The sequence below is a fragment of the Lissotriton helveticus genome, chromosome 1_2, assembly GCF_964261635.1.
Source record: "Lissotriton helveticus chromosome 1_2, aLisHel1.1, whole genome shotgun sequence".
NCBI classification, from domain to species: Eukaryota; Metazoa; Chordata; class Amphibia; order Caudata; family Salamandridae; genus Lissotriton; species Lissotriton helveticus.
In genome coordinates, this window is record NC_136058.1 from 221,399,741 (window position 1) to 221,543,919 (window position 144,179).

The 144,179-nt window shown below is 45.6% G+C and overlaps 1 protein-coding gene across 1 annotated transcript; it reads left to right on the plus strand.

Annotated features, from left to right (window-relative positions):
- Positions 1-19,823: 19,823 nt before the first annotated feature.
- LOC144802773 (uncharacterized) lies at positions 19,824-102,019 on the plus strand. Its single transcript, XM_078671829.1, has 6 exons — positions 19,824-19,835; positions 20,539-20,692; positions 22,192-22,287; positions 22,981-23,115; positions 24,233-24,361; positions 101,925-102,019. Exons 1-6 carry the CDS (start codon positions 19,824-19,826, stop codon positions 102,017-102,019), a joined length of 621 nt encoding a protein of 206 aa, XP_078527955.1.
- The last annotated feature ends 42,160 nt before the right edge of the window (positions 102,020-144,179 follow it).

The following is a 144,179-nucleotide window of genomic DNA, read 5'->3' on the forward strand; positions in this document are numbered from 1 at the left end:
TTAGTCAGGGGGACATAATTCTAATTTGCACATGGAACCACGGAAAGTTAAGAAGCAGGGCCAACAAATTAGCTGGGCGAAGACACTCCTGAAGGAGGTCACGAAGAAAAAATGTTGATGTTTGTTTATAGTCAGATCCTCAAGACCAAGTCTTTCTAAACTCCCTGTCCAATATTTGTAAAGTAGTACAGACCGCACTTACCAGAAAAACAAATACGAAGGGATACTTGGACCATAAATGGTTTGACAAAAGCTGAACAAAGGCCCACAAAGATCTGATGGTGGCTTTGTACTGTAAACCTAGGCACAGGTTTCAGATAAAGAGACAAGGCACTATAAGGAGGCCTGTAGAAATCACAAGATTGAGGCGTGGGATATGTTAGTTATCTACTTGTGGGAACAGAGACAACAATGCTTTTTCGAAAATAGGGAACCAGCCCCTTTTTAACGAGTATCTGGGCCCAAACATTGTTCATACTATCTCAGGACTGGGTGAACCATTTTAAATCTATCTGCAAGAAGGCGATACCTTTTCATACAGACATTACCATTCCCTCTGCTACTGATGTGCTGCTTCACTATGATGTGGACGAAATTGATGTACCTATTTTGGACCTTACCTCAAACAAAGCTCCCCTCCCGGATGGAGTGCCTGGGGATCTCTTTAAGTCCTGTTTAGATCCATGGGGCCCTTTGCCTACTCAACAGTTTAATGTCATAGCTCGTGGTGGTATCCTTCCTCTTGGAAACAGTCAGTGATTATGCCAGCATATAAAAAAGGGAACCACACAGACCAGGAATGTTAAAGCCCATATCTTCAATAGCTGCTTAAGTATCGGTCATAGGCAGGGTCCTGTTGAAATATTTGTTGGATTGGGCTGAAAATGCGAAGGTTATATCTGGTATTCAGTATGTTTTGGGGCAAGGTAGAGGGACAATTGAGCAGAATCTTAATCTTTACCTTTTAGTTGCCAAATAGTCATTAGTAAGGAAAGAGTCAATCCATCTTGCCTTCATGGACCTCAGCAAAGCCTTTGACTCTGTTGACATATTAAGGTTATCGTCTATGCTGATGGCCACGGGGTAAATCGAGCCCTTGTAACTTTTTTGTCTTATGTGCACGCTGGTCTTTCATCCTTGGTTAAGTGGCAAGGGGGAATGCACCACGTGTTTTCAGCTGGGTAGAGGAGTCAGTCAGACTTGAATTTTAGCTCCCTTGCTTTTTATTTTATATCTTAACCAGCTAGACTCATGTTTAATTGTTCAGTGCAAGGATGTGCCAAGGACAGGGAAAAGGTTGGTTCCAGCCCTATTACATGCAGACAATTCTGTGCTCACAGCATGCACGGCTAATGGTCTGCAGTGCCTTTTGGACTGCTTTGCCAATGTTATGGACTATCTGTGCTTGAAAAACAATTTGACTAAAACCTACATAATGGTTGTGGGGCCACAAAATATGAAATCTAAAACCCTTTCAATCTTGGGTACACCCATTGGCAAAATGAACACGTTCTCCTACCTAGGAATTATGATAGAACATAAACTGAATTGGGATCCCCTGATGAGAACTCATGTGCAGTACTTAAACAGGATAGCACACAGTATTGATGCCTTTGTGAGGCAGCTTGGGTGCCTTTGTGTCAAATCTATAGTGAACCTTTACAAACCCAAATGCATCTCGATTGTTGCATTTGGCTTGGAGATTTGGGGCTACAACTCCAGTCACACCATCCGAGTGGTTGAAAAGAACTTTTTCCATAGAATTGTAAAGCTACGGTTGACTGTGCCTCCTGAGATTGTGCACAAAGAATTCAATATAGGGTTCATTTCTGATTTTATAACTATTTGTCCAATAATTGTATGGTTTTCTGTATGGTGAAAGAATAAATTTGACTTTAACAGAAAGATCCTGAAGGATTGTTTTGGGCTAGACTATTCTCATCGAATCCCATGGTTGCAGTACATTTACGGTTTTTGAATGACTTGGATACACCAGAACTAATTTGCAAAGAGGATGTCACATGGACCAAGGAAACACAAGGAAATGATGGATGGAGTGCTGAAACATTTCAAACACTCACCCCCAGTCACAGATCTGGGTTGAATCCACCATCATTCTTTAGCTCAATTCGGCACCTCAGTTCAAACCCAGCAAATGCAAATCAGTCTTGACCCTGTGCCTCATGGGAACTGTCCAGCCCGAACTGCCAAGCCAGGTCTTCTCTGGACCGGAAATAGGCATCTTGGTACCGGTACCAGGGTAACACTCTTCATCAGCCAGTCTAGCTTGAATCCAGTGGCAAAGTGAGCAAGGGACCCCTGTCTGGGAATACCCTGCCAAATTAAGGCAAACAAATCAAACACATGGAGATGATAGACGGAGTGCTAAAACTTTTCAAACACTCACCCCCAGTTACAGATCTGGGTTGAATCCATCATTATACTTTAGCTCACATCGTCACCTCAGTTCAAACCCAGCCATAAGCAAAACAGTCTTTAGCCTGTGCCTCATGGAAACAGTCCAGCCCAAACTGCCAAGCCAGGTCTTCCCTGGACTGGAAACAAGCACCCTGGGACTGGTTTTGCTGTAACACCCCTCATCAGCCAGGCTAGCTTGAATACAGTGGCAAAGTGAGCAAGGGGCCCGCGTCTGGGCATACCCTGCCAACTTAGGACAAACAAAGCAAACACAAGGAGATGATGCACGGAGTGCTGAAACTTTTCAAACACTCACCACCAGTCATCAAGGAATCTTTTAGTGAATCTGTGCAAAAAGACCAGGAGGTCCGCTCTGGACTGAAAAGTCTAAACAGGCACTATGTTATGGTTAATACCCCAGGTCAAATGGAATAGTATCTAAAATTGGATATCACTTCTTTGCACCGACGTTTGTTATATAAAGTTGTTCCCACAGCTTTTAGTCAGTTGGCATAAGTCGTCATAATCTGCCATTTGTAAATGTGATATGGTTGCTGCACTTGACACTTTACATGTTGTTTTTATATGTCCTAAACTTGAGACACAAGTATATTTGTTCACTACTCTTGTCTTTGAATTTTAAACAAGTAAGGCCTACTTTGCTTTATCTCTAATTTTAAGACAACTGTACTGTATGTTTTAATGTATCTAACTTTGTAGTGGGGGTGTTTCATTCCACTCGCTGAAAAACTGTTGTCTTATCCTTGTGACTTTTATTAAATTTGCACTTTTATCTGCTTTTATGATTTACTGTAATTAATTGAATAAAGTGAGTTTGATTGATTGAATCATATATTCAATCAAACTCTTTATAAATTGTGACCAGCTGTTGTTTGGTTAATAATACATGTATTAGTTTGTTATGCCTAATACAAGAGTACTGTATCATTTATTGGATTATATGTAGGTTGTAAAACTAATATACATTTAAAGAAAACTGTTAAGTTAGCATGATTGTGGGCCTTCGAGACATTAAATACTAACAGGGAAATTGTTTTTCTGCATGTTTTTCTCCTCTACGGGTACATACTCAAGGCAATGATTAATTAGTAAAAAGCACATTGCATTTCAGAGATAGCGAAGCAAGGAAGAACTGGCAAGGTCAAATAATTTTAATGAAGAACAAAGGAAGTGTTACAATTAGATGAAGAGAGAATCCAAAGACTCCTTGGAAGGAGAGACTGGAATATGGGAGTAGTGTTCAAGGTACCAAGCTCTTTCTTGGGATCTGGGAAAGTACTATGATGCGTAGGAGGCCATATTTCTTGAATGTGCATTTTAATTAGTGAATCAGTCTTGGGTTTGGTCAGATTTCCTTTAGACTTGAAGATGTACGGACCTCTACTGTCATCTCTGATTGTGTGGCTTCATGCTATGCATGACTCCTTACTTATAGAACTTCTACAGAGGTTCTGATGCTAATGTTGCTTCCTTGATTTAATAGGTTTTCCCCTATCCTTAGCTTAGGGTAGGGTTTAGTGGATATTGTGATCTATCGATGTAAGGGAAAAAGGATCCGAACCATTCGTCTAATCATCAAATCATATTTCTATCTTTTCTATCTTTTCTCATTGCTACCACAGAAATTCACATATGGTCCTTGCTGTTGAGGACCAATATTGTATGACGCTTATGTCTTTCTTTGATAATCCTGTACTTTTATAGTATATTTTTGAGAATGATTTATATTAGTCTTGCTTTTACTCTGTTAATATACCTTTTAACTTCAAGTGACTGACTCAGAATTGTAATGTGTGGTCCTGAAGGTCACACCGTACCTTAAGATTTAAATTGTTGCTAACCCCTTTTTTAGGTCTCGCCTAACGTTGCAGCGTGCATGCGCTGCTCGCGTAGCGATATTTATTGGGGTAGAGGGATTTTAGGAGAAGGACTTTTGCTCCTGCCCATGCTTTCTATTGAGCAATGTCAAAAACTCTGCCTTGTCATTGGTGTGCAGCGGTTTTTGTTACCGCCCAGTGGCTTTTTTCAACATGCCCTTGGGACAGGGAGTCTACGGCGTGTCTTGCTCACCCTGCCTGCACGCACCAGAAAGCTCTCTGAATGGTTGGCGACTAGCAAATCAGCATTGTGATTGTTGGACCTTGTCTACCAATCAGAGAGCCTACTGGCACGTGCAGGCAGTGTGAGCAAGACACGCTGTAGACTTGCTGTCCCAAGGGATCTTTGATTGGGCATCGATTAGGGATCACGCTGCCTTCATGCGGATGTCACTGTCACTGTGCAGCAGTGAGGCAGCAGCATGCGAGGGAGACTCCCGGGGACAACGGGCCGTGCGTGTGCCCGCCTGTGCAGCGTGTTTCTTGTTTTTAAAGAAGTTTTTTTTTTTACCAGTTTCATACTACAGTGGGAACTTGACCCGATGGCATCGATGCGGTTACTTAAATCCTGTATTCCCGTAATTTGTGCTGACTCTGTTGCTGACGTCAGACCTTGCCTAACTTTGTAAACCGGGAGAAACAAAATGTATATTTATATAAGGACTTTGTATTGTGTGCAGACAGCTTGATTAATTATTGCATATTCAGTCTGTCAAGAAAGCCGAATTGTAATCAGTATCCAAAATGATAGGCCATGTCTATATGTTGGCGCGCAGCTGCTCACAGCGCGAGGCTTTCCAGCGCCTGCTTGCACTTCAGTGCAGGCCTTTCATTGTGGTTGTTTGTGTGTGTTGGGGGCGAGAAGGGTTTTAGCAACCCCTTACGTTTGATACTCACACTGTATCCGAATACGTTTGTGAATTGCTCAACCAGATACACATTCCTGCATTGCTGTCATTCCTGGGTGGGGGTGCTGCTAGGGTTAATCCCAAACTGCTGCATGCTTCACCCAGAATGAGGGTAAACATCAATCATTTGGCCTTCAGAAAGGCGTTGAAAACATTCCTCTTTCAGGAAGCATTTCAGTCCCTCTAACGCACCTTGAAGATTACGATCTTTCCCTGGCTAGCAAAGCGCGGAGATACCCCATGGGATTGATTCCAGCGCGATACAAGAAATTAAAATAAAATAAAATAAATAAATAAATAAATGTGCCACACATTTAAATACCTTTTAGCTCCTGATTAAAAAGAAAATGCACACTCCGTGAAGAAAAGAATGAGGTGCCATTTGAAAGTATTTATCGCAGGATTTAAAACAAGCATTTGCAATGCATTAGGACTCGCATTTACGCGAGTTTGAGCTTTTCGCATTGTAAATGACAATGTCTTTTATTTGTTTCGGTTTTAAAAAAAACTAAAAGGCATTGTCATTTGCAATGCTAATAGCTTAAACTCTCGCAAATGCGAGACCTATTGCATTGCAAATGCTTGTTATCTCAAGCTACTAAAAAGGTCTATAGACTGGAAAAATTCTGAAGAAACAACTCGGAGTGTTTTACGTCGACATTACCTGGCCCCTTGGAAGCAATATTCTAGCAGTGCTTGGAGAAAACACAGTGAGGAAATATTTAAATACACAAAAAGAACATGAATTTCCAGTGTTTTATTTTTTTATTTCTGGGCCCGCAATTCACTTTCCTGCCCCTAAATAGAGAGAAATGGATGATAAAAGTTCCTTTTTTTGTTTTTCCAACTTGCCAAAGGTCAAGGTATTGGACACAATATAGTGTGCCCTCTGTGAACACTGGCAGAAATAAAGCAATAGGCTGGTGATAAATGCAAGATACAAAAAATAATTCAATGTGCAAGAGACTGAAAAATATTGTATTTGTCAGAGCTAAGAACTGATAGAGAATACTCGTGACATACCAACAAGTACAGCAAAACAAAGATTCAGATACTGACCTGGAGTATATCTTAGGAAGAATACAGCGTAACAAATATATATATTGTGTATTTCTGTGTCTTCCAATCTGACTTGGTACCTCAATAATAAAAGCTGGGAGTTGTGGTAGAACACGCATCAACACATCTCTGTTTTATAGTAAATCAGGACATTTTATGTTTGGTTTTATCAAATGAGACAGTAGGATAAACACAATCACTGAATCGTGATTTAATTAAAAAAATCGCATGTACACCATTACCACTTAAAGAAATAAATGTCTGCAATATATAAGAAGATGTTTCACCTGACAGTGATACAACAATAGCTACCATTCCTGTGACACGGCCAGAGGAGAGCAAAGCAGCACTGAAAGGAAGTTCAGCTAAATGACGTGTGCATATTCTATGCCAAACATATGGTATCTATATATGTTATCTCCCTGTTGCTCTTTTAACACAAAGGAAAGAAATATTGGATTGAACAACGGCTGCTTGATAGAGGAGAAATCCAACTGCTAAAGGGAATTATTTTTGGAAACACTACAAATCTAATCTGAAACCTACTGGCATGCAACACAATCTTTGCTTTCTGTTACAAGGCCCAAAACTAACATTTTCATAATAATTTTCCAGTATCAAAGTGATAGTTTTAGCCAAGGCAGCTGAATCATGCAAAACTGTTCGGCCACAATTCCAAGCCAAACATATGCTATGCGTGTATTTTAACACCTTGGATAATAATATAAAATGCGTGTTCGTCGCGTGTTTTTCCTCAGCTCGCCTTCAATAACAACATCTCAAGGTAGTTGGTTGTGTTTTCCTTTCTCATTATGGCCAGTGTGTGTTCCTCTGTGCCACGTTGGCTTTTTGACCTCTTCTTCGGCATTCCTCTGTTACTGTCTGATTAAGAAATTAGCCTTTCAAGTGCCACAAAAAGATCCAAGAAATACAGTAACACAATCCTATGGAAAACTGATATAATCTTTCTCGAACTATAAAAATTGGTCACCCGGAGGAACATCTGCACGGTAAAACGTAAAACAAACTGGAAAGGCATCAGATAACCCATAAAGAACCTTACAGCAAGAAGACCCACTAGCCTGCTGACTGTTTCTGTGCTGTCATCCCGCCTGAAATGGCCTGTCCTCTTGAATCATGTCTCCAGTCTTAGTTACCAGCATCTGGAATGAATTGGCAGATAGGACACTGGAGTTTTTAGAAGGAAACGTAGCCTTGCAATAATTAATCCTTAAATCATTAATAAGTGAAAGCACCAGATGGAAGAATGAAAAATGAAATATGCTTAAACTCTGGTTGTGCATCTGTCTGTTTTCTCAGCTCGTTAATGTGAGTAGGATTTCAAGACTTTTTTTTATATTTATGGAAAATTCTGGTCTGGCTTCCTCCCGCATCGCATTTTCTATTGCGGCGGGTTTATCTGCTTCCTATCAGACAATAGCTTCTTTCGTGGCACCTGATGGTCTACAAGGCTCCTGCCGCTTGACCTTTATGGATGCAGCTCTGATTCCAGATCACAGGTGATGTAAAGCAGTTTGCCTGGCCATGTATTTGGATTAAAAGTCTATGAAGTGGAGGTGACTAATTATGTGCTACTTAATTGTGGAAAGGTGACCAAAATTAAACTACCAAACCACACAAAATAAGTCAATTAAACACATTTTGATGCTGCATATTGTATTGCAATTGAATTTATGAAGCGCTTTTTACCCCAGAAGAAGTGTTGAAGACAAGTAGCAGTTGGGTAGTGTGCTACACCATGAGGAGTTATTTGGTTGGAAAAGTGTCAAATTGCATTGTGGTCTATATGGAAAGAGTTTTTGTTAAGCATGGGCGGATTTTGCGGATTCGCAATCCGCAAATTTGCGGATTTGCGGATTGCGAAGATTTTTTTTTTGGGTGTGTGTTCGCACGGGTTTCTGCAAGTTCGCGAGGGTTTTGTACAATTTCGCAAATTGCGAACTTACTTGTCGGGTCGCTAGTTTTGCGAACTTGTTGTTTCTACGTGCCCAGCCTGTTTGCAAGGCTTTCTTCATCACTGCCACCCTCTGTCATCACTGGCACTCTCTTTGTTGACCCATGCCACCCTCTGGCTCACCCATGTCACCCTCTGTGTCATCACAGCACCCTCTGGTTCACCAGTGTACATTATTGGGGCAAAGCAAAGCACTGCCATCCTCTGTCAACACTGGCACTCTGGTTCACCCATGCCACCCTCTGGCTGGCACACCCATGCCACCCTCGGTGTCATCACAGCACCCTCTGGTTGACCAGTGAGTGTACATTATTGTGGCAAAGCAAAACACACCTGCTAAGTGCTTTAAGTTTTGCAAACAACAACACCTGCCCTGCCCCAACTGACATTAATGAAGGCTGGCACCTGCTTGTCTGCTCCCTTTCCTTTTTGTTGCAATGTAAAAAAATTTTAACAGGATGCAATGGCATACTTCTAACTATTCTGTGACTGTCAGAGCAGGGTCACACAATAGTTGCAAGTAGGCAACCGGATTCTGGAGGGCCCCTTCAGGAAGCACTACAGGGAAATGGTTACAAATGATGAGCTCGAACTTTTGCACCTGCTCGTTGGTTTTGCTTTTGCAAAACTCGTTTTTCGGTAATTTCGCGCTATTCGCGAGGCGCGGCGTCGTGCGAAATCGACCGTGGAAGCCGCGAACTAGTGCGAGTTACCCCAAGATTGAGTATGGGCGCCTCCATTTTGTTTGCGTGACGTATTTCCGTTTCCGCCCGCTATGTGTAATCTCGCGGAATAAGCGCATTGCGAATGCAAGTTCGCACGAGTTCGCGAGAGAAATCGCGTGTGAACTTACTTACGCGCACGTGATCTGGCCGCCATCTTGTTTTTCATTCATTCCTATGTGTCTGGGCATGGTGTTTCTAATCCTTTCTATATCTCTGCCATCCTTTGCTTGTTATAATATTTTTTGAATCTATTTAAATTATTATCTATCCCTCTAGTTTACTAGCTTTATATTTTTGTGTATTAGGCTACTTTTGCTTACTTTTCAACTACTTTTTTAAACTTTTATTTTCTTCTTCCCTAGTCTTATTCTTTTTCATTTTTTCTCCTTGTTCCTACCACCTGCCCAGACCATGGTGAAGCCAGCTGTGAAGCTGCCCAAGACGGGCCCCAAAGCCCGTGCCCGGCTCCCGTGTGGCCGTTTGAGGGCGGAAATGGTGGTGCCCAGGGACATCTTCAGCCCTGAGGAGGTGGGCGAACTCGTTTTCTATGTACAGCGCCGCCTCCCCAGGACCATCGCGGCAGGCGGCAGGATCGCTGGTGGCTACACCAACCGCCAGGAGCGACGGAAGCGGTGGGAGCAGGTGTGCCGGGCCCTGTTTGACATCTCGGGGGTCCAGCGCACCTACAACCAGGTGACCCACCGCTGGACCGATATCCTGGACCGGGAGCGCGACCTGCTCGACCTGCTGGGAGTGGAGGTCCCCGGGCTTGGTGAGTAGTAGTAGCATTTTTTTCATCACTCACTACTCTGTTTTTTCTCCTGCTCTGTGTGTTATATTGCAAATGCTTGTTTTAACTTTTTTACAAAGAGCAATAATGCTGCCGATTACATTGATAGGAGAGGTAAATTAATATTTTAAAATCTTCTGTGCATTTCAGGTGCACTGCTCTCCTTCTCTGTGGCGGTGCCACTGCTTATTTGTTTTCTATTTTGTGTTCATTTAATTGGGCTGAGTAATGTATGAGTGTACTTTACAGAACTGCGTAATGCTAGACACAAAGGGGCAGATTTACAAGCCCCTTGCGCCACATTTACGCTGCCTTACCTGACGCACAGCGACGTAAACGTGGCGCATCCCTGCGAGTCATGTACAACGTGATGCATCTAGGGAGATGCGCCACGTTAAGGCCTGGGCCTGCGCCACAATGGGTGCGTTCCCACGCAGGGGGGGGGGTGGGGGGTGGCGGTCAGGCAGCTGTGCGCCCCGCAAAAGTGCCTGAGTGAAATCTACAAGATTTAACGCAGGCACTTCCGCAACGCTGCTACGTCAATTCTTTATGCCTGCTTGCTTGAAGCAGGCGTAAGGACTGATGCGGTATGTTGAGTATTGGGCAGCCCTGAGCATTGCTAGAGTTGCATCGCGCCTGCGACGCGACTCTAGAGATGCGCCCCTCTTTCGTCACGAGATGCGTCACGCATCTGCCTACCCTTGCGCCAGAGTTTGCCGCATTGTAATTGCGGCGCATCTGCAGTGACGCAAGGTTAGTTTTGCGTTACGCATTTGTTCTGGTGCACCTCTGGAGGTGTGCAGCCCAGAACTCGTAAGTATGCCCCTAAGTGTCAGATTAGCAATTACCTGCGCATCCCTGCAAAGTGTGCGGCACGCCAGCACCACCCATGGTGCGCCGTATTTACAATGCGGCACACCATGGTCCCAAAATGTCACCGAAGCGTTACGCATCGGTGCCATAAAGGCGGCTCATTGATGGAGTTGCGTTGCAACGATGGCGCAGCTCCAGCAATGCTGCGTCATGCCGTACGTCTGCTTCATGCAGGCGCAGGGTTTCAGTGACGCATCATTGTACTAAATGACTGATTGAAATTTTATATATTCCCCATAGCCACTTTTAGCATGCGTTCCTGCGCAGGAACGCCCTCCCTTGCGCTGGAACGCTCCCTTATGGCGCAGGGCTTTAGAATGGGATGCATCTCCCATATGCGTCACGTTGTTAATATACGCCACACCATGGCGCCTCTCTTGTTGTGGCGCTGCGTCACAAAAGTGACGCAAGAACGGAGCAAAAGAGCTGCAAGGGGCTTGTAAATCTGCCCCTAGAGTAGAGGCTCAGGTGCAGTCCTTCCTTTGTAGCCCTCTTTTTGGCTGAAATAGTTGGTTCTTGTTCTTTCTAAATGTTTGATTTGGTTGACAAGGACATCGACAAGCAGCAATCATCAATGTTTTCTGTTCTTTCTTTCATGTTGTACGTCAGGTCCGCCCAGGGGCAAGCGGACGGAAAAGGAGGATGCTGTGGCTCCAAAGGAGGAGGATGCAGGCCAGGGCGGCGAGTGCTCCTTTGCTGGCCCCAGTAAGTTTTCATTTAAATATAGATGACCTATTGTTGTCCAAGCGTTCCTAATTTAATTTTTTCGAAATAGTGTTTCGATAGGAGCAAAATCCATAATACTACTGTTGCAGGGACAATTCTCCACAAACCGAACTATGGACACCAAAGACCAGAGTAATAATATTTCAGAGTGGCGTGTTTGGCACACTGTATAAACCTGGTAGTGTCAGCGGCACGGACTCCTCCTTGCAAAAATTGCAAAACCTTTCGCTCAGTCACTCTAGTCTGGAGGACCAAAAACCACAGAGTCTATTCAAGTTTAAAAGCTTTATTAAAAGTAAAAGTAAACACATATATTAAAATAAAGTTAGCTTGAAATGGAAAAGTGCTTGGTGCTGAGTTGATGAGTAATGGAACACATTTCTTGTGGTCGAGCTGAGCTTTCACCTGGTTTGAAGTTGATATTGCTCTTGTCCTTAGAAGTCCAGCTTCTGTCTGTTCAGAGAAAAATGGTGTGTGTTAAAATTAAGCAAGCATTCATCAATTGTGACAAAAAAAGTGCAGCAAGACAACAGCCTTCCCTGGAAGGAGGGACATTTTTACTTTAGACTGGAGTAGACAGTCAATTACTTTTTCTGTTGTTTTCACATTTCTTCATTCCTAGACCAAATACTAGTGAGTGGTGTAATCTAAATACTTAAATCTACTTTGTAGGTGGAACATCTGGTGGCGGGGCCAGCTTGGATGTGGTGGTGGTGATCGACTCCGAGGACACCTCTGGGGAGGAGGCGACGCAAGTGGCCCCAAGAACAGACTGTGAGGAAGCAGACAGTGGTGGTGGCGGGTAGAGGTAAGCTGGATCATGGTACTATCTGACTCTTAGATAGCATATGATGTGTATCTACAGAGAGTAGACGGTCACTGGATGAACTACGAAAATACTATGAAATGTTTCCAGGGGGGGGGTGCAACATCATCACCATCTCCTGAGTCCTACTCCTGACATGATTGAGCACAAGTATTAAATACATTTTTTTTAAATCTAACACGACATAGAGCTTAAATAAACAAAGAACCCCATAGGGGGAAGAGAAAAATATTGTGCGGCACCACAGCAGACGACCTGGCAACTACATTAAAACAGAGGGAAAAACAAAAAATGCCAGAAAAAAACAATTCAATCTAAATCAGGAGGATGTGGTTATAGAGCATGGGTCCTCACAAACTTTCTCTCGGGGCCAAATTGACAGTGTGGTTTGTGGCCAAGGGCCGCACCGAAGGGGGCAGGGTCAGTGGGGGAGGGGGGTGGATCTAGAGCAACAAAAAAAACTATGACCATGAGGTTGAACTCATGCCCCTGCAGCGGATGCCTTCGTCCACTGAGCCACCAGACCTGGCATACATATTACACACATTTTTCTTTCTCTCTCTCCCTCTCTCTGTCTCTCTCTCTGTCTCTCTCCCTTCCTCTCTCTCTGTCTCCCTCCCTCTCTCTCTGTCTCCCTCCCTCTCTCTGTTTCCCTCTCTCTCTCTCTCTCTCTCTCTCTCTGTCTCCCTCTTTCTGTCTCCCTGTGTCTCCCTCTACCTCGCTGTCTCTCTCTCTCTGTCTCCCTCCCTCACCCTCCCTCTGTCACCCTCTGGCTCCCTCCCTCTCTCTCTCCTTCTGTCTTCCTCTCTCTCTGTCCCTGTCTCTGCCTCTATCTGTCTGTCGGTCCCAGCCTGCTGTAATTACCATATTGTAATTTGTCACTGGGCCAGCACTGGATGGACCTGCGATCCAGGGGGGGGCAAGCGCCCCCCCTTGCCCCTCCCTGCGGACACCCATGATACTGGCCTGAATAGTTTTGTACTGCGCTGGCTAGTTGCTAGTTGTACTGTGACACAACTTCCTGCTGAATCATTTTGTGTTAATCATATTCTTAAAGAGCATTGGTTACAGATTATTTATGTCTTTCTTTCTTCATATAGTTGGTCATACTAAAACATCAAAACCAACAAGGAGTATGCAGGCTCTACTGGCCCGGCAACGGAGGCTGGATGCTACTGTTGCCCAATATCGGCGGCTGGTGGAACTGGAGGGGGAGGACACGCAGTCCAGTACATCGAATGGGACATCTGCATCCTCCTCCGTGATCCCACGTTCTGCCGGTCAGCGCAGTGCTCCGGCGAAACGGAGCCGTGCTGGCAGACGCCACGGTCGAGCAGCAAAGGCTGCCCCTCACAGTACTCTAAAGGCTCGCTTGCGCCGTGCAATCCACAGAGTGTCCGACCTGGAGGCGGAGGTCCGGAAATTGAAAGAATATCAAAATTTGTTGGAGGTCCTCCGCTTAGATCACGCCACCCTCCGGGAGCAGTACGATGCCCTGGCCCTAAGGCATGATGCCCTGGAGGCCAAAGTCAACACCATGCATCCCTAGAGTGTCCCTTGCCCCTTTTTTAGAGACTTTTGGGAGGTGGGAATTGGGAGTTGGGGTTTTTGGGGACTTTTGAAAGACTATTTATTTGTTGGGGTTAGGGAGGGTCTTGCGGGAGTTTATTTTGTTAGGGATATAAAAATGTACATTTTCAAACTTTATCTGAGCATATCTGTTTTTTACTACTTTGAGCCCGGTGGGTGGTGGTTTTGCAGTAAGTCCGTTTTACTGAACACTGTCATCGTGTTGGTTCACGTGTAATTGGCCAAATGTTTTCCAAAGTAAATGCCTGTCACAGAGTTTGTTAATTCAAGAGTCCTAGGACTTTACTACTAGTACCACTGTCACTCTCTCGCCTCTCCTAATACTCCATTATACTACCTCCCATCCAAACGCTTATCTTACCTGTAATTTGTGTTTGAGGGCTGGCTCCACTTGGAATTCACAGTGTCCTAAAGCGTTCTGCAGCAGGGCACCAACTGGAGTTTCCCGGCGTGGATTTTCTGCAAAACCAAAGCAATCAACATTAGAAATGTGGCAGCGGTGCTCACAGACCCCAAAAACCTAGAAGCCCCACAGACAGCACCCCTAAGACAGGCAAGCGAGCAATAATAACGCCTAAACGTTCACGTGTAATTGGCCAAATGTTTTCCAAAGTAAATGCCTAACCAATTTCATCCCTTAATAGACCTTGCCAGCAATGGCCCAGCCAAGACCCGTAAACCCAAGCGCAAACAAGTTTGACACCCCCCAAACAGCCAAAAAGCAAATCGGGGAAAAAAAGTCACACTTAGCAAAATGTATTTAAATGAGGACTCACTACTTCCAGTCCCTCTTTAGGGGACTCGTCAACGTAAGTTTCTTCATTGTGCAGAATCCAGGCATCAGCATTACGGGAAATGGATAGGGTGAGTCTGGAGGAGGAGGATAGACGACCAGGACTGAGTTCTTGTCAACTAACTGTTGTGAACCTGAGGAATGCTGCGGCATCAAAATCAAGACAGTTCTGCTGATGGGCTTGTTGTTTGATTGGGTGATTACAGTTTTGTTGTGAATGTGATGAAGCACTTGCTAAACAAAGAAAGACAGACACACAGGAATAAAAGTGAATAAGGACGAAAAATAATGTTAATGATTCATTGACTCATTTTCAGAACTCGCTGTCAGGGAAGCAGAACTCGTCCTCATACTCTGCAAATTCAGTCGGTAGTACTTTTGGTAACTGAGGAGAACTTTCCTCAGGTAGGTCGGTGTCCTCTTCTTCCTGCGTGCATTCTCGTACTTTGTAATCTGGTGGTATGAAGTGCTGGTTCATCTTTATCATGGTGAGCCGCTCCACATTTGCGGGCAAGAGGCGGGACCTTTTGCAAGTAACAATGCCACCAGCAGAACTAAAAACACGTTCTGAAGACACGCTTGCGAGTGGGCAAGACAAGTAATTGATAGCCAGGTTGGTGAGCTCTCGCCATATGTTTCTTTTCCCATGCCAATACGCCAATGGGTCCTCAGTAATATTGACCGCTGTGGAGTCATCCAGATAGGCCTGCACCATTGAAACAATGTTCTCCCGGATTCCTGTACTTTGCACTTCTGTGTCCTTTCTGGGACAAGGAAACCCTAGCTCACTTAGCCAATCCGCTTCAGACATATCGCCTGGGCCTGGCGCAGATGATACGGTTGCTGGTGTGGTTAACGGCTCAGAGGAAAAGTCACTCACTTCTGCCACAGGCACAGATGCAGAAGTGTTTTTTTGGGACGCCTGATGGCCTGCTGATTCACTAGTAGTACTGTCTTCTCCTACAGTTTCCTTCCGCTCTCTTTCAAAACGAATGGCTGACTGAGCTAGCCAACCTTTGTACTCTGTAACGTCTGATGTTTCAAAAGGAATTATTACTTTGCCAAACAATGGCTTTTTGTAACGTGGATCCAGAATAGTAGCACAAATGTAGTGCTGTTGTTTCTTGATATTTACAAGCCGTTTATTGCTAACTAGGCGTTGTAATAATCTCTGCGCCAACTCATATGCTTCATTCTTTCCAGCATCTTTTAATTCTGAAGACACCACCTTGACTTGGTGCTCGAGCTTCAGCAACAATGGGATAGCTTTGCTCAAAGAACAGTCCTCCCTGCTGACTTCACGCGTGAAGACCTCAAAAGGACGAAGCATGTCTGTCAGGCTTTTAACTAGCTTCCATTGCTCCACCGCTAGCATCATTTCTGTCGTATCACCACCCAGGTTGTAGAAATACTCATTGACTACTGGAAACAGCTCATGCAGACGCTCAAGCATGTAGAAGGTTGAGTTCCAACGTGTTGCCACCTCCTGGATAAGTGCTTTCACTGGCATTCTACGTACATTTTGCTGGCGCCTCAGCTCCTTCCGGGCCTTAAAAGAATGGTTGAAATGTGTGCATATTCTTCTGCAGATGGTCAGTATTTTGTCGACTGCAAGTTATTTTTTCAAGAACTTTTGCACGACAAGGTTCATACAGTGCGCCAAACACGGCACTCTGAAATAGTAACCGTTCTCCATGGCCTTAACTACATTGCTGCCATTACCAGTAGAAACATAACCAACCTTGCAATTTCTTGGGGGCAGCCATTGCGAGACCTTTTTGTTAAAGTCATCCAAAATGTTGGCTGCAGTATGAGTTTTCTCCATGCCAAACATGGCTAATGTTGCATGTTTACGAGCACCCTTAAAAATCTCGACCAAGTCACCACCTGCATTTATCTGTTTTGCAACCCCTGAAAAAGAGACCGAGTGTGCAGTGATGCACATGTAATCAAGGGCTTGGCAACTGGTCCACATGTCTGTTGTCAGGTGTATAGTGTGAACAGCACTCTTCTGCAAAGCTGCCCCAACCAACTCAAGCACCTCTTTATGTAGTGCTGGAACAGCAACCCTGGCAAAATAGAACCGGCTAGGAACCTTCCATTTAGGGGCCAGTGTTGCCACGAGTTCAAAAAAACCCACACCTTCGACAAACGAAAAAGGGAGAAGGTCCACCGCTAGCATTTTAGCCAGCTTAGTGTTATACAGGCGTACAATTGGGTGGTTGCGTTGAAATTGCGCATCTGATGAGAACATGTTTGTAATGGTGCGCTGGACAAATTTACTGGATGATGCTGATGCCTTCTTCGATCCACTTCTGCTCAGTGTTGACATTTTCCGCATTGGTGTGTCTCCCAGACTCTTTGTGGAAAAGTCAGCCCATATCACACCTGATGCCCAGGCTGCTGGCGCAGGACGCCTCTTAGTTCCCATCTTGAACAATTACCAAATAAAGAGACGGGCGCTGGAAGCAGGAAAACAAGAACAGAGTTTTATTTCTCATGAGGAGAGCCTGTCATTTCGGACACTCGCATAGTGTCTTCAGGAGGTGCTCTCTCCTTCCCACCACCCACACACACTCCACCACCCACACACACCCTCAGTTTCTCTGAGGCTTCGTCTTTTATACACATGTTTATGATGCACAAACATTCCTTATTACAATAAAGACGCTTTGAAGTAGGAAAAAACATGCTTGGAATCCCAGCTTCAGGCCTATTCCCATACCAGTCGATCAGATGTCATCCTCCCCTCCTGAATGTAACAAAAGATTGTGATCTCTCAGCCGGACATTCCTACAGGACACGAGGGCAGGAGGGGATGATCAGATCAAAGGTTGGGCAGGCGATAAGATCGGGCACTTCGGCTGGCGTACCACGGTTTTGTTATGCTGGGCAGGAAAGGGGGGGGTGTACATCCACGAGGCTTGGTCTTAGGACTTGGGACCGGGTCGAGAGGCCAAGTGCAGCCGGGGGGGGGGGTCGTCAGCTGAGGGGAAGGGTGTTCTTGGGAGGAAATGGGGGGTGTGGGTCAAGCAGGAGGGTTACTTCTAGAGCAGGGTCACGCAGAGGGAGAGGGTCTTGTGGCCGATGCATGAGCAGTGCGCGCGGGGAGGGGTGCCGGGAACAAACGGGCAGAGAGGCCATGGTGCCTAAAATGGCTGTCGTGTACGTGTGTGCATTGGTCTATGCTGGCGGGATAATACAGTCAGGGTTTAGCGATATCCGTTCTGCTTACAACAAGGGGTACAGTGAACACAAATGAACGCCGCTTATGTGCATATACATTGCCATTTTTAACAGTCGCCGCTTTTTTTACATAAGCTAGTTCATTTCTATACAGTCGATACTATTGGCGGAATGCGGTACATATGATTTTACATTTGTTGGGTTATTCATGCAAGTCTAGAGATCGGCATAATACTTAGTCGGGGTCAATCAAGAAAAATGTTCCGAAACATTATAGAATCAAGTTCAGACTTTCTCTCCGGTGACATCAACATACAGTAAGAGTACTCTGATACCTTCGGGTCTTGTCAGTGCTATAAGAAACTTTTGGAAAACTAAATACATGAGTGACCGATGAAACGTTTTAGAAAGCAATACAAAATGGTCGAGGGAGGAATTCAGTTCGATACAAGCAATTAGTCAAGGGGGTGAGTAGAAAGTTCAGGAAGGGGGGTCTTCGTCACAATGTCTTTTTAACAGAGTCCGTCTTCTTTCGTTGGCGCTGTTGAGCACCGGCGGTGGAGCTATAGGTCCAGCTCGGATTCATCCTTACGCGTTGCAGGGTGTGATCAGTCCTCTACTGTTAGATCACAGTCCTGTTTCCTAACTGATCTTCTTAGGGGTGCCTCATGCTGGGCACCTGCGTGTCTTTCTTCTTCCGTGGCAAAACCTTATTCTATGGTCAAAAGTTATGCGAAAAGGGTGATGTTGTTGAATAATCAAGGGAAGAGAGGGCGGAGTGGGATCAGATCTTTGAACACACCAAGGGACCAAAGGAGCAAAGGACGACGAGCAGGCAGGCCCATCAGTCGGGCTCAAAAGGGACGGGGACTTCAGGCACGAGTGGGTCAGCAAATCGAGGGCTTCAAGGCAGCCCCTCATTCCTTCATCTGCCGAGTTTGAGAGTGGTGCCTCGTCCCGCGTCTCGTTGCTCTGCGACTCCACCTTTGGTCGCGGTCACACGTGCTTCATGATCTGTGGTCAGGCTGTGCGTCACGTCCAGCTCCTCTCCTCCGGTAATTGTATCTTTGAATGGGTACAAAATAAGTTTTAGAAAAACTGGCAGGAGAAGACATTTATACATCTCAATTCCGTCCCCACTCCTAAGTAGGTGGGGGATAAGTTCATCGGTCACAGTCAGAAGTCATCACTTATGGAGTATGTAGGAGGGCATTTCCACTAAATTCGTAAGCCTATTTGGCGTTCATTCGTGACGTACGTAGAGAGAAATCGGACTCCTATCGACAATATCAAAACTCGAAATCAAGTCCTTAGGTAGAGACTCGCCCTTTTTCTTTTTAACCCAACTACTGACAATCTTACATTTCCCTTTGGGGTCGGCTAACTCTTGCAAGCAGGGGGTTATCATCATGAGAGGGGGGCAGAGGTTAAACATACTTTTCTTGGGGAGCGACGGTTAATCAAGGTCATCAATTACGCTTTGGGATAGCTGATATGGAGTTGGCGTCAATCGGGAGAAGCGAGGACGCTTTGGACAGGGGGCTGGGGTCAATCGGGGGAAGCGAGGATGCTTTGGACAGGGGGCTGGGGTCAATCGGGAGAAGCGAGGACACTTTGGACATTCGCACTTAAGTGCAGAGGGGTGAGGCAATCTGGGCATTGGGGATTGCATTTCTAACAAACTGAAAAACAGAAGACCATTGACATTATAGTCCCCCTATAAAAGGCCAGATTAGGGGACATCAGTCGTCTTACCTGTCCTTTCTTTCATTACCAACTCGGGTTCTATCGTTTTGCAGAAAGGAGAGGTAGTAATATGGTAAGTTATAATCGTTTTAGTTTCTGTCAATTTTGCCGAACACCTTTGTGTTCGAAGAGACCCAATTAGGTGTGTGCCGGTGGGGCACAACGTTACCATACAAGGGAGGAGGGAACGGGGGGGGGACTGAGAGAGAGAGAGAGAGAGAGAGAGAGAGAGAGAGAGAGAGAGAGAGAGAGAGAGAGAGAGAGAGAGAGAGAGAGAGAGAGAGAGAGAGAGAGAGAGTCCGCACTCTAAATGGACCATTCGGTACACCTATGACATGGAGAGAGAGAGAGACAGAGAGAGAGAGAGAGACAGAGAGAGAGAGAAACGTGTACAATAATGGGCCATTCAGTGCGCACACAACACAGAACAGCAGGGGTCAAGTAATACGGACACACAGGCAGAGGGACGACGTAGATCCATACATTACGTACACACAAACTCAGGCGGGGAGACAGTACATGTATTATTTACAAAAATCCAAGACAAAACATAGAACAGTTATTGGCCAAAAATGATCTCTTCCTGTATGCTGCGCATCCTTAGCATCCTAAGCTCTTTTTACCTTTTTCTTCTCTTTTTATCGTTGGCTGCCTTCACTGGTGGTTTTGGTTGTACACACCTACGCCTTTGGCAATTGGTCAAGAACTAACCTGGTCGGGCTAATGCTCACAGTGGGCTGAGGCAACAGTGGGTGTCAGTTGGGAGAACAATAGGGCAGTTTTGAGTTTTCTCCTTGTTCCTACCACCTGCCCAGACCATGGTGAAGCCAGCTGTGAAGCTGCCCAAGACGGGCCCCAAAGCCCGTGCCCGGCTCCCGTGTGGCCGTTTGAGGGCGGAAATGGTGGTGCCCAGGGACATCTTCAGCCCTGAGGAGGTGGGCGAACTCGTTTTCTATGTACAGCGCCGCCTCCCCAGGACCATCGCGGCAGGCGGCAGGATCGCTGGTGGCTACACCAACCGCCAGGAGCGACGGAAGCGGTGGGAGCAGGTGTGCCGGGCCCTGTTTGACATCTCGGGGGTCCAGCGCACCTACAACCAGGTGACCCACCGCTGGACCGATATCCTGGACCGGGAGCGCGACCTGCTCGACCTGCTGGGAGTGGAGGTCCCCGGGCTTGGTGAGTAGTAGTAGCATTTTTTTCATCACTCACTACTCTGTTTTTTCTCCTGCTCTGTGTGTTATATTGCAAATGCTTGTTTTAACTTTTTTACAAAGAGCAATAATGCTGCCGATTACATTGATAGGAGAGGTAAATTAATATTTTAAAATCTTCTGTGCATTTCAGGTGCACTGCTCTCCTTCTCTGTGGCGGTGCCACTGCTTATTTGTTTTCTATTTTGTGTTCATTTAATTGGGCTGAGTAATGTATGAGTGTACTTTACAGAACTGCGTAATGCTAGACACAAAGGGGCAGATTTACAAGCCCCTTGCGCCACATTTACGCTGCCTTACCTGACGCACAGCGACGTAAACGTGGCGCATCCCTGCGAGTCATGTACAACGTGATGCATCTAGGGAGATGCGCCACGTTAAGGCCTGGGCCTGCGCCACAATGGGTGCGTTCCCACGCAGGGGGGGGGTGGGGGGTGGCGGTCAGGCAGCTGTGCGCCCCGCAAAAGTGCCTGAGTGAAATCTACAAGATTTAACGCAGGCACTTCCGCAACGCTGCTACGTCAATTCTTTATGCCTGCTTGCTTGAAGCAGGCGTAAGGACTGATGCGGTATGTTGAGTATTGGGCAGCCCTGAGCATTGCTAGAGTTGCATCGCGCCTGCGACGCGACTCTAGAGATGCGCCCCTCTTTCGTCACGAGATGCGTCACGCATCTGCCTACCCTTGCGCCAGAGTTTGCCGCATTGTAATTGCGGCGCATCTGCAGTGACGCAAGGTTAGTTTTGCGTTACGCATTTGTTCTGGTGCACCTCTGGAGGTGTGCAGCCCAGAACTCGTAAGTATGCCCCTAAGTGTCAGATTAGCAATTACCTGCGCATCCCTGCAAAGTGTGCGGCACGCCAGCACCACCCATGGTGCGCCGTATTTACAATGCGGCACACCATGGTCCCAAAATGTCACCGAAGCGTTACGCATCGGTGCCATAAAGGCGGCTCATTGATGGAGTTGCGTTGCAACGATGGCGCAGCTCCAGCAATGCTGCGTCATGCCGTACGTCTGCTTCATGCAGGCGCAGGGTTTCAGTGACGCATCATTGTACTAAATGACTGATTGAAATTTTATATATTCCCCATAGCCACTTTTAGCATGCGTTCCTGCGCAGGAACGCCCTCCCTTGCGCTGGAACGCTCCCTTATGGCGCAGGGCTTTAGAATGGGATGCATCTCCCATATGCGTCACGTTGTTAATATACGCCACACCATGGCGCCTCTCTTGTTGTGGCGCTGCGTCACAAAAGTGACGCAAGAACGGAGCAAAAGAGCTGCAAGGGGCTTGTAAATCTGCCCCTAGAGTAGAGGCTCAGGTGCAGTCCTTCCTTTGTAGCCCTCTTTTTGGCTGAAATAGTTGGTTCTTGTTCTTTCTAAATGTTTGATTTGGTTGACAAGGACATCGACAAGCAGCAATCATCAATGTTTTCTGTTCTTTCTTTCATGTTGTACGTCAGGTCCGCCCAGGGGCAAGCGGACGGAAAAGGAGGATGCTGTGGCTCCAAAGGAGGAGGATGCAGGCCAGGGCGGCGAGTGCTCCTTTGCTGGCCCCAGTAAGTTTTCATTTAAATATAGATGACCTATTGTTGTCCAAGCGTTCCTAATTTAATTTTTTCGAAATAGTGTTTCGATAGGAGCAAAATCCATAATACTACTGTTGCAGGGACAATTCTCCACAAACCGAACTATGGACACCAAAGACCAGAGTAATAATATTTCAGAGTGGCGTGTTTGGCACACTGTATAAACCTGGTAGTGTCAGCGGCACGGACTCCTCCTTGCAAAAATTGCAAAACCTTTCGCTCAGTCACTCTAGTCTGGAGGACCAAAAACCACAGAGTCTATTCAAGTTTAAAAGCTTTATTAAAAGTAAAAGTAAACACATATATTAAAATAAAGTTAGCTTGAAATGGAAAAGTGCTTGGTGCTGAGTTGATGAGTAATGGAACACATTTCTTGTGGTCGAGCTGAGCTTTCACCTGGTTTGAAGTTGATATTGCTCTTGTCCTTAGAAGTCCAGCTTCTGTCTGTTCAGAGAAAAATGGTGTGTGTTAAAATTAAGCAAGCATTCATCAATTGTGACAAAAAAAGTGCAGCAAGACAACAGCCTTCCCTGGAAGGAGGGACATTTTTACTTTAGACTGGAGTAGACAGTCAATTACTTTTTCTGTTGTTTTCACATTTCTTCATTCCTAGACCAAATACTAGTGAGTGGTGTAATCTAAATACTTAAATCTACTTTGTAGGTGGAACATCTGGTGGCGGGGCCAGCTTGGATGTGGTGGTGGTGATCGACTCCGAGGACACCTCTGGGGAGGAGGCGACGCAAGTGGCCCAAGAACAGACTGTGAGGAAGCAGACAGTGGTGGTGGCGGGTAGAGGTAAGCTGGATCATGGTACTATCTGACTCTTAGATAGCATATGATGTGTATCTACAGAGAGTAGACGGTCACTGGATGAACTACGAAAATACTATGAAATGTTTCCAGGGGGGGGGGTGCAACATCATCACCATCTCCTGAGTCCTACTCCTGACATGATTGAGCACAAGTATTAAATACATTTTTTTTAAATCTAACACGACATAGAGCTTAAATAAACAAAGAACCCCATAGGGGGAAGAGAAAAATATTGTGCAGCACCACAGCAGACGACCTGGCAACTACATTAAAACAGAGGGAAAAACAAAAAATGCCAGAAAAAAACAATTCAATCTAAATCAGGAGGATGTGGTTATAGAGCATGGGTCCTCACAAACTTTCTCTCGGGGCCAAATTGACAGTGTGGTTTGTGGCCAAGGGCCGCACCGAAGGGGGCAGGGTCAGTGGGGGAGGGGGGTGGATCTAGAGCAACAAAAAAAACTATGACCATGAGGTTGAACTCATGCCCCTGCAGCGGATGCCTTCGTCCACTGAGCCACCAGACCTGGCATACATATTACACACATTTTTCTTTCTCTCTCTCCCTCTCTCTGTCTCTCTCTCTGTCTCTCTCCCTTCCTCTCTCTCTGTCTCCCTCCCTCTCTCTCTGTCTCCCTCCCTCTCTCTGTTTCCCTCTCTCTCTCTCTCTCTCTCTCTCTGTCTCCCTCTTTCTGTCTCCCTGTGTCTCCCTCTACCTCGCTGTCTCTCTCTCTCTGTCTCCCTCCCTCACCCTCCCTCTGTCACCCTCTGGCTCCCTCCCTCTCTCTCTCCTTCTGTCTTCCTCTCTCTCTGTCCCTGTCTCTGCCTCTATCTGTCTGTCGGTCCCAGCCTGCTGTAATTACCATATTGTAATTTGTCACTGGGCCAGCACTGGATGGACCTGCGATCCAGGGGGGGGCAAGCGCCCCCCCTTGCCCCTCCCTGCGGACACCCATGATACTGGCCTGAATAGTTTTGTACTGCGCTGGCTAGTTGCTAGTTGTACTGTGACACAACTTCCTGCTGAATCATTTTGTGTTAATCATATTCTTAAAGAGCATTGGTTACAGATTATTTATGTCTTTCTTTCTTCATATAGTTGGTCATACTAAAACATCAAAACCAACAAGGAGTATGCAGGCTCTACTGGCCCGGCAACGGAGGCTGGATGCTACTGTTGCCCAATATCGGCGGCTGGTGGAACTGGAGGGGGAGGACACGCAGTCCAGTACATCGAATGGGACATCTGCATCCTCCTCCGTGATCCCACGTTCTGCCGGTCAGCGCAGTGCTCCGGCGAAACGGAGCCGTGCTGGCAGACGCCACGGTCGAGCAGCAAAGGCTGCCCCTCACAGTACTCTAAAGGCTCGCTTGCGCCGTGCAATCCACAGAGTGTCCGACCTGGAGGCGGAGGTCCGGAAATTGAAAGAATATCAAAATTTGTTGGAGGTCCTCCGCTTAGATCACGCCACCCTCCGGGAGCAGTACGATGCCCTGGCCCTAAGGCATGATGCCCTGGAGGCCAAAGTCAACACCATGCATCCCTAGAGTGTCCCTTGCCCCTTTTTTAGAGACTTTTGGGAGGTGGGAATTGGGAGTTGGGGTTTTTGGGGACTTTTGAAAGACTATTTATTTGTTGGGGTTAGGGAGGGTCTTGCGGGAGTTTATTTTGTTAGGGATATAAAAATGTACATTTTCAAACTTTATCTGAGCATATCTGTTTTTTACTACTTTGAGCCCGGTGGGTGGTGGTTTTGCAGTAAGTCCGTTTTACTGAACACTGTCATCGTGTTGGTTCACGTGTAATTGGCCAAATGTTTTCCAAAGTAAATGCCTGTCACAGAGTTTGTTAATTCAAGAGTCCTAGGACTTTACTACTAGTACCACTGTCACTCTCTCGCCTCTCCTAATACTCCATTATACTACCTCCCATCCAAACGCTTATCTTACCTGTAATTTGTGTTTGAGGGCTGGCTCCACTTGGAATTCACAGTGTCCTAAAGCGTTCTGCAGCAGGGCACCAACTGGAGTTTCCCGGCGTGGATTTTCTGCAAAACCAAAGCAATCAACATTAGAAATGTGGCAGCGGTGCTCACAGACCCCAAAAACCTAGAAGCCCCACAGACAGCACCCCTAAGACAGGCAAGCGAGCAATAATAACGCCTAAACGTTCACGTGTAATTGGCCAAATGTTTTCCAAAGTAAATGCCTAACCAATTTCATCCCTTAATAGACCTTGCCAGCAATGGCCCAGCCAAGACCCGTAAACCCAAGCGCAAACAAGTTTGACACCCCCCAAACAGCCAAAAAGCAAATCGGGGAAAAAAAGTCACACTTAGCAAAATGTATTTAAATGAGGACTCACTACTTCCAGTCCCTCTTTAGGGGACTCGTCAACGTAAGTTTCTTCATTGTGCAGAATCCAGGCATCAGCATTACGGGAAATGGATAGGGTGAGTCTGGAGGAGGAGGATAGACGACCAGGACTGAGTTCTTGTCAACTAACTGTTGTGAACCTGAGGAATGCTGCGGCATCAAAATCAAGACAGTTCTGCTGATGGGCTTGTTGTTTGATTGGGTGATTACAGTTTTGTTGTGAATGTGATGAAGCACTTGCTAAACAAAGAAAGACAGACACACAGGAATAAAAGTGAATAAGGACGAAAAATAATGTTAATGATTCATTGACTCATTTTCAGAACTCGCTGTCAGGGAAGCAGAACTCGTCCTCATACTCTGCAAATTCAGTCGGTAGTACTTTTGGTAACTGAGGAGAACTTTCCTCAGGTAGGTCGGTGTCCTCTTCTTCCTGCGTGCATTCTCGTACTTTGTAATCTGGTGGTATGAAGTGCTGGTTCATCTTTATCATGGTGAGCCGCTCCACATTTGCGGGCAAGAGGCGGGACCTTTTGCAAGTAACAATGCCACCAGCAGAACTAAAAACACGTTCTGAAGACACGCTTGCGAGTGGGCAAGACAAGTAATTGATAGCCAGGTTGGTGAGCTCTCGCCATATGTTTCTTTTCCCATGCCAATACGCCAATGGGTCCTCAGTAATATTGACCGCTGTGGAGTCATCCAGATAGGCCTGCACCATTGAAACAATGTTCTCCCGGATTCCTGTACTTTGCACTTCTGTGTCCTTTCTGGGACAAGGAAACCCTAGCTCACTTAGCCAATCCGCTTCAGACATATCGCCTGGGCCTGGCGCAGATGATACGGTTGCTGGTGTGGTTAACGGCTCAGAGGAAAAGTCACTCACTTCTGCCACAGGCACAGATGCAGAAGTGTTTTTTTGGGACGCCTGATGGCCTGCTGATTCACTAGTAGTACTGTCTTCTCCTACAGTTTCCTTCCGCTCTCTTTCAAAACGAATGGCTGACTGAGCTAGCCAACCTTTGTACTCTGTAACGTCTGATGTTTCAAAAGGAATTATTACTTTGCCAAACAATGGCTTTTTGTAACGTGGATCCAGAATAGTAGCACAAATGTAGTGCTGTTGTTTCTTGATATTTACAAGCCGTTTATTGCTAACTAGGCGTTGTAATAATCTCTGCGCCAACTCATATGCTTCATTCTTTCCAGCATCTTTTAATTCTGAAGACACCACCTTGACTTGGTGCTCGAGCTTCAGCAACAATGGGATAGCTTTGCTCAAAGAACAGTCCTCCCTGCTGACTTCACGCGTGAAGACCTCAAAAGGACGAAGCATGTCTGTCAGGCTTTTAACTAGCTTCCATTGCTCCACCGCTAGCATCATTTCTGTCGTATCACCACCCAGGTTGTAGAAATACTCATTGACTACTGGAAACAGCTCATGCAGACGCTCAAGCATGTAGAAGGTTGAGTTCCAACGTGTTGCCACCTCCTGGATAAGTGCTTTCACTGGCATTCTACGTACATTTTGCTGGCGCCTCAGCTCCTTCCGGGCCTTAAAAGAATGGTTGAAATGTGTGCATATTCTTCTGCAGATGGTCAGTATTTTGTCGACTGCAAGTTATTTTTTCAAGAACTTTTGCACGACAAGGTTCATACAGTGCGCCAAACACGGCACTCTGAAATAGTAACCGTTCTCCATGGCCTTAACTACATTGCTGCCATTACCAGTAGAAACATAACCAACCTTGCAATTTCTTGGGGGCAGCCATTGCGAGACCTTTTTGTTAAAGTCATCCAAAATGTTGGCTGCAGTATGAGTTTTCTCCATGCCAAACATGGCTAATGTTGCATGTTTACGAGCACCCTTAAAAATCTCGACCAAGTCACCACCTGCATTTATCTGTTTTGCAACCCCTGAAAAAGAGACCGAGTGTGCAGTGATGCACATGTAATCAAGGGCTTGGCAACTGGTCCACATGTCTGTTGTCAGGTGTATAGTGTGAACAGCACTCTTCTGCAAAGCTGCCCCAACCAACTCAAGCACCTCTTTATGTAGTGCTGGAACAGCAACCCTGGCAAAATAGAACCGGCTAGGAACCTTCCATTTAGGGGCCAGTGTTGCCACGAGTTCAAAAAAACCCACACCTTCGACAAACGAAAAAGGGAGAAGGTCCACCGCTAGCATTTTAGCCAGCTTAGTGTTATACAGGCGTACAATTGGGTGGTTGCGTTGAAATTGCGCATCTGATGAGAACATGTTTGTAATGGTGCGCTGGACAAATTTACTGGATGATGCTGATGCCTTCTTCGATCCACTTCTGCTCAGTGTTGACATTTTCCGCATTGGTGTGTCTCCCAGACTCTTTGTGGAAAAGTCAGCCCATATCACACCTGATGCCCAGGCTGCTGGCGCAGGACGCCTCTTAGTTCCCATCTTGAACAATTACCAAATAAAGAGACGGGCGCTGGAAGCAGGAAAACAAGAACAGAGTTTTATTTCTCATGAGGAGAGCCTGTCATTTCGGACACTCGCATAGTGTCTTCAGGAGGTGCTCTCTCCTTCCCACCACCCACACACACTCCACCACCCACACACACCCTCAGTTTCTCTGAGGCTTCGTCTTTTATACACATGTTTATGATGCACAAACATTCCTTATTACAATAAAGACGCTTTGAAGTAGGAAAAAACATGCTTGGAATCCCAGCTTCAGGCCTATTCCCATACCAGTCGATCAGATGTCATCCTCCCCTCCTGAATGTAACAAAAGATTGTGATCTCTCAGCCGGACATTCCTACAGGACACGAGGGCAGGAGGGGATGATCAGATCAAAGGTTGGGCAGGCGATAAGATCGGGCACTTCGGCTGGCGTACCACGGTTTTGTTATGCTGGGCAGGAAAGGGGGGGGTGTACATCCACGAGGCTTGGTCTTAGGACTTGGGACCGGGTCGAGAGGCCAAGTGCAGCCGGGGGGGGGGGGTCGTCAGCTGAGGGGAAGGGTGTTCTTGGGAGGAAATGGGGGGTGTGGGTCAAGCAGGAGGGTTACTTCTAGAGCAGGGTCACGCAGAGGGAGAGGGTCTTGTGGCCGATGCATGAGCAGTGCGCGCGGGGAGGGGTGCCGGGAACAAACGGGCAGAGAGGCCATGGTGCCTAAAATGGCTGTCGTGTACGTGTGTGCATTGGTCTATGCTGGCGGGATAATACAGTCAGGGTTTAGCGATATCCGTTCTGCTTACAACAAGGGGTACAGTGAACACAAATGAACGCCGCTTATGTGCATATACATTGCCATTTTTAACAGTCGCCGCTTTTTTTACATAAGCTAGTTCATTTCTATACAGTCGATACTATTGGCGGAATGCGGTACATATGATTTTACATTTGTTGGGTTATTCATGCAAGTCTAGAGATCGGCATAATACTTAGTCGGGGTCAATCAAGAAAAATGTTCCGAAACATTATAGAATCAAGTTCAGACTTTCTCTCCGGTGACATCAACATACAGTAAGAGTACTCTGATACCTTCGGGTCTTGTCAGTGCTATAAGAAACTTTTGGAAAACTAAATACATGAGTGACCGATGAAACGTTTTAGAAAGCAATACAAAATGGTCGAGGGAGGAATTCAGTTCGATACAAGCAATTAGTCAAGGGGGTGAGTAGAAAGTTCAGGAAGGGGGGGTCTTCGTCACAATGTCTTTTTAACAGAGTCCGTCTTCTTTCGTTGGCGCTGTTGAGCACCGGCGGTGGAGCTATAGGTCCAGCTCGGATTCATCCTTACGCGTTGCAGGGTGTGATCAGTCCTCTACTGTTAGATCACAGTCCTGTTTCCTAACTGATCTTCTTAGGGGTGCCTCATGCTGGGCACCTGCGTGTCTTTCTTCTTCCGTGGCAAAACCTTATTCTATGGTCAAAAGTTATGCGAAAAGGGTGATGTTGTTGAATAATCAAGGGAAGAGAGGGCGGAGTGGGATCAGATCTTTGAACACACCAAGGGACCAAAGGAGCAAAGGACGACGAGCAGGCAGGCCCATCAGTCGGGCTCAAAAGGGACGGGGACTTCAGGCACGAGTGGGTCAGCAAATCGAGGGCTTCAAGGCAGCCCCTCATTCCTTCATCTGCCGAGTTTGAGAGTGGTGCCTCGTCCCGCGTCTCGTTGCTCTGCGACTCCACCTTTGGTCGCGGTCACACGTGCTTCATGATCTGTGGTCAGGCTGTGCGTCACGTCCAGCTCCTCTCCTCCGGTAATTGTATCTTTGAATGGGTACAAAATAAGTTTTAGAAAAACTGGCAGGAGAAGACATTTATACATCTCAATTCCGTCCCCACTCCTAAGTAGGTGGGGGATAAGTTCATCGGTCACAGTCAGAAGTCATCACTTATGGAGTATGTAGGAGGGCATTTCCACTAAATTCGTAAGCCTATTTGGCGTTCATTCGTGACGTACGTAGAGAGAAATCGGACTCCTATCGACAATATCAAAACTCGAAATCAAGTCCTTAGGTAGAGACTCGCCCTTTTTCTTTTTAACCCAACTACTGACAATCTTACATTTCCCTTTGGGGTCGGCTAACTCTTGCAAGCAGGGGGTTATCATCATGAGAGGGGGGCAGAGGTTAAACATACTTTTCTTGGGGAGCGACGGTTAATCAAGGTCATCAATTACGCTTTGGGATAGCTGATATGGAGTTGGCGTCAATCGGGAGAAGCGAGGACGCTTTGGACAGGGGGCTGGGGTCAATCGGGGGAAGCGAGGATGCTTTGGACAGGGGGCTGGGGTCAATCGGGAGAAGCGAGGACACTTTGGACATTCGCACTTAAGTGCAGAGGGGTGAGGCAATCTGGGCATTGGGGATTGCATTTCTAACAAACTGAAAAACAGAAGACCATTGACATTATAGTCCCCCTATAAAAGGCCAGATTAGGGGACATCAGTCGTCTTACCTGTCCTTTCTTTCATTACCAACTCGGGTTCTATCGTTTTGCAGAAAGGAGAGGTAGTAATATGGTAAGTTATAATCGTTTTAGTTTCTGTCAATTTTGCCGAACACCTTTGTGTTCGAAGAGACCCAATTAGGTGTGTGCCGGTGGGGCACAACGTTACCATACAAGGGAGGAGGGAACGGGGGGGGGACTGAGAGAGAGAGAGAGAGAGAGAGAGAGAGAGAGAGAGAGAGAGAGAGAGAGAGAGAGAGAGAGAGAGAGAGAGAGAGAGTCCGCACTCTAAATGGACCATTCGGTACACCTATGACATGGAGAGAGAGAGAGACAGAGAGAGAGAGAGAGACAGAGAGAGAGAGAAACGTGTACAATAATGGGCCATTCAGTGCGCACACAACACAGAACAGCAGGGGTCAAGTAATACGGACACACAGGCAGAGGGACGACGTAGATCCATACATTACGTACACACAAACTCAGGCGGGGAGACAGTACATGTATTATTTACAAAAATCCAAGACAAAACATAGAACAGTTATTGGCCAAAAATGATCTCTTCCTGTATGCTGCGCATCCTTAGCATCCTAAGCTCTTTTTACCTTTTTCTTCTCTTTTTATCGTTGGCTGCCTTCACTGGTGGTTTTGGTTGTACACACCTACGCCTTTGGCAATTGGTCAAGAACTAACCTGGTCGGGCTAATGCTCACAGTGGGCTGAGGCAACAGTGGGTGTCAGTTGGGAGAACAATAGGGCAGTTTTGAGTTTCATGTCTATGAGGGTGCGAAAAGGAGGTAGTAGATTTTAAATACTGGCAACATTCCTAGTCCTCCGAGCGGAGGGTACTTGGGTAAACCTCACCTCGGAATATTCCTTAAACTTTCCCTATTTAGTCAAACGTAGGAATTTATTCATTAGTGCACGTCATTCTTGGTTGTATTATTCGGGGTGCCAGGCGAAGTTATATTTTGTAGTTTCCGCTTCAGGCTGTCCTCCCAAGCACTAAGTTCAGGGAGAGAAATAGCCATTGTTCGCTCGTCGTGTGTAAGCACCATAATCGCACCCCTTTTTCCCATCTCTTCGTCCGCTAGATCACCATTTTCTTCCGATGTGACCTGCAGAAAGAGGGAAAAAGAAGGGGGGCGGGGGCAGCATTCTAAAAACACATTAGCGCGCATAAACCCGAAAAGGCTTTTACTTACTACATACTCGGGCTATCTCCACTGTACGCAGTCCCTGCCAACTTGGCGTTTAAGCCCAGGTGGACCATTTAGTGTGGGAGAGATGATTTATCGGAAGCCTGTGGATAGCATAGGTCGCCCAAGTGTGGTATTACGGATCGTGTGCAGGGGGGTCAGGTGACACTCCTTCGGGGTGACTTAGGGGCATTTTAAAACAACTTTCCTGACACAGGTAGCATATAAAGTATAGGCTAAATACCAGGATCTTTAGCAGTTGCTTTAGGCTTGTACAAAAATGAAAAACACATACAACAAAAACCTAGACCGTTCGTATTTGCAATATACCTGCGTACTATACTTTTTAACCCTTAACTAGTCGAGCTGAGCCATTTCACCTGTAATCTAGTTATATCGGAAATAGTGGTCATTTATTCGAACTTACCAATTTACGCGTGACAACTACATTTGCTTTTTCCAAAAATCTTTAATAAAAATGTCGGTGCATAAATACGGGCCTACAACTCAGTGGGCCGGCCAGAATTGTACATGTGGGGATACTTATTAGTGGAAAACCTAATGGAGTCGGTGGTCGTTGATTTCATAATAAAAAGTGCGACAAGTGCAATAAAATCATATCGGAATTTCAGTGTGAGCGAGTATCATAAGTGTTGAAATTCGAACTTTCAATAATCATGGTGAGCCAAAACTCAACAACAATTCATTGTCCGAATGTTCAATCAGCACCCATCTCACTTCAATTCATTGTCCGAACACATAATCAGTACCCATCCCATATCAATTCATTGTGGTTAAAAACTGCATACATATTTCATGACACCAAGGTTGAGCAATCGGGGTACAACAAGGAGTTGAAAGTTTCATTTGTACCAGCGCCATTTTGGGTGCAGCCAGGCAGATCCAGGCATAGTCAAAATCTCCACCAACTCGTGGTTGGCCCAGAGCCTCTTTCGGCAGTCCAAAAGTTCCGTTAAATGGTAACAGAAAGGATCGGCAGTATAAACCATCAGTCAAAGGGGGAGGGAGGCAACAATTTTTTTCTACCGGGTCATACTGGGTTTTCACCGGAACTGATCCGAACTGTAGTCTGCAGGATTTTAGTCATTCAAACTGAGGCTGGCGTCAGCATGGGAGCGCCGATGTCTCGCGGCCACATCTTCATCGTTCCGCGGGCAATCATGGCAGTCATTCCCCATCGGGGGTGTCCGCGGGGGTCGGGGGCCCCCGTGGCTCTTATAGAATCTTCAAAGTCGAGGAGAACACTTATGATGGTGGGACTCATTTCTTAATCAACAAACAACCGGGCCATCTCTTCACGCCGGGCCCGCTCCAGCAGGGTCGACCGCCATTTTACGAGTGGGCGAACCCTCGTCGGGTGAGTGGAGCGTTGGGGGTGCCGCTGGGGGCCTCCACCTGGGGAGGTGGGAGAGGCTCGTTCGCGCCGCCCCTCCCTCCCAGCGCACCCCACGCCGTTTTTCTCAGCGCTAATATTCATGATGGCCAGACCAGGCGATGAGAGAGGGGGGGGTCAGAGGCATAGGCAAGACATCCCCCCCCGGTGGCCTGCAAGGCGCCGCTTCAGGGCCGAGCGGGGAGCTTCTACCAAGCCGTGGCTGGACCAGGAGATGCGAGGGGGGGGGTCGGTGGCATGAGCAAGACATCCCCCCGTGTTGTTGCAGCCATTATTGAAGAAAGAAGAGGGGACGCCCGGATCCCGTCGGCCTCGGCTCCTCTTTTGGCCCACCTTACTCGACGACCTCCGGCCGACGGCTGGCAGCAGGACCCGCCCTACACGTGCCGAAGATCTCGTTTTCCGGATCGGCGTAGCCGCGAACCTGTTGCACTTCGGGAGTTTTCCAGAAAGGGGGTAGGTATCTGCTGATCTGTATCTATCTCATGTTACCGTTATTGGGGCGTGGCAGGCGGTGGGACAGACATGTTTGGAGCAGTGAGGGGTGGCGAAGCCTGGTTGCCTCGTGGCTGCCGTGATGTCAAGCTTGGCTTCTCTCACCATTTTCATGTTTCTTATTACGGACTTATTTCTTAACGTTTCTTATTTCTAGCGAAATCATGTGTTTTATCGTGAGCTATTTCTAACGTTTTTTTATTTGTAGCGAAAAAAAAACTCATCAGTGGCCTACTGATTTTGCTTTCTTATTTCTTTCTTCCCTTTTTTTCCTAGCGTGTTTCATGCTAAAGTTTCTGTTAACAGGATATGGTTATTACTTCGTTATTGTTGCGTATGTCCTTTTTATTAGGGGTGCCCTCTGGTCGAGCCAGATGACCTACCTCTAATAAATGGTCCGGGTGGAACTAGTTTACCAATCAGTGGGGAGTAGATAGGCCCGGGAGATTACAACGGGGGACAAAGGTCCGCATTACCTACCCTTCACTACTTGTAAAGATTAGACAGAATATTTCTTTTCTACGTTATTTGCAAACAGAGGATACCTTAAAAGAACTATTCCTTGAACAATACATTTCCAGACAATCAATCAATCAATGGGGAGAAAAACAGGCATGACGGATTACAACGGGGACAAAAATCTGCATTACCTATCCTTCACTATCTGCAAAGGGGGGCAGAATATTTCTATTCTTCCCTGTTTGTAGACAGAGAATATCTCAAAGAGCAATTATCGATAAAAATCGATAACAAACAATCAGTGGGGAGAAAAATAGGCATGACGGATTACAATGGGGGACAAACGTCTGCATTACCTATCCTTAACTATTTGCAAAGAGAGAGAAACGTTCCTATTCATCGCTGTTTGCAAATAGAAAATGTCTCAAAGAGAACCAATACTTCAAGTACAATCAATCAATTAATCAGATGGATAAAGCCATCCTACCAATCGGACGTAAAGACGTCCTACTTAACCTTACCCGGACCGGACCGTGTGGGCAATTCTTCGCCTTCCCTTTTCCAGCGCCCAATCGTTCTCTTTCTCCATGTTTTTACCGCAGCATTCCTGTGGGATTCCAGTCAGGACAGTAGGTCACTTGAGAGAGGTCCGTTCGGAATCGGTGAAGTTCATTCAATCGGCAGCCGGACGAGGGCCCTCTCAAGGCAGGTATACTCCAATCGTTTAGATGTTCACCCCATCGTCTGGACCTCTCTTACCGGACCTTATGTCGCTGATGGACCCCGCGTTGGGACGCCAATTGAGGAAAAGTCAGCCCATATCACACCTGATGCCCAGGCTGCTGGCGCAGGACGCCTCTTAGTTCCCATCTTGAACAATTACCAAATAAAGAGACGGGCGCTGGAAGCAAGAAAACAAGAACAGAGTTTTATTTCTCATGAGGAGAGCCTGTCATTTCGGACACTCGCATAGTGTCTTCAGGAGGTGCTCTCTCCTTCCCACCACCCACACACACTCCACCACCCACACACACCCTCAGTTTCTCTGAGGCTTCGTCTTTTATACACATGTTTATGATGCACAAACATTCCTTATTACAATAAAGACGCTTTGAAGTAGGAAAAAACATGCTTGGAATCCCAGCTTCAGGCCTATTCCCATACCAGTCGATCAGATGTCATCCTCCCCTCCTGAATGTAACAAAAGATTGTGATCTCTCAGCCGAACATTCCTACAGGACACGAGGGCAGGAGGGGATGATCAGATCAAAGGTTGGGCAGGCGATAAGATCGGGCACTTCGGCTGGTGTACCACGGTTTTGTTATGCTGGGCAGGAAAAGGGGGGGTGTACATCCACGAGGCTTGGTCTTAGGACTTGGGACCGGGTCGAGAGGCCAAGTGCAGCCGGGGGGGGTCGTCAGCTGAGGGGAAGGGTGTTCTTGGGAGGAAATGGGGGTGTGGGTCAAGCAGGAGGGTTACTTCTAGAGCAGGGTCACGCAGAGGGAGAGGGTCTTGTGGCCGATGCATGAGCAGTGCGCGCGGGGAGGGGTGCCGGGAACAAACGGGCAGAGAGGCCATGGTGCCTAAAATGGCTGTTGTGTACGTGTGTGCATGGGTCTATGCTGGCGGGATAATACAGTCAGGGTTTAGCGATATCCGTTCTGCTTACAACAAGGGGTACAGTGAACACAAATGAACGCCGCTTATGTGCATATACATTGCCATTTTCGACATCTCAGTGTGCCTCCTATGTGTTCCGGAGGGTGTGGTGCTGCCAGGGGTACTGGGTGCAACCGGACAAATGTCTGACGCTTCTTCTACCTCCCCGTCATCTTCAGATGAAACACCTAGTATGGGTATATTTTGAATCTAAGTCAAAGGGAAATCCCTGGACTGTATATTATATGTACCGTATCTTTTCTCTGCGTACATTCACCTCAGTCAAGCCTTACCATTTTCATACATTATCAAACCAACACAAAAATATGACGTTTACAATCTTTGTGACTTTATTAAAAACTTTTGTACTACAAGTTAAAAACAGACTTGTGTCTGTGAGACATTAAAACAATTGGTAATGCAGTTGTATCAACTCAAATACATGTCAATATATACATGTGCAAATTACAGCGGCGAAAAAAGTACATTCCTATAAATCAGAACGAAATATATACAAACAATAATCGTCATAATTGCACCCAATATATGCTGCTAAATTGCATGGAGTAAACCTCTTCCCCACCCTAGGTTGAACTTTTTCCCTATTCTTGTTTAAACCTGACCCAGAATCCTCTTATAGATGTCACACATAGATATACATTTGATGATAAAGATCACAGTAACCACAATCCAGGTATATCTGTTCTCTGTTAGGGATCTAACTGGGTTCTATATTAAAAATGCGTCGACGCGTTTCGGTGTTCACGACTGGTATGTCTACACCTTCATCAGGACTGCTGATATGTGGGGTTCATCATTTTTCTATATCTTTAACTTGCTATCAGGAGGATGTATCCTTGATTTTATTCTGTGTCCCCTGCCGTAGTGTGACAGGTGGATCTACCTTAGTCTAACTCTGCAAGCTTTCACTTGTTTCCTTCTCATCCCACAGGTGAGCGTCTTGTTTTACAGTATAAAATTCTCTGCTTTTGGCGCTTTATTCGTGTTTCAGCAGTATTTCCTAATTGGGTTTCTTTCCTGCGTTGTCTTTGGCTTGATAAAATTATTTCTTAATAATGTAAGAATTCATCACAACGAGGTGTAGCGTTTTTCTTGTTGCATTCCCAAGAACTGGATATGTTCTGAATGTTGGTAAACGCTTGCGTCCACCTCGTCTGCCTCGTCTTTTTCGCTGTACAGCGAAAAAGACGAGGCAGACGAGGCAAATTGTCGTTAGTACCCTGTTCCCTGGAACTCAGTTGGGTCTTCTCTTCCTTGTGAAATCACGAATGGGTATATTTTGGCCACTTGCCCTTTGGGATTGCTTTCCCTTGACGTTTGCTAGGTGCGCAAACCATTCGACAGCGTGCCTTCTTTGAAGATGACCTATCTGGCCTCCGGTTCCATAGTTGGTACCAGTCTTACCACGGCTAACTCTAGTCTTACAAATGCAACAAACGGCTATGTTATCATACTTTGCATGGACACTAAAAAAGTTCCAAACTGGGGACTGGAAACTTCTGGTTTTGCCGCACGAGATGATACTGCCAATGCCAGATGAAGCAGTGGTGGATGAGCCTTGCAGACATCTACTGGGTTGTGCAATTATTGCAGCAACCCTACTTGAGGGAGTCGAGCTGGATGGAGTCCCCCTCTGGGGAGAAAATATGGGAGCTGTAGGTTTTGTTGAACTTGTTGTACTACTTGACTGCGTTGGTTGTGCTACCAGTGCCACGTCGCCAGGGTCACGCTCAGCATGACGTCGGGATAGGGTATAAATGTCTGTCTGCTGCATGGCCGGTGTGGCTGGAATGACGTGTGTGATGACTAGGTCATTGCTGTCATCCTGTTCAACAACATCAGAATGCACCACTTCATCAAGTCCGACGTTCGGATCCATAAGTATGAGCTTTCCGGGGCCCTTCCTTTTAACATTTGATACCTTTCGCAGCTCATGGTGTGCCTCCCTCTCAGACGTCGGAGATGGTTGCCAATCTAGATCCAGATCATCTGATGGAGCGGGGCTTGAAGAGGAACTTCTACACACACTCCTTGATCTTTTCCTTGCTGGGGAGCTGGGAGAAAATGAATCATCAGGAGGAGTGCCTTCGTCTTCCTGTCATGACATGACATGACAAAGTCAATTTCCTCCTGTGCCCCTACTTCTGGAAGAACAACCATTGTGGGCACTTGCACCGCTCCATGTGCCGCTACATGGGCCTCTTCACTGACCTCTACTTGCAACTCTCCATGGACCTCTCCTTCTCGGCCTTCTCCTTCTCGGCCTTCTCCTTCTCGGCCTTCTCCTTCTCGGCCAGCTCCTTCTCGGCCAGCTCCTTCTCGGACAGCTCCTTCTCGGACAGCTCCTTCTCGGACAGCTCCTTCTCGGCCAGCTCCTTGCGCATGTACTTGTGCTTGTACTAGTAGCCCATGCAGTTGTTGTTGCGGCTTTGGTTGTTGAATAGTACTTGTGAGATGAGTTACAACCTGTGTTGATGGTGGGCTGCTACTTTCTTGCGATGAGCCAACATCACTGGTCGTTAGTGATTGAACCACTAAACAGGCTACCTGTGCAGCACTCATGGTGGGCCTTTGTTTTTTCCACAAAAATTTAGTGGTCGAGCCACCAGTCTCCTTGGTAAGTGGTGCCACTTGCTTCTTCTTCTCCTTAGTAGAGACATCTTTCTTGCAAGAGGAGCTACGGGCACCTCTTTTTGGAGCCATCTTCTTCAGATGTCGGAACAGCAGGCCGCAGCAGGACTTCTTCCTGGCACTGATGCTCAACGATGATGCGGAGTTATTGACTTTGTGCACCTAAAAGCAAACGAAGACAGAGGAACATCAGTAAATATATGTTGCATATGTAGCGCTTCAATAAATAGTTTGCAAGTAGGCATTTATGAATACACACGTGCACACCACACAATATGGAAATTTCAAAATTAAGAATTGCTAAATTTTTGGGAAACAGGAATTTAACATTGATCCAAGAGAGCACACACAGAGAGGGTTATAGTTTCATGTACCACTGACTCCCCCTGGGCACAATGGGTGAAAGCAAGGCAAAATGGGTGCAGGCCTATGGCACAAAGCTCACTGCCTGCCTTCAAAATGGCCGCTTGACCCCCATCCACATGGCCAGGACCATGCCTCAAAATGGCCCCCACCAACATAGCCAGCCCCCAACCCCTACTCCAAAAAGTCAAAAAACACAACACCAATCAAATCACCACAATCCAATGCCATCCATCAAGTTTCAGAAGGTTTATGCTGCCTGCTGGTGGTTTTCTGGTGCAGAATTGCAATTTTTGCAATTTCGCGAGTGCGAGATTGTTGCTTCACGACGCGGACGTGGCGAAAAACCAGCAAAATCCGCGAACAGACCAATTCTGGGCCCCCTGGGCATGATAAAATCACAGCACACTGGGTGCAGGCCTATGGCACAAAGCACACAAACTGGCTTAAAAATGGCCCCTAGACCCCCACCCACACGGGACCAGGCAATAAAATGGCCCCCACCCACATAGCAAGCCCCCAACACCACCCCAAAAAGTCGTAAAACACACAAAAATCACCACAATCCAATGCCATCCATGCCCTGGCCAGAATCATGTTAAAATTCAACAAAACAGTTGTATCATGCATGCACCCATAACTAAGCCTGGTAGTTTTCAATTCATGTGCAGAATTGTAATTTTTACAATTTCGCGAGTGCGAGATTGTTGCTGCGCGGGACGCGAGCAGTGCGAACACAGGCAAACATTTTTTTAAAAATCCGATTTTCGGGTAATCCGCGGGAGTTCTAGGCCCCCTGGGCATAATGAAAGAAATCAGAGCAGACTGGGTGGGCCTAGGGCACAAAGCACACTGTCTAACTTCAAAATGGCCGCTTGACCCCATCCACATGGCCAGGACCTGCAGGACCATGCCTCAAAATGGCCTCCCACCAACATAGCCAGCCCCCAACCCCACCCCAAAAAGTGAAAAAACACACACAAAAATCACCACAAACAAACAACATCAACTTATCAACTTACTTGTGAAATCAAATTTCGAATCCAAAAGTAATCCAAAAGGCCTCAAAGCCAAATCTCCAGCAGCATCCACAAAAAGTAATCCTTCCCAGTCAAGATCGAATTCAAAGTGGCCAGGAAATGGACTAAGCAATGGGAGGAGCTTGCTGGACAGGAACAGGAAGTTGGAGACTGGGGCACTTCCTTCACCCCACCCCTATGGGAGGAGCTTGCTGGACAGGAACAGGAAGTTGGAGACTGGGCCACTTCCCTCACCCCTCCCCAATTGTAATTTTTGTAATTTCGCGAGTGCGAGATTGTTGCTGCCCGCGCCGCGGACCGCGAGCAGTGCGAACACAAGCAAAAAATCCGCAGCGCGCGGATTTGCGTATTTTCGCTACATCCGCGAGAGTTCGCGGATTGCGGATTTACCGAAAATCCGAAAAATCCGCGAGCGGAACGGATTTTGCGCCCATGCTTAGTTTTTGTGTCATGCATGAGTCACCAGAGTGATGCTTGTATCTTGTGTTGGATCACTGCGCTTAGACGTGTGACAAAAAGGACTGGAAGGAAGAAGAGAGATAGAATGCATACAGCTTACAAAAATGCACATTTGTGACTAAATGAGAAGGTCTCCACCTAGCAGTGACATATTGCTGAGGAAGGTATTATGTTTCAGATTTTCTGGGCTTGATGCCCATTGAGTCATTTTCTAGTGGAAGGAGGAACCAGTGTTATGTGACTGCAGTCAGCTGCCTTGTGACACTACCACAAATGTTCTCAAGGGGAAGCCCAATTGCAATAAATTGCTGCACAAATGCTTGTTGCTGGGGAGAAGAGAGCATCTAAATGTCAAAATATCGCTTTGCTTGAAACTTTGAAAATGCTTCCACCATATGTATGAATATATGAGCTGCCGTAAAGTGATTTCTAGGTGCAGCATTTGGTTACAGTTTCGAGTTTTAGAAGCACAGTATTTCCAGCTTTACTCCCAAAGGATGAAGGTCAGTTCCTCCATGCGCGATCTGTAGAATACTTCCAAGCTAAATGTGTGTCCTTAGATTTAAAGGAATAGTGAGCACAGAACCCACGTCTGGGCATACCCTTTCCAGTAAGGTTGAAGAAACTGGAATAGCATGGTGAGCAAAAAAAGGGTGGATTTAGGCCCAGATCTCTGAACTTGGGGTGAATGTTTGCAAATGTTAAGCATTTCGTCCATCATCTTTTTGTTTTGCAATAGTAAATGTGACACCTGCAAAGTCCAACACTTTCCCATTTGTTGTTTATTTTGATTTTGGAGTCAGAATACTAAATCTGACTTCTTCAAAGTTCAACCTTTGCCTATTGTTGTTTAGGTAGTATTATAATTTTTTTAATTTGCTTTAAATTCTCAATTATTTATAAAATGTATAAAAATAAATAACTTGCATTTATATATTTAAATTGTGTTGGTGTAATTTTTTGACTCATTATATTCTTTATTTCAATTTGATATATTTGGTATGTATATGTTATTTGTTGCTTTTATTAGGAATTATTTTAATGTCTTTACTTAATTGTTTACATACATATTTAATTCTTCATAGAATATATATTTATTTAGAATTTACCATGAATAAATTAAAATATTTTTCAGCATGTTAATGTTTTAAATTTTAGCATTTAAAATAAATTGAATACATTGCAATGTTAAGTAAGATGGACAGGACAGCATTTACAAGGCTATGTAATGGCACAGCAAAGAAAATGTTGTTGTTGGAAGACTAAAATATCCTGGTCAAAAGGCGACAAGCATAGACAGTGATAAATTCCTACACCTACTTGAGGCCGCAAGGCTACATATCAGCACATTTTCATCCAGCTATGAAAAGGAGCTCCATACGGTACCGTTTAGGAGCCCACTACTCAAAAGACCTACTTCCAACATGGAAAGGCAGGAAGCAAAACAAAAACTGCTGTCTATGTGGATACAGAATAGAATCCATAAGTCATCTGAAGTGTATATGCTCTGTAGTTAAGGACCTAAGAAAGTCACTTCTTAAACCAATTTTTAATGAAGTAAACATTAGTACCTGTAGGCAAGCCATTACCTGCAAGATGGGTGGCACATCCAATAAATTGATATGTGGAGGGGTAAAATTATTTTTATGAACAAGCGACCTCCTCCAAAAAGCAGACTTACAAGAGTAACAGGCCAAACAAATGGACAGTTTTTATGAACTATATGAAAGGAATGAATTAATTGGAAATTTAGGGACAAGTGATTTCATATTAATGGCAAGCATGCAGATGTAAATGAAAAACATTTTAGGGTTAAGATAAACATCTTTTTTAACCTTTGTAACCAGTACATTTTATAAAGCGAACAAAGTAAATATTTATTGCACTGCACTTTATGGTTATGAATACTCAAATAAAGGTTTCTTTGATTGATTGATTGCAATGTAAAAGTTTTGTTTGTTTCCTTTTTGGACACAATTGTGATTCACAATATATTTCTGCAGTTCACATATAAAGAATGTAAATTCTATATTTTTTTGCATGCGTTATTAGTGTAGCACAACATTTTTGCCCCAAAATATGTTGTCACACAACCAAAACAATCACTTGCAAATTAATTGATAACCACTCAAACACTTTTTTGAGCATAATTTGCCTGATCGCCCTTTGAGACGTAACAACAAAAGCAATTAGTTTAATTTTTTACAAACACAATTATTAGAAATTCTTCTGGTGATTCTCTCAAAGTGTAATAGATTGTGAAACAACGTATGTGAAGAGGAGAGGTGCATATCTTAAGTCAGTGCTACAGAAACTCTGTCACAAATAAAAAAATGTATAGATGGTCAGTCGATAATTAGCAAATTTGGTTGTTTCACATAATATAAAGGTCAACTATATTGACCTTTAATTGCAATGCATTCAGTACATTGCCTTCAACTATATTATCATTGCAAGTGTACTAATTGTTTTACTTCCACATCATACCCAAATCTATTTTCTATTGTGATGTAGTAATTATTATGTTATGCACATTTGATTTGTGTTAAGTTGCATGTTTGTAAAACCATACTTACGTCTGTTTGGTAGGGCATGTTTTATGTTTGAGTACACTTTCACGATGAATGGGTAAAGTGACGGTCTATTTCAGTGTTTTTTTAGTGTTTCATTTTGTTTTATTGTTAGCACGTCAGGTGGTTCAGTCGGATCATGTGACTTGAGTTAAACAGCATTAGCGGTGCCCGTTCTTATTCACCTAGCACATTCACTTTGGACAGTTAACATTTGGCATCCACACAAGGTAAATTTCAATCTGCTGGAGAAAAGTGGATGAATTGGGTCTGGAAATCATATAGTCACGTCAGTAGTGTTGTGTTTAGTGTGGGGGTTTGATGTAAGGGAATGAGTAATTTAAGTTGCAGATATACATTGATGTATTTACTTACATGTTTTTGCATGTAATTAGCACAGTTTTAAAGCAATTTCTTCCATATTTTGTAAACTGTTTGTTAGATAAGCCACTTTTCAACTAAGGCAACAGTGCAGGGTTTAAGCATGGTTTGTTACATGAATAGTATGGTTCGAGTGTTACAGACTAATGAATGTGGCGATCTGTCTCATTTCAGTTACCCCTGAAGAAGGGCACATCGTTGCCCGAAATGCATTGGGTTTAATAATCATTTTAAACATCACGCTACAAGGAGTGGTGAATCTCCATTTGTTGATTGAAAGGCCTGGATAGGCATTCAGTGTACACAGAGTAAGAATCTGACACCTTGCATGAACACTATGGGATTACAAAAGTTGGCAATAATAAAATGGATTAACAAGAAGAACAATGTGTAGAATTATTTTGTTGGAGTAAGTCTCTGCTGGCAGTGCAATCAGTTTTGGAACATGAAGAGGTTCCACTTCTATTTTGCTTTCTGAACGTGTGCACCTGAATGGAACGCACATCACAGAGTTGCGCACAGTAACTAGTCAAAATATTTGGAACTACTTGCATGTTTGAAAAAACGGACTGCACATCACCATTATTCAAAACCTTTCTAAAAGTGGCATTTTCAAAATCAAAGCTAATGTTCTAGCTATTACCAAACTGAAGTTATGCAATATAAGGTGTTATAATGTAACCTATTTGCTTTAACGTGGGAGAGCCACCTTGCCATAGAGAAAGATTACTTTGTGGATTTTATGGGTGACTTCTTAAAAATAAAAAAGAAAGTTTAAGCCTAGTAAAAGGTTTATTTTGCCGGGTCGATTGGCAGTTTTAAAACTGCACACCTAGGCTGCAGAGGCAGGTATGATGATGTTTTGTATGGTCACTTTAGTGGTGGCACCATATGTGCTGGAGTTCACTAGTGGCATTTTACTTATAGCCCCTGAGTACACTTTGGTACCATATACCAGGGAGTTATAGGTAGGTTTAATATGACAAAAAGTAAAGAAGCCAATTTCAACATGTTGTAGTGGTCCAAGTACATGCACTGGGGCCTGGTTAGCAGTGCTCCTGTGCGCACAGTCAAAAACCATTAGAACAATATAGTAAGAAAATGGGGAAGATCATTTTAAGAGGGGCATTATCTAACACTTTCCAGAACATGGAATGCATGGATCCTTTACTTAACAATTGCATAATATAAATATTTTGTGTGACCACCATAATCAGTATTTGGGTGCAATTGGCTACCATTTATAGCATATATATGTGTCATTTTGATGAATCTTTCTGCCGTGAAATGGTGTCAGTGTCATAGAGCCTGGGTTCTCAAAACAGCAGGTTGATCAAAATGTGCAATACTTTGGAAACTCAGAACGAAAACGATTAGGATATATTACCAAATTATTAATATTGAGAAAGTCAATTTCAATATGAATAGCGATACATTCATGTATAAAAAATGAAATTGCATCTTTATTGACACATTTTCCCATTGGGAACTCCACGTCAACCCCAAATCATGAATACGTAGTTAGGCAGGCCCTCAGACCCAGACCTGAGGTCACTAATTAAACAGATCACTGGGGGTTGGCACATAGCCAACATACAAACATGCGAATAGGAAATCCCAGATCAATACTACTGATAGGTGCAGGAGCACCACAATGGATCCAGGGAAACTGGCGCCAATAAAGCACACATGGGCAGAGGGGTGTGCACGTTCCCAAAACACCATAAAGTCAGATGCCACATGAAGTTAGAGACACATTCCCAATCAAGACACAAAACACATAGTACATGCCAGACATCTGAACACATTATCCACTGGCCGTTTTGTGTCCATGCAAGGTCGAGGCTCACCTGGATTCCTCATCCAATACATTAATTTATGGCTCCAAACATAGAGGTTCACATTCGTTATCAAAAAAGGATCCCTGGAACTATTTTATTGCATTCAGTGTATTGTATGTAGGTCCATGGTAAATTGATTGTAAATTGACAGTCCTCAGACCCTATACGTGTGACTGTGCTCCCGCCTGCATTGTTTAACGACAGAACTTTTCCTGTTTTGACAAAACGCCTCTTGTCTTCTGTTTTCTCAAGGTAATTCATGTTCAAGCAACACATTCATAAAGAAATTGCTGGACCCAGTCTTTTCTCTTTCCCACCATCTGAAGACTACTATACAAATAAACAAAAATGTTCCCGTCCAAACACTCTCTCACACAAATATCCTTGCTTACTGAAGTTTCTAGCACTTAAACCCCTCTTTCCAGGAACAGTTTTGCAGGAACTATTAAAGGTATTCTAGCACAAGAGCTCTTGTCTTCCTGCTCAGGGATGGTAAAACCTTGTGCAGGTCAAATCTTGTTAATTCTGAGATAATTAGATGCAACATTATGACTGTCTGTCCAGTTTACAAGCTACCCCCGTATGCGTTTCAGGCTTCCTTGTGGTTCTATGTAAACATGTTCCCAGACAAACTGCGGATGTGGGCTAAGAATGGCTTTGATTATCAAACCATATGTGTTTATTGAACAGAAATGTATTGAGGTCCCCTTTGGCAGACACAGTGTATCATCAGATATACGATCAGGGTTTCACATAAAGTGGCCATGGCTTAAACTCACCATGTTTCAAAAACAATTGTCTTATGAGAAAAAAACCTCAATGAAAAATAAAAGAAATATGATGTTTGACACTTGAGGAAGTTGTATTAGCATAAATATGGGACCCCCTCTACAAATATTTTCTAGGTCAGGGAAAGAGGGGAAAACAACAACAAAATACAATATTTCCCTCACGACCTATTGCAGTTTCAACCAAACACTTTTATATCTGCTTATTTACCATACACAAGGTGACTCCAAATGTAACTATTTTTAAATTTTTTTATTTTATTTATTCATTTTTTGTCATTTCTGTAGATTATTTGTTCATTTCACAGAGACATAGATTTACAAAACAACATTTAAAATCTTTAGAACAATTCATCAATAGACATCGTACAAAACAAAAAGAAAAAGAAACCTAAGTATTCATTTATAGTACATGCATACACTCATTATCATTCATACAGCATTCATACTGCAATCTGTGTTGGAGGGATCACGTATGGTCGTGTGATCTAATACGCAAGGTCGACGCGTTTCGGTGGGTTTGTGACCACCTTCCTCAGGACCTCTTGAAAGCACAATCGTTCACTCCACAAAACATAAACCTTTCTGTATCGACATCTATAGAAATACAGGAAAGTGGTTCCACTAATCTGTTCTGATTTTGGCTTGAACACCAAATGCAAGCCATCCACTAAAGAAACACGACTCTGCAAGTCAACAACTTGCTATTTGAATTTTGTAAATTTCCATGGATGTGAGGAGCGTCCAGAGATGGGTGGATTCCCTGAAAACGATATAAATATATATCTTGTTTAGCGCAATCTGTCTTTGCATGTATTTCAAATAACTGCCAGGTATATCTAAGTCGGCTAAGTCGGCTTGTGGTTCCAGGCGTGTCTTTTTTGTCCACAATAAGCTGGGGGTCGCGTAACTTCGTGAAAATAACGAGCCGCCTACAAACGCCTCCTCACGTATGGATCCAACAGACGACTTGAGGAAGTTGTTACAATTTTAAAGAATAGTTTCAGTAGTAAATGACAAGCCAGATTCGTTAGGTGTTACAATAAACCCTTTTTTCGATTTTGCAAAAATAATGAATAAGTTAACATAATTTTTTGAGGTAGCTGCAGGGTTGATGCAATTTATCCATGAAGTGGCGTTTACTTCTAGAGCGTTCATGGCACATGAGTTCCTGCTTGTAAGCTTCATGGCAGATTCCTTAACAGGTGACAATAGAGGTGGCTGCTTTGCCATGGAAAAGAGTTGTTCAGTTTAGGATGAGGCGGACCAGATTCGTGCCAGAATGTCGTGCTAACAGCTGGCTCTCTAAATGCGTTCTTGTTGATTCATTGAGAAAGTGTTGGGCTGGATGTTACTCCACCACAAGTAAGAATGTCATTATTATTGTTAGGTTCCAGTAAAGCTTTTAGTAATTTGAAGCAGAGCTCACCTACTAGTAGCAATGACACAGAGCAGACAGGCTTAATTAAGAAAATATTTAAAGCATTTAGAAGTTGGAAAACAAGTCAAAAGTAAAAAATACAACACAATCAAGATCCCACTTTAATTTAAAAATATATAGAGAATAATTTAACCAACCAAATGACACCAAAATTAGGAAAAGGGAAACAGCTATGGATTTTTTTAAGTTTTTAATTAAAATAGCATCAAAAAGTATTAAGATTCAACAATAGTTATCTGGTGGTACCTAAACTGGACATAGACATGATTCAATGATAACCACGATGGAGCACAGATCGCATACAGAAGTCAGGTTCGACCTGATCTGAGGTTTTACCTTCAGACTTAGGGACAGATTAACTAGCCTTTTGGGCAATTCAGTGTAGCAAGGCAACTTGCTGGGCTGCGATGCGTGAAAGTGAGAGAGAAGAAATGCACCATATCAACTAAGATATAGCTCACTTTTGCTCTCTCATAGCGCTGGTGCGCTTCAGGCAGCCTAGCGCCAATGCAGGCACCTTTGCACCATGGTGCCTGTGTTACAAGGAGAATTGTTGTTGTGCAGGAAGTTATACTTTGATGCATAAAAACAATCACTCAAGGCATTGTCCTCTTTCCATGTGTGCTGCAGATAGAAAGAGGAAATAACGAGGAGAAAAATATTTTTCTCTTCATTATGCAATCCTCTGGGAAGCGTAGCGATTTCATCCAACCCAGGTTTACACACCTTTGTAAATCTGGGATTGTGTGAAATCCATTGAGGTTGGCTCATGGGAACACCTCTCAGAATGAAATGTAACACAATGCAGCTCAAGCCTCTGTACTGCATTACATTTTCTTTGTTGAAAATCCACACAAGGCATTGCAAATTGCCCCTTGCATAGCTTTGTAAATATCTACAAGCATTCAGTGTCATGGATGCGCCACAAAAAATGATGGAACCATGACGCAAAATGTTAGTAAATCTAGCCCCCAGTCTCTGAAATTGAAGTCAACAATCCACAGCGGGGCAAGGGAGTAAGCTGTGGCCAAGTAGGGCTCCGTGAGGCCGGATTGTTGGACAAGTCCTAGTGAAGTCATTTACTTTTTGCGGGAAGCCACTGAAAGGGAGAAATTCAAAATTTGTGGTCAATGAAGGCACCTTGCCTACCGGACATTATTTGTGCTTTGACAGATAAGTATTTCTGCGTGCGAACGTAGTCACTTTTTTGGAGCTCAGATTTCTTCAGCAGGACAAGGCTGCAAGGTGCAGCACAACAGGGTTCCACAAGTCCAAAAACCTTTCATCCAACACCCACTGAAACATATATGCTGCTGGGTAAAAGCTCTGAGTGGGAACAGTGTGAATCTTTGGCCCAGCAATATTTTTTGATCCTTTAAGAAACTAAATTATTAGGCAGGGCGGATGATAGTCCATGACAAGTAAGAATGTCATTATTATTTAAATAAAGGTAGCAGCAAAAATGGTTAAGCTCCAACAACAGTCATCTGGTGGTTGTGATTGACCAGGATCTAAGCATGATTCATTGTTGACCACAAGGGATGATGATAAGAGGAGTCTGATGGAGTATGTTTTGATTTAGTTTTGAAATATATTGTACACAATTGTTTAGATGAAAGTTCTGGAGAAATTTAAAACCAATTGTGTGGATATGACTTCCTCGAAGTGTATTTCCTGTTTGGAATAGGGAAGCTTTTTGACGAATCGGTGGTGTAAGGAACTTACGTTTTGTTGTGTTACTTTGTGATCTGTTTATATTTGTTGTATGTGTATATATTATATGTATATAGTTTGTTGAGAAGAAAAGAAAAAAAGTCTGAGAATTTTTGATGATATGAATAAGATTACGATAATTACATTTAGTAATCATGTGTTCCTGGTATGTGATTGTTTTCGTGTTAAAATTGAATGTAATGAATGATAAGGACTTTGAACTGATAATAGAGGAATATATAGTCCCCTATTCACTAGTGATATTTATATATTCTTTCCTCCTTGCCACTTTCGACTCTTCTGTAACAATCCAAAGCGGGGCAAGACAGTAGGCTGTGGCCAAGTAGGGCTCTGCGAGGCTGGACAGTTGGACAAGTCCTAGTGAAGTCATTGACTTTTTGCAGGAAACCACTGAAAGGGAGAAATTAAAAATTTGTGGTCAAAGAAATAAAGGTAGCACCAAAAAATGTTAAGCTCCAACAACGGTCATCTTGTGGTTGTGATTGACCAGGATCTAAGCATGATTCATTGTTGATCACAAGGAAGCGTAAAGATTTCTATGTACTGTTGTAGTCACTTTTTTGGAGCTCATATTCCTACAGCGAGGCAAAGCTTCAAGCTGTTGCCCAACAAGGCTCCGTGAGTAGGATACCCTCTACATGACATCCCGCAGATTTGCTGCTGTGGAAACTTTATGACTGGGAATGGCCTAGGTATATGGCCAAGCAGCAACACACCTTCATTGGATTGACTTGACAGCTTTGTCAGGGTCCTCCTGCAGTTTCTGGAGCCCAAATTGTTTGAATCACAAGATTTTCAGGATGTTAGGATAAGTACAATTTGACAGTGCCAAGGGAGCCATGACCTCAGAAACAGCACTTCGGGTTCAAGACTTACTCTAGTAGAAGTCGCCAGTAGGATCCTGGGCACATCCAGTCGGAAATGGTCAGCTGTCTCTTCAGGAACATGGCTACTTGCAGCTGTTTGTAGCCTTGTAGTTTGACAGGAGGTTACCTAACTGACTGTTGGAGTGAACTTCTTTGTTCTGGTTATTAGTGGGAGCAGGTCCACCACTTCAGGTCCCCTCACAGGTCTCAACCACTGAGGAAATCCTTCCGTTTTCTACCAGTATTATTCTGAAGAAGCTACCCAGGGGTGCCACATGTATACCTTGCTCTAGTTTGTGCATGGTGGAGAATCCTTGCCCCTTCCTAAGCAATAGGGAACAGGTTTCCCCTACTCGCTTTTGCAGCAGTTTATGTGTGCCCTACCACAAACAATCCCACAGTCTCCCTCTCTGACCAAATTCAAGGTGGTGAAACCTTTCCAGATTGTGCAGAGCTCGTTTGTGCCCTGAACTGTGCCCTCACGGCAGCAGTGGGCATGACAGAGACCAGAAGGTCAAATTTACTATACTAACTCTTGTCCTAGAATGTGTGGGGAAGAGCAACTTTGCCCCAAATATTTCAGGATACCTATTTAATTTTCTAACTCCAGTCCGGGAATATTTTGGGGATGGTTATAAACTCCGCAAATATTTTTAGGAAGGGTTGCAAAGTAGTAATTTTCGATTAGATAAAGTGCTGCCCTGAGGGTGCAGCTCAAGGCAAATAACTAGGAATATCTTGTGCAGAGCCTGTGCGCCCAACCCAGAGGTGTAGACAGGAATATGGGCAGCCCCTACTCTGGCCATTTCAAACCGGCTCTTCTCACATTGGGATTGATGCCCGCCGGGCTGGGGGAATATAGAGGAGCCCTGTCCAGGCATCAGCTCGAGTTTACCTGTGACAGGGTAGGCATTTTTAAGGTAATCAAGTTCCTGGTCGCAGTCCAGATGATCATTGTTAGACTTGACATCCTTGGCATGGTTTTCTTCCTAACTTTTTTCCTTCATGCCTACTATTTTGCAGAGTTCATTTTGGCTGGCTTTAATACTCTGCACACTTTACAAGTGCTAAAGTACTTGTACTTTCTCCCTAAAATATGGTGTAGTTGGCTTATACCCAATTGGCATACTAAATTTACTTCTAAGTCTCTAGTAAAGTGAGACATTCCTGTTTCCAGGACCTGTAAATTAAATGCTACTAGTGGGCCTGCAGCACTGATTGTGCCACCCACTTAGGTACCCCTTTTAACATGTCCTAGGCCTGCCATTTCAGCCTGTTTGTGCAGTTTTAAACTTCCATTTCAATCTGGCAAAGTAAACCTTTTGCCAGGTCCAAAACCTTCCTTTCTTAATACATGTAAGTCACCCCTATGGTATGCCCTGAACAGTTCAAAGGGGAGTGTGCAGTACATTTAAAACGTTGGACATGTACTTCTTGGTTTTACAGGTTCTGATAGTGAAAAGCCCTTACATTTGTTTTTCACTACTGCCATGCCTACCTCTTCCAAAGGCACTACCACACTATTTCTAATAAGTGATACTTTACAAATGGAAGCTGGTAACCAGTTTATGTTTATTGTCTTTTGAATTATAAGAAAAAATCCTCACTCATGGTGAAGTTGGGTTTTAAATTACAGTTTCGAAAGTGCAACTCTTATGAAAATGTATATTTTCTAGTATTAGCCATTTAGTGCCTGCAGTCTTTCTCTTGGTCACATGACTGAGTGTAGCTGACAGTTGAGCTTTATGTTTTCCACCTGAACAGCCACACACAATAGAGAACTTAGATGTGCCTGTGGGCAATCACTGGCAGGATGGGAGTGCGGGGCTGTGATTAGCCCTATTTACACTTGAATAGACTGTGTTAGGCCTCCACGCAAGGGTCTGAATGTACCCTGTATTTAGTATGGAGCCAGGACATTGAAGAAGGGTGCCTGAAACCTTCAAAGGGAAACCTCTAGAAGTGTCTACCACTTCAAAGGAAGGGCCAGGTACAAATATTGGTCCCCAGACACCAATTCTTTAGTACACTTCTGGGCCTGTGGTCACTCTGCCAAGAAGAGAAACTGCTATGCTGCTGAAAGGACTGCCACTGTGCTGGACTGCTGCTCCGAAGGACTGCTTCCCTGCTGTGCCTACCTGTGGCCTTCTGGCCTGACATGCTGCCTGCTGCCCTCACTCCTGGGTTAGAAGGACAGGGCCTGCATCTGTTGAACACAGGACCCCAGAGTGAGTCCAAGGTCGTGTTGCCCAGCTTCCTGACTAGGGCCTCAGGGACAGAAGGCTCCAACAACCTTGAACCCTGCACCTGGACCTGCCGTCGGTAAGTCTTACCCTGCCAAGTGGTGCCACCCCAGTCCTGGGCTCTTGGAAGTGGGCCTAAAGGTGCTCTGCCTGCACATCTGTAGATCCAGCAGAACCAACACACCTCCTCTAATGCATGGCGCAACCCCAAGCAGAACCGGCGCTTCATCTTTGCTGCGAGGTTCACTGATGCAGGCTCTTGCATTGCAAATCTCTTGTTGACGGCAGCCTCCACAACAATGCAGGTTCTCGTATCGCAGCCTTGCAGCTCTTCAGAACAGACGCATTGCCCCAACTGCAGGATACATCCTCAATGCTGGACTTCGCATATCACTAGCTCTCGTGATGGGTTCCTTGATGATGATGCAAGACCTCACATTGCAGCTCCGCAGCTCCTCAGAACTGATGCATACTTGACGCGGAACCTCGCAACACTTATCAACCAGGACTTAAGGTTCTCTTGTTCAGTGGGATTTACTGATTCCTGTAGCTAACCTGCGCTCCATTACAGTCAGAATGAACTTTGTCTCGGTCTGGGGTGATCAGATATCCACAGCTGGCGCTTTGTCCTTTTTGGCACTTTTTTCTCCTAAATCCGGTTCTAATGATTAGATTTTTGTTACTTTTGTCTTGTTTTATGTATTAGGATGTACTCTGTCTTTCACATTTAGTGTGGGATTTTGATTGTGTTGTGTTTTTACTTTATCACTGTTTGAAGTGCTGCAGAAATACTTTACAATTTACCTCTAAGTTAAGCCTAACTGCTTTGTGCTAAACTACCAGAGATTTGAGCACATGTTAATAAGGTGTTTGTTTCTCCCTCACCCTGACAAGGTTTGTTGTTGATGCTTGAGTAAATCTTCAGCCCCCCAACTAGTAAACACATTTCTCACAGTCATGCTGCCAAAAGAACAGAAAATCCTCCCCACCCCCAAGTCTTTTGTCCTGCTCTAAGAGCCATGTTTACACCTCATTAAGGGGACATTCAGCAGTCAGATGCAAATGGCCCCCTGATGCTGGTGGGAGTGAAAAGCTAAAAATACCCTTTTCCTAATAGTTATTAAAAAATCAATGTTGCATTTAATTGGTTTTGAATAACAGTCTTCTGTTTCCTAACCTAAATTAGCATTATTTAATGTGATTATTAAACCTATTGTTTTTCTATGGAAAAGCCAACCTTGATACAGTGAAAATAGCTTTTGGAGCTCTTTCATTGAGAAGACATGTTTAACATTATATGTTCACATGTCTTACTTTTAAACATCATGCAGGCTGCTTCAAATGCAGTAAGGCCTACTTAGGTGTGACATATACATTTAAAAGGAAGGTTTAGGTATGTACAAATGGGTTATTTTGACAGGTGGAATTTGCAGTTTAAAAAATATAGCAGCCAGGCTACAATATAGGCATGCTGTCAGTGTTTGCACTGTCATTGTAGAGGTTGACACAATGGGTGATGCAGTCCACTAATAACATTATATTGCCACCACAAGTGCTGAGATCCTGCCACAGCTATAGAACCTCCACCTCGAGTGTGGAGGCTCTTTGTGGATCGGACCCGGTGTGTACAAGGAGCTAAGCAGGTTGATTCATTCATCCAACTTTCTTCATCCATTGCAGGCTAGTTTCCCTCTAGGGCACAGTACAGAAGCCATCATGTTTTCTGTCATCGATGATCTACAAAGGGAGTTGGATTTGAGTCTTGTGTCTGCACTATTTTGCCCAGATCTATCGGACCCCTTAAATACTTGACCACATAATTCCGCTCAATATTTTGAAGGCAGCTGGTCTACAAGGTCAGGCTCTGAGTTGGATATTCTCTTTCCTAGGAGACTCCACTCAGGAAGAGCAGTTGTGCCCATTTTCTTCTTCTACGACCCACGTAACGTATGGGATTCCCCAGGGCTCAGCATTATTTCTTCTGCTGTTTAATGTTTACATCTGCCCATTGAGCTTAGCCCTGGCTAGTCTTGGTTGTAGATTGATAACTCTCAGCTCATCTTCTGGCTTGATGGTAGTTCTCAATCCCTTCAGCGATATCAATCTACCCTGATGTTAATTTAGAACTGAATGGGCACTAACTTCCTTAACCTAAACTCTAGACTGAGCTGGTTATTTTCAATCACAGGTCAGATCTCTGAGCCGACATCTACTATCCCTCTGAACCCACCGTTCCTCCTGTGCCAGCACCCTCTGACAACAGCCTAGGCATCCTGGTACTATATAAACAAAGAGGGGGGACACAGGGAGCTATTGGGAGGTCCAGTGATTCGTGCTCCCAAAAGTAGACACTTTAAATAAATTAAAGTCAAAGGGGCATATTACCAACAAATAGAGATCATTTTTGTCTCTAACTTATTTAGAGACAAACCTTATCGCCGCAAATCGGCGATTTTTATCGCAGATAAACCTTGCTATTAGCAAGGTTTATCGCAAATGCGATAAAAAACGGCCGCAATGCATGAATATCGCTGAAAAGTCAGCGATATTCATGCATTATCGAGCAAATGCTCTTAGCCATGTTATCCACCTCCCATTGGATAACATGGCTAAGAACTGCTCCTGGGCAAGTGTTAGCTTTTGGAGATATTCGCGCTTAGCGCGAATATCTCCAAAAGTTGGTAATAGGAGATAGCGATGTTAGCGACTGTTTTCAGTCGCTAACATCTTGGCACGCCCACTTTGCATGTCATTAGTGATAAATATCACTGACATGCAAAGCGGGGCCCAAGAGGGTCACTATCTCCTATTAGCTGTCGCTAACTGGTGTTAGCGACAGCTTGGTAATAGGGAGATAATTTTATCTCTGCTTTCTTGGCTTGTAAAGCCAAAAAAGCGGAGATAAAGCCCCTTGATAATATGCCCCAAAGTTCCTATAAGTGAAAAAAGGCTGAGAGAAGGGAAGGATAACTAAAGTCGTAAGACTACTCTAGGAATTGGGGACAGTGTGTCCTTATCATGATGCCCTCACACACCCTGAAGGATGTCATGCTTCATCATCGGGCTGCTGCTTCTCGTCGGGCCGGCACTGCAATGTCCTATGGGTCCCCCGACGGGTCACTTTATCAGAGATATTTTTGATGAAGCTGTATGGGTGCGTGGGGGTAAGTGGCAGTAAAGTTCTAAATGTGTGATTTAAAAGATGATTGGTGGCGTCCTGGTAGACCTTCAACAAATCCCCCAGATCAAGGCAATCATGGCAAAATATTTGGGCCTATGGAAAACCATTAGGAAGGTTGCACCTCCCTTGTCACCCGAGGCTTTGAAAGCGCCTATTGAAGCAGTAATTGTGTCTCTCTTGGACTATGTAAACTCTTTGTAGTTTGGTCTCCCTGCAACTTCCTTACAGAACCTGCAAATCATTCAGAATACAGCAGCGAGGAAAATCTGTAAATCCCAGGGACATTCACACATCTCCTGCCTTATTTAAGCTTCACTTGCTCATTGCACCATCAGGATTCAAGCAAGCCGGGCCGAAGACGGCTGTAATGCCAGAAACCGGTCCCCGGAAGCTTGTTTCCTTCCCAGTGTAAGAATTGGCTTTTGTAGTTTGGTTTGCCCTGTTCCCATCATGCACTGGGACAGGAACAGACTAATTTGCATACAGCCAGGTTCTGAAACTGGGATGGTGCAATGAGCTAAAAAACGGTGTTGGATCTAGCCCTGATCTCTTGACTGGGTGAGAGTATTCTGCTTAATTCAGAGACTCTGTCCCTCACCACCCCTTGTTGTAAATTATTTAAGCTTCACTGGCTCCCCTTCAAGTAGAGATCCATTTACGACCAGGCTTCAGCCTTTGTAGCAAACAGAATTATGGGTTATGTTACTACTTGAGCTACCAGATCCTCTCTTATTACCCAGTTGAGAATTCCTCTGTTGAAAAGACAGAGGGAAGAGGGCAGGGGATGTTCTGTCCTGGCCCCCATCTTATTGATCTCTCTTTCTTGATCGGTCAGGCTGACACCTAACTTCCTATGGTTCAGGAAGCTTATGAAGGCATGGCTGCTTAAGCAAGCTTCGATTAGCCTAAGCTCTCCCTCCTTTCCATCCTGGTTGTAACAGCACCAAGAAACCCTTGGGTGTACGTGCACTCTATATGTTTTCATAAAATGACATAGAATAACATAACATATAACATAACATAATGTAAAATACCTCAACCAACAAAATCAGCCAGGGACTAAGAAAGCCGCACCACCTGGAGTAGACACTTTATCAAAAGCTACCAAGTTGCTCACCACTAATGGCCAGCAGCTTATTAACCATACATTTAACTATTTATACAAAAAAGAGAGGCATCAAATACAGTTGATTATGAAAGAGCTATTAGCATAAATCAAATCTCAAAGGTCCTCGGTAATATGGTAGATTATTTTTTGTTATTCGAATTTCTTCAAACACACTGTAAGCACGCAGCCAATGCGCTTTGCCTTATAAAGGCTATATAAGGGCTGCAACCATAAAAGACAATATTAAGACACACCACAGCATAAAATATCCATATAAAATCAAAGATCTAAGACATAGAACCATTTACATACAGTCCAAACTAATAAACTACTAGAACAAAAAACACAATACATTCTAAAACATTGAGAGAACATATAATTACATTGATAGCGTAGGAAATAGTTGAAAATGGAGCATCAACATATGATTGGCTTAGAGACAAATATTTGTGAAACAACAATATATGATTGGCTTGTATTTGTGAATTAGTCACTTATCAAACCATTGAATCAGAACAAATTGTATGAAAACTGTGATACCATCATTTGTCTGCTGCAATTTATTACTAAAAAAGGACTAACTGTCAACATTTTTTGTTATTGCTGGTTATAGATCCATGGCATTTTTAGATTGGGCTGTGTGATTTTCCCTCCTGAGGCGGAAGCCGGGAGGTTCCTGTGTCGCTATTCTCTTGCTTGTTTTTAATACCTATTATTTTGGCTTAATTTAAAAAGCTTTTACCTGCTACACCCTTTCCCCATCTTCCCGCTACCTGGGCCACTCTGAGCCGAGTGTTGACGCTGAGTAGTTGGGTCCCGGGTAGACGAAGAATCATAGCGGCCATATTGGGTGGCTGCGCATAAAAGGGGACGGATATGTCTCCGCGCAGCGGACGCGACCAGCGGACGTGCCGGACCGGTGCCGGAGTCGTACCAGAGTCCTGCCCGTTTGCGCCCGTCAGCGCCAAGGAGGCGCCGGGACGGTTGTTTGATCAGTTAGCCACGACCAGGCTAGTCTCCATTATGACTTTCATATGCTAACTGCTCTCAAACCCCCCGTTAAGAGCTGCCACCATACGCTCACCCCGGAGTTGCTTCTTAATACTACTTTGTGTCACTGCTTTGAGAGAAATTCTACCTTACCCCGCCTTATGCCCCCCTATAAACGCTTTAGGGCTGATAAACCTGAGCCCTCCCTGCCGGTCATTGAGGCTGGGTTCCTCATTAACGCTAGGAACCTAGTTAAAAATAACTTCGCTTTTAGGGACTTTATCACGGAAAGAAACTCTGCATGGGCATTTGTTACTGAGACCTGGGCCTCTGAGTGCTCTGGGCCTGAACTTTTAAATGCCATTCCCGAGGGATATTCCCTGGCCCGAATGGATAGGCAGGTCCGGAGAGGGGTGGGACTAGGTATACTTCACAGAACTTCGATAAAATGTCATATCGAACATCTCCCTGTAGTGTCTTTCCAGGCCATGTACTTTGTCCTCAGCCCCATTCCTACTATCTCCTTTGCGGGCATTCTGATCTACAGGCCACCGGGCCCTAGGTCTACCTTCAGCCATGACCTATCGCAAGTTCTGGAACCCTACATGGATAGGCCTAATTTAACTATCCTACGGGATTTTAACTTCCATCTGGAGGATGACACCTCCAGAGATACGATCCACCTGTTGGACTCCATGACTTCCTGTGGACTAACACAAACTGTGATAGGGCCTACTCACTCCGCGGGACACACTATGGACGGGGTTTTTTCCAATGACCCCAGAATAAGGGTAGGGATCCCCCTTCCTCTGTCTTGGTCAGACCATTTAGCTGTCCCTTTTGCCTTCTCCTTTCCCCCCTCCCAATCCTGCGCAGGGAGACTCTAACAAATGGGAATTAAAGAGAAACTTTCGGGGGATAAATAAACTCTGGCCCCTTTTTTGTCCAGTCCTATGCCCCTTCTTACCAGGGGAACTGACACCTCGGCCCCTGCCCTCCACAATGCTATTTCCAAAGCCATTGATACTCTGGCCCCGCTGAAGCAGCATTATACTGCACCCTGGTTCTGAGACGCTCTTAGAGTGCTTAGGCAGGGTTGCAGAAAGCAGGAGAGGCTCTGGAGACTCCACCTTGACCCCCTTGAAAAAGACACCCACAAGAGAGTGCTCAAGGAGTACAAAGCCACGGTGCTGGTAGAAAAGAAATCCCACTTCACTGAGATCACCACCTCCCTTAGCTCCCTTCGGGAGCTATTTAAGATTGTGGACTCTCTGTGTGCCCTTCAATCCCCTGACCCTATTCAGATCTCACAGGACCTTTGTGATCAAATCTCTACATACTTCCAGGAGAAAATCTCGAACATTTACTCAGGCCTAGAAGCCCGTAATCATGATCTAGGGCCCCCCTCTGACCTGGAGACTCGTCCACCTGCTGCAACCTCCGCTACACCGCAGGGTGGTTATTTTTCCAACTTCCCTCTGCTTACCTCAGAACAAATGAATCTGCTTTTGGACAACCTGAAGTCTGGATCTCCTCTTGACCCCTGCCCTCTTAAAATTTTTAAGGTATGCAGGGATGTCCTTCTTCCTCCCTTTCTAGAGGTGATCAATCAGGCAATCCTTGAGGGAGTCTATCCGAAGCCTTGGAAATTGGCCATCGTTAAGCCGCTCCTTAAGAAACCCACGCTAGACCCTGGCATTCTTAAAAATTTTCGCCCCATCTCCCTGCTCCCTGCCCCAGCGAAAATACTGGAAACTCACTTAAACACCCATCTTAGTGCCTTTTTAGATCACGCCAGCCTTCTTGACCCGTCCCAACACGGTTTTCGTAAAGCCTACAGCACTGAGTCCGCCCTGACAGTTGTCGCTAATAACATACGTGCGAAGGTCGACAGTGGCCAGACTACCTTGCTGGACCGGCTCGACCTTACCGCCGCATTCGACACTCTGTCCCCTGCCATTCTGGCTGGGCGTCTGCGGGAAATAGGAGTGGATGGACCGGCGCTTAGTCTCCTAACATCTTTTCTGACTCGAACAAAGGGTCAAGCTGGGCGACCACCTCTCCCCTGTCAAGCCTGTGCAGTGTGGGGTTCCTCAGGGCTCGTCCCTGAGCCCCACGCTCTTCAATATATATGTTACACCTTTGGCCAGGCTTGTCAGATCCTTTGGTCTGGAAGTCGTATCCTACACTGACGACACCCAGATCATGGTCTCCATCTCTCATACCGCTGACATCACTGCCCTTAATTTTAAAGCCTGTATGAAGGCAGTCGCGGAGTAGATGGTAAGAAACTACCTCAAACTCAACGGGGAGAAAACTGAGGTGATCATTTTCAGATGAAAGCAGGAGATTTGGTCTGCGGACTGGTGGCCCTCTGCTCTCGGTGCCTGCCCTATTCCCACTCAGTCAGCTCAGTATCTGGGCGTTATCTTTGATTCCTCGCTTTCCTTCGATAAGCAGGTCAGCAGGACGGCCTCAACTTGCTGCGGGGTTCTGCGAATTCTGAGGAAAATCGTACATTACTTGTCAATCGAAGCCCGTAAACAGGTCACGGTAGCCCTCATAACCTCCCGCCTGGACTATTGTAATGTACTTTATTTGGGAATTACCAAACAACTTATCCAGCATCTCCAAATTGTGCAAAACGCGGCCGCAAGGTTCATTGTTGACGCTCCTAGGCATTCATCAGGCTCAGCCATTAGGAAAGACCTGCACTGGCTCCCCATGCAAGCCAGATTAACTTCAAGGCCTTGTGCCTCACTCATCATGCCCTTCATGGGCTCGGGGCAGAAGACATCAGCTCTCTTGTGTCCCTCTATGTGCTCGGTAGGGTCCTTCGCTCAGCGAACAAAAACCTTCTTACTGTTCCCAGAATTCTTAAGGCAAGATGGGGTGGGAGAGCTTTCTCCTCCCTTGCTCCTGGGATGTGGAACGCCCTTCCTGCGGAACTTAGGGATCAGTCCTCTCATTCCCAGTTCCGGAAGGCCTTGAAGACCTGGCTCTTCAGGGAAGCCTACCTCTAGTCGGCATTCCTCCCCTTTTTCACATTCAGCTTTTCTTTCCATCTTCAGCGCCTTGACGCCTTCGGGCAAAGTTGCGCTATACAAGGCTCTAATCATTCATTCATTCATTCATTCAGATCATTTGCAATATCTTGTTTGCATGTTTCTGAGTGCTATTCATTAGTTAAGGCTTAATTATTTATACTATGCTGACTGGATGTGTTTGTCAAATTAGCATATTTATCTTGCTATGGTGATTTTTGTTAATGCCATGTTAGCATAGTTTTGAGAACTCATTTTGGATTCACACCTAATAGGGTGTGAGTATTGCACCTGATGCAAATGATACGTTCTTTTACTTTTTGTGGGAGTAGTGTTTTTCGCCCATATGTTCCATATTTTCACTTGAGCTGGGGCATAGTTAGTGCATCCCAATCAATTCTAACAGTTCTTGGTAATGGGGCAGGGATTATGCCACCCAAACCATGCTTACTTACCATTGCTGGTTATGAGCATTTGCATTTTGCCCAAACCATACTTGCCTTTACTTGTTTTGGGTTACACCTAGACATTACTTATTATTATTGTGCAAATTATACTTTCTTTTTCTTCTTGTTGGGACTTACACTCTTTCCAGTATTTTCTTTTGAGATGCGTCTTATTTAGTGCACCCCAATCAAATCTTACAATTTTGGGGATGGGGCAGGGATCTTGCAACCCTAACTGTACTTACATTACGTTTCATGGTGGTGGGCATTTGCATGACCCTTAACCCCTTCTTACATTTGCCTGTTATGGGGTGTAGTGGTTATAACACCAAACTGTACTTACGTTTCATGGTGATGGGCATTTGTACTACGCTCAAACTGTGTGTTGTAGTTACTTCATTTTGGGGCATATGTGTTGCATTACGCTCAAACCTTTCTTACAAGTACTAGTTGTGAGGTATATTGTTTGTAACCCCAAACTGTGCATCCATGTCATGGTGGTGAGCATTTGCGTTTGCTCAAATCATTCTTATATTTACCAGTTGTGGGGTATATTGTTTGTAACCCCAAACTGTACCTACATTTCATGGTGGCGGGCATTTGTACTACGCTCAAACTGTGTGTTGCTGTTACATTTTGGGGCATACGTGTTGCACCCGCAGGGGCATATATTTTGCACTTTAATATTGGGTGGTTCATGGCACCTGTAGGGGCACACATATTGCAACATCGTGAATGGGGCATAGGTGTTGCACTCGCTGAGGCATATGTTTTGCAATTAATTATTGTACAGGTGTATGGCATCCGTAAGGGCACACGTATTGCACTCTTGTGAATGGGGCATAGGTGTCGTACCTGCAGGAGTATATACTTTGCACTTTATTACTGGGTAGGTGTATGGCACCTGTTTGGGCACATTTATTGCACCCTTGTATCTTGTTACAGAGTCTGTGACTCCTGTTGCAGAGTCTGTGACTCTTGTTGCAGAGTCTGTGCCTCCATATTTTATTGTCTGCAGAGGCGGGATAGTGTGGGAGTTACTATCAAGTGATGCATGTATGTGTTATTCTTATCCTTGTATTATTATTCTCTTCTCTGATCCTTTTATTCCTATGAATTGCATGATAGAATTTGTACTTTCTTCCTTTTTTCCCATCTTTGTTGATGTTGTGTATTACTGACTTACTTGGATTTATACTTTCTATTTTTTCGATAAATAAGGGAGGTGCGTGGTGTATTTATCTATGCCAAGCATTCTCATCTTAGTGTTTTGCCTCCTGATGCTCAGCCAGAGTGACTGTGATGTAAATAGAATGCTAATGAGTGCATGGTTTAAGAGAGTGTCATTTCAGTGCATAGGCAGAGCAGCAAGGATGCTGCTCCCGGTGGAGCTTCCTTCATACCTAATTTACCTGTAACCTGTGATTCCTACATTAAAAATAAACCTGATCCTGTTTCTCCTATACTACTGGCCACTCTGCATCTTTATTTACCACAGCAGCCTACCCTGTCATTTTGTGCAGACATTGCACAGAGGACTAACATTAAAACTGTACCATTGAACGCAACATCCCCTATATAAGACTTGGTGGTTAGATGCTATGAGTTGAATGAGATGTTTGAGGAGAGGAATGCCAAATTTAAAGTTAGGCATATTATGGCTATAAATTTAGTGGTGTGGTGGTGGACATAGTTGGATTTGGCACTGGTGCACGCAGTGCTCTATGACTGTGGCAGCCAAGAAACAGGAGTAATATGCAACAGCTTCCACTGGTAGTAGCTGTGCCATTGGAATGTTTGTGAAGATTCATGGATTGATATAGTTGTTTCATGGTAAACCATGTCATACAAACACTTTGTAACTCTGCAACACTGGACACTTATGAACTGGAGAAGCTTAATTGTGTTGTACTGCTTCAGTTACATAGCACTTTATACCACTTTGATGTCCTTAAGAATTCTCTGGGTGGTTAGGTAAGAGGCTACCACATTGGTTTTAAATGGCTGGTAGCATTGTTAATTCAAGTTCAAATTCTGTTGGAGAAAATTGCTTTTTCACTTTGCATGCAAAATTTCCTTTTTGCCTTGTTCTTTCTATATATAAAGGTTAGTGTTTTATTGCTTTCAGTTGCTTGTTTAAGCAAAGGAGTTTCTTTCCCTGTAGTATCTGTGAAGATTCCAAAAGGGCACTAACTAGTCAAAGGTGAGGATAAGCAATCAAGCAAGTGTACTGTAGACACCACATGAGAGAAGAACATAATTTCACTTGGGGTGGTGTGCTTAAGATACTTGCGATTGTAGTTTTGTCAATGGATTTTAGAGTAACGTCTAAAGGGGTGTGTATGTTGCCTTGTTTATCTTATTATTGATGATCTTTAAGCAGAATCCGTAATGGTCACAGAATGTCATGGAGTAGAACCATGAAACTTGAGTAAGGTAGCGTTGCTGAAATGGCATCTAGTGATTGACCCACTAATGCCTATACTTGTTGGGTGATCTTCAGGGCTCATAAGGTATCGCAAACATTGTGTTTTGGTGGTTCAGTGGGTTGAGTGAACCAAATGTTGAAATCGCAAATAATTATGAGCTGAAGATAAACAACAGTTTTTGATTAAATTGAATCTGAGAAGAATTTTCTTAAATGTTCCCTATAAATGAGGGCAACTCATCATGTACTTTTGTATGTTAATTAAATTGTATTTTGTGCATTATTAAGCATGCCTTTAAATTTAGATAATAAGTTTCTTGATGACTTCATGGAGAGCATCTTTATTGTAAAAGCAGAAACTGCAATATTCAAAATATTAGGCAAGTGTCTGAGTGACAAGTCAGAGGAAAAGGTTGCTTGATAGTGCATTCTCTGACTGCTTGCAATTTTGATGGTCAGTAGGCTTCGCCAATGATGGTTGCTTGAAAGCTAGAATGTATATGTTGAATTCTGGATTTGTAGTGCTAGTTGACTGGAGATTATTGGTCTAGTTTCAGAAGCTAACTTTAGAGGAATAAGTAGGTATTTGTTGGAGGTTTTGGAAGTGGGATAGAGAACCATTCTCTATGGGGTGTCCTAAGGGAAAGTGTGTTGAGAGGTTTTTGCTTGCTTGGGGCATATATCATTGCTTATCGTTTTCTGATGAAGCTTGCTAAAGATGTGGGTGATGATTAGCTGAAGCATGAAGTATGATTATTTATTTCAGTGTAGTAGAGATTAGAGCTAAATTCGTATGAATGGCTTTTGTGCTGAAGCACGTTTCTGATGTAGCTGAAGTTTTGAGGAGGTAGTCTATGAAGGCTATGGGGATTTATCAGATTATCTGTGAGATATGGGTTTGGAGACACAGTGTAATGAGTTTTAGTATTTCAAAATGTTGTTGAGGAGAGAATGGGCATGATTAAAGCATTGGATTTGAGAACATGTTTAAGAGGTGGAGGTGCGAAAAGTGGTAGTCAAAGTTTGACATTCTCAAATTTATGGGTGTTACGATACTATTTATGTATGAATATTATGGAATGAGCTGGATATGAAGTTGATTGGCCTGTTTTTTGTACGTTATGTGCAAATGTTTGAAATGGGTGACTGGTTGTTTTGTGAAGAGCACTGGTGAAAGTGTGAAGACAAAAATATAATTTGTGTGTGGATTGGAGGTATGTGATCAGGATGGGCATCTGCTTGTAACAAAATATTTGCATGAGGGTTTAAGGGATTCACATTCCATCATTCAGGTCGCATAGCATGATACAGAAATCAGTGCAGTCAAATGAGGCTGTAGATAAATACATGAGAGATGGTTTTCCTCTGCCACATTCTTTGCTCACAGTGTGCAGACAAGAAAAACAGTAAGCGACTTCCATACAAAATATTGGTCTCATTTTTCAGTTCTCATAATTTGAGCAATGGTTTCCCATCTGGTGGGCTATCTTGGAGTTTGGTTGTGATGGCTTGCTCTGTGATTGTCTCTTGAAGCTATAGACTGGAGACATTAAAATGACATTACCTGTCTGATTTTGCCTTAGTGTTGACTTTCATTTTTTAGGAATGCAGCCAGATATCAAGGAGTTAATTAATGGTGATGATTGGGCAAATAATGTGATCATTCTGGGGCTGCTAGCTTGATAAAGGGTACAAGTAAAGATTTATCATTTGTGTATAGAGCCAAAGGTATCTCCTTTATCTCCTTTATATTTAGCAAGGTTTTAATAACGAGTTTGACAAGTTTATTGAGATGGGGGGGGGGGGGGGTTAGCTGTTGAGATCGTTGAATGTTTAAACTTTTCCACTTTGGAGTTATGGAAGAATAGAGCCCGTGTTTTTCTCCACAGAGACCAATTAACCTGCATATTTTGTTATTCACAGTCTAACTTGGAATGTGGATTTGGACATGTAGTCCTGCATGCAAACCCCTAGAGCGCTGTTGCTATTAGCTTCCAGATTTTACAGATGACTACCATCAAAACAATGGTGTAACATCCAACTCATAGTAGCGGTGAGAAGATTTCATAATTGGATGATTCTATACTTGTTACAGCTCCTATATGTTTCAGTTTTGAAAATATTTTCTTAAGTAGTATTCTTGTAGTGATCTTTTACATTCTCTTACATGCTTTTGTAAATTGGCTCGAAAACATCTAAAGTGGGATTACAATGAGAATATTCCTATGCAGTTTATTTAGAATTTGAAAGGACTATGAATTTGCATTTCTGGACAAAAAGTCACAAAAAAGTATGTAGAAGATTACTACTGTTTAACCGTGGGCGGAGAACTCCGTCCCGCCCGCGTAGTGTGCGGAGATTTGCCTACTCCACGTTCCGTGGAGAACGCTGAGTAGGCAAATTTCTGCACACTCCGCGGTGGAGCAGAGTTGGCCAGCCCCCGTCTCTCACCTCAGTTTCTAGAGCTAAGCATGCGCTGGCGCGCGCGCATGCACAGTTTTACCAGAAACAGCCATGAAGATGAGGAGGGCAGCCTGGGGACGCCACAGCCCAGGTAAGTGGTTTTTATGTACTTTAAAGTTATTTAATGTAATTGTTTTTCAATTGTTAATAAGGGGGATGGGAGGTGGGTGGCAAAGCGGAGCTAAGTGGAGTTTCACGAAGCTTGTTTCCGGCTCCGTGGCACTCCTCGTAGCCCCACTACGCACACTATGCCCAGGGTTACTCCTGTAGTACTACTTCCTAAAATGATAAATGCTTTTGTGAATCAGTACCCAAGAGAGGAATTCCAATCTTTTGGTTCAGGTTATGTTATTGTTCGAAATGGGGTGTCTAACAGTTATAAGAAGTTATGCAGATTTGTAGAGAAGACTATCACCCTGGAGGGTATCCTTCCGCTGAGCAGGTATAGCCAAACCTAAGGCCTAGAAGGACTACTTGAAAACCCAGGTCTTCAGCTTCTTATGGAATTCAAGAAGTGAGAAGGAAGCTCTTATGTGCAGAAGCAGGTCGTTTTTTAAGAGCAATGTATTTGAAGGCGTGATGGCCGGATCTGGTTTTTAGTATGAGTGGGATGTGGGCAAGCATTAGTAGGGTGAAGCAAATTGTTGACGTTTGCGGGGTTAGTGCTACGTAGTGCCTTGAAAGTGTGGGTGAGAAGTCTGAATTGTGTTCATTTCTGTATGGAGAGCCATTGGAGCTCCTTCAGGTGTGGTTTAAAGTGAGTGTGGCGTGGGAGGTTGAGAGTGGTTTTGGCCACCAAGTTCTTAATTATCTGCAGCCTTCGGGCGAGTTTTTTGTTTATTCAGCTTGGTTGTGAAAAGGGCATGTGTGATGGATTTCCAAGTGCTGATGGGAAGCCATTTGAAAATGGAAGCATGAGGCGGTGACGGCATTGGCTTTGACGGTCATGTAAAGTTTGTGTTGATGACAATCCCAAGGTTCTAGGAGGTGGAGTCCCACATTGAAGTGCTCTTCCCAAAGATCACAATTCTAGTCTTGTCAGTGTTCAGCTTCAGACATGCGATCTACATCCAGTGGATGATTTCAGTCACGCAGGCATTAAACTTGATCCGGGTACTGAAAATCCTTTCTGTGAGGGAGAGAATGAGCTGTGTATCATCGACCTAAGAGAGGATGTTAATGTTGCAAGAGTGGATAATGCTGGCTAGTCTCTGTGAGACTATTTTTGAGAGTACACACTAACCCCAAGTGCCACCAATACTAGGACATTTCCATACCATCCTGATACGTATGTAACTTTGACATCATCTCTCCTAACAAAGTCACCTGTCTGTTTTTCTATTTGGAATGATTATGAAATAATCACTATGAATCCCATGATCCAATGTGAGTCACTGTAGTCAACTCCAACATCTATGCTTTATGTCTGTCTACAACATACTATATGGAACGTTCAGCACCACTGGCCAACCATACTTTTGTGCACAAAAACTATTTTTCATAAGTCTTTTGAGCCAAAAACGTGTATCATTGCCCAATATCAGATGACACTGGATAAGGACAGCTGAAATGCTCAGGAAAATGCATAAAAATCATCCATATTTCTGCTGACCCACTTCTTTGCGTTACATTTACCTCAGAAGGACATGTTTTATTAAGTTTTCATGTCAACTGCTCCAGGGCTATTACAATCTAATTTTTTATGCATACGATTCAAGTGGTTCACAGGGTTCCCTATTACATATGCTCTAACATTGGTGATATGACCTCTGGATGCCGGGTACTCACCTACTGATTTATTTTGGAGATGTGCAGGTAGTCCATATGACGTTTTGTAAGGACTTGTAGATCTTATGGAGTAGCCCCACTGTCCTTTCTCTTGCAGCCTCAGTCTAACCTATGGTGCCAAGACAATAGGTAATCTGTCATGTTTAAATGCCAGCCAGGGTGTTTGCTTACATTCTTGACTTGAAGTAGAAATTTCAGAAAGATAAAAGTTTGACTTTCAAACTTCTCAAGGAAGAGAAGATACAGAGGGATGGGCGTTTGAGGCGATGGCTATAGGTGTTGATTTCAATCGAAACTGCTTGCTCAGCTGTGTGTCGGGTCAGTGATTATGTATATGCCATGCTAATGGCAAACGTTGCACCCCACTTAGGCATTCAGTCAAATGCTTTGCTACGTTATTCTATTGGTGCAGACTTCTAACTGTGTGGAATTCATGAACGTTTCTAAGTTTACATATGGATGCCTCTAGCAATCGTAGCTCCTCGGCTTAGGCCTTGAAAACGTTTCAGGACTCAATTTTTTACACATATATATTTTCTCCTGACTAAATAAGTAGCATATCACTCTAGGGTCCTGATGCGCTACTGACAACAGGAGGAGAAGGGCCTCTCATGCTTGCCCCCACCCCCACCCCCGGCCTACTGCAATTTTATCTAACCTTTACTACCAATGTACAGATCAGATTTCTTTTAACCAGATTTCGCTTATGCACTTTGCACTTTCTAGTGGCATTCCCCCGTCAGATAGGGTGGGCCGAAAAGCTCATGCCTTGCCCACGTGATAATTCGGCAAACCAGAGCACTATGCACTTTATCTAATTCTGACCCCTATACAAACAGGTAAGATTTTTTTTTTTAGCACAACTTTTAAGGGAAATCTGCCCCTTCACATATATTGATGGTTTTAACTTTCTGCATACTTTGGCCACTCCTGTTATTTGCACTGCGGTGTCCAATTATATTAAAGCTACTATGGCTATCAGAAAGATGTACGAGCTTTAGAGACGGAATAGAAATGTTGGAATTGCTCATTGTCCATATTTCCACTACTGTAATTTTTTCCAATCTGTGTGATACTATGTTGTCCTAAACTTTTTTACTTCATGTATTGAAATTGTAAACTATGGAATGTTATGAATTATTTCTTTCTTATTTCCGGTGATATTTTATAAAGGTGTTACAAATTTCTTAAACTGTCATGTTTTTATTTGTCAAACTTTTATGGTTCATGGAACCAAAATAAAGTTATTCTTGACTAGACGTGAAGTAGCATAAGTGCAAATGCGCTTGTTAACTTTCAGGTTTTTTTATAGAGGAAAATATATTTCTGTGCGGAAAAGCTCCTTAACCATGTCCCTCCCAATGTATTTTTGGGAGTTGGGGGAGAGCGTTTCACTTTGGGACGTGATTTACCACTGCTCTTGACATAATTAATACTCCAGCCCTTTTGCAGCTAAGGATGAGATCACAGATGAATGTGTGATTACTCACAAACATATGTTTGTGGTGTTTACAATCTTACATGGCATTGTTGCCCACCCTTTCCCTGTTCTTAAATGTACTCACATAAAAAATCTTTGCCTTTAATATTCTTCCAAATGGGAAAAAATCAACTTTTGAGAAGAGCAAAGGTGTTTTTTAAAAAACTTTTGTAAAGACAAAAATAAAAAAACTTGTTGCCTGTAAGTCAAGCTTATGCAGGCAAAGAGTTTGGGAATCAAGCCCTTCTGTTTTTGATCCTGTGACTATTTTCTGAATTCCTACGTTCGGCAGCTCAGTTTGCTAATGCAATTCTACAGCATTCTCACTCGCCTCAGGTTGAGGCCCTGGTGGATACATTTAGCCTGTCATCCTTCCGACGTTGATAAAACGAGTGGCATTCTTCCGAGTGCCTCTTTATAGGCAATATCTGCTGATAACGCCAATGTAGCCCTCTGGGTGAAAGTGCATTTAACAAATATACGTGCTGTGTTATTTTATGCTCATGTCAGTCCCCTAAATTTGCTGTTTGGAGCACTTAGCAAGACTTAAAATAATTGAAGCACACTCCTTTCCTAATCGTACACCCAAAGCTTTATCTTCTTCACAGCATGATTTCTGTTTACTTCCCATCATTTACTCCCTTGTTGTGACTTTGTGTCCAAAACCAAGGAATGTCATTGGGTCTCCAGCATCATCGAATAAAACACTGAAAATACAATCAAAGTCTGGAAACTATAGGCCAGAAGTGGATGCACCATATACGTTCCCACAGCAGACCCTGTGGAGAGAGAAAGCGGGGATTGCAAGTTGACCCACTTAGGACTGTTGACGCTTTGATGCTATACGTTATCGTATACATCCGACCACAAAGGCACATTCTGAAGCAAGATCGATCTCTTCTCGGCCTACCATTTCCTCCATTCACAGCGCCAAGGAGTAGGTCTTGGGGACCTGTTCTCAGGCACTTGTGCGTTTCAGCACTCGAAGCCCACCGAGGGGCACGGTCACTTGACGAGCATCTTCTCCTCAGTATCCATTCCATCTCAATGTGCCTGGGGCCTTCCATCGAGCCTATTGTTACGGCCAATTGTGTGCTCAGAAAGCAGAGTGGTGGAGGCTGCGTTGTTGTGCTGAAGGACCGTCCAATCACACGCCTTATCGCATGCCATCTCAACCAGCTACCCCGGCTCCCCCCCCCCTCCTCTTACCGAGAGAGCCCATTCAGGCACAAATTACACCAGACCCCAATCGCCAGAGTGTCCCCCGTTTTGCAGGCCCTTTCAGCGACGTGGCCACAAAAGCTGAGAACCGCGGTGCAGGCCTTCTCCGCTCTAATTGTGCAATATCTCCAACACCAGGAAAACAACCTATTGAGATCAGGTGGTCCCATTACCCAGAGACAAAAAGGTGCAATCAGAGGCTGGTCAACAGAGTTAGCCTATCCCCCCAGGCCTTTTGTTTATTTCCGAGGCCTAAAACAACCACTTGAAAATGCAAAAGCGAGGCAGGCCATTTAAATACGAAAATGTAGGACTGGCATGTTCATGTTTGTCTGACAATGACTGCCCTCTGTTAGATCACTGGTACCTAATTAGGTTCCGCGGGACTTCGTGGGCTGTAAATAACTATAGTTAGTAAATGCTTATTGCTGAGCACTTCACGTACGAATGTGCTGGTGACATTCGAAAAACCGGTGAACAAATATAATTTCAAAGTGTTATTACAACTCATTTGAAGACAATGCTCGCTTTTTTAAATCATGCTAATTAAGGATCGTGGAAATGCGGATGGCATGCATTTTGGACCAGATTACACCAGTAATTCTATTTAGAATAACTGGCTTATGTGCGTGCATTTCAGTGATAACTAATTTTTATTGTCATTTTCCCTACGAAAGGTATACGTTGATCGGGAACTGTCCATAAGTATTGTTTCTGCATTAATATTACGGAGATGCACATATTAATGGAATAGTACAAGTCACATGTTCCTTAAATGTAACTGTTTGCTACTATGTCATAATACAGCCTTCTCGATTTGATTTTATTGACAGTTTGATATCGTGTCAATAAGGAAACACACTCATTTCATATACAAACAGATCAAAAATACACCATACTACTTAAAAAAAATCTCCAATTAATGTAGAAATACGGTATTGATCTTATACAAAATACCATTGCATTTACACAGAATAAAACCATAAAAATTACATCATGCAAATATATTTATACAAAAAAAACTGTTATTAAAAAAGAGCAGCCAAGATTATACAAAATAAACCCCTAACAATAGAGCATGTAAATATATTTTTTGGGAAAGAGTGCAAAAAATACCATAGCTTGTATGCCAAGTAAACCATGGTCATACATCATAATGTACATGAATTGACCATTTAGAACGCTGATCGCATGGTTTGGAAAATGACAATGAACACCGGTTTCCTCAAAAACCGCTAAGCATGTCTCATACCTTTTAATGCTCCCAGTTAGCTCTTTCGGTCTCACACTACAAATCAATATGTATCAATCTACAATTCTTAACATGCATTTTAGGGGAAAACATGTGTACGTTGGTCCCAGTTAGCATGATCTAACAAGATTATTAATTATAATGAAGGGGAATTAACATTGAGATAAGTGTCCTTCAACTTTGATGTATGCCCTTACCCTTGGCTCGGGAAGAAGAACATGGCTATTGCTGGTGTTAGAACTGAGGGTCTATAGTTGGCAGAGGTAGGTACCACTGTCCAAATAGGGACCCTTGCTTCTAGTCAGGGTAAGGAGGATACCCTCTGAGATAACCCCTGCTCACCCCCTTGGTAGCTTGGCACAAGAAGTCAAGGCTTATCAAAGGCAAAGTGTAAAGTATTTGTACCAAAACTCACAGTAACACAGTGAAAACACCACAACCTGACTCCACAACAGTCCTCCTTCCTGAGGCTGCTTTTGAAGGGGCACTCAAACTGGTTGCTGAATTATTTAAGCTGTGTAACTTTGTAGAAATACAAATCCTCAATGCCAAACTCCAATTCTGCCTCCTCACTGGGTGCTTTTCCATTCACAGACATGCTGCTTTGAAGAGTTACTCAAAAATAGAACTAACCAAGAAAAACAGTAGTATGCGGTGGCGTAATGGTCTGCACTCACTAGTGATGTACACCAATGACTCTGGGTCTAGTACAAATACAAGTTCAAATCCCACCGCTGCCACCAATGTTAGAACTGGGGGTCTCTAGTTGGCAGAGGTAGGTACCACTGTCCAAATAGGACCCTTACTTCTAGTCAGGGTAAGAAGGAAACCCTCTGAGATAACCCTTGCTCACCCCCTTGGTAGCTTGGCACGAGCAGTCAAGGCTTATCAAAGGCAAAGTGTAAAGTATTTGTACCAAAACTCACAGAAACACAGTGAAAACACCACAAACTGACTCCACAACAGTTAAGAAAAATAAAGGTATTTAATCTAAACTACACAAGACCAAAACAACAAAAATCCAACATACACAGTTCAAGAATATGGTTGCAAAAGAGTTCTTAATGTTAACGTTAACGACAAAATAATCCACAGTTGCATGAAACGTTTAAAGTTGCGTCACGTTTAGCCAACAGTACCTTTAGATGTGACAAAGTTCTAAAACAGAAGCTGTTGCTGTGGAAAACAAGTGAACTTATATATAGTGGTGCCAATGGTACCAATTCTCTACTTCTAGTTGCTCAGACAGGTACCATGAATTAACTGTCTTCAATTTTAGCCAATAATTCTAGAACTAATCGAACCAATAATCTCTCATGGTTCATCCAATCACTATCCATTCAACTCAAAAAAGAAGAAAAATCAAACACAATTATGTTTCTTTCAACTGCTTTTGGTCAGTCAGTTTTTCTGTAGAAAACATACGTTTTTCTTCGTATTTCTTTTCTGCTTGTTTTTTACATATATATAATTTTTGAATCTTTATACATTTTTTACATAATACACAGTGTCTACAATAAAAATGAAACACAAATACAACATACAGAAAACACTTTTTTTCTTCAGTGCCCAATTATTTGTAACAAAGGAAAGGTATAGCACATATTTAATAAACCTAATTCCTTCATCTTGGTCATCACAATATTTAAACAAAGAGAAGCCGGGAAGAAATAGCCATTTCTACTCCCCTTTCAGATTGTGGCTCTTAAACAAATGTTTGATTTAGTTTTATTTTTTAGTGATGCCAACATAAATTACAGTCAACGCGTTTCAGCCTATATTGTTTAGGCCTCCTCAGGACTTGGGCAGCAATCAATTATTATCTCCACGGGTGTCTCGGTGGCTAACCAAGCGACCCCGGACGCTCTGTACAGCCTGCCCAGCCGCTCTAGCTGTAGGTATACGATGCACCCTTTCTTCAATTATCCTCACCAAGCTCGCACCAATCAGCTTTCGAGGGTCCCAACTGTGAGTAATCTGTTTCCCTTCTGTTGTAGATCGCATTCGCTCTGTAGACGAGTTACAGCGTGGTATGCTAATCGTACAAACCACGGAGGTCCGTCAAACAAGTGATGCGACACTCCAGAGACCTTAGGGAGGCGATGCGACAATTCCGCTGGATGTAGCGGCGTGTTGTGAGGACTTCGATCTGTATGGGGAGGGTTGCGATGACTTGTATGGATTCCGGTGAAGACGTTCCCTAGTGAAAAAGGCTCGCAAAGGAATGATGCGATGAATCTCGGGGGCTGCGATGATCTCTGGGGCGACGATGCGCGGTCCAGTGGCGATCTTCCTCTCGCAGCTCCTCGATGCGATGGCTCGGCGATGGATCTCACAGCGACATGATGCGGTGATCTCACCCAGCGGCGAAAGGCTCTGCGACGATGTTCACAGCAACGGAAATCTTCCCGCTAACGAAGGGTGTGACGTCTTCAGGCAGCGTCGACAGGCGCTGCGATGACCTCGGTCTTCATAGCGGCGGGAATTTTCTCGCTCTGCCGGGTTAGCGACAACATTTGCCGAAAGTTCTTTAAAAACTTGGTTTCCAGCTTCCTAACACAGGTACAACTTCCAGAGGCATCACACATGGGCCACGGACTCCAGGAAGGACAGAACTCTCTCAGTGGAGTTCAGGGAAGCTGGCGGTGAAGTCCTTTTGTTCCTGGGACTTCATAACAGGGAGCCAGCTCTTCTCAGGCCCTTGGAGATTCCTTCAAGCAAGGGGACACAGCACAAAGCAAAGTCCTTCCCCTCTCCTTGGCAGCAAAGCAACAGCAGGTCAGTCCAGCAGAGCAAAAGCAGGACAGTTTCAGCTTTCTCCTTGGCAGAGGTTCCTTCTTGATTCCAGGATAATCTAATTTTCTGTAGTCAGGGGTCCTGTACTTATACCCCCAAAAAGTCTTTGTTCCCTTTGTGCAGGATAGCTCTGAACCTGGTCTGAACAAGTTCTGGGTGTTCCTTGAGCACTTTGTTTTCCTGGCTTCTCCTTTCCTTTCAGAGTGAGGGGCAGGGTCGTCAGCCGCCCAGCAGGAGGTGGAGCCAGCATCGTGGAAGGCAGGCACAGCCCTATTCAGGCCCAGGTGCTATCCCCTCCCACCACTCAAGATGCAGATGCAGTCATTCAGCCTAGGGCTGACCCTGCTAGCCTCCTGGGGGCTCCCCAACCCCTGTCACTCTCAAACCAGACAGTCAATTCACAAACAGGCCAAGGAACACAGAAAGGTCATGCAAGAGAACAGCAATTTTCTAAAATGCTGTTCTCAAACACAGGAGTTAAAAACACCTTTCCTAAAAGATGTGTTATTAAATTCTGAGTTCAGGGATACCAGACTTTTATGTCCTACCTTGCTCCTATGGGAAGATTTGCTGGTAGCCAGTGTAGCCAGCATTCCCCATGATAGCCTGTGGGCAAGGTAGCCTTACAATAGCGAAACAAGAAAATGGCTGCCATTCACTACCAGAGCATGTCACCTGCACTAGTACATGCTCTACCTTTCACATACACTGCACATTGCCCAGGGGGTACCTTGGGCCTTCCATAGGGGTGACCAATGTGCACAGAAAGGGAAGGGTTAGGCCTGGGAGGGCTTGGCAGTTCACAGACTGCACACAGGCACTGCGGTGACAGGCCTGAGACACCATTTTAGGGCTACTCATGTAGGTGGCACAATCAGTGCCCAGGCCCACTAGTAGCATTTGTATCACCCGCCCTGGCACACTCAGTGAACTTTGCTAGTGACTTCTTGGGGAGACAAATATGCCAATCATGGATAACCAATTAGAATCAAAATTTACACAGGGAGCACTTGCACTCTGACACTGATCAGCATGTGGAAAATGACTAAAATCGGTATACATAAGCGGCGTTCATTTATGTTCACCATAGCCACTGTTGAGCGTAAAGTGAGAATCATGAAACATTGGCCACACCATCTTGTCCCTTTTAGGCCCCATCGCGAAAGTAGGTGGCAGCCATTTTTGTGTCGCGACCTCTCTGCCCACTGCCAATAGCCTGCGCGCCTCTCCCACTCACACCCCAGCCTCGCAAGCATTCCCCCGCGCCCCGACAGCCCCCGGTTTCTCCTGCTTGGACCATAAGCGCACCTCTAGCGCGACCCTGTCTCCGAGCCACATCCCGTGCTGAACCCCCTCGCTCTTTCATCTCATTCAAGAACAGGCCCCTTTTTGATAACCTCTTCCTCCCTGCCCGATTGTCCAGCCCGATACCAGGCCATCACCTAGCCCGACAGATGCAGTTTATTGTCGCCTACAGTAGGACCTCGCCTCACATCAAAGGAGCGGTGGTTAATCAATACCCTCACACCTCCAGATCCGACCGATCGCCCACTTTCCCGTTCCCAGCAGAATGTCCAGCTGCGCGACAACCTAATTTTGTAAAAACAGGGGACCCCTACTAATAATAAATCACTACTGGTAGGGACTAACAACAATTATTTTGGAAAAGTGAAAACAGTAGTGACTGATAAAAAATCAATAACCAAGGCCTAGGAAAACTAGAAAATTAACTTTTTAAGTGACACAAGATCATGATAAAATTCAAAACGACCAAACTGATATATATTGAAAAATATTTTTTATGGATTCATTTATCTTTTTTTCTTCATATTGATATATATATTTAAAAATTACAGTTCAAGATTATGGTTAGTACAACAACATACATCATTACACAGCAAAGAAAATGGATACACCCGATTAATAAGACAGTGAGGTCAAAAAACACAAAAATAATAATACAAAAATGAATAAATCAGTGATAATTAATGGGCAAATGAAGTAAGCAAAGCGGTAGATGTGAACTCAACGCGCGTTTTGGCTATTGCCTACTTCAGGAGTCCGTCATTTGCAGTCAAAAAAAGGAGAGGGGGATTTGTTTGTACATTGATCAATGGTAACCGGCCGTCGTTTCTATTAGCTATGTTGTTTCATGAGGACAGCTCTGTATTAAAAGCGGTATAGTTGTTGTTCCTGTCGATAATTAGATGTGGAATTCAGTTTACGACGATAAATTACAGGTACTGTGGGAAAATTCCAGATTGCAGGTACCGAAAGTCTAACAAGCTAAAGGTTTCTTATTCTCTTGTCCTTGGGAGAGTCTCACGGTGGTACTATAGGGTATGGAATATTTTTCTCTCTTAGTCAACCGGCCCCAGGGTTCTGATTACGCACAGGGAAATGTTTTCTAATGTACTGATCTAACGGGACGCTGGTTGCAATGATGGGGATCTCACACACCGGAGTCACACTTCCTGCTCGCGGCGAGTGACTCCGGTGTGTGAGATCCCCATCATTACAACCAGCCTCCTGTTAGATCAGTACATTAGAAAACATTTTCCTGTGCGTAATCAGAACCCTGGGGCCGGTTGACTAAGAGAGAAAAATATTCCATACCCTATAGTACCACCGTGAGACTCTCCCAAGGACAAGAGAATAAGAAACCTTTAGCTTGTTAGACTTTCGGTACCTGCAATCTGGAATTTTCCCACAGTACCTGTAATTTATCGTCGTAAACTGAATTCCACATCTAATTATCGACAGGAACAACAACTATACCGCTTTTAATACAGAGCTGTCCTCATGAAACAACATAGCTAATAGAAACGATGGCCGGTTACCATTGATCAATGTACAAACAAATCCCCCTCTCCTTTTTTTGACTGCAAATGACGGACTCCTGAAGAAGGCAATAGCCGAAACGCGCGTTGAGTTCACATCTACCGCTTTGCTTACTTCATTTGCCCATTAATTATCACTGATTTATTCATTTTTGTATTATTATTTTTATGTTTTTTGACCTCACTGTCTTATTAATCGGGTGTATTCATTTTCTTTGCTGTGTAATGATGTATGTTGTTGTACTAACCATAATCTTGAACTGTAATTTTTAAATATATATATCAATATGAAGAAAAAAAGATAAATGAATCCATAAAAAATATTTTTCAATATATATCAGTTTGGTCGTTTTGAATTTTATCATGATCTTGTGTCACTTAAAAAGTAAATGTTCTAGTTTTCCTAGGCCTTGGTTATTGATTTTTTATCAGTCACTACTGTTTTCACTTTTCCAAAATAACAGCTGCGCGACAACCACCACATGCTGAGGTTGGGGTGGGAACTCTACTGTAAATATGTGTGGGAACGGGGGTGAAGCGGGGATTCCGAGGATGTCTTTCCGTACATCAAAGTATTGACAAGAATGTGTTTCATGTAATAAAGCAATAAACCTGTGTATAAGAGGCCAGGCCTCAAGGATGCGTTTAGAGCACCTCGAGAAGATACCCTGTTGTCTGATTTCACGTGTTCTGCTCCGTCGGAATAAACTCCTGTTTCCTGCCTTCTGTCTCCAGCACCTGCCTCTTTGTTTGGTAATCTCGAATGGTATGAGAGGCGGCTAACGCCGGGCAAATACTGAAGGGTTCTTGGTCGAATTCGGCCCTACCTTTCGACAATTGGCGCCCAACGTGGGGCTCATCAGCGATGCGTGGTTCCAGTTAGAGAGGTCCCAACGACAGAGTGAATGACTGCAACGATCGGGAAGTGCACCTGCCCGATAGACCCTCGTCTGGCAGCCGATCATCCGAACTTCACCGGTTCCGAGCAGACCTCTCTCGAGTGATCTACGGTCCTGACTGGGAACCATCAGGAGTGCCACAGCAATTACAGAGAATAGAGGACGATCAGGCGCTGGAAGCGGAAGACGAGAAACTGTCCATGTGGTCCGGGTAAGGTCGTGTAAACACGACGAATTGCGAATTGATTGTTTGATTGTTTGAAAATACTAGTATTACTCATTTGATTGTTTCTGAGAGATTCTCTATTTGCAAACAAGCACAAAGTCGCCATACTCTGTTTAGTCTTTGCAGATAGTGAAGGGTAGGTAACGCAGGCCTTTGCCCCCGTTGTAACCCGTCGTGCCTACTTCCCTCTCCATTTGATTGATTGTTATCCAAGCATTTACTGTTTTGGAATTGGTTCTCTTTGGATCATTCTCTATTTACAAAAAAGCACAGAGTCGCAATACTCTGTTTAGTCCTTGTGAATAGTGAAGGATAGGTAACGCAGGCTTTTGCCCCCGTTGTAATCCGTCGTGCCTATTTTTATCCCTCATTTGATTGATTGTTTATCCGAACATTGATCGTTCGGAATTGGTTCTCTTTGGGTTATTCTCTATTCACAAATAAGCACAGGGTCGCAATACTCTGTTTAGTCTTTGCGGATAGTGAAGGATAGGTAGTGCAGACTTTTGTCCCCTTTGTAACCCGTCATGCCTATCTTTGCCCCGTTTGTTGGTAGTTGGTTCAGCCCGGACCGTTTATTAGAGGTAGATCATCCGGCTCCACCGGAAGACGCCCCTAATAAAAAGGACATAAATATATATTAAAAAAATTGCGGGTTAGCCGCTGTATCGTGCTAGCAAACAAAAACATAAAAATTGTTAGGAAAAACAAAAGGAATCGAGCAAAATCAGTAGGCCACTGATGGGATCTCTTTTCTGACCTCGCTAAAATAGAAACATTAGGAACAACCCCTCATGAGAAATATGAAACTAGTGAGAAAAATCGAGCTCGACGCCATGATGGCTGCAAGACAGCTCGGCTCCACCGCCCACCCCGTCCAAATAATGACAAACCCTATGCAAATATTATAAATATATACAACACTCCAGCAAAGTAACATGTTAAAACTTTTTATTAAACAACTATTTAAAACTTTTTATTAAACAACTATTTAAAACTTTTTATTAAACAACTATTTACATGGCAGCTTGCTGCAACAACAAACCCAACGCATTTGCCGTCTGCTTAACGCTGATCCTGTCCCGCCTTCAATGTTGGGCTACTTTGAGCTACTTTTTAGTAGGCTTTGGGCTATAAAAAGTCTACAAAAGCCATCAGCCGGCGAGGTAGCGTCGGTAGCGGCCCGTTGAGCGAATAGGCTGGAGGCTACCCAACGCGCCAAGGCCTTGCTGGCAGCCATCGGCCGAAGAGGTCGTTGGGTGGATGGCCCGGAAGCACCACGGCCACGGTGTTGTTGTACTGGCCTTCCCATTCGTCCGCCCTGAGGTGGCATCCAGACGGCGTGGGGTGCACTGGGAGGGAGAGGCGGCGCGAACGAGCCTCCCCCACCTCCCCAGGTGGAGGTGCCTCAGCTGCACCCCAGTGCTTCACTCGGCCAGCTGAGTTGCGCCCGCTCTTGCGGCACAGTGCCTCGCTCGGCCAGCTGAGTTGCGCCCGCTCTTGCGGAACAGTGCCTCGCTCGGCCAGCTGAGGCTCACCCGCTCTTGCGGCACAGCGTCTCATCCACCATCCGGCTGAATTGCACCCGCTCTTGCGGTACAGCGACAGGCGGCTGCCACGGAGCTCCCAAAATGGCGGCTGACACCCCGGATTTGGGCCTGGTCCATTGGAGTGGCTCTGGGCTACCTTGGAACTCGGATGCTTGCCTGCTCGGGCATGAGCCCCACTCTTGAAGACGTCCGCTCAGTTTTAAAAATTCTACGAAAGTCACTGGCCCTCGACTCCCACGCAGGCTTCCGGTGGGGGCCACCGCCACTGTTGCTCGACTGTCCCCCATGGATATGCCACTGCCCCGGGCGACCGCCACCTTATCCACATCTGGTATCGAAGGAAAGACTGATTCAACGTATCTGTGGAGGGATACACCTGCTGTCCCGCTCTCCGGAGTGGCCACAACATTGTCACAAGATGGTGGTGCTCTCATGCTGACACCGGCCTTTGTCCGAATTAATAAGAGACACTGTAGACTGCCAACTCGATCAGCTCCGGTGGGACCTCAGCGTGACCCGGTAGGGAAGATATTGCCTTCCTCGCCTTTAAGCCGCAGTCCACGCCGCTTGTCCTCTCTGTTGGCGCTAACGAACTTTTTGAACTACCGTAAGGGATTCTGGTCCGACCGCTAGTTGTCGGAGGCATTTGGACTATACTCTGGACCCACCCGGCCACGCCCCAAAATGGCGCCAGTATAGGCGAGACTTGCAACTCCTTATGACGTTTTAGTTACGTAGCCTTGATATTATGGGATATGTATACGGTCCTTGAGCACGTGGCGGGCGGGGAAGGGTACTGACTGGGCATGCGGACAACCCTACTGATATTGGTTCTTATTCACTATTGATTATTGTATTTTAGAAGTAATGCTACTCATGATGCTCGCCCATGGTATGCGTATAAACGATTTTATTGTAACTGATCTTTTTTTACTTTCAATAATAAAATCAACCTTCATTGATCCTGCAACCATTTGTCTCGTTTAAGTTTTTCCAATTACAATGGCTCGCTCATTACGTACTCCTATCCTACAAGTGTAATCTCTCCTTACCTCATACATTTCCCGTCTGCCCCGTGGCCGGCCTGTATGGTTGGAGGCCCGTATTTTTATGCTGACATCTTTTTCAATCAAGGTTTTAAAAGAAAAAAAAGAAAATATGTAGAACTAGCCTCATCTCAGTCACTTAGATTGGTAGGTTCTCGGATAAAGGCTACTATTTTCAAAATAAATAAAGGACAAGTAAAATTAAGCAATTTTGGTTATGAAAAATTTGAAAGGCAAGGTACATACGAACAATGCGAAAAGAATAGTCAAGATCTGTCGTATTTTTGCATTTCTGCAGCATAAGCAATAGGTAAAAGATTCGGATATTTAGATATATCTATGAATAGGACAATAGACCAGTTCCTCTGGGCTGCAATGCCGAGATGCAAGGTACTGCTTCCCAAAGAAGATAAGTTAGGCACGTGGTAGGTAAAAACATTTTCGTGTTTTTGCGCGCTGATGTGCTTTGTACACTGTCACCCCCCCCTCTCTTTCTCTGCAGGTTAATATCGGAATTTCAGCTGGAGTATGGAGAAGACCCAGAATGCACCGTGTTACACGCAGAAAGAAGAAGAATTGTATGGTATGAATGCGCGCATGGGCCCCGATTTGTGTTGTATGACTGCTCATGTGTGGCGCACGTCTGGGTTGACGGACGAATGCTTTTTTTTGTATGACTGAGGTATGGATCGAGCGGTTAATGGAATAAGAAAAACAAGCCCGAACATGATACCTGCATGTGAAGGACGAAAAAGAATATAGCACTTACCCTACCTAGGAACGACTCTCTCCCTCTCTGGAGCTAGTGAATGGGAGAGTGGCCTGCGCCAGAAACTTGAAGGGTTATTGTAGTACCTCGGACCCCAACCGATATCCCAAATGAACGCCCTAAATGACGCGCACCAGTGAGTCAACTTAATGTGCAGACTAGATGAGAAAAGTTAAGGATACCCCGGGTTGGGGTTCATCCAAAATCCCCCCTCAGCCCAGAAATTAGGGATATTGTCATGTTTTAGATTCACCCCCTCATCTTCCATCCTCATAGAAAAGTCAGAATTACACCATCGCACATCCGACAGACACCCCTCCTTTACCTCAACTTGGATCGTCATTTGTTAGATGTTGGAAGACCCCACCGTGAGTATAAGCACGACTGGACCAGTGTCCGACCAATTAAAAGGAGTAAGTATTTATTGAAGCGAGGTTACCAACAGAAATTGTCTGCTATTAGGAAGGAAGGAGAACAAAGAGCTCGACCCCCAAATGAATTCAATGGAGTACTGAAAATATGCAACACGCATGAAAAGGCTCTTTCGCCAAAAATAGCCCTCTGTTTTATCTTAAGTTTTCGTACTTGATGTATGTACTGTTGCACCCTATCTGGTATTTGTGTATACGTAAACTATGAATTTATGTTTTCCCTCAGCTTGTGGTTTTTTTTACGTGAAACTGACCCGTACTGATCTATATGTGTGTGCACTGAATAGCCTATTATTGTACACGTCTCTCTCTCTCTCTCTCTCTCCCTCTTTTTATGTTGTACGTGTACTAATAGCCTATTTGGTACGCACGACGCTCTCTCACTCTGAGGGCTCCCTCGCTACCTTTTGAATAAATGACGACACTGTACCTCGCCGGTATGGGAATAATTGGCTTTTAGACACGACAGTGTTTGAACAAATTGACAGAAACAAAACGATCGTATTTTGCCATATTACTGCCTCTCCTTTCTGTAAAATGATGAAACTTAATTGGCTGAGAAAGAAAGGACAGGTGAGACGACTGATGTCCCCTAATCTGACCCTTAAAAAGGGAACTATATGTCAGTGGCTTTTGTCTTAAGTACTTTGGTAACACCACCCTCATCGTTTGGATTACCACCGCCCATTGTACAAAAATAGAATGTCCGATACGTCCCCGTTCCTCCAGAATGGTCCCAGTTCTGTACCAGCCGTCCCAGAAAATCTTAAAGACTGTAGCTATAGTCCCATGATAACAGCATTTCACATTTTTTATAAATTAACAGACCTTGAAGAAACATATAGCTCAACAGGATTTGTTTTAGACAAACACGAGTCTCTACTGAAGGAGCCGGTTTGAATTCGATAAACTATGTAATTTTTAGATATCAGACTTCTTGCCACGTTCGCAAATATAACAAGAGTAAAACGCCAGACAGACATGTTGTTTGAAAATAAAAAATAAAAATGCCTGCAAACCTACACCACAGCAATGATTTATGACCGATAAACGTTTCCCCAACTACTTGGGGTTGGGAGAGAAATTAAAGTGTGTAAGCGTCTTCCCCTGCCAATTCTCTAAAAACTGTTTTTGTACTCATTTAAGGATAACGTGCAGTCGTCGGAGGAGAGGGGCCGGATGTGACGCACAGCCTGGCTGCAGATCGGGGAATATCTATGACCTCGACCAAGGTAGAGCCACAGAGCAAAGAGTTGCGGGACAAGGCACCGTCCTCAGCGTGGAAAGTGAAGGAAAGAAGGGCCGCCCAGAAGCCCCTGCACGTTGATGAGCTCGTGCCGAAAGTCCCAGCCCATTGTGCCCGATTGATTGGCCCGCTTGCTTGAAATTTCAAGTGGATCCCACTCCACCCTCTCTTCCCTCGGCCTCCAAAGCACGCCCCCATAACCCCCCCTTTTTTTCATATGGAATTTTTGAACTTGACTCTGAGGACAAACACAGGACTGTGGTCCAAGAGCAAAGAATGGCCACACCCTGCAACGCGAGATCTGAAGTAGAGCCGGATGCGTAGCTCCACCGCCGGTGCTCAACAGCGCCAACGAAAGAGAAAGAACGATGAGAGCCTACCAGTGATGGCTCGCTGTAAAAAGACACTGGACAGACGAACCCTTTTTGAACATTGCCACCCCTTGACTGTCCCTTGTCAAGCTGAATTTCTCTCCCAACCGCTTCGTATTGATTACCACCCAATAGAGTTTTCATAACCTTACATCGGTCACTTTTCAATTGTACAAGGATAACTAAGAAGGCGTTAACTCTATACCTTGATGATTGTAGAACACCAGTTATGCACATGAACATGCTGTTTAGTTTTGATCCCCATGGAGTCCAGACCTCAAGTGATAATAGCCCTTATTCTGCCAGAACATTTTCTGTATGACATCATGCTTGTATTTGAACGAATTTCCTACATCGTCTAAATAATGTCCCCGTCTCCAAGGTCTAACGTATGACACAGCTAATGTAATTTTATATGCACTGCCTCCTCGACTATCGCATTGACTACATGTGGTTATGTACGATTCTGTCAGCATTTATAGTAGGATTATTTCCATCTGCCCGTAATGCATACGGGCTACCAAAGACCTCAATAGACAGCCCAGCCACATACTTCCCTTATTAGTATAACTAAATGTCAGCTTGTACGTCCTTACCTCAGACATGAACAGAAATGAACTAACTCATGATAAAAACTGGGGACTGTGGAAAATGACTAAAATCGGTATACATAAGCGGCGTTCATTTATGTTCACCATAGCCACTGTTGAGCGTAAAGTGAGAATCATGAAACATTGGCCACACCATCTTGTCCCTTTTATCTCTGCCCACTGCCAATAGCCTGCGCGCCTCTCCCCCTCACACCCCAGCCTCGCAAGCATTCCCCCGCGCCCCGACAGCCCCCGGTTTCTCCTGCTTGGACCATAAGCGCACCTCTAGCGCGACCCTGTCTCCGAGCCACATCCCGTGCTGAACCCCCTCGCTCTTTCATCTCATTCAAGAACAGGCCCCTTTTTGATAACCTCTTCCTCCCTGCCCGATTGTCCAGCCCGATCCCAGGCCATCACCTAGCCCGACAGATGCAGTTTATTGTCCCCTACAGTAGGACCTCGCCTCACATCAAAGGAGCGGTGGTTAATCAATACCCTCACACCTCCAGATCCGACCGATCGCCCACTTTCCCGTTCCCAGCAGAATGTCCAGCTGCGCAACAACCACCACATGCTGAGGTTGGGGTGGGAACTCTACTGTAAATATGTGTGGGAACGGGGGTGAAGCGGGGATTCCGAGGATGTCTTTCCGTACATCAAAGTATTGACAAGAATGTGTTTCATGTAATAAAGCAATAAACCTGTGTATAAGAGGCCAGGCCTCAAGGATGCGTTTAGAGCACCTCGAGAAGATACCCTGTTGTCTGATTTGACGTGTTCTGCTCCGTCGGAATAAACTCCTGTTTCCTGCCTTCTGTCTCCAGCGCCTGCCTCTTTGTTTGGTAATCTCGAATGGTAGGCGGCTAACGCCGGGCAAATACTGAAGGGTTCTTGGTCGAATTCGGCCCTACCTTTCGACAAGCAGTGGCAGAGTGCCCAACGCATCTAAACCAGCAAAAATGAAATCCAGCACAATATCAAAAATACAGGAGGTAGAGGCAAAAAGATAGGGGGAAACAACGCCAAGGATGCCAGGTCTAACAGCTAGACAATTGTAATAATACCACATGGAACTATCACTAGTAACACAGCAGCGCTAACATAATGTGACAGCAATTCACACCAAATCTACAGAACATGTTTATTTTGGATTCTAGTGCATAGAGACTTTTCCAAACATAGCTTTCACCCAGTCACTAGCGGGTTTGGGGAAGATTAGTTCAAAAAACACCTACGTACATGATGGGGGCTCTGTTAACCTTCATCCTGTCAGTTTTGCTAATTACGTCATGTCCAAATGAACATTAGAAACATGTTGAATTCACTCTCATCAATGTTCCAAAGTTCAAGGCTTTATCAATCATGGTAAACTCACTACCACAAAGTTGATTGTGACATCAGAGCCACCGTCAGCCACTTCCTAGTATTCATTGGGTAGAATTTTACTCCTACCTGATGATTATCAACAGCTTCAAACCTTAACATGTTGGTGTGAGACATTTGGCTTTACAGCTATGTAGCCATAAAATAGGATAAAGGATCTGAGACCTATCTTTATAAGACATCACATGTGGATTCCAAATATTGTACCTGCAAGTAAGACTTGAAGTGCTAGCTGTACCCACTTATACGTCAGGCTGGAAGTTGAATTTTATTAAATAGATGGATCTGACTGTAATGACATTCCCTTTTAGGTCCTTGCAACAGGTTGTATTAGCTGTCTGGTCAGACCTTTAAATTCCAATATACTAAAAACATGCATTGGATTAGCCCCTTGCCCCTGGTTGGATGTATGACGGAACCATTTATGCCATTACCACGCATGCCTTTACAACACCTTTATGACAACACATGCATCTTTATAATGCATGCCCTTAACAAAAACGTTTTTACCATGTGTATGCCTTTACCACGCATCCCTTTACCATGAAAATGTAAGTATTTTACAGGTTAAGTATAAACCCTTGATATGTATACAGAAAGGCTTTATACTTTCCTGTAAAATACTTCAATTTTTGTGAACAGTCATATATGTATATCACAATAGTAACCCACGTCCCATAAACCCAACCCCAAATTAAACCATAAAAATGCCCTTGCCACCTAAAAACTCATACCCACCCTAAACCCTACCAATATCCATGCCACCCAAAAACCCACACCCACCCTAAACATAAAAAATACCCGTGCCACCCAAAAGACCACACCCACCCTAAACCAAAAACATACCTTTGCCACCCAAAAACCTACACCCACCCTAAACCCTAAAAATACACTTGTGTAGTATCTTGGTATTCTCTATGCTATCCTGGATGCTCCTGGTGGGGTCTCTCTATACAACTTGGAATAAAGCATCACTGAATACTACTCAACGTGTGGACTTCACATCATTACAACTTGCCACCAAAAAACCCACACGTACACCCTCCCTAAACCCTAGAAACACCTTTGCTGTCACACACACACATATATTGTTAGAAATAGGGCTCTCTAGTTGTCAGTGTTTGGCAGCTTTGTCCAAAGAGGGACCCTTGCTTCTAGTCAGGGTAAGGGGGATACACTTCTAAAATAACCCCTGCAGACCCCCTTGGTAGCTTGGCACGAGCAGACAGGCTTATCTCAGAGGCAGTGTGTTAAGCATTTGTGAACACGTACAGTAATACAGTTAAAACACTACAAATGGACACCACACCAGTTTGTAAAAATAAGTAATCTTTATCTAAACCAACAAGACCAAAATGACAAAAACCCACAATGCAGTTATCAAGGTATCCTTAAAAATAGGTTATTCACTCAAATAAAGTTTGTAGCAACAAATACCTCCACCTGGAGTTATTACAATGTCGTGACAGAAGAAAATCTCAAAGTATGGAACTGACCGCGAAGTGCTCGGCGTCAGGCGTGGAGTCAAGCAGACCCCCAAAGAACAGTACCTTGGAAACAATGAAAACAAAGAATGTGCACAGCGTCTGGGAGGTGATGCTTCATTGGCGCAGGGCGGCGTCAGTTACTTATGGCACCAGGGGAGGTGAAGCCTCGGTTTCTTACTGCGATGCAGGGGAGGTGCGATGTTAGTTTCTTACTATGTCGGGGAGGTGACATCACTGCGAGGCATTGCTTCCTTACGACGGTGCATTGTTGATGGATTCGGGAGTCACCCTTGTCAAGGCTCTGCATTGATGAAGCCCCGGCGTCGGTGAAGTCGGGGCTGCGGTGTGATTCAGGACAATGCGTTGTGGACATCGCAAGCGATGTCCTCGGATCTAGTGAAGGCAGCGGCCTAGGTGACGGCTTTGGAGTCAACACAGCATGGCGTCAGCAGGCGTCGGGCCTATGATGCAATTCGGGGTGGTGCATCGTGCTCCTTAGGAGCGGTGCCCGCGACTTTGGTGCAGGTTACGGCATTGCTCGCCGGCATCAGTGTTGCAATTTCCTACTGTGGCAGCTGGAACACCAGTTCCAGATGCAGAAAGACAGAGGGAATGAGGTATTTGTGTCCCTGAGACTTTAGAACAGGAAGCAAGCTCAGTTTCATGCCCTTGGAAATCTTCCTCAAGCAGGGGACACAGTAAACCGCAAAGTCCTTTCTCCTTTCCTTGGCAGCAAGCAGCCACTGCAGGCCAACCCCAGACGGCAAACAGCACAGGGGCAGTATTCTCCCTCAGCTTCTCCGGCTCTTCTCCTTGGCAAAGGCTCCTCTTGATTCCCAGAAGTGATCTAAAATGTTGGGTCTGGGCCCCAATATTTATACCATAAAATCCTTTGTTCTCTGGTGGCAGAGAAGCCCTGTGGTTTGTCAAAACCGGTTCTGTCCTCTCTTGTGCAGCTTCCTGGAAGGAGATGGAGACAGCAATTTGGAAGGCAGACTAGGCCCAATAAGATGAAAGGAAACCTGTTGAATGCAAGATGAATTTGGGAGACTGACGTCTATTTTACTCTATTGCGCAGTTTGCTACAATCATTAATGTTTTAACTCACTAAAAATACCGCTTTTAAAAACTGTGCCTTATTCACAGCCTGACTCCTTGGTCTGCCGCGGGAAGTCCCATTTGAGCGGAGGGAGTGCAGGGAGACACCAGGCTCGAAAGAGAGAAGTCGCCATTTTGGGAGTGATGGGGCCGCGCTCTAGCTGTCGATACTTCCAGGGAGAGCCTATAAGTTCCAATGCTCAGGCGGACGCGCGCAGTGGGTGCGCCACCAGCACGCCAAAAGCAAGCCCGTCTGCGCCTGTCCGCGCCCAAGACGCGCATAGCGCCATAACCCCTGCCCAAATTCCCAGAGTCACGTTCTTAAATATCCAAAAGTGCCCAACACATACTAAACTACTCGAACACCACACCGTTAACTCAAACGCCTGCTCTTCCTGCGGTCTTAGGATCACTTTCCTAACAATACATCTCGCAAACCGCTACCAGAATGTCAACAACTCCTGCAGCCGTAGCACTACAAATCGAACAGATCCAGAGAACTACCCGATCGCTGGGAAATCAATAAATAAAACTACACATCAGAATTGCAGTGATATTACATGTATCCTGCTAAACACCAGATCCATGCCAAACACAAATATGAGCTAGAATCCCTAATATCAGACAACAATCCTGATCTGGTATTTCTCACAGAAACCTGGGCCTCTACCACTTCGGGACCCGACTGGAACACGGCTGTTCCTGCAGGCTACTCCGTAACTCAGGTAGAAAGGACAGGGGCAGTGGGGGGAGGAATTGCGCTAATCTATCGCTCACACTTCCAAGTGATTTCCTCACCAGAATCATGACTGGAGGCGGAAGCTATGACTTTCAGTATTAAAAACAACAATCAAGACCTTATAACAGGTCTACTGATTCACAAGCCACCAGGAACAAGAGGCCCCTTTATCAGAACACTGCAAACCTTCTTAGAATCCTGCCTAGATACCACCCCCTACACAGTCCTAGGCGACTTTAACTTCTACCTGGAAGACAACAAGGACTCAGACGCCTCCTTTCTAATTGATAATTTGCACAGTTTTGGGATGAAACAGATCATCTCCACACCTACTCACCAAGCCGGCCATACTCTGGATGGCATTTTTACCAGCAATGATGACATCAAAGTGTTATCGGTCCAGCCGGTTCCTTGGTCAGATCACGCGGCCATTCATTTTAAAGCCAAAATCCATCCACCTACCAATGGGCGAAGAGAACGCCCCTTGCTAGTTAAAACTAGACCGTGGAAATGCATTCCGGGAGACAAACTAAATAAAATCTTGACGAGTAATCCCCCACAGTTTAAAGGCAGCAATGATGGGGCAAATAATTTCGACCAATGGCTACACAAGGCAGTAAATGAACTAGCCCCTGAAGAAATTAAAAAACCCAGGAGACAACTAGCCACCTCACCTTGGTACACACCAGAGGTCAGACTCTTCAAAATTAAATGCCGGTGCCAGGAACGGATCTGGAGATCTGATTATAGTCCACTCCATAGGAAGGATTATACGAAAGCCTTAGAGGACTATAAAATGAAGATTCAACAAGCGAGATCGGCCTATTTTACAAAAAAAATTCAAGAGGCCACTAATTCATCCAAGGAATTATTTAAAACAGTATCCAGCCTACTTAAATGTCCAAGAGACATAACATTCGCCCCGGACCAAAACTTCGTAGATAAGCTGGCCAGATTTTTTCAAAAAAAGGTCAGAGCAGTCTATAACGAATTTCACGACCTATCAGGCACAATGGGTAATGACAATAGGGAACAATCACAACCCCCCCTTAACTGTCTATCACAATTCTCCCTCCTGGATGAAGATCAGGTCAACAAGTTGATAACCCAAACCAAATCAGGATCACACTTAGACCCTTGCCCTCCTTATATAACTCATCTGGCCCCAGAAGCAATAAGTGCTTTCCTTACCCCTCTTCTTAATCAGAGAATAAAATCCAGAATCTTCCCTCAAAGGTGGAAAAAGGCCTGCATTAGACCCATCCTCAAGAAGGAGTTTCTAGATCCACTGGAAACCAAAAACTGCCGCCCTATATCCTGTCTCCCCTTACCAAGTAAAATATTAGAAAAAGCCTTAAACCAGGAGTTGATGAAGTTTGTAGATTCTAACAAAATTTTGGATAACACCCAGCACGGCTTCAGACCGTGTCACTCTACTGAAACCGGTACAAAAGGGAGTGGTGATGGACGGAGCATCCGAACCGATCAAACACTCACACCCAGTCAAAAGATCTGGGTTTAATCCATCACCGTTCTTTAGCCCACTCTGACACCCCAGTTCAGACATGGCTATATGCAAATAAGTCTGACCCTGTGCATCATGGGAACAGTCCAGCCCGAACTGCCAAGCCACGCCTTACCTGGACCGGAAACAAGCTTCCGAGGACCGGTTTCTGGCATTACAGCCATCTTCAGCCCGGCTTGCTTGAATCCAGTGGCAAAGTGAGCAAGGGACTCACGTCTGAGCATACCCTGCCACACTTATGGCGGCCAAAAGCGGTACAAAAGGGGGTGGTGATGGACGGAGCATCCAAACCAATCAAACACTCACACCCAGTCAAAAGATCTGGGTTTAATCCATCACCGTTCTTTAGCCCACTCTGCCACCCCCGTTCAGACATGGCTATATGCAAATCAGTCTGACCCTGTGCCTCGTGGGAACAGTCCAGCCCGAACTGCCAAGCCATGCCTTGCCTGGACCGGCAACAAGCTTCCGAGGGCCGGTTTCTGGCATTACAGCCGTCTTCAGCCCGGCTTGCTTGAATCCAGTGGCAAAGTGAGCAAGGGACTCACGTCTGAGCATACCCTGCCACTCTTATGGCGGCCAAAAGCGCTACAAAAGGGGGTGGTGATGGACGGAGCATCCGAACAAATCAAACACTCACACCCACTCAAAAGATCTGTGTTTTTTGCAATTTTCACCCCGAGTGGGCTGGGTATGCTCAGACCTGAGTCCCAGGCTCTCCACACCACTGGAGTCAAGCTATCCAGGCTGATGAAGGCTGATAGCCAGAAACCGGTCCTTGGATGCTTGATTCCGGTCTGGGAAAGACATGGCTTGGTAGTTCGGACTGGACTGTTCCCATGAGGCACAGGGTCAGAGCTGGTTTGCATATAGCCAGTGTCTAACCCAGGGTGGTGTGGAGTGCAAACAAATGATGGATTTAGGCCCAGATCCTTGTACTGGGGTGAATGTATGACATTGTTCTACATTCTGTCCATCAACTGTGTTTTTTGCAATTTTCACCCTGAGTGGGCTGGGTATGCTCAGACGTGAGTCCCAGGCTCTCCACACCACTCGAGTCAAGCTATCCAGGCTGATGAAGGCTGGTAGCCAGAAACCGGTCCTTGGATGCTTGATTCCGGTCTGGGAAAGACATGGCTTGGTAGTTCGGACTAGACTGTTCCCATGAGGCACAGGGTCAGAGCTGATTTGCATATAGCCAGTGTCTAAACCAGAGTGGTGTGGAGTGCAAAAAACGATGGATTTAGGCCCAGATCCTTGTACTGGGGTGAATATATGACATTGTTCTACATTCTGTCCATCAACTGTGTTTTTTGCAATTTTCACCCCGAGTGGGCTGGGTATGCTCAGACGTGAGTCCCAGGCTCTCCACACCACTGGAGTCAAGCTATCCAGGCTGATGAAGGCTGATAGCCAGAAACCGGTCCTTGGATGCTTGATTCCGGTCTGGGAAAGACATGGCTTGGTAGTTCGGACTGGACTGTTCCCTTGAGGCACAGGGTCAGAGCTGATTTGCATATAGCCAGTGTCTAACCCCAGGGCGGTGTGGAGTGCAAAAAAACGATGGATTTAGGCTCAGATCCTTGTACTGGGGTGAATGTATGACATTGTTCTACATTCTGTTCATCAACTGTGTTTTTTGCAATTTTCACCCCGAGTGGGCTGGGTATGCTCAGACGTGAGTCCCAGGCTCTCCACACCACTGGAGTCAAGCTATCCAGGCTGATGAAGGCTGATGGCCAGAAACCGGTCCTTGGATGCTTGATTCCGGTCTGGGAAAGACTTGGCTTGGTAGTTCGGACTGGACTGTTCCCATGAGGCACAGGGTCAGAGCTGATTTGCATATAGCCAGTGTCTAACCCAGGGTGGTGTGGAGTGCAAAAAAAACAATGGATTTAGGCCCAGATCCTTGTACTGGGGTGAATGTATGACATTGTTCTTCATTCTGTCCATCAACTGTGTTTTTTGCACTCTACTGAAACGGATCTGACAATCGCCACAGAGGATGCCCGTAGGACCATGGAGAAGGGTTGCCGAGCTGTCCTAATACTACTGGACTTGACGGCGGCATTTGATAGCGTCAACTATGGGGTCCTATTAGACAGGCTAAACTCAGTGGGCGTCAGAGACACTGCTTTGAGCCTACTCAAATCCTTTCTAGACGCCAGAGTCCAACAAATCCACTGGAATGGACTTCTGTCGGGAGAGTTCCGCCTTCCATGTGGAGTCCCACAGGGCTTAGCGTTCTCCCCTACCTTATTCAATCTATACGTGACGCCATTAGCCAAACTAATAAAAGCACAGGGGCTTCAATTGGTGTCTTACGCGGACGACACACAATTTATGGTGTCACTCACTCAGACTGTGGAAGTCACTTCAGAGCGGTTCCGAACGTGCCTCATAAGTGTAAAGAGCTGGATGAATAGGAAATTTCTAAGGCTAAATACAGAGAAAACCAAGGTGATTGAATTTGGACACAAACCCTCCATCTGGAGCCAACTGTGGTGGCCCCCGCAAGCTGGTACCTGTCCCGTACCGGCACAAAAAGTTAGGAATCTAGGGTTTGTGATCGAAAAAGATCTCACTCTCACTTCACAAGTCAACCTAGTAACTTCAGCTTGTTTCTTTACCATCAAAGTCCTTAGGAAAATACTGCCTTTCATTCCACCCACACTAAGGAAAACGGTTGTCGGAGCCTTAATACTATCTCGCATCGACTACTGCAATGCATTGTACATAGGAACTGGAGAAAGGCAGCTTTCCAAGCTCCAGTCTCTGCAAAATGCCGCAGCAAGAGTTCTGCTGGATCTACCAAACACCATTCAACATCCAAGGGCATCCACCAACTCCACTGGCTCCCAGTCCGTCGAAGAGTACAGATCAAGGCTCTCTGTCTAGTACATAAAACCATAATTGGAGGAGGGGCAGAGGACATGACTACTCTCTTTCCCCGTTATGTCCCAACCCGCACACTAAGATCTGGCGGCTTGGGTCTAATCAACCTCGCTAGAACAAAGAGAGCGCGCTGGGGCGGCAAGTCTTTCTCTCACCAGGCAGCGAAATTATGGAACACCATGCCCATTGAGCTTCACCTAGAAACAAATAAGATCCATTTCAGAAAGGCGTTAAAATCCTGGCTCTTCACCAAGGCCTAGTCGATAGCAGCAGCCAAACCCTCCATACAGAGCCAAGGCGCCTCAGCAGAAGTGTGCCTAATAAATATTTCAGTCAGTCAGTCAGTCAGGCACCCAAGCATTCCATGCATCACAGTCACACCAACATTCCAATTCCAACTCTCACTCTAGCTGAGCAGCTAGGAGACCGCTTTACTGGGAACCATACATAAAATACAATCCGAATATAACAATATCCCCCTCCTTTTAAATGAAAAATAAAAGTGAGATAAAACATTTGAGGAACTATGAACAAGCATTTACAAAAACGGACAAAAAGTACAAGACTCACGAAAGAAAACCAAAATACAACTACCCAAGAGTCTGAACACAAAGGAATCAGAAAGGAAAAGTAAACCTATTGGCAAGCAATAATAAACCCATCCTCCCCAACAAAACACTTCAGAAAAAGGAAAGTAGAAAGGGTAGACCCCCTTTAGGGAAACACCCAAGACCACAACTAGAGGGAAATGTAAAGTGGACAAGACCCTAACGACCAACCCTGTGTAAGGATGTGAAACTAATGTACATGTACAACACAAGGTGAATTAAACACAAAATGTACAAGAAGTGAAGGGCAAGGTGACTTACACACCCACAGAAAAACGTGAGGTGCAAGGAGACTTACACACAAGACAAAAACAAGTGAGGCACGGGGCGACTTACACACAAGACAACAACATGGGTGACTTACACACATTTTGACAAATGTGCAGTGCATGGGGACTTACAAACAAAACAGACCAAATGTGCAGACCAAACTTGCAGCGTATGACGACTAAAACACATTAACCACCACACAAAATGTACGTAGTGTAAGAACAACACAGAAGTGGGGAACCACCCACATAGACAAGAGCCACCCATGCTTAGAGGTGTAGCATACAATGGGAAACCACCCACCAAGACTACGACCTCCCTTGAGTAAGGGAACGTAACTGTGATATAACAAAGCAATAAAGAAAAGATGAACATATTTACACTCTAAACTCTAAAGAATACAAAATCTCTTTATCTATACTCCTGTAATTTTAAACCTGTGACCCATCACCGGTAAGCAACCTCTCACCTGGATAGTATTACTGTGGACACACTCTCGTCTCGTGTACCCTAAGATATAAAGTAAGCTGTAACTAAACTACAAGGCTGGCACATAGAGCATAAATCCCTAAAAATGCAGCTGAATCCAAAAACAAAATGTTGCCAAATAACATGTTTAACCTAACCATGTGACCCACTTAGGAGAATGACTGAATGCCAATAACAGTAACCATAGCATGTTCTTGTATATGAAGAATCATTTTTTTGTAGAAATATAAGAGGATGTCCAGTCAGATACAATTCACAAACTACAGCATCTCTTGTAACACAAAGCTCACTTTGACAGCACTTGAACAGTTTTACCAGAACCCATAGGCGAAATGTCAAAACCACAAATGATGAATCCACAGCTAAAGGTGAGTTGCTGCAAATGTAGCAGTCATGCCCAAATCAAGTGCGATTTAGTTCTGAGACCACTTTTGGACTCACATGTCACTCCTCATAGAAACAATTAACTTACAACCGTGTACCCCTAATGGGATTCAGCCGCTGCTCCACTTGAAATTACAAGGTAAAGAATACAGGAGTAAACCCGTTAACACAGGTGAGACCGCGTACAGTTTATATCAAAACACAATGTCTCAACTGCAAAACTTTTACAGAAGGCAATTTAAAAAAAAAAAAAGGATAGCAGAAGTCGCAAGGGAAGGGGAAGAACACAGGGAGACCACAGCAGGAATGGTGCAAGGAACAGGATTATTTTTTTATATATTATATAAGTAGTTATAGCACCACTACAGTATAATTAAAAAAAACAATGTCTATGCCATACAAGTGTGCACTGAACGTGCAAGTGACAGTGGGTGGAGCAGTGACACAAGGGTGAAATAACAGCGTGAACAGCCCAATAGAAAAATAAATAAAACATGATCAAATACAAGAATTATACAGGGTCAATCTAGGTCAATTGGGTAAATTATTTTGACCACAATAGGCACCAGCGATCTGAGCTGAGTAGTCGAGGGTGTTTCACCCTGTTCAATTTCAGGTCATCATCAGGACAAAGGTCACTTGATTTGGGAATAGTGCTTTATAGGGGACAGGGAAAAGAAAAGGTAAGGGACGAACAAGCGGGGTCCCATGCTGGAACAGGTCAGAATAAACAGGTACAATAAGTTACCAGGATGCAGTATGTGTGGTGGCTGGAAGGGTGGTGTAGGACGGTCCAAAACGCAGAGGCGGTCAATACAGAGAAAACCTGCTGGGGCACAGAGGGGGATGTGAGAGCTGGCGGGGCTAGACGAACCTAGGGCAAAAAACGGTCCACCAAAGTGCCGGGGGGGGGCGAGGAAAAATACCTTAATTGAAGCAAGGTTCGGTGTAGGACTGCAAGGGGGTGGAATCACTCTGGCGGTCCATGAGATTCAGGGGTTTAAGAACTCTGTGGGAGGAGGTATGCATTAGGGTCAATGGCATTGGAATAGCGCGGGACGTGGTGCTGGTGTAAGTAGAGGAAAACATGCACGTACCTTAATTAGCAGAGGTTTTTGGCAAAAAAAGGGCTGTGCAAGTCAATCAGCAGTGTGAGTCAAAATTCGCCGGTATGGGAGACAATGAGTGCTTCCCAACAAGGCAAGTCGGCCGGCGGACGAGTGAAGCGTCTCTATGTGCCAGAGGGGAGGAGAATAGTGAGCCACATCCTTTGTTGAGGTAGCGTATAATCAATGTCACATGGCATACAAAGACTAGACCGCGAGAGGTAGATACTGTACTAGGCCCCTGGGGGGACCGACAGTTACCGTGCGTGTAGGTGTTCGAGGCCACAGAAAGTTTGTGGCAAGGGGGAGAGAGAGGAGGGTCAATTCTAGGGTCCGTGTATTAAGCTAAAAAATGATACATCAATCTTAAAATACGCTCACATCGAAGGCTGCATGTTAATTTCATTTCATAAGGATAATAAGGCCAAACAAGAGACATGCTGATTAACAGTGATGGCATTGAGCCGGCATTACAGTGGCTCAGTTGGGCAAATAATAACTGAAAAATTCCAGAATACAATAATGGACACAGTAGAATACAAAGATGGACACAGTCAACATAGTCAAAAGTTAAAAACATTACTGTATACCAATGAGTTTCGTAGGGTAACCTGAAGGGGTTCTAGCTATGTATATTGGCAGAGCATAGCTAGGAAAGGGTCATGTATGGGGCAAATCATGTAGGGTGTCTAAGGTGCATTGATGACTGAGTTCCATTCATCAAGTGTGTTTAAACCCCTATTGACAGAATTGCAGCGAGCAGTCTATCCTCATTCGCACTTGTTCATTAGGAGTTGTAGATTTCCACCCCTGATGGGAAGTTCTGGGCGGCCGATCACTTGCCACACAAAGTCTGTTTCAGAATGAATTCTTTCTTTAAAGTGCTGAACAAGAGGTGCTGTCTCAACATTGCATCCTATTCGGCTGTGGTGTTGGGAGATGCGTTGTTTGACCATTTGTGTGGTCTGGCCAATGTACAATAGGTTGCTGGGGCAACGTATGGCATAAAAGACGTTGCTGGTGCGGCAATTGGAAAAATGTCTACGTTGGTAGTTGTGTTCTCCTGTGGTGAATTCCTTAGTGTTGCAGGTAAGGTTAAACACAGAGCAGGATTGGCATCTGAAATCGCCAATGACTGGAGGGAGTCCCCGCATTGAGGTTACAGAATGGGGGCTTTTCTCTTTTTTTGGCCAAGTGATGACATGAACCAATTTGTCAGAGAGGTTACTACCCCTCTTATAGGAGAAGAGAGGGTTCCTTGAAGGAGGCATTGGTGCGTAGTATAGGCCAGTTGTTTTGATCACCTTGCTGATCACATTGCTGGAAGGGCTGTAGTTGGATACATAGGGGATGCATGAGTTGGTTCTCTTAGGGGAAGGGGAGAGGGGTATTTCCCTATGGCAGTACCAAGCCTGTTTGGAGGCCCATGAAACAATGCCTCTGTTTAAGAGAATGGCAGCTTCTCTGAAGTAGTCCCTTACGCCACTTACAAGTTCTCCGGATACAGAGAAACTGTCCGTATGGCAGGCCATCTCTAAGGCCTCTTAGATGGTAACTCGAATACATCAGAAGGGTGTTACATTCAGTAGGTTTTTGATATAGAGTAGTACCTATCATCCCTTCCTCCGCATGGAGTGTGAAGTCGAGGAAGGGGAGGTCATTAGTCCTAACATCAGAGGTGAACGTGAGATGGGGTTGGCAGTTGTTAAGCCAAGAAATGAAGGATGAAAAGTCTTTGCGTGTGCCATGCCAAAGTAGAAGAATATCATCGATGTAACTACGCCAGAGATTGGTTTTGTCTAGGAAGGGGCTCTTCACTGATAGAAAATTAGTGGTTTCAAGGTGATGTACATAAAGAATGGCAAAATTAGGGGCGAAACAAGCGCCCATGGCGACACCTTTGATCTGTAGGTAAAATGTTTCCTCATATAGAAAATAGTTATTTGTTAGGGCAATGCATAGTAGGTCCATGAGAAAATCAGAGGGGATGCAAACTGGTCCGGGTCTTGAGTTTAACCCATTAAGTGCTGCCGTCGGCCGTTGAACATTCGGAGCACTACCTGGCTGGTGCTGTGCACGTTCAACGGCCGACGCAGCCCCGCCCGTTCTTTAAAACGGCCACACTGCCGCGAAAAAATGGGCGCAGTTAACGGGTTAAGAGTTGCCTCATAATAGAAAATCCTTCGGTGTGGGGTATGTTTGTGTACCGGGATTCAATATCAAGACCTATCATGAGGTCGTTGTCAGTGTTAAAGGGTACTCTTTCAATGTTGTTTATCAAGTGAGTACTGTCCTTGACGAACGTGTTTGTCAAAGGGACGAATTCCTTTAGAAAAGAATCAATGTATTTGCCAAGTGGTTCCAGTATGGAACCACAGCCCGAGACTATGGGTCTTCCAGGTGGGTCACAAGGGTTTCCTGTATTTTAGGTAGAACATAAATAACCGGAATTCTGTGATGTGGGTTATTGAGGAAGGTGTGTTCTTTTTTGGAGATGATCGCTGAGTGCAAGGCTTCTGTGGTAATGACTAGTATTTCTTTACGGATGTCAGGTAAAGGGTCAGAAGACAAAAGATGGTAGTCGGAGGAGTTATCAAGTTGGCATAGGACTTCTGTGTTGTATTTATCTACGTCCATCACCACTACACCACCACCCTTGTCTGCAGGTTTTATAACTATGTGTTTGTTATCACGTAGTTTGACTAAGGCCTGTTTTTCAAGAAGGGGATATTGTAAGGAACAAATTCTGATTGGTGTTCATTAAATTCATGTAGTACAAGTCTTTCAAAAGCCAAGATTTCTGGGGTATGGTCGAGGCTGGTGGAAGGAAAGTCGAGACCGGGTGAAACTGTTTCTCATGAGGTCTATTAGAATCAGGTCTGTGGGAAAAAAATGTTTGAGACGGATGCGTCTGAAAAAAACCAGTAGGAAAAAGTTACTTCGTTCAGCTGGGACAAAGGATAGGCCTTTACTGAGTAGTAAAATTTCATCCGAGGACAGGATGTGTTGAGACAAATTGAAAATGGGGATGGGAGAGACATGAGAGATGTTGGTTCCTGTGGGTATAGGATCCACAGTATGGGGTGGGTTGCGTGGGTTGTGAAAAGGTGGTGGACTGCGTTCTTATGTGATTCACAGGAGGTTTACCATTATGAATGGGCTACCTGAAGCAATCATTGTTGTGGTCCCCATTGATAGAATTTGCGGCGTGTTTGGCGTTCGCCCGTGTACTGGTACTGGAAGTTTGGTCTTCTTTGGCCATAGCCCAGTTCGCGGGTCCCTCCTAAAGAAACGGGAGGCAGTAAGGGTTGCGGATGGGATCTCTCCTTTCGGCTGTCAGTGCTGGGGTCTTCACCAGGGTCTGAGTTCTCAATGGATGTATTGGATGAGTCTTAGAAAGTGATGACTTGGTTGTTCCTGTATCTACCCCAGTTCCTATTTCTAGGTGGTTGGTAAGGTGTGTTGAAAAAAGTATCAAGGAGGTATGGATAAGTTGTGTCCTTATTGTAGTTCTTTATGTCTCGCTGTATTTTGTTAATCTTTTTATTCTGTTCAAAAGTGTGAAGGTAGCGATCGTGTTGCTGAACTTATCTAGAAGAGCCTTGACGTCAGTGATGGATGTATCTGAAAGAATGAGTTTTTCTAGTTCAGCTATTTCTTCAAGCTCTTTTTTGCCGTGTTCTATAGCTGTATCTATGCCCAGCACCATCCAGTGCCTGGAGCAGGTGGTGGCAAGATGACTAAAACCAGTCCGAAATTTAGGATCTTGGGTAAAAGTAGCCGGAATATTACGTTTTTGAAGTCCTAGTGGTATAGTGTGGGATTTGAGATATTCTGTTAGCATCCGTGCTGTAGGTCTGTACGTATCTGTTTTTTCTTTAGGTTTTCAATTTGTTCTAGAAGCACTCTAGAGGTATTAGGGGTAGCCTGAAGGGGAGTAGATGGATGTGAAAATAGGGAGGGCCCACGAAAGATTCGTTGGATGTAGTCATCCGTGTAAGTATAGTGTGAAAATCTATAGCACATTACGTAACAAACTCAATTTGTACAAATAAAGAGAATACTCTTGCAACCCAGCGGTTGTTCAATATCAAGTCAAAGAATACAGGAGTAAACCCGTTAACCCAGGTGAGACCGGGTACAGTTTATATTAAAACACAATGTCTCAACTGGAAAACATTTAGAGAAGGCAATTTTTTAAAAAGGATAGCAGAAGTCACAATGGAAGGGGAAGTAAAAGGGAGACCACAGCAGGAATGGTGCAAGGAACAGGATTATTTTATATATATTATATAAGTAGTTATATCAGCACTACAGTATAATTAAATAAAACAGTGACCATACCATGCAAGTGTGCACTTAACGTGCAAGTGACAGTGGGCGGTGCAGTGACACAAGGGTGAAATAACAGCTTGAACGGTGCAATAGAACAATAAATAAAACGTGGCCAAATACAAAGAATTATACAGAGTCAATCTAGGTCAATTGGGTAAATTAATTTGACCACAATAGGCGCCAGCATTCTGAGCTGAGAAGTCGATGGCTACCTTTTCTTTTCCCTGTCCCCTATACAGCACTACTCCCAAATTAGGTGACCTTTGTCCTGATGATGACCTGAAATTGAACAGGATGAAACGCCATTGACTACTCAGCTCAGAACGCTGGCGCCTATTGTGGTGAAATTAATTTACCATATTAACCTCGATTGACCCTGTATAATCTTTGTATTTGACCAGGTTTTATTTATTTTTCTTTTGCACCGTTCACGCTGTTATTTTACCCTTGTGTCACTGCGTCGCCCACTGTCAATTGCACGTTCAGTGCACACTTGTATGGTATGGTCACTGTTGTATTTAATTTTACTGTAGTGCTGATATAACTATTTATATAATATATATAAAATAATCCTTTTCCTTGCACCATTCCTGCTGTGGTCTCCCTTTGTTGTAGGTGTGGCACTTAGATCCTAGTGGAAAACCGCCAAAGTCTAGGTTTTCTGTAAAAACATATACACACACATGTAGGTCAGGAAATCACAGCTGAAGCCCTCATTACGATATATTGACATAGGCTGCTCAACGGCCCCTTCCAGTTTCTCTACTAACATGTGGGTTGCTTTACAAACATGCTTAGATATCCTGCATATTACCATCTTTATATAATATGCAGGATATCTAAGCATGTTTGTAAAGCAGCTGTGATTTCCTGACCTACATGTGTGTGTATATGTTTTTACAGAAAACCTAGACTTTGGCGGTTTTCCACTAGGATACGTGATCTTGACGACACGGATATCCACCTGAGAGAGGTAGCAGGTATGCAGTAGATATGCAACACTCAGGTGATTATGCTGTAAACGATCTAAGTGCCACACCTACTGACTCTTTTTACTCGTGTTGTATTTCTGACCGGGCCGGAGGGCTATTCAAGGTCAGGACTTGTGGGCTCACAATTTCTTTATTTTATTTTGTTGTCAATTTTAAACCAACACAGGTCATAACCAGATATGAGTGGAATTTAAAGGCGGCAAACCCCTAACTGCCCTGATGAAGTTGCTTAAAACACAGCAACGAAACATGTTGGCGATCTAGACTCACACGAAACTTGGTTCAACATGAGCCTTTTTAGTTTGGAGCGCTCACAGCCCAGAATAAAAGCAGGAGTGGCTAGTGAGTTCTGCAATTTTAATGTGTGAGATTCACTTTTTCCTTTTTCTCACAGGGGTTTATGGTGAATGTGTACACTTAACAGCGATTGTTATTGGCTATACGCTGGGGCACGGACACTTAGTATTTTGTGTATCTGGTGTGAAGTAAAAGGATTATTACATGTTGTTTGTCCTTTTTCTTCTATGTTTCTATCTTTTCCTTTCCACTCTCATGAGAGTGAGCAACCGATGATGATAAGTGGGTACACTGGTAATTGTTAGCCAGATAACCCCATATGGCGGTTCTACCGTGAGACTCTCTTTCCTCACGATTTTTTCTGGTATGGGTGATGGTTGTTTGGCAATTTTAACGTTACCTTGTGTGTACTTGGACAAAGAGTGACACTTGCGCAGGAACAAAAAGAAGTTTGACATAACGGGGTAGTGACAAGATTATGCACACACCTATATAGACCCTGCATTCTAACTGAAAAATAAGAGTGTCTGTAGGGACAGGCCCTATTTTGTTTGGTACTGTTGGAGTGGGGGGCGGCCTGTATCCTTGTTCCCCCTAAGACTCCAAGGAGTTGATGATAGTGGGTGCACTTGCCAGGTCTACATGACAGTACCAGACTGCATACAGGAACTGCAATGGTAAGCCAGAGTTACATTTACAGGCTGCTTATGTGAATGGCAAAACCAGTGATGCAGGCCCACTAACAGCATTTGATGTACAGGCCCTGGGCACACATAGTGCACTGTTCTAGGGACTTACTAGTAAATCAAGTAAGCCAATCATGGAATCACCGATCCATAACAAAAATGTACAGAGGGAGCATTTGTACATTTGTACTGAACAGCAGTGGCAAAGTGCCCCACGCATCTAGACCAGCAAAGTGGAGTCCAAAAACACAACAGGTCCAAATGCCCGAAAGCTTCTGAGAGGGAACCCGACAGTTAGCCAACCATGTGTTTTTTATTTATGTTTCTCCTTGGCATCACGAAAGTTCTTGTTGCCTGTAACTAATTAAACATGCGGAAAGTGAAATAAAAGAGAGCCTCCTTGATGCAATTGTTCAAGCAAGCCTATGAGTATGATGCGAGTAGCTGCTGAAATTGCTTACTGATCTGGTCTGGGAACATGAGCAGGACTTTGGGAGGACACGGATCCAGGGGGCCCCCTGACTTAGTTGTTATTATGAGTTGATGCACCTGATCCACTGAAGGGGTGGAGAACTGAAACTCTGCCTTCAGTGGCTTTGTGTGATTTCCTATGTCACGCTTGGGTTCTCACAGAGTCCGTGAGTCTTAATAAGGGGTAGGGATCAAGTTGTATATGAGTTTGACTTTATCTGTGAAAAATTGGCCCAACTTATTGCAAAGCCCTGTGCTGCCTTCTATCTGCTTAGCCGTAGTTTTGGTAAGCTTTTTGACCGTAGCAAAAAGCTCTTTACTGGAGTTATTGGCCTCTTTGATTTTTTTGGTAATGAAGGCCGATTTTTCTTCAGTTATAAGTTTTTTGTAGGTGGCTAGAGTCTTACAGTAGGTATCTTTCTCCCTGTCCTCATAGTTTGCCCTCCATCTCCTTTCAGCCTGCCTGCAAGTCTGCTTTTGAAGTCTAAGCCTCTCCGAGAACCAGGGCTCAGGAGTCTTTCTCCTTTTAGTGAGCTTCGTTTTAAGAGGTGCGACAGACAGCACAGCAGCTTTAATCTAGTTATTTACTTGCTCTGTGGCAAGATTGCTGTTGTGGGCTAGCCCTGAAATTGTTGCATCAAGGTGTGTGTGAAGTTTGGCAATATCAATTTTATCCCATTCCTGGAAGGAGAACTCTTTACACTAGAGGGCCCTGGCTCTGTTGGTCTGGTCGACGGTTAAACTGAAAGGGACAACTTTAAGGTCCGACCAGGGTACTGGATGACGTCATTTATTACGATATTGGGATTAGAGGAAAAGATCCCATCTAAATTGTAGCCAGCGGAATGTGTTCCTTGATGAACCAGTTGGGACAGACCACAGCCAGCCATAGTCTCTGAGATAAGTGCTGTGTTATTATCAGTAATTTTATCGAGATGAATATTAAAATCTCCCAGGATGGTATAATCAGCCCCTGTGAGGCTAGAGTCAAGAGCGGGGCCAAGGGTTTGAGATAGGGAGTTTCTAGCATTACTGACTTTAAAAGGAAGGGACTCACACTCCGGGGAGCATCTGGCCTCCAGACCCCGAATGTGTAATCCCTCTTTGCTGATAATAGCTAAGCCTCCCCCCTGTTTCCCGATTCGGTCTGCTCGGAGAATGGAGTATCCCCCAGGGACTGCTAAAGCAAAGTTTATCGTGAGAGTCGATAAGGTTGGCCACCTCTGTGTTGTGTTTTACAGGGGATCTTGCATTCACCAGAGCAGCTTTTATCTCTGTGTGTTTATGGGTGTTGACCTGCTGGTGTTGAGCCTTGTTATTCCCGCAAGATGCATAGCTAAAGGAAAGTGGGCAGTTTGGGCAGTGCTTGATTTTGTTAAAAGGATTAAGCCTGGTGCAGGATGTCCTATCCCGAAGTTTTAATAGTTCAATGCCACTGTAAACCCTCCTGTTTGAGTGTCTCCTGATTGGGGCAGGGGTTCTGGCCCTGGGCCCGTGCCAGGCGCGGACGGGCGCAGACGGGCTTGCCCTCGGCGTGCCAGCGGCACGCCCGGTGCGCGCTTCCGCTGCGCATTCGTCTGATCATGGGTTTTATGGCCTTCGTGTCTGAACAACTAGCACGCTCACCCCGGGAATTGCCACCGTCCCGGAAGTGAGGCCCTGCTGAACACGCCCTATGCCTCCTCCGTTCAATCGGCACTTGCCGTGACGGACCGGGGGGCATAGACGAGCAGGTAAGTTTTAAAATATAGCAGCAGATGAGCAAGTGAATATAAAAGTGCTTTGTCCGTTTAAAAGTAATCAGCGTGATTCTGGGTGTTACCGGCAGCGAGCTCTCATTCTCAGCGCTACGGCAGTCCCAAGTCAACATTATGCACTACGCCAAGCCCACTGAGGGCGATTAACTAATTAAACATGTAGAAAGTGAAATAAAAGAGAGCCACTTCTGTTGCAATTGTTCAAGAAAGCCTATGAGTAAGATGCGAGTAGCATCGAAACCCGCCAGGCAACAATAACTTTCGGGATGCCAAGGAGAGCCATAAATAAAAAACGCATGGTTGGCTAACTGCAGAGTGCCCTCTCAGAAGCTTTCTATCTATACATATATATTCACTAAAAAAACAAAGGTTAGAGGGACGTTATAGTAATGAAACAATAAAAAACATAAAAATAACTGAAGAAAGCAAAGGTTTAAGGGATGTTATAGTTAGGCTCAGGTTTCAATCGTACAAAAATTCAGCAGTTATAGTTAGCTGAGCTAACTCAGTTGGTGTCTAAGTGGCTGTATGGGTGTGTGAATGGGTACATGAGTGGCTCTATGGGTGATTGATTGGTTATCTGAGTGGCTGTATGGGTGCCTGAGTGTCTGCATGCCTGTGTGAGGGTAAGTGTGACTGCCTGCATGGATGACTAATTGGAAGAATCAGTGTCTGTATGGGTTAGTGAGTATGTGTGAGGCGCTGTATGGGTGAGTGAGTATGTGTATGGCTGTGTGGGTGAGTGGATATGTCAAAGTTATAAAGGTGAGTAACTGTGTATGCGGAAGGCAGTATAGGTGAGCAATGGGGTATATGAGTGACTGTATGGGTGAGTGAGTGAATGTGATAGTGGCTGTATGGGTGAGTGTGCGCTTGAGTCAGTGACTGTATAGGTTAGTGAGTACATGTTAGTATCTTTATGGGTGAGTAAGTGGCTGTGTGGTTGACTGTATGGGTGAGTAAGTAGATGTGTGAGTAGCTCTTTGGGTGACTGACTCAGTATGTGAGTGGCTATATGGGTGTAGGAGTAGATATGTCAGTGACTGTTTGGGTAAGTGAGTGGATGTATGTGTCGCTCTAAGAATCGGTGAGTGGGTGTGTAAGGACTGGTATGGGTCAATGAATGGGTTTATGAATGTTTGTGTGGGGAGTAGAAGTGGGTGTACGAAAGGTACTATGGGTGTGAGTGGGTGCTTTAGCGATGTTGTGGATGATGTCATCAGTAATGTTATCAGTCATATCATTTGAGATTTCATCAGTTATATACCTGGCCATGTCATGAGTGATGTAATATGGGAGGTCATAAGCAGTGCATTGTGTAGGCAAGAGTTATAGTTAGCTCAAGCCAACTATAACTGCTGAATTTCACTGTTTTTTTTATGAGTGAAGCCTGAGCCTAACTATAATGTCCCCGTAAGGTTTTTTAAATTCCAATTACTAACTGTAACGTTCCTGTAACCTTTGTTTTTTTGAGAGATTTTGTATGTTTTTTAAGTAGCAATAGCATTTGTAGAGTGGGAGAGAAACGTGGTGTGGCCTATGAAGGCCTCATAGCAATACCATTGTGCAGGACTTAAAGGACATAACAGGAGGGGTTGTTAGCTCCCAAGGACCATCATCAGCACCGAAAAGGGACTTCATCCCCATATAGTATTCCCCCAGAATGTTTGCAGAGTGGTAGAGAAAGGATGCGGGCCCTGAATACCTCTCAGCAATCCCGCATTGAGGGACCTACTGAAGGTAACAGGAGGGTGAGTTGGCCCTGCCAAGTCATAGCAAACTGCAATGTCCATGGGTGGGAATCTGGGACATTGCTGGAATCAGCCCTGGGGGGTGGTGGTCCCACGGCCATCTGCAGCTCTACAAAGTGGTGCTACTCAGCCGCCCTCCTGTCTTTTATGTAGCCTGGGAAGGTAGTCCGCAATGGATCCCCTAATTACTCTGTATGTGCCCTGGGGAATTGGGGGTGCCTGAGGTTGCGGGGTGGCTGTAGAGCCTCTTCCACATTGTTTTTGAAGTAGTGTATGCACCCTGGGTAGGTGCCAGTCACCTTGGCATCGAGAGAGACGCACTGCTCCCCTTCCCCTAATTTACATTTACTGCTCCAGGGAGGTGGTGGACCCTAGGGATGCGGGGGAGCTCACATTGTTTTTAAAATATTGTATGTCTCCCGGGGAGGTGGTGGTTCTCAGGACAGCGGGGTAGCCGCATAGCTCTCCCACCCCAAATTTACATTTACTGCCATGAGGAGGTGGTAGTACCTCGGGATGCGAGGGAGGCAGTAGAGTCTCTCCCTGCATTGCTTTTAAAATAATGTATTTGCCCCAGGAGGTGGCAGTCCCAGGGGCAGTGGAGGAGCTGCGTGGCTCCCCTGCCCTTAATTTACATTTACTGGCCAGGGAGGTGGAGTTCCCCGGGGCTGTGGAGTGGCCGAGTGGGCTCACCACATTTTTATTGTTCGGTGCCTTATGGAGGTGGCGGGCCTCAGGGATGCAGGAGGGCAGGTGGGCCCCCACATTTGTACTATAGTGCCTAAGGGAGGTGGCAGTATCCGTGGCTTTTCTAAAGCATAGGAGGGAGTCTTATGAGCCCCCCTCCTTCATTACCCTCATGCCTCCTGGACCTGGCCCACCCAGCGGCCAATAATGAACAAAGTGTGGGAGTCCGCGCTTGATGTTAAAAAAGATTTCAGCCTGATCCGTGGAATATGCTGATTTAAAAAAAAAATGTGCCTAGGGGGGTCAGGGTGTTTCTACTGTGCCCCCTTTATTTTAAAAATATTTTTGATGGGACTCGGTTCAAGATGGCTGCCAACACTTCCTGGTTAAAGTGTTAGCAGTCAATTACATTTCAGTAGGGTTTTGTCTCCCAGATATGTTTATTTTTTCAATTTTAATATCCCTGAAACAACTGAACAGATTTACATCAAATAAAAAAAACACGCTTTCCGGACCAACGTCTAGCTTTCTGCCAACTTTGGCAGTTCGGACTGTAGTCATGTTCACAAAATGATAAATCCTTAGGCACAAGATGGGGGAAACACATTTTCATACCCCCTTTTTTCTCTGCCCCCGCTTGACTGAATACCCTGAAACTTTCAACAAAGCAGCTGAACCAAAAAGGGGAAGTTTGTTGAAAACTTCTTGAAGTTTGGTCAAACAACACCAAAATTATAGGCAAGTCAAAAAATGTACCCATGGAAACTTAGGTCCTCACCATAACTACCTACTGGAGATTGCCAGTAGGTGTCACATCTATAAATGGGTATCATCTACTGGCAATCTCTAGTAGGTAGTTATAGTGAGGACCTAAGTTTCCATAGGCAGAAAATTGTATGACTTACCTATAATTTTGGTGTTGTCTGACCAATCTTCATGAATTTTTCCCCAAAAAGTGTCATGGAAAGTTTGGGGTAAGCCGTACAGTGGGGACTGAGAAAGAGGGACATGACTAAAGGGTGTGTTTGTAAAGTTAATTTCCATAGGAACGTGCTGTCGAACCTACAGCCCGAAACGCTGAATGGAATTATACCAAATTTGGTAGAAAGGTAGATGTTTCTCTGCAGTTTTTGTTATTTGGTGCAAATCTGTGAGGTAGTTTTTGAGAAATTTAAGCCAGAAATTATAGATATAGAATCTCTCTATGGATATTTCTATACAATTTCATAATTATTCGCAAATGCACGAGCCAACGGGAATGCTCTGATTGGCTGGTCGCAACCTGAACTGAAAGTTGTGGTTGCCCCTTTATCGTCTGGAAATGGTTCCCGGGACTGAAAATGTGTGTGAAAGCTAACTTAAGGGGTCAGGATGGAGATACTCTGACCCAATGTTTGAGAAATGGGTGTGTTAGTGACACAAGATTTTTTAACTGTGCATGACATTTGCGATGATGCCACTATCACCAGAGCGGCCCCTGTGTACCGTTGCAGGGACATTGCAAATATTGTGATGTCAATGCGCATATTGTTGAAAATATAACTATATATATATTCACTGAAAAAACCATAGGTTATAGACCATATATAGTTAGGAATTAGCATTTAGAAAACCTTATTTTACTCACACAAAACCATTGAAATTCCATATATAGTTAGTTGCACTAACTATATATCGCGCACCCGCAATCCACTGCTGATGATGTCACATATTACATCATTCATGACATGGTCAGTGACATCACTGATGACATCACTGATGACAACATCCAGTGATTATGTGTTTCTGTAAAGTTTAAATATGTTTTACATATTGAAGAATGAGTGGATGTATAAGTGTCTGAATGAAGGTTTTAGTAGGTGCGTGATTGACTGTATGAGTGAGTGATTAAAAGCGTCTTACTGAATGCACGGGTTAGTGACTAAACTGTCTTAATTTGTGCATCATTATGTCTGTTGTGATGTAAACTGCTGCATGTGTTGATCATTAGCTATACGAGAGGCTATATGTGTTATTAATTGGTTACCCAAGTATTTCTATGGGAGATTGAGTTTGTGTGGGGGTGGCTGGAAGGTGTGTGACTCTGTGCATAGATGTGTGAGCAGTTTATTCACTAGGTGTATGAGTTCAAGAGTGCATGTGGAAACAGCTACATGGGCAGTTGACTGTGTGCATGAGTGTATTGATGAGTGAATGGATATCTCAATGCTACATGTCATAGTAAGTACATATGTAAAACACAGTACATGTGAGAGTTGGCATATATAAATAACTGTGCATGAGAGCCACTGAGTGAGTGGTTGTATCGATCATTGTGAACTTGTATCAGGGATTGTATAAGAGAGTAAATATGTGTTAGTATATGTTTCAATAAGTAAGGTGTGTATAACTGTATGGTTGAAGAAATGGAGGTGAGATTGTTTCTTTGCATGACTGACTGGGTGTGTGAGTAACTCCATGGATGAGTGGCAGTGTGTGAGTGTCTGTATACACTGAGTGTATCTAAGGTTATATTAGAGTCTGAAGAAGTTTATCGTATTAGCACAAGAATGATGCCAAATGAGACGTCATCAGTGATGTCATCAGTGATGTCATTTGAGATGTCATCAGTGATGTCATCAGTGATGTCACTGACCATGTCATGAATGATGTAATATGTGACATCATCAGCAGTGGATTGCGGGTGCGCGATATATAGTTAGTGCAACTAACTATATATGGAATTTCAATGGTTTTGTGTGAGTAAAATAAGGTTTTCTAAATGCTAATTCCTAACTATATATGGTCTATAACCTATGGTTTTTTCAGTGAATTTTCAAGGTTTTGTAAATGCTAATTCCTAACTATATATGGTCTATAACCTATGGTTTTTTCTGTGAATTTCATTGGTTTTTTAACAGCTAATATCTGTAGCTGTAAAATGTATTCTTCTTTAAATCCAAAAATATATTTTATATGTTTATGAATAATTTTTTTTTTAAATATTTTTTTTTCTTCGTTCCCGCTTCGCGAATCGGGAAGCTTCCCGTTAGCTGACCTTGATGCCGCGAAATAGACCGCGAGCCGGTAAACGTTTCTTTACCGCAAGTGCCGCGTTAGAAAACAACATCGTGACGCCTCCCGTCCGCATGACGTTTCACGTTGTCGCGTGATACGTCATATGACGTGCTACGTTAGCGAACTGGTACGCGAAGCGAGTCGCAAAGCGCAGGTTTCTGGAAGCAAACCGGGAGGCCCTGCAAAGCGCTTAACGTAAACACAGCAAGTCATGTGACTTGGTAATAACACTTTTCATTGGTTCATTTCACTTTTGGTTTCCTAATGATGTAAGACTAGGTCATATAATCTAAAATGAACACTTTTGATTGGTTGAGAACTCTTGTTTTTCCCAAATGATGAAAATCCCTCCTTCTTTCCTCACTCTGACTTTCATCATTGTGAGAGAAAGACCCTTTGTGATCACTGAGCAATGGCTTCTTTAGTAGCTTCAGCTGGTGCTTCCCCACCACCTCCACCACATCCAAGGAAGAGTGGACCACCTGCTCAAGTTCTAATTCAACAAGAAGAAGAAGAAGAGGAACAGGAGGACGAGCACGAAGAGAGGCAGTTTTTGCCTGAGCAGCCCAGGACGTCTCACCGGAAAGAAAACTTCATTTGGCAATTTTTTAAAATTCCCAAAGGTCAGAAAAAAGTAAATGCAAGATACGTAACTTGCCTTATATGTCAAGATAGACTGTCCAGAGGGACCGACAAAAAATACAGTTTCGGAAACTACACAATGCATCGCCATATGACTAGGTGGCATCCTAACAACTACAGTGCTGCACAGTTTCGGAACGACCTAGATAATCTCCCTATTATGGCCAGAAGATCTGTTGTACCGGAAGTAACGGGACCAGAGGGCAGGGAGATGGTGCCAAATATACAAATGAGATTTGGTGATGTAAAACACATCTGCGCATTTTGCGATGGATTCATTTCCTACGGAGAAAAAAGCATCACTCTGATCAACAGAGCTATTGACTATCATATGCAAGTTTGTCCGAAACGCCCAAAATAATAAATACTTCTTTTTTTTGTTTTGTTGCTCCTGTTGAGCCCTTTACAATGAATCGTTTTCATTGCCCCCTCCAAGAAAAACCCAAAAAAATATAAAACTGTTCCGAAAAATTCAAAAACAGTAAAAAAATGTTCAGAAAAATAAAAAAAAAAGTTCTTTTCAGAACTACCTCCCCGTTATTAAAAAATTGGTACAATATTTGGAATTGTGCCAACCTCTATTTCTCTTAGTTCGCTTCCTAGTTCGCTCGCTGGTACGCGAACCGGAAGCGAACCAAAAACAGTAAGTATAAGGGAAGGAAACAGACACTTATGTTAAAAGAAACACAGCTATAAGGGAGTAAACTAGAGATACCATTACCCGTAATCCACTGCTGATGATGTCACATATTACATCATTCATGACATGCTCAGTGACATCATCAGCAGAGGATTGCGGGTTTTTTGGCAACATGCCTTATCCACGGTTTAATAACGCTGCCTTTTGCTTTATATAAGTTTTCAAATTGTATGAAATATATACCAATAGGTCGTTATGAACCTTTAGGTAGTGCTTTTCTTCATGAGGTCTGGTCGCTTCCATACACATACAGATGTTTCAAAGATGATCAAGAAGTTTATCTGAATGGAGAGGAATGCACTGAGACGCCAGATCATTCACTAATGTGTAGGCACATACAGTTACACGGTTCAGGCAACAAACACCGACCAAATATGGCTTGCGTGTTGCAAGGCACGCCAGTTCCTGCTATCATCCCCACGTTCAAGTTGTTGGAAAATGGTAGTTATTTGATGCTCAATAATGAAGATTGTTCTGAGTTAATTAAAAGTATTCCTTTTATCGTAACAGTAAGTGAACGGGTTATTTGCTGCAGAAATGTTCTATTTCCTCCCACACATGAACATAGGGAGTTTTCAATCTGGCCACAAATACCAACCTTGGGACACGTTTCAACGGCATGGCAAGAATAAGAGCTCTTTTGTCTCAGAGAGAGGTGGCCTTGAGTTCGGCCCGTGAAACTTTCGTACTTCACATAGCGAACACCCATACAGAGGTGCACACCCTTTTCAATTAAGATTTGCCTTTCAATTTCAGCAACATGTTTCCGACTATCTTTAACGCATCCTCCACAAAGTCCCTGGCACACTTTTTTAAAGTTGTTACCAGTGGTCTCGTGACTTCATTTGAGAAAATCTTTGGAGTCATCCCTGCTTCCTTTCATTGTATTTTCTGCACTCTGGTTCGTAGATTGGCATTTTTACTTGCATTACCAGCGGACGCTCTTGTGCTTTTTTACATTTTTAAATATGGATGTCCCTCCTATGCAACCTCCGACCCTGCAGCTGCTGACACTGTTCCGCAATCGCATGCTAGAATATTATGGCACAATGCCGTTGGCGATATTAAGCACGGCATATGGATTATCTTTTCGGTTCTCCTACTTCACCTGTGTCCAGCCTGTATTTCACTGCCTGACCTGTGATTTCGATTGGGCCATTGATTTGTGTCTCTGCGGACCGGTTTCTCCTGACGTCGACTTTAATCAGCTGATGACTCCTATCATTACTCACGAGTTGGTTTGTCCTGGCGAAAGGATTATGGCTGTGGCATTGATGCATGGACTACTTGGTCCCTGGAATTTACTGGCGGCAGCACAGTCTTTCTTGGAACAGAGCTTTCTTGAAAACCCACCGAGCTGTCCTCTGATGGTGATAGAGGATCCGGTGCTGGGAGAGCACGTATGTTCTTTTCCGCTTTTAAATTGGATGGCTGAACTGTTTTCGGATGAAGACGGTGACTTCCTATTGGAGGCTGTTGCAGCTTATTTTGCATACACAGTTATGTCATAGACCTTTTTCATGTTTGATATGCTGAGTACTAGCATTTCATTGACAATTCATTGACTTATTTGTCAAGTTTTTATTATTTACCTTGCCTATTGGCTTAAGACTCGATAAAGTACTTGGCTGTTTTATTTTTCTTTAGCATTAAATTTTCCTAGTTTTTAATGCTTTACCTTGCGGACCGTCCACATATAAACTTGCAATCTGCTCTCATGAGATGGCACTTCTATTATCTTATTCAGTTCGTTTCCGGATCATGAGGAGGTGTCATCTAGGTCCTGGATATCTTTACACCGTGTTAAGTTAGCATGGGCTCATTACCGGTTTAAACGCCATTTTTCCTTTTTTGCAACTTCTGCACACGACACTTAGTTGTTGCTTTAGCTTTCCACCTAGTAGTTCATCGTGGTTTACATGAGAATAATATGTTATTGGTCTACTATCTGCTTTACTTGTTAAACTATATCTGTACAGCGAGTGCTAAAGTTTCAAGAACAACACGATACAGAATTGTTATGAGGTCTGATCTCCACGACTTCATACTCATAACATAAGTGCAACTTCTGCCAATTCTGGGCATGAGGCGGGTTTTATATTGCTTTGCCAAACACACATACACAACAGTTGATGCGGTTCACATGAAGAGAGAGCTGGTGTATGCTGATGTGATTCCTTCAAATCTAAGACACTAAAGTATGGGCACGCCCTAAACCAACACAAAGAGACCTTCTTAGCAAATAATATAATATGTGTATTAGGGAGGGTGAGATATAAGCAGCCGCGGGCCGTGGAGGGAGTTACGATGGGGCAGGGAGGCGGGGAGGGGGAGAAGCAGGGTGGAGCCCTCTCTACCTTGCCCCTCCCCCTCCCCGCCTCCCTGCCCCACCGTAACTCCCTCCACGGCCCGCGGCTGCTTATAAGTGTTGCTAACTCTTATTCATTTACAGCATGTTAACATACTGTCACCATTCGCTTTTTATGTACTAGTAACTATGCTGGTAATTTTGCTACTGATAATATGTGTACTTGTATTCTCCACCCTGCTTCTCCCCCTCCCCGCCTCCCAGCCTCACCGTAACTCCCTCCACGGCCCGCGGCTGCTTATAAGTGTTGCTAACTCTTATTCATTTACAGCATGTTAACATACTATCACCATTCACTTTTTATGTACTAGTAACTATGCTGGTAATTTTGCTACTGATAATATGTGTACTTTTATTATCTAAGGTACTACGCCTGAGAAGACGGCATTAGTAAATAAACATTTCAAATACACATCTGTTCTTCTTAACTCCATGTTCTGGTTTCTAAGAAATCTATAACGACCGACTGTTCATGAGTTCCACGTATCCTGAGGTACTATAAGTTCATATTCTGGATTGTCTAAACATTGAGAGTTTGTTATATCCAATGTGACACTGTACCTAGCTTGCTAAGGAGTTTTTGATTACTAACGTGAGTTTTGGGACACCCTAATTCGCCGAGGTTCCAATCCTCTGTCCACAGTTCTGTGTGAGAACAGAAACCCTGCGACAGGGGCACCCCCGACCCTTGCTGGAGCTTCATCACACTTGCGATACAACTCCAGCAATGCGCCACCTTTACGGCACAGATACATCACGCATCTGTGCTGTTTTTGCCCCATGATGCGCCGCATTGTAAATGCAGCACACCATAGGTGACGGAACAGCGGCACAAAATGACTAACACATCCCTGGTGATGCGCAAGTCATCATAAATGTATCCCTATGCTTCTTATCTTGTTAGAGATGAACCGCCATATGTATCATCAAAGTTATTTGCATTTCCTAAATAGCGAACTTTAAGGAATAAATAGCGATTCTTTACCATTCCTAGTTTGCGATGAGCTATTTGCTAATTAGCCGAATGTAGCCCAATGAAGCCCAATGTAGCCCAATGTAGCCCAAAGATGGCCGCCAGACACACAAAAAAACAAATGTAGCCCAAATATCAGCCAGATGTAGCCCAACTATAGCCCAGTGACAGAATGACCAATCAGCTTCGCAAACCTCCGTTACGCGAAGCGGAGCGCTGTTACAGATATATATCTTTTTTTGAACGTTAATTTCTCAAAATCCACTGAAGCACATATATTGAGACCTAGCAAAGGCACATCGGGCTACCAGTCCCTAATATTTTGCCAAGTTTCGTGCAAATCCATTCAGCCGTTCAATTATTATTATTATTATTTTTTTTTGCCCCGCGGGGCCCTTTTAAAACCTCCACATCAAACCTAGGGGGTCAGCGAGGATCTACTATGCCCCCTTATAGTTATTTCCCCCTTTGTTTTGACCTCCTCTTGTCTCTCGATCCTACCGAGAGACAAGATGGCGGCCGCTACGGACTGTTTGGAATGTTGACAGACGCCGGAGAACCAATCAGCTTCGCTTCACAAAGCTCCGTTGCGCGAAAAGTCCGCGAACCAGTGCGCTGCCCGGTCCGCTGTTACAGATATATATCTTTTTTTAAACGTTAATTTCTCAAAATCCACTGGAGCACATATATTGAGACCTACAAAAGGCACATCGGGCTACCAGTCCCTACAATTTTGCCAAGTTTCGTGCAAATCCATTCAGCCGTTCGGGCTAAAAGTGAGGCCAACCGCCCTATGGAAAACTCAATGTTAAAAACACGTTTTGGGACCCCCCTTTTTTCTCAGCCCCCCCTTGACGAACCCCCCCCAAATTTTCAAGGGCTGCTCAGAAACAAAATGTGCCATTTTCCTGAAAATTTCAGCCAATTCCGTCCACAAACGCCAAAGTTATTAGACATAGAATTTTCAAAAAACCCATAGAGAAAAAATCCTAACTATATATACCTACTGGCGACCGCCAGTAGGTAATATATATATATATATATATATATATATATATATATATATATATATATATATATATATATACATATATATATATTTCTCAAGCAATTTCGCCAATCCTCCAGCCTCCAGCGGCGGCGGGCTTCGAGCGAGGGAACGACCCCTCCAATATTCAACAGGTGCTATTTTGTGATGCAAAAAAGCAAAGCTCAATCCCAAATCCTTCAAGCGTGTTATTTATTCATAACAAACAGTATCAAATAACACCCGACGCGTTTCGGTGCAGCCGCACCTTGGTCACGGGTAAATCTGTTTACTCAGTGCCTCCCTTATCTAGTGCTTAAACAATAACAATAAAAGTAGGACTACCTGTCCCAAACACTGTTGCATTGATTGAACACTGGCAGACATCTTAGAATGTATTGAACATTATGTGAAGTCTTGAGATTGTGCATGATATACTCATTAGTCCATACCTATTACATCATAGTATGTTTCAAACAAATTACTGATTTAAAGTATGCTACCCGTATACAATCTATTGGATTGTGCCCGATGGGCTTTCATTCCTATACAGTACACAGACACTGCCCAATTGGGCGTTTAATTGTATCTTCTAATAATGTTCAAAACATCTAATTCTCATAGAAGTCATGCCCAAGTGGGATGGTTTTAACTCAAGTCAAACGACCACAAACTTCACTGTAAATTGATCGATGTATTTCCTGAAGTTGTCGTTCAGTTGTTCCTTCTCACAGTGTGCAGACAACATTGTCTCCTACAAAAAGAAATAAATGTGCAATCACTAAAAGTGTTCAGTGCAATGTAAAAACCGCTGCTTCACATAGTATAGAGATTCATATCACATCCTACAGAACTTACACAAGCTACTATTGTCCAACTAACCCAAATGTACTTCCATTTCCTCATCCTTATTAAGTCCTTTCGGCTGTACTGTGTACCTGATTATGAATTTCGACTCGAGTTGGCGCAATTGCCTCACTCTATCTCCCCCTCTTTCTGAGATTGGTACCCTATCCAGGGCACACAATTGTAAAAGGCTGATGTCCTTGTTGTGACAATCCTTGAAATGCTTAGCAATGGGATAATTCTTATTGTCATTCACTATCGCTCTTGTATGCTCAATGATTCTTTTTTTGACTTGGTGTATTGTGCTCCCAATATACACCATTGGACACAGGCAACACAAGGCATACACACAAAAATCTGACTTACACGTTAAGTGTTTGTCTATTTTGTACTGTTTTTGAATATCAGAAAGTTTTAACTCTTTCCTGTTGGTACTATTTTTTACATGCTTTGCATGCCCGGCAAGTATAAAAGCCTTTTATTGATTTAACACCAATTTTCTCTTTGGGGTTATTACTACATAACAGGTCCTTCAGCGCTGTGCATTTTCTGAATGTGATCTGTGGCTGACTACTCACGTGTTTTTTGAGTACTGGATCCAGACTAAGGGGCTCATTAGGATGGCGGACGGACCTGCGTCCGTCCGCCACCCTAGAGGAGGAGGGACCGTCCGCAGGGGCAGCGGCGGTCCCTCCAGTGCAATCAATATTTAACATTGCGGCCAACTCAAGTCGAAATTCATAATCAGGTATGACACAGTACAGCCGAAAGGACTTAATAAGGATGAGGAAATGGAAGTACATTTGGGTTAGTTGGACAATAGTAGCTTGTGTAAGTTCTGTAGGATGTGATATGATTCTGTATACTATGTGAAGCAGCGGTTTTTACATTGCACTGAACACTTTTAGTGATTGCACATTTATTTATTTTTGTAGGAGACAATGTTGTCTGCACACTGTGAGAAGGAACAACTGAACAACAACTTCAGGAAATACATCGATCAATTTACAGTGAAGTTTGTGGTCATTTGACATGAGTTAAAACCAGCCCACTTGGGCATGACTTTTATGAGAATTAGATGTTTTGAACATTATTAGAAGATACAATTCAACGCCCACTTGGGCAGTATCTGTGTACTGTATAGGAATGAAAGCCCATCGGGCACAATCCAATAGATTGTATGCGGGTAGCATACTTTAAATCAGTAATTTGTTTGAAACATACTATGATGTAATAGGTATGGACTAATGTATATATCATGCACAATCTCAAGACTTCACATAATGTTGAATACATTCTAAGATGTCTGCCAGTGTTCAATCAATGCAACAGTGTTTGGGACAGGTAGTCCTTCTTTTATTGTTATTGTTTAAGCACTAGATAATGGAGGCACTGAGTAAACTGATTTACCCGTGACCAAGGTGCGGCTGCACCGAAACGCGTCGGGTGTTATTTGACACTGTTTGTTATGAATAAATAACACGCTTGAAGGATTTGGGCTCGAGCTTTGCTTTTTTGCATCACAAAATAGCACCTGTTGAATATATATATATGTATTTATATATATATATAAATATATATATATACATATATTCTTCACCAAATGCGCTCCTGCGCTTTTCGGAAGGCTCTCCGCAGTGTTCCCCAGCTTGTCAGGCTGATAGTTAGCCCCGGGACACACCTTGCAGCACAACGCCAAGCCAAATTACTTGAAGTTCGACGCGTTTCGGGGCTACCACGCCCCTTCCTCATGGACTCACAAAGGAGCACACACAGAGACCTTGCTCATGCTTCAAAATGCATTTTTATTTTGAAACAGCACCTCCCTCAGTGGGCGTGGTCATGATTGAGCCGTCACCAGGCATCCTGGGACATGTAGTCTGTGAGCAAAGTCAAGTATTACCTTCAGTAGGTTGGGTGCCCCCATGTGCAAGTAAGTCAATAGTATTGTCCTATAGTAGGAGATGGCATCTGTAAGCATGCATTTTATCCTTGGGAAACCGCGCTGTTAAGTTAGACGCTCGTCGTCTCCCTCCAGCCATCTCAGCACACAAGGCATGGGCGCCGTTGTAGAGTGGAGCACTTCCACGACCAGAGCTGGCCGTCAATTATAGTCTTCACCAAATGCGCTCCTGCGCTTTTCGGAAGGCTCTCCGCAGTGTTCCCCAGCTTGTCAGGCTGATAGTTAGCCCCAGGACACACCTTGCAGCACAACGCCATGCCAAATTACTTGAAGTCCGACGCGTTTCGGGGCTACCACGCCCCTTCCTCATGGACGCACAAAGGAGCACACACAGAGACCTTGCTCATGCTTCAAAATGCATTTTTATTTTGAAACAGCACCTCCCTCAGTGGGCGTGGTCGTGATTGAGCCGTCACCAGGCTTCCTGGGACATGTAGTCTGTGAGCAAAGTCAAGTATTACCTTCAGTAGGTTGGGTGCCCCCATGTGCAAGTAAGTCAATAGTATTGTCCTATAGTAGGAGATGGCATCTGTAAGCATGCATTTTATCCTTGGTAAACCGCGCTGTTAAGTTAGACGCTCGTCGTCTCCCTCCAGCCCTCTCAGCACACAAGGAATGTGCGCCGTTGTAGAGTGGAGCACTTCCACGACCAGAGCTGGCCGTCAATTATAGTCTTCACCAAATGCGCTCCTGTGCTTTTCGGAAGGCTCTCCCCAGTGTTCCCCAGCTTGTCAGGCTGATAGTTAGCCCCAGGACACACCTTGCAGCACAACGCCAAGCCAAATTACTTGAAGTCCGACGCGTTTCGGGGCTACCACGCCCCTTCCTCATGGACGCACAAAGGAGCACACACAGAGACCTTGCTCATGCTTCAAAATGCATTTTTATTTTGAAACAGCACCTCCCTCAGTGGGCGTGGTCGTGATTGAGCCGTCACCAGGCATCCTGGGACATGTAGTCTGTGAGCAAAGTCAAGTATTACCTTCAGTAGGTTGGGTGCCCCCATGTGCAAGTAAGTCAATAGTATTGTCCTATAGTAGGAGATGGCATCTGTAAGCATGCATTTTATCCTTGGGAAACCGCGCTGTTAAGTTAGACGCTCGTCGTCTCCCTCCAGCCATCTCAGCACACAAGGAATGTGCGCCGTTGTAGAGTGGAGCACTTCCACGACCAGAGCTGGCCGTCAATTATAGTCTTCACCAAATGCGCTCCTGCGCTTTTCGGAAGGCTCTCCGCAGTGTTCCCCAGCTTGTCAGGCTGATAGTTAGCCCCAGGACACACCTTGCAGCACAACGCCAAGCCAAATTACTTGAAGTCCGACGCGTTTCGGGGCTACCACGCCCCTTCCTCATGGACGCACAAAGGAGCACACACAGAGACCTTGCTCATGCTTCAAAATGCATTTTTATTTTGAAACAGCACCTCCCTCAGTGGGCGTGGTCGTGATTGAGCCGTCACCAGACATCCTGGGACATGTAGTCTGTGAGCAAAGTCAAGTATTACCTTCAGTAGGTTGGGTGCCCCCATGTGCAAGTAAGTCAATAGTATTGTCCTATAGTAGGAGATGGCATCTGTAAGCATGCATTTTATCCTTCGGAAACCGCGCTGTTAAGTTAGACGCTCGTCGTCTCCCTCCAGCCATCTCAGCACACAAGGAATGTGTGCCGTTGTAGAGTGGAGCACCTCCACGACCAGAGCTGGCCGTCAATTATAGTCTTCACCAAATGCGCTCCTGCGCTTTTCGGAAGGCTCTCCGCAGTGTTCCCCAGCTTGTCAGGCTGATAGTTAGCCCCAGGACACACCTTGCAGCACAACGCCAAGCCAAATTACTTGAAGTCCGACGCGTTTCGGGGCTACCACGCCCCTTCCTCATGGACGCACAAAGGAGCACACACAGAGACCTTGCTCATGCTTCAAAATGCATTTTTATTTTGAAACAGCACCTCCCTCAGTGGGCGTGGTCGTGATTGAGCCGTCACCAGGCATCCTGGGACATGTAGTCTGTGAGCAAAGTCAAGTATTACCTTCAGTAGGTTGGGTGCCCCCATGTGCAAGTAAGTCAATAGTATTGTCCTATAGTAGGAGATGGCATCTGTAAGCATGCATTTTATCCTTGGGAAACCGCGCTGTTAAGTTAGACGCTCGTCGTCTCCCTCCAGCCATCTCCGCACACAAGGAATGTGCGCCGTTGTAGAGTGGAGCACTTCCACGACCAGAGCTGGCCGTCAATTATAGTCTTCACCAAATGCGCTCCTGCGCTTTTCGGAAGGCTCTCCGCAGTGTTCCCCAGCTTGTCAGGCTGATAGTTAGCCCCAGGACACACCTTGCAGCACAACGCCAAGCCAAATTACTTGAAGTCCGACGCGTTTCGGGGCTACCACGCCCCTTCCTCATGGACGCACAAAGGAGCACACACAGAGACCTTGCTCATGCTTCAAAATGCATTTTTATTTTGAAACAGCACCTCCCTCAGTGGGCGTGGTCGTGATTGAGCCGTCACCAGGCATCCTGGGACATGTAGTCTGTGAGCAAAGTCAAGTATTACCTTCAGTAGGTTGGGTGCCCCCATGTGCAAGTAAGTCAATAGTATTGTCCTATAGTAGGAGATGGCATCTGTAAGCATGCATTTTATCCTTGGGAAACCGCGCTGTTAAGTTAGACGCTCGTCGTCTCCCTCCAGCCATCTCAGCACACAAGGAATGTGCGCCGTTGTAGAGTGGAGCACTTCCACGACCAGAGCTGGCCGTCAATTATAGTCTTCACCAAATGCGCTCCTGCGCTTTTCGGAAGGCTCTCCGCAGTGTTCCCCAGCTTGTCAGGCTGATAGTTAGCCCCAGGACACACCTTGCAGCACAACGCCAAGCCAAATTACTTGAAGTCCGATGCGTTTCGGGGCTACCACGCCCCTTCCTCATGGACGCACAAAGGAGCACACACAGAGACCTTGCTCATGCTTCAAAATGCATTTTTATTTTGAAACAGCACCTCCCTCAGTGGGCGTGGTCGTGATTGAGCCGTCACCAGACATCCTGGGACATGTAGTCTGTGAGCAAAGTCAAGTATTACCTTCAGTAGGTTGGGTGCCCCCATGTGCAAGTAAGTCAATAGTATTGTCCTATAGTAGGAGATGGCATCTGTAAGCATGCATTTTATCCTTCGGAAACCGCGCTGTTAAGTTAGACGCTCGTCGTCTCCCTCCAGCCATCTCAGCACACAAGGAATGTGTGCCGTTGTAGAGTGGAGCACCTCCACGACCAGAGCTGGCCGTCAATTATAGTCTTCACCAAATGCGCTCCTGCGCTTTTCGGAAGGCTCTCCGCAGTGTTCCCCAGCTTGTCAGGCTGATAGTTAGCCCCAGGACACACCTTGCAGCACAACGCCAAGCCAAATTACTTGAAGTCCGACGCGTTTCGGGGCTACCACGCCCCTTCCTCATGGACGCACAAAGGAGCACACACAGAGACCTTGCTCATGCTTCAAAATGCATTTTTATTTTGAAACAGCACCTCCCTCAGTGGGCGTGGTCGTGATTGAGCCGTCACCAGGCATCCTGGGACATGTAGTCTGTGAGCAAAGTCAAGTATTGCCTTCAGTAGGTTGGGTGCCCCCATGTGCAAGTAAGTCAATAGTATTGTCCTATAGTAGGAGATGGCATCTGTAAGCATGCATTTTATCCTTGGGAAACCGCGCTGTTAAGTTAGACGCTCGTCGTCTCCCTCCAGCCATCTCCGCACACAAGGAATGTGCGCCGTTGTAGAGTGGAGCACTTCCACGACCAGAGCTGGCCGTCAATTATAGTCTTCACCAAATGCGCTCCTGCGCTTTTCGGAAGGCTCTCCGCAGTGTTCCCCAGCTTGTCAGGCTGATAGTTAGCCCCAGGACACACCTTGCAGCACAACGCCAAGCCAAATTACTTGAAGTCCAACGCGTTTCGGGGCTACCACGCCCCTTCCTCATGGACGCACAAAGGAGCACACACAGAGACCTTGCTCATGCTTCAAAATGCATTTTTATTTTGAAACAGCACCTCCCTCAGTGGGCGTGGTCGTGATTGAGCCGTCACCAGGCATCCTGGGACATGTAGTCTGTGAGCAAAGTCAAGTATTACCTTCAGTAGGTTGGGTGCCCCCATGTGCAAGTAAGTCAATAGTATTGTCCTATAGTAGGAGATGGCATCTGTAAGCATGCATTTTATCCTTCGGAAACCGCGCTGTTAAGTTAGACGCTCGTCGTCTCCCTCCAGCCATCTCAGCACACAAGGAATGTGTGCCGTTGTAGAGTGGAGCACCTCCACGACCAGAGCTGGCCGTCAATTATAGTCTTCACCAAATGCGCTCCTGCGCTTTTCGGAAGGCTCTCCGCAGTGTTCCCCAGCTTGTCAGGCTGATAGTTAGCCCCGGGACACACCTTGCAGCACAACGCCAAGCCAAATTACTTGAAGTCCGACGCGTTTCGGGGCTACCACGCCCCTTCCTCATGGACGCACAAAGGAGCACACACAGAGACCTTGCTCATGCTTCAAAATGCATTTTTATTTTGAAACAGCACCTCCCTCAGTGGGCGTGGTCGTGATTGAGCCGTCACCAGGCATCCTGGGACATGTAGTCTGTGAGCAAAGTCAAGTATTACCTTCAGTAGGTTGGGTGCCCCCATGTGCAAGTAAGTCAATAGTATTGTCCTATAGTAGGAGATGGCATCTGTAAGCATGCATTTTATCCTTGGGAAACCGCGCTGTTAAGTTAGACGCTCGTCGTCTCCCTCCAGCCATCTCAGCACACAAGGAATGTGCGCCGTTGTAGAGTGGAGCACTTCCACGACCAGAGCTGGCCGTCAATTATAGTCTTCACCAAATGCGCTCCTGCGCTTTTCGGAAGGCTCTCCGCAGTGTTCCCCAGCTTGTCAGGCTGATAGTTAGCCCCAGGACACACCTTGCAGCACAACGCCAAGCCAAATTACTTGAAGTCCGACGCGTTTCGGGGCTACCACGCCCCTTCCTCATGGACGCACAAAGGAGCACACACAGAGACCTTGCTCATGCTTCAAAATGCATTTTTATTTTGAAACAGCACCTCCCTCAGTGGGCGTGGTCGTGATTGAGCCGTCACCAGGCATCCTGGGACATGTAGTCTGTGAGCAAAGTCAAGTATTACCTTCAGTAGGTTGGGTGCCCCCATGTGCAAGTAAGTCAATAGTATTGTCCTATAGTAGGAGATGGCATCTGTAAGCATGCATTTTATCCTTGGGAAACGGCGCTGTTAAGTTAGACGCTCGTCGTCTCCCTCCAGCCATCTCAGCACACAAGGAATGTGTGCCGTTGTAGAGTGGAGCACTTCCACGACCAGAGCTGGCCGTCAATTATAGTCTTCACCAAATGCGCTCCTGCGCTTTTCGGAAGGCTCTCCGCAGTGTTCCCCAGCTTGTCAGGCTGATAGTTAGCCCCAGGACACACCTTGCAGCACAACGCCAAGCCAAATTACTTGAAGTCCGACGCGTTTCGGGGCTACCACACCCCTTCCTCATGGACGCACAAAGGAGCACACACAGAGACCTTGCTCATGCTTCAAAATGCATTTTTATTTTGAAACAGCACCTCCCTCAGTGGGCGTGGTCATGATTGAGCCGTCACCAGGCATCCTGGGACATGTAGTCTGTGAGCAAAGTCAAGTATTACCTTCAGTAGGTTGGGTGTCCCCATGTGCAAGTAAGTCAATAGTATTGTCCTATAGTAGGAGATGGCATCTGTAAGCATGCATTTTATCCCTGGGAAACCGCGCTGTTAAGTTAGACGCTCGTCGTCTCCCTCCAGCCATCTCAGCACACAAGGAATGTGCGCCGTTGTAGAGTGGAGCACTTCCACGACCAGAGCTGGCCGTCAATTATAGTCTTCACCAAATGCGCTCCTGCGCTTTTCGGAAGGCTCTCCGCAGTGTTCCCCAGCTCAACGCCAAGCCAAATTACTTGAAGTCCGACGCGTTTCGTGGCTACCACGCCCCTTCCTCATGGACGCACAAAGGAGCACACACAGAGACCTTGCTCATGCTTCAAAATGCATTTTTATTTTGAAACAGCACCTCCCTCAGTGGGCGTGGTCGTGATTGAGCCGTCACCAGGCATCCTGGGACATGTAGTCTGTGAGCAAAGTCAAGTATTACCTTCAGTAGGTTGGGTGCCCCCATGTGCAAGTAAGTCAATAGTATTGTCCTATAGTAGGAGATGGCATCTGTAAGCATGCATTTTATCCTTGGGAAACCGCGCTGTTAAGTTAGACGCTCGTCGTCTCCCTCCAGCCATCTCAGCACACAAGGAATGTGCGCCGTTGTAGAGTGGAGCACTTCCACGACCAGAGCTGGCCGTCAATTATAGTCTTCACCAAATGCGCTCCTGCGCTTTTCGGAAGGCTCTCCGCAGTGTTCCCCAGCTTGTCAGGCTGATAGTTAGCCCCAGGACACACCTTGCAGCACAACGCCAAGCCAAATTACTTGAAGTCCGACGCGTTTCGGGGCTACCACGCCCCTTCCTCATGGACGCACAAAGGAGCACACACAGAGACCTTGCTCATTCTTCAAAATGCATTTTTATTTTGAAACAGCACCTCCCTCAGTGGGCGTGGTCGTGATTGAGCCATCACCAGACATCCTGGGACATGTAGTCTGTGAGCAAAGTCAAGTATTACCTTCAGTAGGTTGGGTGCCCCCATGTGCAAGTAAGTCAATAGTATTGTCCTATAGTAGGAGATGGCATCTGTAAGCATGCATTTTATCCTTCGGAAACCGCGCTGTTAAGTTAGACGCTCGTCGTCTCCCTCCAGCCATCTCAGCACACAAGGAATGTGTGCCGTTGTAGAGTGGAGCACCTCCACGACCAGAGCTGGCCGTCAATTATAGTCTTCACCAAATGCGCTCCTGCGCTTTTCGGAAGGCTCTCCGCAGTGTTCCCCAGCTTGTCAGGCTGATAGTTAGCCCCAGGACACACCTTGCAGCACAACGCCAAGCCAAGTTACTTGAAGTCCGACGCGTTTCGGGGCTACCACGCCCCTTCCTCATGGACGCACAAAGGAGCACACACAGAGACCTTGCTCATGCTTCAAAATGCATTTTTATTTTGAAACAGCACCTCCCTCAGTGGGCGTGGTCGTGATTGAGCCGTCACCAGGCATCCTGGGACATGTAGTCTGTGAGCAAAGTCAAGTATTACCTTCAGTAGGTTGGGTGCCCCCATGTGCAAGTAAGTCAATAGTATTGTCCTATAGTAGGAGATGGCATCTGTAAGCATGCATTTTATCCTTGGGAAACCGCGCTGTTAAGTTAGACGCTCGTCGTCTCCCTCCAGCCATCTCCGCACACAAGGAATGTGCGCCGTTGTAGAGTGGAGCACTTCCACGACCAGAGCTGGCCGTCAATTATAGTCTTCACCAAATGCGCTCCTGCGCTTTTCGGAAGGCTCTCCGCAGTGTTCCCCAGCTTGTCAGGCTGATAGTTAGCCCCAGGACACACCTTGCAGCACAACGCCAAGCCAAATTACTTGAAGTCCGACGCGTTTCGGGGCTACCACGCCCCTTCCTCATGGACGCACAAAGGAGCACACACAGAGACCTTGCTCATGCTTCAAAATGCATTTTTATTTTGAAACAGCACCTCCCTCAGTGGGCGTGGTCGTGATTGAGCCGTCACCAGGCATCCTGGGACATGTAGTCTGTGAGCAAAGTCAAGTATTACCTTCAGTAGGTTGGGTGCCCCCATGTGCAAGTAAGTCAATAGTATTGTCCTATAGTAGGAGATGGCATCTGTAAGCATGCATTTTATCCTTGGGAAACCGCGCTGTTAAGTTAGACGCTCGTCGTCTCCCTCCAGCCATCTCAGCACACAAGGAATGTGCGCCGTTGTAGAGTGGAGCACTTCCACGACCAGAGCTGGCCGTCAATTATAGTCTTCACCAAATGCGCTCCTGCGCTTTTCGGAAGGCTCTCCGCAGTGTTCCCCAGCTTGTCAGGCTGATAGTTAGCCCCAGGACACACCTTGCAGCACAACGCCAAGCCAAATTACTTGAAGTCCGACGCGTTTCGGGGCTACCACGCCCCTTCCTCATGGACGCACAAAGGAGCACACACAGAGACCTTGCTCATGCTTCAAAATGCATTTTTATTTTGAAACAGCACCTCCCTCAGTGGGCGTGGTCGTGATTGAGCCGTCACCAGACATCCTGGGACATGTAGTCTGTGAGCAAAGTCAAGTATTACCTTCAGTAGGTTGGGTACCCCCATGTGCAAGTAAGTCAATAGTATTGTCCTATAGTAGGAGATGGCATCTGTAAGCATGCATTTTATCCTTCGGAAACCGCGCTGTTAAGTTAGACGCTCGTCGTCTCCCTCCAGCCATCTCAGCACACAAGGAATGTGTGCCGTTGTAGAGTGGAGCACCTCCACGACCAGAGCTGGCCGTCAATTATAGTCTTCACCAAATGCGCTCCTGCGCTTTTCAGAAGGCTCTCCGCAGTGTTCCCCAGCTTGTCAGGCTGATAGTTAGCCCCAGGACACACCTTGCAGCACAACGCCAAGCCAAATTACTTGAAGTCCGACGCGTTTCGGGGCTACCACGCCCCTTCCTCATGGACGCACAAAGGAGCACACACAGAGACCTTGCTCATGCTTCAAAATGCATTTTTATTTTGAAACAGCACCTCCCTCAGTGGGCGTGGTCGTGATTGAGCCGTCACCCGGCATCCTGGGACATGTAGTCTGTGAGCAAAGTCAAGTATTACCTTCAGTAGGTTGGGTGCCCCCATGTGCAAGTAAGTCAATAGTATTGTCCTATAGTAGGAGATGGCATCTGTAAGCATGCATTTTATCCTTGGGAAACCGCGCTGTTAAGTTAGACGCTCGTCGTCTCCCTCCAGCCATCTCCGCACACAAGGAATGTGCGCCGTTGTAGAGTGGAGCACTTCCACGACCAGAGCTGGCCGTCAATTATAGTCTTCACCAAATGCGCTCCTGCGCTTTTCGGAAGGCTCTCCGCAGTGTTCCCCAGCTTGTCAGGCTGATAGTTAGCCCCAGGACACACCTTGCAGCACAACGCCAAGCCAAATTACTTGAAGTCCGACGCGTTTCGGGGCTACCACGCCCCTTCCTCATGGACGCACAAAGGAGCACACACAGAGACCTTGCTCATGCTTCAAAATGCATTTTTATTTTGAAACAGCACCTCCCTCAGTGGGCGTGGTCGTGATTGAGCCGTCACCAGGCATCCTGGGACATGTAGTCTGTGAGCAAAGTCAAGTATTACCTTCAGTAGGTTGGGTGCCCCCATGTGCAAGTAAGTCAATAGTATTGTCCTATAGTAGGAGATGGCATCTGTAAGCATGCATTTTATCCTTGGGAAACGGCGCTGTTAAGTTAGACGCTCGTCGTCTCCCTCCAGCCATCTCAGCACACAAGGAATGTGTGCCGTTGTAGAGTGGAGCACTTCCACGACCAGAGCTGGCCGTCAATTATAGTCTTCACCAAATGCGCTCCTGCGCTTTCCGGAAGGCTCTCCGCAGTGTTCCCCAGCTTGTCAGGCTGATAGTTAGCCCCAGGACACACCTTGCAGCACAACGCCAAGCCAAATTACTTGAAGTCCGACGCGTTTCGGGGCTACCACACCCCTTCCTCATGGACGCACAAAGGAGCACACACAGAGACCTTGCTCATGCTTCAAAATGCATTTTTATTTTGAAACAGCACCTCCCTCAGTGGGCGTGGTCGTGATTGAGCCGTCACCAGGCATCCTGGGACATGTAGTCTGTGAGCAAAGTCAAGTATTACCTTCAGTAGGTTGGGTGCCCCCATGTGCAAGTAAGTCAATAGTATTGTCCTATAGTAGGAGATGGCATCTGTAAGCATGCATTTTATCCCTGGGAAACCGCGCTGTTAAGTTAGACGCTCGTCGTCTCCCTCCAGCCATCTCAGCACACAAGGAATGTGCGCCGTTGTAGAGTGGAGCACTTCCACGACCAGAGCTGGCCGTCAATTATAGTCTTCACCAAATGCGCTCCTGCGCTTTTCGGAAGGCTCTCCGCAGTGTTCCCCAGCTCAACGCAAAGCCAAATTACTTGAAGTCCGACGCGTTTCGTGGCTACCACGCCCCTTCCTCATGGACGCACAAAGGAGCACACACAGAGACCTTGCTCATGCTTCAAAATGCATTTTTATTTTGAAACAGCACCTCCCTCAGTGGGCGTGGTCGTGATTGAGCCGTCACCAGGCATCCTGGGACATGTAGTCTGTGAGCAAAGTCAAGTATTACCTTCAGTAGGTTGGGTGCCCCCATGTGCAAGTAAGTCAATAGTATTGTCCTATAGTAGGAGATGGCATCTGTAAGCATGCATTTTATCCTTGGGAAACCGTGCTGTTAAGTTAGACGCTCGTCGTCTCCCTCCAGCCATCTCAGCACACAAGGAATGTGCGCCGTTGTAGAGTGGAGCACTTCCACGACCAGAGCTGGCCGTCAATTATAGTCTTCACCAAATGCGCTCCTGCGCTTTTCGGAAGGCTCTCCGCAGTGTTCCCCAGCTTGTCAGGCTGATAGTTAGCCCCAGGACACACCTTGCAGCACAACGCCAAGCCAAATTACTTGAAGTCCGACGCGTTTCGGGGCTACCACGCCCCTTCCTCATGGACGCACAAAGGAGCACACACAGAGACCTTGCGCATGCTTCAAAATGCATTTTTATTTTGAAACAGCAGCTCCCTCAGTGGGCGTGGTCGTGATTGAGCCGTCACCAGGCATCCTGGGACATGTAGTCTGTGAGCAAAGTCAAGTATTACCTTCAGGAGGTTGGGTGCCCCCATGTGCAAGTAAGTCAATAGTATTGTCCTATAGTAGGAGATGGCATCTGTAAGCATGCATTTTATCCCTGGGAAACCGCGCTGTTAAGTTAGACGCTCGTCGTCTCCCTCCAGCCATCTCAGCACACAAGGAATGTGCGCCGTTGTAGAGTGGAGCACTTCCACGACCAGAGCTGGCCGTCAATTATAGTCTTCACCAAATGCGCTCCTGCGCTTTTCGGAAGGCTCTCCGCAGTGTTCCCCAGCTCAACGCAAAGCCAAATTACTTGAAGTCCGACGCGTTTCGTGGCTACCACGCCCCTTCCTCATGGACGCACAAAGGAGCACACACAGAGACCTTGCTCATGCTTCAAAATGCATTTTTATTTTGAAACAGCACCTCCCTCAGTGGGCGTGGTCGTGATTGAGCCGTCACCAGGCATCCTGGGACATGTAGTCTGTGAGCAAAGTCAAGTATTACCTTCAGTAGGTTGGGTGCCCCCATGTGCAAGTAAGTCAATAGTATTGTCCTATAGTAGGAGATGGCATCTGTAAGCATGCATTTTATCCTTGGGAAACCGTGCTGTTAAGTTAGACGCTCGTCGTCTCCCTCCAGCCATCTCAGCACACAAGGAATGTGCGCCGTTGTAGAGTGGAGCACTTCCACGACCAGAGCTGGCCGTCAATTATAGTCTTCACCAAATGCGCTCCTGCGCTTTTCGGAAGGCTCTCCGCAGTGTTCCCCAGCTTGTCAGGCTGATAGTTAGCCCCAGGACACACCTTGCAGCACAACGCCAAGCCAAATTACTTGAAGTCCGACGCGTTTCGGGGCTACCACGCCCCTTCCTCATGGACGCACAAAGGAGCACACACAGAGACCTTGCGCATGCTTCAAAATGCATTTTTATTTTGAAACAGCACCTCCCTCAGTGGGCGTGGTCGTGATTGAGCCGTCACCAGGCATCCTGGGACATGTAGTCTGTGAGCAAAGTCAAGTATTACCTTCAGTAGGTTGGGTGCCCCCATGTGCAAGTAAGTCAAAAGTATTGTCCTATAGTAGGAGATGGCATCTGTAAGCATGCATTTTATCCTTGGGAAACCGCGCTGTTAAGTTAGACGCTCGTCGTCTCCCTCCAGCCATCTCAGCACACAAGGAATGTGCGCCGTTGTAGAGTGGAGCACTTCCACGACCAGAGCTGGCTGTCAATTATAGTCTTCACCAAATGCGCTCCTGCGCTTTTCGGAAGGCTCTCCGCAGTGTTCCCCAGCTTGTCAGGCTGATAGTTAGCCCCAGGACACACCTTGCAGCACAACGCCAAGCCAAATTACTTGAAGTCCGACGCGTTTCGGGGCTACCACGCTCCTTCCTCATGGACGCACAAAGGAGCACACACAGAGACCTTGCTCATGCTTCAAAATGCATTTTTATTTTGAAACAGCACCTCCCTCAGTGGGCGTGGTCGTGATTGAGCCGTCACCAGGCATCCTGGGACATGTAGTCTGTGAGCAAAGTCAAGTATTACCTTCAGTAGGTTGGGTGCCCCCATGTGCAAGTAAGTCAATAGTATTGTCCTATAGTAGGAGATGGCATCTGTAAGCATGCATTTTATCCTTGGGAAACCGCGCTGTTAAGTTAGACGCTCGTCGTCTCCCTCCAGCCATCTCAGCACACAAGGAATGTGCGCCGTTGTAGAGTGGAGCACTTCCACGACCAGAGCTGGCCGTCAATTATAGTCTTCACCAAATGCGCTCCTGCGCTTTTCGGAAGGCTCTCCGCAGTGTTCCCCAGCTTGTCAGGCTGATAGTTAGCCCCAGGACACACCTTGCAGCACAACGCCAAGCCAAATTACTTGAAGTCCGACGCGTTTCGGGGCTACCACGCCCCTTCCTCATGGACGCACAAAGGAGCACACACAGAGACCTTGCTCATGCTTCAAAATGCATTTTTATTTTGAAACAGCACCTCCCTCAGTGGGCGTGGTCGTGATTGAGCCGTCACCAGGCATCCTGGGACATGTAGTCTGTGAGCAAAGTCAAGTATTACCTTCAGTAGGTTGGGTGCCCCCATGTGCAAGTAAGTCAATAGTATTGTCCTATAGTAGGAGATGGCATCTGTAAGCATGCATTTTATCCTTGGGAAACCGCGCTGTTAAGTTAGACGCTCGTCGTCTCCCTCCAGCCATCTCAGCACACAAGGAATGTGCGCCGTTGTAGAGTGGAGCACTTCCACGACCAAAGCTGGCTGTCAATTATAGTCTTCACCAAATGCGCTCCTGCGCTTTTCGGAAGGCTCTCCGCAGTGTTCCCCAGCTTGTCAGGCTGATAGTTAGCCCCAGGACACACCTTGCAGCACAACGCCAAGCCAAATTACTTGAAGTCCGACGCGTTTCGGGGCTACCACGCCCCTTCCTCATGGACGCACAAAGGAGCACACACAGAGACCTTGCTCATGCTTCAAAATGCATTTTTATTTTGAAACAGCACCTCCCTCAGTGGGCGTGGTCGTGATTGAGCCGTCACCAGGCATCCTGGGACATGTAGTCTGTGAGCAAAGTCAAGTATTACCTTCAGTAGGTTGGGTTCCCCCATGTGCAAGTAAGTCAATAGTATTGTCCTATAGTAGGAGATGGCATCTGTAAGCATGCATTTTATCCTTGGGAAACCGCGCTGTTAAGTTAGACGCTCGTCGTCTCCCTCCAGCCATCTCAGCACACAAGGAATGTGCGCCGTTGTAGAGTGGAGCACTTCCACGACCAGAGCTGGCCGTCAATTATAGTCTTCACCAAATGCGCTCCTGCGCTTTTCGGAAGGCTCTCCGCAGTGTTCCCCAGCTTGTCAGGCTGATAGTTAGCCCCAGGACACACCTTGCAGCACAACGCCAAGCCAAATTACTTGAAGTCCGACGCGTTTCGTGGCTACCACGCCCCTTCCTCATGGACGCACAAAGGAGCACACACAGAGACCTTGCTCATGCTTCAAAATGCATTTTTATTTTGAAACAGCACCTCCCTCAGTGGGCGTGGTCGTGATTGAGCCGTCACCAGGCATCCTGGGACATGTAGTCTGTGAGCAAAGTCAAGTATTACCTTCAGTAGGTTGGGTGCCCCCATGTGCAAGTAAGTCAATAGTATTGTCCTATAGTAGGAGATGGCATCTGTAAGCATGCATTTTATCCTTGGGAAACCGTGCTGTTAAGTTAGACGCTCGTCGTCTCCCTCCAGCCATCTCAGCACACAAGGAATGTGCGCCGTTGTAGAGTGGAGCACTTCCACGACCAGAGCTGGCCGTCAATTATAGTCTTCACCAAATGCGCTCCTGCGCTTTTCGGAAGGCTCTCCGCAGTGTTCCCCAGCTTGTCAGGCTGATAGTTAGCCCCAGGACACACCTTGCAGCACAACGCCAAGCCAAATTACTTGAAGTCCGACGCGTTTCGGGGCTACCACGCCCCTTCCTCATGGACGCACAAAGGAGCACACACAGAGACCTTGCGCATGCTTCAAAATGCATTTTTATTTTGAAACAGCACCTCCCTCAGTGGGCGTGGTCGTGATTGAGCCGTCACCAGGCATCCTGGGACATGTAGTCTGTGAGCAAAGTCAAGTATTACCTTCAGTAGGTTGGGTGCCCCCATGTGCAAGTAAGTCAAAAGTATTGTCCTATAGTAGGAGATGGCATCTGTAAGCATGCATTTTATCCTTGGGAAACCGCGCTGTTAAGTTAGACGCTCGTCGTCTCCCTCCAGCCATCTCAGCACACAAGGAATGTGCGCCGTTGTAGAGTGGAGCACTTCCACGACCAGAGCTGGCTGTCAATTATAGTCTTCACCAAATGCGCTCCTGCGCTTTTCGGAAGGCTCTCCGCAGTGTTCCCCAGCTTGTCAGGCTGATAGTTAGCCCCAGGACACACCTTGCAGCACAACGCCAAGCCAAATTACTTGAAGTCCGACGCGTTTCGGGGCTACCACGCTCCTTCCTCATGGACGCACAAAGGAGCACACACAGAGACCTTGCTCATGCTTCAAAATGCATTTTTATTTTGAAACAGCACCTCCCTCAGTGGGCGTGGTCGTGATTGAGCCGTCACCAGGCATCCTGGGACATGTAGTCTGTGAGCAAAGTCAAGTATTACCTTCAGTAGGTTGGGTGCCCCCATGTGCAAGTAAGTCAATAGTATTGTCCTATAGTAGGAGATGGCATCTGTAAGCATGCATTTTATCCTTGGGAAACCGCGCTGTTAAGTTAGACGCTCGTCGTCTCCCTCCAGCCATCTCAGCACACAAGGAATGTGCGCCGTTGTAGAGTGGAGCACTTCCACGACCAGAGCTGGCCGTCAATTATAGTCTTCACCAAATGCGCTCCTGCGCTTTTCGGAAGGCTCTCCGCAGTGTTCCCCAGCTTGTCAGGCTGATAGTTAGCCCCAGGACACACCTTGCAGCACAACGCCAAGCCAAATTACTTGAAGTCCGACGCGTTTCGGGGCTACCACGCCCCTTCCTCATGGACGCACAAAGGAGCACACACAGAGACCTTGCTCATGCTTCAAAATGCATTTTTATTTTGAAACAGCACCTCCCTCAGTGGGCGTGGTCGTGATTGAGCCGTCACCAGGCATCCTGGGACATGTAGTCTGTGAGCAAAGTCAAGTATTACCTTCAGTAGGTTGGGTGCCCCCATGTGCAAGTAAGTCAATAGTATTGTCCTATAGTAGGAGATGGCATCTGTAAGCATGCATTTTATCCTTGGGAAACCGCGCTGTTAAGTTAGACGCTCGTCGTCTCCCTCCAGCCATCACAGCACACAAGGAATGTGCGCCGTTGTAGAGTGGAGCACTTCCACGACCAAAGCTGGCTGTCAATTATAGTCTTCACCAAATGCACTCCTGCGCTTTTCGGAAGGCTCTCCGCAGTGTTCCCCAGCTTGTCAGGCTGATAGTTAGCCCCAGGACACACCTTGCAGCACAACGCCAAGCCAAATTACTTGAAGTCCGACGCGTTTCGGGGCTACCACGCCCCTTCCTCATGGACGCACAAAGGAGCACACACAGAGACCTTGCTCATGCTTCAAAATGCATTTTTATTTTGAAACAGCACCTCCCTCAGTGGGCGTGGTCGTGATTGAGCCGTCACCAGGCATCCTGGGACATGTAGTCTGTGAGCAAAGTCAAGTATTACCTTCAGTAGGTTGGGTTCCCCCATGTGCAAGTAAGTCAATAGTATTGTCCTATAGTAGGAGATGGCATCTGTAAGCATGCATTTTATCCTTGGGAAACCGCGCTGTTAAGTTAGACGCTCGTCGTCTCCCTCCAGCCATCTCAGCACACAAGTAATGTGCGGCGTTGTAGAGTGGTGCACTTCCATGACCAGAGCTGGCCATCAATTATAGTCTTCACCAAATGCGCTCCTGCGCTTTTCGGAAGGCTCTCCGCAGTGTTCCCCAGCTTGTCAGGCTGATAGTTAGCCCCAGGACACACCTTGCAGCACAACGCCAAGCCAAATTACTTGAAGTCCGACGCGTTTCGGGGCTACCACGCCCCTTCCTCATGGACGCACAAAGGAGCACACACAGAGACCTTGCTCATGCTTCAAAATGCATTTTTATTTTGAAACAGCACCTCCCTCAGTGGGCGTGGTCGTGATTGAGCCGTCACCAGACATCCTGGGACATGTAGTCTGTGAGCAAAGTCAAGTATTACCTTCAGTAGGTTGGGTGCCCCATGTGCAAGTAAGTCAATAGTATTGTCCTATAGTAGGAAATGGCATCTGTAAGCATGCATTTTATCCTTGGGAAACCGCGCTGTTAAGTTAGACGCTCGTCGTCTCCCTCCAGCCATCTCAGCACACAAGGAATGTGTGCCGTTGTAGAGTGGAGCACTTTCACGACCAGAGCTGACCGTCAATTATAGTCTTCACCAAATGCGCTCCTGCGCTTTTCGGAAGGCTCTCCGCAGTGTTCCCCAGCTTGTCAGGCTGATAGTTAGCCCCAGGACACACCTTGCAGCACAACGCCAAGCCAAATTACTTGAAGTCCGACGCGTTTCGGGGCTACCACGCCCCTTCCTCATGGACGCACAAAGGAGCACACACAGAGACCTTGCTCATGCTTCAAAATGCATTTTTATTTTGAAACAGCATCTCCCTCAGTGGGCGTGGTCGTGATTGAGCCGTCACCAGACATCCTGGGACATGTAGTCTGTGAGCAAAGTCAAGTATTACCTTCAGTAGGTTGGGTGCCCCATGTGCAAGTAAGTCAATAGTATTGTCCTATAGTAGGAGATGGCATCTGTAAGCATGCATTTTATCCTTGGGAAACCGCGCTGTTAAGTTAGACGCTCGTCGTCTCCCTCCAGCCATCTCAGCACAGAAGGAATGTGTGCCGTTGTAGAGTGGAGCACTTCCACGACCAGAGCTGCCCGTCAATTATAGTCTTCACCAAATGCGCTCCTGCGCTTTTCGGAAGGCTCTCCGCAGTGTTCCCCAGCTTGTCAGGCTGATAGTTAGCCCCAGGACACACCTTGCAGCACAACGCCAAGCCAAATTACTTGAAGTCCGACGCGTTTCGGGGCTACCACGCCCCTTCCTCATGGACGCACAAAGGAGCACACACAGAGACCTTGCTCATGCTTCAAAATGCATTTTTATTTTGAAACAGCACCTCCCTCAGTGGGCGTGGTCGTGATTGAGCCATCACCAGGCATCCTGGGACATGTAGTCTGTGAGCAAAGTCAAGTATTACCTTCAGTAGGTTGGGTGCCCCCATGTGCAAGTAAGTCAATAGTATTGTCCTATAGTAGGAGATGGCATCTGTAAGCATGCATTTTATCCTTGGGAAACCGCGCTGTTAAGTTAGACGCTCGTCGTCTCCCTCCAGCCATCTCAGCACACAAGGAATGTGCGCCGTTGTAGAGTGGAGCACTTCCACGACCAGAGCTGGCCGTCAATTATAGTCTTTACCAAATGCGCTCCTGCGCTTTTCGGAAGGCTCTCCGCAGTGTTCCCCAGCTTGTCAGGCTGATAGTTAGCCCCAGGACATACCTTGCAGCACAACGCCAAGCCAAATTACTTGAAGTCTGACGCGTTTCGGGGCTACCACGCCCCTTCCTCATGGACGCACAAAGGAGCACACACAGAGACCTTGCTCATGCTTCAAAATGCATTTTTATTTTGAAACAGCACCTCCCTCAGTGGGCGTGGTCGTGATTGAGCCGTCACCAGGCATCCTGGGACATGTAGTCTGTGAGCAAAGTCAAGTATTACCTTCAGTAGGTTGGGTGCCCCCATGTGCAAGTAAGTCAATAGTATTGTCCTATAGTAGGAGATGGAATCTGTAAGCATGCATTTTATCCTTGGGAAACCGCGCTGTTAAGTTAGACGCTCGTCGTCTCCCTCCAGCCATCTCAGCACACAAGGAATGTGCGCCGTTGTAGAGTGGAGCACTTCCACGACCAGAGCTGGCCGTCAATTATAGTCTTCACCAAATGCGCTCCTGCGCTTTTCGGAAGGCTCTCCGCAATGTTCCCCAGCTTGTCAGGCTGATAGTTAGCCCCAGGACACACCTTGCAGCACAATGCCAAGCCAAATTACTTGAAGTCCGACGCGTTTCGGGGCTACCACGCCCCTTCCTCATGGACGCACAAAGGAGCACACACAGAGACCTTGCTCATGCTACAAAATGCATTTTTATTTTGAAACAGCACCTCCCTCAGTGGGCGTGGTCGTGATTGAGCCGTCACCAGGCATCCTGGGACATGTAGTCTGTGAGCAAAGTCAAGTATTACCTTCAGTAGGTTGGGTGCCCCCATGTGCAAGTAAGTCAATAGTATTGTCCTATAGTAGGAGATGGCATCTGTAAGCATGCATTTTATCCCTGGGAAACCGCGCTGTTAAGTTAGACGCTCGTCGTCTCCCTCCAGCCATCTCAGCACACAAGGAATGTGCGCCGTTGTAGAGTGGAGCACTTCCACGACCAGAGCTGGCCGTCAATTATAGTCTTCACCAAATGCGCTCCTGCGCTTTTCGGAAGGCTCTCCGCAGTGTTCCCCAGCTCAACGCAAAGCCAAATTACTTGAAGTCCGACGCGTTTCGTGGCTACCACGCCCCTTCCTCATGGACGCACAAAGGAGCACACACAGAGACCTTGCTCATGCTTCAAAATGCATTTTTATTTTGAAACAGCACCTCCCTCAGTGGGCGTGGTCGTGATTGAGCCGTCACCAGGCATCCTGGGACATGTAGTCTGTGAGCAAAGTCAAGTATTACCTTCAGTAGGTTGGGTGCCCCCATGTGCAAGTAAGTCAATAGTATTGTCCTATAGTAGGAGATGGCATCTGTAAGCATGCATTTTATCCTTGGGAAACCGTGCTGTTAAGTTAGACGCTCGTCGTCTCCCTCCAGCCATCTCAGCACACAAGGAATGTGCGCCGTTGTAGAGTGGAGCACTTCCACGACCAGAGCTGGCCGTCAATTATAGTCTTCACCAAATGCGCTCCTGCGCTTTTCGGAAGGCTCTCCGCAGTGTTCCCCAGCTTGTCAGGCTGATAGTTAGCCCCAGGACACACCTTGCAGCACAACGCCAAGCCAAATTACTTGAAGTCCGACGCGTTTCGGGGCTACCTCGCCCCTTCCTCATGGACGCACAAAGGAGCACACACAGAGACCTTGCGCATGCTTCAAAATGCATTTTTATTTTGAAACAGCACCTCCCTCAGTGGGCGTGGTCGTGATTGAGCCGTCACCAGGCATCCTGGGACATGTAGTCTGTGAGCAAAGTCAAGTATTACCTTCAGTAGGTTGGGTGCCCCCATGTGCAAGTAAGTCAAAAGTATTGTCCTATAGTAGGAGATGGCATCTGTAAGCATGCATTTTATCCTTGGGAAACCGCGCTGTTAAGTTAGACGCTCGTCGTCTCCCTCCAGCCATCTCAGCACACAAGGAATGTGCGCCGTTGTAGAGTGGAGCACTTCCACGACCAGAGCTGGCTGTCAATTATAGTCTTCACCAAATGCGCTCCTGCGCTTTTCGGAAGGCTCTCCGCAGTGTTCCCCAGCTTGTCAGGCTGATAGTTAGCCCCAGGACACACCTTGCAGCACAACGCCAAGCCAAATTACTTGAAGTCCGACGCGTTTCGGGGCTACCACGCTCCTTCCTCATGGACGCACAAAGGAGCACACACAGAGACCTTGCTCATGCTTCAAAATGCATTTTTATTTTGAAACAGCACCTCCCTCAGTGGGCGTGGTCGTGATTGAGCCGTCACCAGGCATCCTGGGACATGTAGTCTGTGAGCAAAGTCAAGTATTACCTTCAGTAGGTTGGGTGCCCCCATGTGCAAGTAAGTCAATAGTATTGTCCTATAGTAGGAGATGGCATCTGTAAGCATGCATTTTATCCTTGGGAAACCGCGCTGTTAAGTTAGACGCTCGTCGTCTCCCTCCAGCCATCTCAGCACACAAGGAATGTGCGCCGTTGTAGAGTGGAGCACTTCCACGACCAGAGCTGGCCGTCAATTATAGTCTTCACCAAATGCGCTCCTGCGCTTTTCGGAAGGCTCTCCGCAGTGTTCCCCAGCTTGTCAGGCTGATAGTTAGCCCCAGGACACACCTTGCAGCACAACGCCAAGCCAAATTACTTGAAGTCCGACGCGTTTCGGGGCTACCACGCCCCTTCCTCATGGACGCACAAAGGAGCACACACAGAGACCTTGCGCATGCTTCAAAATGCATTTTTATTTTGAAACAGCACCTCCCTCAGTGGGCGTGGTCGTGATTGAGCCGTCACCAGGCATCCTGGGACATGTAGTCTGTGAGCAAAGTCAAGTATTACCTTCAGTAGGTTGGGTGCCCCCATGTGCAAGTAAGTCAAAAGTATTGTCCTATAGTAGGAGATGGCATCTGTAAGCATGCATTTTATCCTTGGGAAACCGCGCTGTTAAGTTAGACGCTCGTCGTCTCCCTCCAGCCATCTCAGCACACAAGGAATGTGCGCCGTTGTAGAGTGGAGCACTTCCACGACCAGAGCTGGCTGTCAATTATAGTCTTCACCAAATGCGCTCCTGCGCTTTTCGGAAGGCTCTCCGCAGTGTTCCCCAGCTTGTCAGGCTGATAGTTAGCCCCAGGACACACCTTGCAGCACAACGCCAAGCCAAATTACTTGAAGTCCGACGCGTTTCGGGGCTACCACGCTCCTTCCTCATGGACGCACAAAGGAGCACACACAGAGACCTTGCTCATGCTTCAAAATGCATTTTTATTTTGAAACAGCACCTCCCTCAGTGGGCGTGGTCGTGATTGAGCCGTCACCAGGCATCCTGGGACATGTAGTCTGTGAGCAAAGTCAAGTATTACCTTCAGTAGGTTGGGTGCCCCCATGTGCAAGTAAGTCAATAGTATTGTCCTATAGTAGGAGATGGCATCTGTAAGCATGCATTTTATCCTTGGGAAACCGCGCTGTTAAGTTAGACGCTCGTCGTCTCCCTCCAGCCATCTCAGCACACAAGGAATGTGCGCCGTTGTAGAGTGGAGCACTTCCACGACCAGAGCTGGCCGTCAATTATAGTCTTCACCAAATGCGCTCCTGCGCTTTTCGGAAGGCTCTCCGCAGTGTTCCCCAGCTTGTCAGGCTGATAGTTAGCCCCAGGACACACCTTGCAGCACAACGCCAAGCCAAATTACTTGAAGTCCGACGCGTTTCGGGGCTACCACGCCCCTTCCTCATGGACGCACAAAGGAGCACACACAGAGACCTTGCTCATGCTTCAAAATGCATTTTTATTTTGAAACAGCACCTCCCTCAGTGGGCGTGGTCGTGATTGAGCCGTCACCAGGCATCCTGGGACATGTAGTCTGTGAGCAAAGTCAAGTATTACCTTCAGTAGGTTGGGTGCCCCCATGTGCAAGTAAGTCAATAGTATTGTCCTATAGTAGGAGATGGCATCTGTAAGCATGCATTTTATCCTTGGGAAACCGCGCTGTTAAGTTAGACGCTCGTCGTCTCCCTCCAGCCATCTCAGCACACAAGGAATGTGCGCCGTTGTAGAGTGGAGCACTTCCACGACCAAAGCTGGCTGTCAATTATAGTCTTCACCAAATGCGCTCCTGCGCTTTTCGGAAGGCTCTCCGCAGTGTTCCCCAGCTTGTCAGGCTGATAGTTAGCCCCAGGACACACCTTGCAGCACAACGCCAAGCCAAATTACTTGAAGTCCGACGCGTTTCGGGGCTACCACGCCCCTTCCTCATGGACGCACAAAGGAGCACACACAGAGACCTTGCTCATGCTTCAAAATGCATTTTTATTTTGAAACAGCACCTCCCTCAGTGGGCGTGGTCGTGATTGAGCCGTCACCAGGCATCCTGGGACATGTAGTCTGTGAGCAAAGTCAAGTATTACCTTCAGTAGGTTGGGTTCCCCCATGTGCAAGTAAGTCAATAGTATTGTCCTATAGTAGGAGATGGCATCTGTAAGCATGCATTTTATCCTTGGGAAACCGCGCTGTTAAGTTAGACGCTCGTCGTCTCCCTCCAGCCATCTCAGCACACAAGTAATGTGCGGCGTTGTAGAGTGGTGCACTTCCATGACCAGAGCTGGCCATCAATTATAGTCTTCACCAAATGCGCTCCTGCGCTTTTCGGAAGGCTCTCCGCAGTGTTCCCCAGCTTGTCAGGCTGATAGTTAGCCCCAGGACACACCTTGCAGCACAACGCCAAGCCAAATTACTTGAAGTCCGACGCGTTTCGGGGCTACCACGCCCCTTCCTCATGGACGCACAAAGGAGCACACACAGAGACCTTGCTCATGCTTCAAAATGCATTTTTATTTTGAAACAGCACCTCCCTCAGTGGGCGTGGTCGTGATTGAGCCGTCACCAGACATCCTGGGACATGTAGTCTGTGAGCAAAGTCAAGTATTACCTTCAGTAGGTTGGGTGCCCCATGTGCAAGTAAGTCAATAGTATTGTCCTATAGTAGGAAATGGCATCTGTAAGCATGCATTTTATCCTTGGGAAACCGCGCTGTTAAGTTAGACGCTCGTCGTCTCCCTCCAGCCATCTCAGCACACAAGGAATGTGTGCCGTTGTAGAGTGGAGCACTTTCACGACCAGAGCTGACCGTCAATTATAGTCTTCACCAAATGCGCTCCTGCGCTTTTCGGAAGGCTCTCCGCAGTGTTCCCCAGCTTGTCAGGCTGATAGTTAGCCCCAGGACACACCTTGCAGCACAACGCCAAGCCAAATTACTTGAAGTCCGACGCGTTTCGGGGCTACCACGCCCCTTCCTCATGGACGCACAAAGGAGCACACACAGAGACCTTGCTCATGCTTCAAAATGCATTTTTATTTTGAAACAGCATCTCCCTCAGTGGGCGTGGTCGTGATTGAGCCGTCACCAGACATCCTGGGACATGTAGTCTGTGAGCAAAGTCAAGTATTACCTTCAGTAGGTTGGGTGCCCCATGTGCAAGTAAGTCAATAGTATTGTCCTATAGTAGGAGATGGCATCTGTAAGCATGCATTTTATCCTTGGGAAACCGCGCTGTTAAGTTAGACGCTCGTCGTCTCCCTCCAGCCATCTCAGCACAGAAGGAATGTGTGCCGTTGTAGAGTGGAGCACTTCCACGACCAGAGCTGCCCGTCAATTATAGTCTTCACCAAATGCGCTCCTGCGCTTTTCGGAAGGCTCTCCGCAGTGTTCCCCAGCTTGTCAGGCTGATAGTTAGCCCCAGGACACACCTTGCAGCACAACGCCAAGCCAAATTACTTGAAGTCCGACGCGTTTCGGGGCTACCACGCCCCTTCCTCATGGACGCACAAAGGAGCACACACAGAGACCTTGCTCATGCTTCAAAATGCATTTTTATTTTGAAACAGCACCTCCCTCAGTGGGCGTGGTCGTGATTGAGCCATCACCAGGCATCCTGGGACATGTAGTCTGTGAGCAAAGTCAAGTATTACCTTCAGTAGGTTGGGTGCCCCCATGTGCAAGTAAGTCAATAGTATTGTCCTATAGTAGGAGATGGCATCTGTAAGCATGCATTTTATCCTTGGGAAACCGCCCTGTTAAGTTAGACGCTCGTCGTCTCCCTCCAGCCATCTCAGCACACAAGGAATGTGCGCCGTTGTAGAGTGGAGCACTTCCACGACCAGAGCTGGCCGTCAATTATAGTCTTTACCAAATGCGCTCCTGCGCTTTTCGGAAGGCTCTCCGCAGTGTTCCCCAGCTTGTCAGGCTGATAGTTAGCCCCAGGACATACCTTGCAGCACAACGCCAAGCCAAATTACTTGAAGTCCGACGCGTTTCGGGGCTACCACGCCCCTTCCTCATGGACGCACAAAGGAGCACACACAGAGACCTTGCTCATGCTTCAAAATGCATTTTTATTTTGAAACAGCACCTCCCTCAGTGGGCGTGGTCGTGATTGAGCCGTCACCAGGCATCCTGGGACATGTAGTCTGTGAGCAAAGTCAAGTATTACCTTCAGTAGGTTGGGTGCCCCCATGTGCAAGTAAGTCAATAGTATTGTCCTATAGTAGGAGATGGAATCTGTAAGCATGCATTTTATCCTTGGGAAACCGCGCTGTTAAGTTAGACGCTCGTCGTCTCCCTCCAGCCATCTCAGCACACAAGGAATGTGCGCCGTTGTAGAGTGGAGCACTTCCACGACCAGAGCTGGCCGTCAATTATAGTCTTCACCAAATGCGCTCCTGCGCTTTTCGGAAGGCTCTCCGCAATGTTCCCCAGCTTGTCAGGCTGATAGTTAGCCCCAGGACACACCTTGCAGCACAATGCCAAGCCAAATTACTTGAAGTCCGACGCGTTTCGGGGCTACCACGCCCCTTCCTCATGGACGCACAAAGGAGCACACACAGAGACCTTGCTCATGCTACAAAATGCATTTTTATTTTGAAACAGCACCTCCCTCAGTGGGCGTGGTCGTGATTGAGCCGTCACCAGGCATCCTGGGACATGTAGTCTGTGAGCAAAGTCAAGTATTACCTTCAGTAGGTTGGGTGCCCCCATGTGCAAGTAAGTCAATAGTATTGTCCTATAGTAGGAGATGGCATCTGTAAGCATGCATTTTATCCCTGGGAAACCGCGCTGTTAAGTTAGACGCTCGTCGTCTCCCTCCAGCCATCTCAGCACACAAGGAATGTGCGCCGTTGTAGAGTGGAGCACTTCCACGACCAGAGCTGGCCGTCAATTATAGTCTTCACCAAATGCGCTCCTGCGCTTTTCGGAAGGCTCTCCGCAGTGTTCCCCAGCTCAACGCAAAGCCAAATTACTTGAAGTCCGACGCGTTTCGTGGCTACCACGCCCCTTCCTCATGGACGCACAAAGGAGCACACACAGAGACCTTGCTCATGCTTCAAAATGCATTTTTATTTTGAAACAGCACCTCCCTCAGTGGGCGTGGTCGTGATTGAGCCGTCACCAGGCATCCTGGGACATGTAGTCTGTGAGCAAAGTCAAGTATTACCTTCAGTAGGTTGGGTGCCCCCATGTGCAAGTAAGTCAATAGTATTGTCCTATAGTAGGAGATGGCATCTGTAAGCATGCATTTTATCCTTGGGAAACCGTGCTGTTAAGTTAGACGCTCGTCGTCTCCCTCCAGCCATCTCAGCACACAAGGAATGTG

Excerpts from the sequence above, each read along its gene's own strand:
- LOC144802773 (XM_078671829.1), top strand. Across the intron at positions 22,288-22,980 it reads GTGCTCCTTTGCTGGCCCCA|GTGGAACATCTGGTGGCGGG; the intron begins GTAAGTTTTCAT and ends TCTACTTTGTAG. Across the intron at positions 23,116-24,232 it reads AGTGGTGGTGGCGGGTAGAG|TTGGTCATACTAAAACATCA; the intron begins GTAAGCTGGATC and ends TTCTTCATATAG.